Source organism: Myodes glareolus, chromosome 17 (assembly GCF_982192425.1).
Source record: "Myodes glareolus chromosome 17, mMyoGla1.1, whole genome shotgun sequence".
In the NCBI taxonomy this organism is placed as follows: Eukaryota; Metazoa; Chordata; class Mammalia; order Rodentia; family Cricetidae; genus Myodes; species Myodes glareolus.
The window spans coordinates 16,011,453-16,142,509 of NC_142042.1; the positions used below are offsets into that span (position 1 = coordinate 16,011,453).

At 39.4% G+C, this 131,057-nt stretch overlaps 2 protein-coding genes and 1 long non-coding RNA gene across 7 annotated transcripts; 2 read left to right on the plus strand and 1 right to left on the minus strand.

Moving 5' to 3' along the window:
• Nucleotides 1–11,309: 11,309 nt before the first annotated feature.
• On the minus strand, nucleotides 11,310–35,343 carry LOC125412828 (guanylate-binding protein 1-like). 4 transcript variants are annotated; one of them, XM_087897490.1, is made up of 16 exons: nucleotides 35,282–35,342; nucleotides 32,470–32,566; nucleotides 29,269–29,477; nucleotides 27,354–27,481; nucleotides 26,306–26,415; nucleotides 25,887–26,086; nucleotides 25,293–25,535; nucleotides 24,162–24,442; nucleotides 23,186–23,398; nucleotides 22,666–22,768; nucleotides 21,085–21,278; nucleotides 17,996–18,089; nucleotides 16,216–16,409; nucleotides 15,095–15,197; nucleotides 13,898–14,091; nucleotides 11,310–11,554 (listed from the first exon to the last, which is right to left on the minus strand). In XM_087897490.1, the coding sequence occupies exons 2-16, from the start codon at nucleotides 32,484–32,486 to the stop codon at nucleotides 11,444–11,446; spliced, it is 2,394 nt and encodes a 797-aa protein (XP_087753616.1). In that variant the 5' UTR covers nucleotides 32,487–32,566; nucleotides 35,282–35,342; the 3' UTR covers nucleotides 11,310–11,443. The 4 variants fall into 4 exon arrangements, with proteins under 4 accessions (XP_087753616.1, XP_048309651.3, XP_087753617.1 ...); XM_048453694.3 differs by lacking the exon at nucleotides 32,470–32,566 and having other exon boundaries at nucleotides 35,282–35,343; XM_087897491.1 differs by lacking the exon at nucleotides 35,282–35,342 and having other exon boundaries at nucleotides 29,269–29,472; nucleotides 32,470–32,700.
• A 9,451-nt stretch (nucleotides 35,344–44,794) lies between these two features.
• On the plus strand, nucleotides 44,795–58,323 carry LOC148119328 (uncharacterized). The gene is made up of 3 exons (XR_015735293.1): nucleotides 44,795–44,990; nucleotides 47,775–47,983; nucleotides 55,717–58,323. It is a non-coding gene; the product is annotated as an uncharacterized LOC148119328 (long non-coding RNA).
• Nucleotides 58,324–102,350: 44,027 nt separating this feature from the next.
• LOC148119329 (guanylate-binding protein 1-like) lies at nucleotides 102,351–124,489 on the plus strand. Of its 2 annotated transcripts, XM_087897493.1 has the most exons (16): nucleotides 102,351–102,369; nucleotides 105,061–105,172; nucleotides 108,111–108,319; nucleotides 110,113–110,240; nucleotides 111,182–111,291; nucleotides 111,516–111,715; nucleotides 112,068–112,310; nucleotides 113,175–113,455; nucleotides 114,063–114,275; nucleotides 114,845–114,947; nucleotides 116,340–116,533; nucleotides 117,371–117,464; nucleotides 119,033–119,226; nucleotides 120,210–120,312; nucleotides 121,326–121,519; nucleotides 124,251–124,489. In XM_087897493.1, exons 2-16 carry the CDS (start codon nucleotides 105,156–105,158, stop codon nucleotides 124,359–124,361), a joined length of 2,394 nt encoding a protein of 797 aa, XP_087753619.1. In that variant the 5' UTR covers nucleotides 102,351–102,369; nucleotides 105,061–105,155; the 3' UTR covers nucleotides 124,362–124,489. The 2 variants fall into 2 exon arrangements, with proteins under 2 accessions (XP_087753619.1, XP_087753621.1); XM_087897495.1 differs by lacking the exon at nucleotides 102,351–102,369 and having other exon boundaries at nucleotides 105,025–105,172; nucleotides 108,116–108,319.
• The last annotated feature ends 6,568 nt before the right edge of the window (nucleotides 124,490–131,057 follow it).

Genomic DNA, 131,057 nt, shown 5'->3' on the forward strand with positions numbered 1-131,057 from the left:
GGCCAACTCCACCTGAATGCAAATCTGATACTGAAAGCCAGGGCAAAACCCACAGCTAAAAGGAGCTGGGTCATGGGCCCTACTGAGGAAGCCACTGGTGCAGGAAAATTGTCTGTATTCTGTAAATCATGTTTTAAATAAACCCTGATTGGCCAGGCAGGAGGTGTAGGCAGGAAAACCAGATAGGAAGTGGAAATGATGTAAGGAGAGCAGGAGAATTCTGGGGAGGAGGAAGCTGATTCCTCCACTCCTGCCCAGATCATGGAAGCAGCAGGATGTGATCTGCCACTGGAAAAGGTACTGAGCCACATGGCTAAAATAGATCAGAAAAATGGGTTAATCAAGATGTGAGAGATAGCCAGTAAGAGGCTAGACCTAATAGGCCAATCAGCTTTATAACTTATAGAGTCCTGTGTGTGGTTTTCTCTGGGACTAAACAGTTGGGGGGACGGGCAGGACAGAAAAAACCCCAACAAACAGCCCCCCCCTCATGTTACAAGCCACTTATATTGATTTTTAGGTGGATGTGATGTCCCTGAGAAAAATTTCCTTCTGAACATTTGTTGGTGTCATCATGGGCACAAGACTGAAAGTGAAAGCAGACAGGCTCAGCTCCTCAGAAACAGCTTGGATGTCAAGAAACCACATGACTCTTGAATGGGCTACAGTCTGATTTGTGCAGTGTGTTGTACATTAGGCTGCTGAAAGGTTTCTCCAAGTCCTGTGATTATGAATATGAATGCTAAACTGCATTTCACAAAATGAACTCAGTAGCAAGCTCCACTGCACAGCAACGGAGATCACAGAGTTCCCGGTAGAACAGAGGCAGGACCCTCAAGTTAGGAAAACAATGGATGCAATGCATGTGGGTGTTTTCTGAGCACAGATGCTGTGCACACAGCACTGTGGGAGATGTACAGGGCACCATGAAGACTCATTAGACCCAGTCTCTGCCCTAACAGGGTTTACTGCAATGGGTAAAAGGGATTCTTCAGAAGGTGGAAGAATAGAGGAAAGCAGAAAACCTAGACACTAGATAACTGAACAGCCCAAGATCACCAAGTAGAATATTTCAATCTCTTTTTTATTAAAACAATTTTTTTATTTTATATGCCAAACCAAGTTCCCATCCCTTCCCTCATCCTGCCCACCCAACCTTTCTTCCACACCACCACCCATCAGCTCCTTAGAGAGGGTAAGGCCGCACATGGGGAGGCAATAAAGTCTGGCACATCATTTGAGGCAGGACCAATGCCCTACCTGCTATATCTAGATTGAGCAAGGCATCCCCCCATAAGGAATGGGCTCCAAAAAGTCAGTTCATGCACTAGGGATAAATCCTGGTCCCATTGCTGGTGCCCTCACAAACTGCTCAAGCCACACAACTGTCACCCACATTCAAAGGACCTAGTTCACTCCTATACAGGTTCCTTAGCTGTCTGTCTGGAGTCAGTGAGCTCTCACTAGCTTGGGTCAGCTGATTCTGTGGGAATCCCCATTATGGTCTTGACCCCTTTGCCCATATCATTGCTCCTCCCTCTCTTCAACTGGACTCCTAGAGCTCTGCACAGTGCTAGGTGTGAATCTCTGCATCTGCTTCTATCACATGAAAGTTCTCTGATGACAGTTAAGTAGTCATCTATCTTATTACAGGGGAATGAAGATGGAAGTTACAAAATAATCCCACATGAGCTCAGAATTGCATGTAATAAAGGGTTATTTATTTAGGGGTAGAATCACAGATCACAGACCTCTGCACAAAAGAGGAAAAGGAACCAAATCCAGAAGCCAGGACAGAGAACATGAGCATGCACTTTACATCAGCATTTACAGTATAAGAGGCCACACCCACGTGGGCTGGTATCTTAAAAGCTACTGGCTGAAGAAATTTGACAGCACCTCCCCCTTTTGTTTAAATAAAAGAGCTCTAAGCCTAATATAAAACTACATATAATAAGAACAATTATCAAGTATAAAAATTAGAATTACAACCAGTAAAAACAATCATAAACAATATTAAGCAAGGAACATATGCTAAATGTTTTAATAATCATTCTTATCTAAGGAGTCTAAGTCTTGTATTAGAAAGGACATGACTAAATAATAAGAGGAAGGTAACTGTGAATATCTAATCTTCAACTCCACTGAAGGCCTGAGAAGGGCGATAATATCACTTGAGTAGTCAGCAAATGCAATCAAGCAGCTTCCAAAATGTGCAGCAGATAACAGAGACAACTGGATACCTGGGCAATCACCTGAAGTCTCATTTGCAATGTTGAAACAACCAACTTTGGCTAATGCCTAGATTAGCTAATAGACAATTTTTAGAGACAGTAAAATTTTCAGAACTATCTTACCCTTTCTTGGCAAGGTTTGACAGAAGTTTTTCCTCTATCCAGCTTCAATGTCCTGTCCAGACATTGTGCATTTTGTCAGTGGTTAAGGCATGGGCAGTTCATTTCCCAAAGACCAATTTTGCCAAAAAGAAAACAAACTCCAAGTGGAGTGTCTTTGTTGCTCAACATTCTCTCAGAAATAGACCAGTGCTGCCAGGAACAATCACATCTCATGTCAACAGAACCCTAAGTTATTTAAATGCCATGTTTAAATGCCACTGTTCATTTAATTGGTTGAAGGTTACCTATATTTGCAGAATACAATATCTGTGTATCTAAAGAACCTGATTAGTCTAACTATAAATACAACAAACATGAATGACTATTGACCTATAATACTTAATGCCTGTATAACTTAACAATCTTAAAAAAACTGTGCAGCAATTGAGGACAATGATCTCAAAATGCAAACAATGTACAAGTATCTTGATCACAGGTAGAAGTGAGTAACACAATATTATAAATATATCCTAAAATTGTTTCAATATACAAAATGTCTTAAACAGATGTAGAAGTATGCATGCATACAATCTGACAAAATAACTGCATAGGTGTACAAATATTGTCAACAGAAATTGAAACATATTTAATATAACAAATATAATTTGAACTTACATTCAATATACAAGAATCTATACCAATGTAAATTGCCTATAAATAACAACTAACAAGTATTCACTCTATTACTCACTATTATTATTAGTGTGATAAGTTCACACTAATCTACCTATTATCCCATCCAATTTCCCTTATTTTTTCAAAGATATCCCTAAGCCTAGATAATTTAATTTCCACCCCAACCCCCAACACTATAGCAGTTATAATCAACCCTGAATTGATGTCCCTAACTAAAAACAAACTTTGTTGGGAGAGGGGACATTGTTTTCTAGAATTTCTTCCAGCTGTCATGAGAGTGATGTTTTTTTCTATGGGATTCAGTAAAAGTAAAATGATAATTAAGTTTCAAGATTACTGTCTGGTATAATTGCCAAAAGTCTCTGAAGAGTGGATACGATTTTTCTGAGGTTCCTGTTTGGAGTTCTGGCCAGAATGTTTTAAGAAGTTGGACCATTTCAGCAAACCAAGTTGGAACCCTCTTGAGCAGCTGGTACCCAAAACCATTATTAAAGTAGGACTGTAAGCATCATGACATCATATCAACCAGGTGGAATTATTGTTGTGGGGCCCATCTTCTTCCTGGAAACTTCAAAGATTACTGCAATAAAATTTATTGTTCTTTGTGGAAAACATAAACATTATTCATATATTCATATATATTCATACATATATTCAGTGAAAGATATGCTATAGACAAAGTAGGTATGGAGAAATGTAAATTTTCATAAGATTTTTCTTCTTTCTGTTCCATATCAGATGTCTCCTGACATAAGACAGAAATTCTAAATTTTTCTTTTAATAACGTGCTTGAATTTAGAGAAGGATAGACCTTGTCTAACACCAAAGCCAGCCTTGATTTTTTATTTCTACTGGGTATTAGGTATTTATGCATATGTACAGAGAATATATGTATAGAATTTTACACTGCAGATGACCTGTCCTCATAAGTCTTATTCCTCTGTGTTCAGAGATTCTTTCTGGAAAGTTACTTTTTCTTTTTAAGCATACAAACATCCAGGGCCTCTTGACTTTCTGAAGATGTGTATTTTTCTTCAAAGACAAGAACAGTACCCTGACCCAACCTTTATGAGGTTTCCTTACCACCCATATGATTGTCACTTCTGTAGAGGAGCTGACATTTCTATGTCTCAAGAGGTTTTTCCTTTTCAAGTAAAATCTTTTTTAATTTTGATGGTATACATAACTTGTCTTCTCCCGTAGAAACAAGAACAAAACCTCTTCCACAATGTAGCACATCTCCTGGTTTCTATTCTAAGGTCAACACGTTCTTGAAATACACTGGCTAATTTAATTCAGAAGACTTTTCTATTATCCAATGTCTCTCTGCTGCCATTGTTCTTTTCTCACTAGCATTAAGAAAATTCAAGGTGAATAAAGCATTATGCAATCTATTTCTGGGGATATTTTTATTCCCTTTTTTTGTTTGTTTAACATATCCTTTATAGTGTTATTTGATCTTTCTATAACTGCCTGACCTGTAGGATTGTTTGGAATACCTGTAATATGCTTTATATTTATAATAAGCAAATAATTGTTACATTTTCTTAAACACATATGGTGGACCATTGTCTGTCTTTATTTGCACAGGTATACCCAAAATGGCCATAACTTCTAATAAATGTGTGATTACTGAATCAGCCTTTTCTGAGCTCAAGGCAGTTGCCCATAGAAAACCTGAATAAGTGTCAATGGTGTGATGCACATATTTTAATTTTCCAAATTCTGTAAAGTAGAACACATCCATCTTCCAGATTTTATTCATTGAGTACCCTTTAGGTTACTTCCTTCAAGTAACAGTATTTGGTTATAGAAAGAACAAGTAAGACATCTCATTATAATCTCCTTAGATTGTTGCCATGTAGTAGAAAACGCTTTCTTGAAATCTTTGCTATTGACATGATGTTTCTTATGAAATTCTGAGTTCTTCAGCAGACTTCCAATCAATAATCCATCAATTTCTGCATTACCTAGTGCTAGAGGACCTGAAAGACCCATGTAGGATCAGATGTGTGTTATGTATATGAGACAAAGTCTATTACTAATTATATCTTGAACTTCAATGATTAATGAAATAATTCTGTATCATATGGTATAAATTCAGCAGTTTCAATATGCAAGACAACTCTTTCTGCATATTGCAAATCAGTAACTATATTGAGAGGTTCTTTAAAATCCCTGGGTACCATAAAAATAGCATATAGCTCTGCCTTTTGGACACAATTATAAGGGTTTTGTTACACCTTCCTTAAACCTTTTGTTTGGTAACCTGTCTTTCCTGATTTATTTGCATTGGAACAGAATGTATGGGCTCCAATTATTGGTGCATCATGTATAATTCAGGGAACAATCCAAATACTTCTCCTTATAAGGCTAGTTCTGTTGTTTTTAGGATAGTTTCTATTAATCTCTCCTAGAAAATTAGCACAAATTCTTTGCCATGGTTCACTGTCTTCCTTTTTTTTTAAAAAAAAAATTTCATCAGTAGTGAAAGGTACTATAATCTCTGCTGGGCTGACAAAGTCTCAATTTTTCTTTTATAAGAAAAGACTTTTTTCCACATATGTCTTATTTTTTTTACTTGGTTTATGTGGTAAAAATATCCATTCTAAGATAACATCTTCCCTCTGCATTAAAATTCCTGTATGGGAAGGCCAAATGACTAGAACTAAGACGTGAATTCACTTGATTCATATGTGCCTCCTGTAATTTCTCTTCAACCACAGTTAATTCTTTCTCAGCTTCAGCTGCTAAATGCCTGGTACTGTTTAATTCTTTGTCACCATCTAAGGTTTTGTTTAAATGAATTATCAGATCAGGCATTATCCCAAGAGCTGATTGTATACTGGAAATGTCTCCTAAAAATCTTTGAAAGTCATTGAGAGTCCAAAAACATTTTCTCTTAATTTGTACCTTTTGTGTTCTAATTTTCAGTAAACCTACTTTATAATCTAAGTAATTGACTGAATCTCCTCTCTGTATTTTTTCAGGACCAATTTGTAATCCCCATTTAGGCAAAAATTTCTTTACTTCTTCAAAGATTCTTTCTAAAGTATCTGCATTTGAATCAGATAACAAAATGTTATCTATGCAATGGTAAATTGTAGACTTAGGAAATTGTTTGCATATTATTTCCAATGGCTGACTTACAAAGTATTGGCACAAGGTGGGGCTATTGAGCATTCCAGGAGGAGCATAGTCAACTGGTATCTAGATGCTCCTTACCAGCTGTTCTAAAGCCTATAGTTTCTCTTCTGTTAAAGGCCATTGTTTAACCCATATTGATTTCTCAGTTAGCCATTTTAAAGGTAGGGCCATTGGTACTTCTAAAGGTTGTCTGCCTTTTGTTGATCTATGCTCATTGGTCAAATGTTAGCCTTTGTCACACTTCTTCCATATCCCAGAAGGCTCAGACTGCCTATTTCTGCCATTCTCAGAGGAGACATTATTACTAGAAATTCTTTGTCTATAATCTCTTTTTAGATATCCTATTCTATTACAATTAAAACATTTGGCATTTTGATGTTTCCTCATACTTTTGGAAATTGCTTATGCTACCCAAGCCTCAGTATAATAGTCAAATGTCTCAATGTTCTTTGTATTCAGGATCCATTTATCTATTGGTGCTGATTGAACCTTTAAAGGCCCCAAGTATCTTTTTGCATTCTAAGTTGGCAATTTCAAAAGCCAAAAATTGAAGAAGTACATGTCTAGTTTCTGGATCTATTACTCCTACTTGTATAGCCTTAGTTAATCTTTATTTTAAAAAGTCACTAAAGAGTTCTCTCTGGCCCTATTTAACCATGATATATGATTCAATTCTCTTACAAGGTTCCTGAATCTTGTCCCAAGCATATAAAGCCATTGTGCTACATAGGGATAAAGTGTGCTCATTATAAAAAAACCTGGTCCTGAGAATTGGAGTAATGGCCCTCACCAACAATTTGGTCTTGGGAAGCCTCAAATCCTTTTGTTTTTCCCTGTTGTTCTAAAATTTTTGCCTCCAATAGCATTCCATACCAGCTGAGGTCCATTTATTAGAACTGCTGAAATTAATTGAAACAATCATGTGGGTTGATATTGCTTCAAACACACGTTTTCACCATTTCCCTTACAAATGGTGAATGCAGGCCATAAAATACTATTGCTTGCTTAATTTCTTTTAGATCACTCATGCCCATAAGTTGCCATATATATTATTTGACTATCTTAGTGTATTTTGTGCTAGATGGGTTCTCAAAGGATATTACCAGATATACAGCTAAAATTCTGGTTAAGTCATCCCAGATTCTGGCCCACACTACCTCCCTTTTCTGTTTAAATAAAAAGGAAGATTTTTAGCTTTAACACAGTAAAACTTCAGCAGTTATTTTTCTATGTGTCCTGCATGTCCAGTAAAGCATTCTAGGCAAGGGCAGTTTATTGCCAAAGTGGCTAACAAACTTGATGAGGAGGCTCTTCAATGCCCATCATCCACTTGAAATAGATTGATGCTGCCAGGAGCAGAAGTCTCATTGTTATAAAAAGTCTCAAGTTCTTAAAACATTTAAATGCCCTATTCTGTAGTCTTTGAAAGATTTTTAAGACTACCTATTGATCTGAAATATATCTTTGTAAATCTAGAAAACCTAACTAACATGACTAAAAGCTTGATTATTATAAATGACTATCTATTAATCTATATTTCTTAATTATACATTAATTTTTTAAATAAATTGCCTAAGTACAACGCTGTAATTAATAACAGAATTATACATATAACAAAATTAACCTTAAATTTGTATCAAGATCCATACCAATACATCTCTATAGCATTTCCCCTTTAAATGTAAACAAACATTTACAAACAATATTTTGGAAATTGGGCATAGTTCTTTCCAAACTGTTTCTGCTTTTTTTGTATAAATTAATTTTTAGGGGTGTTCATATCAACCTTTCAGGGGATCTTGGTCCATCAAACCATCTTAGTCTAGAAATAATCAAAAGTTCTCATCCTCTGTGGAAACAAAAGCAAAATTTCTTTTCCAAAACAACAAATATTTAGAGCCAAATTTTGAAGTCAAAATAGGTTTAAAATATATATCTTGGTTTAGTTTAGGAGCCCATACAATGAAATATTTCTCTGTACTTCTCTCATTCACACTCAAAAAATTCAAAGAAGACACAATAATATACATAATCCAGACTCTCTGTGTATATTCCATCTTTACATGTCTTATTTTTCTTTACTCCTTTTAATCTATGACTGACTGTATTCTGTCTCTTTAAAGACTTTGTTTTATTGTTTAAAAAACAGTTTGCTTTTTGTTATAACTCTCTGTACTCTTTTCCTTTTCTCTCCCAAGCCTACGTACATTTATCCAACACTATGACCTATTTAGAGGACTTTTTAGAAATCTGAATCTGTCTTTATTGTGTATCTATAATTATTTTCTGACCAAGAGCACTTTAAAATGGTAAGCATTGTGGTTATGGCTGCCCAGGATGCTGGCTTCACCTCTCTCTGCCTTTCAGTTTGGTGGAGAAACCATTACCACCAGCTCTGGGACTGCTGGGAGGGAATTGAGCTCACCACCTCAACGCTGGTAAATAAAGTTGCTGCCATCAAGTAACTTGCAGCACACTTCCCACAAACCCTGTTTAAATGCTCGATAGCTGTACCTTCTGAAAGAGTCAGAGTTGTTTGTGCAATTAACACAAACTAGGAGGCTTTCTTAAAGGAACCACACAGCATTTGCTGCTACTGCTGAGTCAGGAAGCCTTCTCTTAGAAGAATCGCACCTCTGCTTGCAAACAAAGCCCACCTGAGAAAATGCTGCTACAAAAAAAGCTGTGCTTAACTCTGTTCTTTTGCATCTAGAATTTCTTTTTTAGTTTTCTCAGGTTTTACGTGGATGTAGTCAGCCCCACCTTAGCACACCAACATGTTGGGAGGAGACAGCTCATTTGTTTTCTGGCTACACAGACTCAAATAATCACTCAGAAGCTATATTAATTATGACATTGCTTGGCCTATTAGCTTATATATATTTCTAGCTAACTTTTACCTCTAAAATTAACCCATTTCTATTAATCCGTGAATCATCACAAGTTCATGGCCTACCAGCAAGATTCCAATATCTGTCTCTGTCTCTGGTGGTGGTTACATGGTGTCTCACTGACTCCACCTTTTTTCCTTCCAGCATTCAGTTTAGTTTTCCTCACATAGCTCTATTTGTTCAGGCCCAAATCAGCTTTTTTATTAACCAATGATCTTCACAGCATACAGAGGGGAATACCACATCAGGGCAAGGACAGTTCAGGTACCCTATCTGCTCTTGCTTGCAGTCGTAGCTGGGGCCATCATTATATATTCCTGGGAATTTCCCTAGAGCCAGGTTTCTTGCTAATCCCTTAAAGATTCCCTCTGTCAAAATATTAAAGAGACAAGACTAAAGCCATTTTAAACCCAGGACCCATCCTTGAGAGAGTCTAACCTAGCAGGTACCCCACACCAGCACCACATCCCGTGTACCTATGAATTCAGAGAAAAGCCACAACAGACCCAAAAACTGCCTTGCTGCCAGAGACTTGAGGACAGCCAATCAGAAAACAGACAAACAAGTGTGTGTGTGTGTGTGTGTGTGTGTGTGTTTGTGTGTGTTTGTGTGGTTTTGTGGAAAGTTACAAAAATTCCCTCTTTACTTAGAGCAAAGTATCCCCCTCCTCAATCCAGTAACACCAAAGTATGTAACTCCTTGATTGTAATTTTTCCCTTTAAAGATTCCCTGCACTGTGAGCTTGGTACCTTTCTCCCTCACCTGCTACATATGCATCAGACAAATCTCCTGCTTGCACGATTGTACAATAAAGAAACCTTGTGCAATTGCATCCGAATTTGGCTCTGAGGTGGTCTTGCTGGTGTGGGGGGGCTCACAACTCAGGCATAATAATATCTCTTTCCTTGCTCTCCCTCTCTGTCTTTCTGCCAACTTGGCCATTCAGTTCCCTCATGTTTTCCTCCCCACTCCCCTTCTCTTCTCTGCCTCCCCTTCCACGCTCCCTCCCCTCCCCAATGCTTGTATTTTAGACAAGGTTTCACTGTGTAACCCTGGCTGTCTGGGAAATCCTCATGTAAACTACTGGCCTCAAATTTACAGAGAAGAAATTTACAGATGCCTCTGTGTGTCACCCCATCTGATCAGCAAACCCTTTCTTAATTGTTGAAAACTAAACGTAAGGCAGATGCAGTGAGCCACACCAGTTGACCATGAGGCTGAGACAGGAAGAAAGGGAATCAAGGCCATCTCTGGCCACATACTCAGGCCTCAGAAAGAAAAAAAACATGAAAAGAAAAATGAAAAAGGGAGAAAGAAGAAAGAAAAGAGAGAAAAATAATACTAATATATCTGGCAAACATTGAGTGTTTAGTGGCCAAATGATCACAGTGAATTCCTATAAAGTATTATTTATAGAAAGTATGAATGCTGACAGTTGCTGACAACATATGATTTATTCTCAAATGTATGATGTTGAGATCTTATCTGTGGTCCCATTCTATGAGACGCCAAACAAGGATGACAATCACCTTTGATGGTCAGAGTAGAGATTATAGACTATGAAAAGACTGGGGGCCCTGATATATCCTGATATGACACGAGCAATCCCACAATTGTGTGCTTGGAGTGGAACTATCACAGATACTGCAGCCTCCATTTTGACTTGAACTAAAATTCAGCCAAGGCACAATCCTAGGTACCAATTTCTATTTCACTTACATTTCTTATTGTGATGATAACATCTGACTAGAAGTAACTTACCTAGAGGTTGATTTGGGGCCATCGTCTCAGGACATACAATTTGTCATATGAAGGAAGGCAAGCAGCAGGAGGTGCTGTGAGAGCTTGGCTCACATCTCAGTTGACAAGGAAGCAGAGGGGCTATGAAATGGGCTGTCTGGGCTACAAGTCTGCAGCCTCCTCCCTTCCCAGATCTACACCCTATGCTAGGCTCCATCTCCCAATGTTTCACAGTCTCTCAAAACAGTAGTAGCAACTATGGACCCAGTGTTTAAACACATGAACATTTTAAGTGCATCTCTGCCACAAACTGAAAATTCACTCATAGTAGAGTTACATGATTTCTACAAAGACTCTCTCAAGCATTATATTGATAATTAATTCTATCAAAAGAACGTGGCATGTGTAACCTTACTCTTGTAACTTCAACACCCTTCCCATTTTTCTATGGAAATTTTATAGTGATACCATATAATTATACTCAATTGTACAAAGATCATATGTTCTTAGGCTTTGACATCTTTATTATTTTGAAGAATATTTAATTATGAAAGTGATACAGTTTCAAGCATATCAATAAGATTCTGCCCTGAAAGGAGAGAGTAGGGAAGGAAGTCAGCATGCAAAGACTCTTCACATCATGGAACAATCAGAATTCTTCTTTTTCATCTTAATAGTCCTTATTTCTTCCTCATGCTTTTTGTTCTGTTTCCTGAGCTTTTCATTAAAAATTTCTTCTTGTTCCTAAAAGGAGAAACTGGAAACTGAAACCTGCACAGAGTGATATCATCCCAGTAAGAATATCTGTCATCCAGGGAAAAGGGACAACAATGAGGATGCAAGGGACACGAGACCGCATACTCTGCTGGTTGGAATGTAATTTAAATTATTATAGCTACATCAAAGTCAAACTGAAGTAGGAGAGAATGTCCATCAGATTCCACCCTGTAACTTCTGCATATATATCCGAAAGAATCAAAGACAACATCCTATAAAGAAAGTGTATCCTCATGATTATTATGCACTGTCCCCAAAAGCTAAATTATACAATCAGATTGGATGTTCTTTAATAGATGAAAAAATGAGGAACATTGTCATATATATATATATATATATATATATATATACAACTCTATCTTTTTCAGCTTTAAATGAGAGTTAAATTATAGTATTTTTCATGTAAGTGAATGGAAATGACATAAGTCAAACTAAAAATAAGAAATTTGTTTTGTTTTATGTGGAATCCAGAGAGGGGAGAAAAGAACACATAATTAAAGGGTAAAATCTAGGGGGAAAAGGGTCATTATAGAGTAACACAATGCCATCAAATCTGGTCATATGTAATTATGAAAATTAATTATGAAAATGCTGTAATGAAACCTGTAGGTTGTACTGTTAATATAAGTAATTAGCCAAGACTAAGATAACTTTATTTTTTAATAATGGCCAAGAAAGTAGAAAGTACCCTTTAAAAATTTTAAAATGCATCTTTTAGTGTTGTGTCTGTGTAGAACGTGTGTGCACACTCATGAGTGTGAATGTGTGTTTGTGAGTGTGTGTGTTTGAGGGGGGAGAAGGAAAGGGGGATGAAGAGGAGTGGAAGAGAGAGAAAGGAAGGGAGAGAGAGAGAAATTGAGAGAGAGAAAAATCAGAGAGAGAGAGAGAGAGAGAGTATGTGTGGTGGTCACAGGGTCAGAGGATAACCATTGTGTAGTTTCTCACTTTCCACCTTTTTGAGACATGATCCCTCTATTTTTCTTCTGTATTTTCCAGGCTTGGCCTGTGAATTTTCAAGATTCTATTGTTTGTGCTTTTTATCTCCCTATAAAAGTGTTGGAAACATAGGAATTTGTGGTACTGCACCCTGCTTACACACAGGTTCTGGGGGTTCAAATTCAGGTCCTTATATTGGAACCACTTTAATGCTCTGAGTCATCTCTCCAGCCCACATTTTCAATTCTTCAGTGTGATACCTCATAGTTTAGCAGTCTTTCTACTTTAGCTTCTGAAATGCTTTATCTACTCTCCTTATCAAACTATTGCTCTGCTACTGTCTAGTCATTTCCTTATCATTGCTCTGCTACTGTCTACTCATTTCCTTATCACTGTATTGCTGTTACTGTCTGTTCATTTGATTATCATCAATATTACTCTGCTACTGTGTATTGCTGTTACTGTGTATTCAACTTCTTACTCCATATTTAGAATTTGATCTTTAAAACTATGTTTTTTCAAAGTTTCTAACAATGTACATCTCCTATATATAAATAAGATAATAAAATGCCTTTAGAACAGTGATGTGTGGTTTCCAGATTAAGGAAAGATACATGATTGTGAAATCTCATATAGACCTGTAAGATTTTGTTGGAAACACAAAGAATAAAATAATGAGGTGTTCTGGGAGAGTACTTGTCCATACTGTGACTCAGAGCCAAGGCCAGGAGAACAGGGAAGTACCTATAATCAGTGCTACTAAGGCCATAGGTAGTTGAAATTATTGCTTTTTAGGGTGCTTTCCTATAGAGATGGAAAAAACAAAACCACCATGTACCCTACTAGGTAAGAGAATCATGCAAGATGTTCCCCCGGGAATAGTATGTCAGAACACTTTCTAACTTTGAGGACTGGCAGTTTTTCAGTAGAAAAATGACATCAGTGCCAGTAGAGTGGGACAAGTCTGTAATGTCAGATTTGGAATGTTAAGGTGTAAAGATCTCAAGTGTCAGTCTAGCCTGAGCTACACAGAGAGACACTATCTGGAACAAGTAATGAGATAAAAAAATAATAGATGAGCACTGTGATCTTAAGGAAGCAATATTTAATGTGGCTAAAGTACTTTTTGTAGAAATTTTAATTGTTTTCTTATATATTTTGCAATGTATAATGATTCCTGAGTCATGGAGCACAATCTTTTTGTAATTAGCCTTTGGAGCTGCTACCCACTGAATCTAGCTAGGCTAATTCAGACACAAAGGTGAAGGTGTCTACACAGAAAAGTCCTTCACCTAATCATGTGTACTAACCATCAATCAATGACTTTTTTCACTGGTCATTGAGTGAGAAAATTATGATGTCACAAGGAATTACCTGCAGCTTATTAGTAAAGATCTCCTCTTGCTCTATCTTTAGCCTCACTGTATCTGCTTCCATCTTCTCTGTCAGCTGTTTCAAAGAATCTTCAAAAGCTTTTTCTTTCTGTCCCATAATCTTCAAATTCACCTCATTCATTTCCTTCAACATTTTTATTGTGTTCTCTGAGGACTGAGCCTGTGCAGATTCCACTGAGAATAAAAACAAAACAGAAGAAAATATGCAGGATCAGTGTATAGCTTCTGCCTCCCTCCAATGTGTTTTCATGTTAATTCTTTATGTGGGAAATTCCTAGGGCTGGTATTTCTTCTGGAGTGACCATAGCTCCTCTGATACATTTTCTTAAGCCAGGTATGATTTTCAAGAGTTAAGACATCTTTGCTCAGTTTGCTATAGTCTGAAAACATGATGTAACTGAGCCAGGACCAAGGAGAAGACACTGGTTACCCTTGGACTTCACTGGCAGGGAACCTGGATGCTTTACACACTCACTCCTAATCAGCCACCATGGAGCTGCTACCCACTGAATCTTGGCTAATTCAGATAACTAAGCATCCAAGGGGCAGCTTAATAAAACCCATTGTTTTACACAACTAATGTAAAATAATGTTTAAAATTCAAAAAAAACACATTTCCTTCAAAATGAGGTGGAATGTTATTCACTGAACCCTGGTGATACTTAGTAGGGCCAATAAAGTTCCTTTATTTACTTTGCATCTAATTTTCTCTATGTTCATGTCCTTCCTACTGGATTCAACAGTGTGAGTAAAATCTTAAATTATAACAGGGGTCTAGAAGTATTCTGTGGATGAGGAAAACTAATCTAACTTAATCAGACCACACAATAGCTCCCTATTTAAAATATGTCTTATTATAAATTTATATTTTATCTAAAGGAAACATAAATGACTTGATATATAGTATGCACTTAAGCATCCTCAAAACCTTTAGCAGTAAAATGAAGAGGAAAATCAACAGTTTTAGTAATGAGCATCAAAGAAATCGCCTTAGTAGCGACTCTTGTCATCATACACCATCTTATTTTTTCAATGTTTATGGGCCATCATATATGCAAGCGTGATATGCTCCTGTTCAGTGCTATTGATTCTTATGTGGGAGTCGTTCGTTGCACTTGAGCCCTGGTGACAGTATGGGACAAGGAGATATTAATTGCACATTTGCAGATTCTAATACTTTTTAGGAGTATTTCTCTGTTTTTTGCCTCTATGTCCTGAATCTCCTTCTGATGTTTTCTTCTCTCGTCAGAGATTTCTTCCTTGAGATGCAGCTCTCGTTCCTAAGGAGGAGGAGAATGGTTACAGGCGCACAAATTAAAAATGACCTCACAGAAACTGTTTCATAATTGTCTGTAACTTACTCTTTTGCTTATCAAATTAACTTCCTAATCAGATTTGAAACTCTCTGTTAAGCTAACCTATTTTATCTTGTCTCAGGGCATGTTACTTTCTCTTGAGGTTTCTGGGTTTGGAATTATTTCTTCATAGTTATCAGAAGAGGCTCATTTGTGGAGGCCCTGAAATATTGCTGCTGTTGAGTTCTCCTTAGGGATCTTTGATCCAATAGGCAACACAATTGAGTATAATTATACTCCCTTCCTCTTCCAACTCCCCTTTTTGTAGTGTGGGTTTCATTTAAAAATGATGATCACTTGGGAGTATTTCTCCATGGTGCTCAGAAGCACAGGTATAACTAGGTCATGAAATTCTGATGAAATTATTGATAATAAGGAAATAAAATTCAAAAGACTGGGACTACAGTTGCCCAGAGTGTACTTCTGGGCCAACATAAAGAACTTTATATTTAGAGGAATCCCAGAGAGCAGGCAGAGTAAAAGAATGAGGTGAGCATTTCCTCCATGTGTTTTAGCAAAGACAAAATCACTATGGATTCCACTAGGCAGAAAATATGCGCTAGGTGTTTTCCCATGATATTTGACACAGGGCTTCCTTATTTCACTTACAACCATATTTTTTCTGTAAGAAAAGGTAAGCGATTCTGTATCATTTTATGTGGGCACAATATACAATGCATTGCCAACTTTTTGTACAGGGCTTGGTGACCACCAGCAGCTGTATCATGAGTGAGAGAATAATGCAAGCTCCAGCGAGCACAGTCTACCAGTTAGAGGCCTTTAGCGATTGCAGATTTTCTATGACACAGATACAAAGGATATAAAACTCTAGTAGAGTGTTTGACTACAATCGTCCTTCACCTAGACCAACTGCACTAACCTCTAATCAGTGTCTTTTATCCCTGCCCTTGGGTGAGAATGTTGGGATGACACAACAGAATACCTGGAGCATACGAGTCATCATTTTCTCTTGCTCTGCCACTTGCTGAGCTCTGTCTTTCTCCATCTTTTCTATCAACTGTCGCACACGTTCCTGGTGATTCCTGTCTTTATTTTCCATCAGCTGATCATATTTCCTTTGCATTTCTTCTAATATTTTTACTTTAGTCTTTGAAGATTCAGCTTCCATGTGATCCACTGTGGAGGATAAAAAAGGGAAAAAAAACCTGTATGATTTCCAGGATGTCTCCTTCTTTAGCCAACACCGGTTTGGTAGTTTACTATTGGATACATGGAGCTCTGTGGTACCAGTATTTTCCTTGGAGAGACCAAGATGCCTTTAACACAGTCCTCCATTTAGGCCATTGGTTTGGAGAGTGAAAGTCTATCTTTGTTTTCTTTGTTCCAAGCAGACCTATATATCAGGATATCTATTAATTCCTAACAGGCTTATAGAGAGTTGATTTAATATTGTCGTGTGTGTGTGTGTGTGTGTGTTTCTATGGCTCTCCCTGAATTCAGTATCTAAATGTCAATAGTTTTCACCACTTATATATAAGTCACACACTGAAACTATTGTGTGTATCTGACACTGATGGCTAAAAAGAACTTCCCTTTAATTTAAAAAGAATTATTATTTTACTTTGTGCCTATGGGTATCTTCGCCTGAATGCTTTTCTGTGCATGTGCATGCTTTTTCCTATAGAGGGCAGAATAGGACACTGAATCCCCTGGAACTAGGATTACAGATCATTATGGGTTGCCATGTGGGACTGGAAATTGAACCATTCCTCTGGAAGAACAACCATGTTTTTAACTAGTGAGCCATTTTTCCAGCACCAGAGCTTTCTGTTATATATAACCATGTATCTGTGGTTTGTCAGCAGGAATACTCAACAATACCTAAAGTGTTCACTCTTCAGTGCATAAAAGTGAATGAAAGCTCAGAGATGAAAAGTCTAAGTTATTACTCAGATGGAGAAGAAAAAACTTCCACAAGTTTCCTGGCAGTTCTCTCTCCTGTCATGTCCCTTGTTACATAACTCATGACATCTCTAACAAAAACGGTAGATAATTCAAATATAGGAACCATTACAGGTTATGCTAATTAATATATATAATACAGTTAGAAATGAAATGAAAAACTTAAGATGGGAAAATGGTTTCACAAGTAATTTCATTTTCTGACTTACAGTTCAGGGATGGTATAAATTCCACAACTTGTGACTTGGTGAGGATATAAATGCCATGACTCAAGGCTCGGTGATGGTATAAATGTCAAAATTTCTAATGTGAAGCCCTGGGACTGGTTAGATACCCCAAATTCATGATTAAACCTGTTCCCTGATTGGATAGTGTTCTAATAGAAACTCCTGCCCTATGTATTAAATTTTTATTTATATTATTGCATGTGTATGGCTTGTGGAGAGCAGGTGCACACACGTACCACTGTTCATGGGTGAAGGTAAGAGGACAGCTGTGTGGGGTCTATGTACTCTTTTCACTTTTACATAGCTTCTGGTGATTGAACTCAGGTCTCCAGCCTTCACAGGAAGTATCTTGTAAGTGGTAAGTTCTCTTACAAGCCCTGAACTATGTACTTTTACATTCTTTTTATCATATAGAAGATAATACTTAGTCAGGCGGTGGTGGTGCGCGCTTTTAATCCCAACACTCAGGGAGGCAGAGGCAGGCAGACCTCTGTGAGTTCAAGGCCAGCCTGGTCTACAGAGATACACAGAGAAAACCTGTCTCAAAAAACCAAAAAATAATAATAAGAATACTTTTTTCTTTGTATCTCTTCTCCACATTCTTAATCTCTTCTTGAAGTTTTCTGCTTTCTTCTCGGAATCCTTCTTGGAGTAACTGTTTCTGCTCCTAAGAAGCAAAGAGAATAGTTAGCTTTGCATGAATGGAACAAGATAACAAATATAGTCCCTGAAAAAGTACCCTTGGATTTGTGGATCAATGAGAATTTAATCATTACATCTGAATCCAGTTAGCATTTCTATCGACTGGCAATTATAGTACAGTTTTTGTTTTCACACACACTTGCCCTTCTCTATTGACAATTCCCAGAAATCTGAACTGCAGCAACTGGGGGAAAACTTATTTTAATTGCTCTGTCATTGAATGTATACAGACATTTCTTTAATTATTATTCACTAAAAGTAATGGACTTGAACACGACCGCCATCCATGAGGATCTTAGAATTATTGCTTCATGATCATTGACAGACAACTCTATACACAGAAAAATGGATATTTAAGTCTGTGACTCTCAGAATAAAGGGAAACAAGCTTCCAGATTTCATATGTAGAGTAAGAGATAGTAGTTGAGGACCTGAAGGACTGATATGGTTTACAGTAACTTTTGAACTGACATTTAGACACAACTATACTTGGAGGAGTGGCTATGAACAGAAAGGTGTTGGAAGATTGTGTGTCAGTTGGTGATGTGTCTTTCTACTCTGGATGCTTCCAGAGATATACAAGGTGTGACAGAAACATACTCTTACTTGCCCAAACTGCACACAGTTGTGTGAGATCTAGCCTAGAACATTTACTTAGAACTGCTCACATTACTTTTCCTCAAGGTGAAAAATCGATCTGTAGAATTTCTGTATGACAACTCTTTGCTGAATCATATGCACCATCATCACTCCAGTGCAGTTCCTAATTTGGCCTCTTTTAATTATTTAATTTAATTTAGTGATTTTTAAAACCTCATTGTGCATACTCATTGTATGTGCTACTATGTTACACAAACACACTTCTATACAAATCCATATTGTGTGTTGATCAAATTGTTTTTCATGACTTCCCACCTTTCATTTTCACATACCTATCCACCCCATCGTCATTTTTATTCTTCTAAATGGTTTTACTTCCACATATACATTCACATATTCCTGAGACTGAAGTATACATACACATAGACACATACATAAGCACACATGGACTCACACAAAAAATGCATGGGCACACACACAAATGATTGTATGAATAAAACAAAAACATCCAAAACAAAGTAAAATGAAACAAAAAATATCTAGAAAAATACCATTGAGTTCATTTTGTGTTAGTCAATTATCCCTGAGCATGGGGCCTGCCCTCAGGTGTATTTGATATACTCATTGAGACTTTATTGGAGAAAACTGAGTTTTTCTCTGCCAATGGGTATCAATTACAAATAGATTCTTGAAAAGAGGCAGAACCCTGTTTCTAATTCTCCCTCTCAGTGCTGGGACCCTGTCTGGACTGAGCTTTACATGTCTTGTGCATTCTAGCAGAGACTCTGTGAATTCATATGTGCATCAGTCCTGTAGTACCTGGAAAAATAATGTTTCCTTGGAATTACCCATAACCTCTGGTCCTTACAATCTGTCTACCTCCGTTTTTACATATATTCCTGGGCTTTGAGAGGAGGGGATTGATGAAGACATCCTAGATAGGACTGAGTGCCCCGAAATCTCTCATTATCTGCATACTGTCCTTTTATGGTTCTCTGTGTTAATTCTTACCTACTGCAAGCAGAAGCTTCTCTGATGTAGGATGAGAAAGGCACTGATCTATGAGTATAGCCTTATGACATTAGGAGTCATTCTATTGACAGGTTTCTCTAGCAGAATAGTAGTAGTAGTAGGTATTATACTAGGCCTATAATCCTGGTCTGAGGTTCTTGGCCACTTTAGTAGTGTTCACAGTGGACCTTAAATCAAATCAAAGAGTGACTCATTGCATGTGGCCACTGTTTTGCAAGTATGTCTCACAAGCATGTAATTTTGTTGTATGTAATTTTATAGCTGAGTGATACTGATGATTGTCTTTCTCCTCTGTAGTGTGCAAAGTACCTTCTCCTACCATAAATGTTGATCAGTAGGCATAAAGCTTCTGCTTAGGCACCAGATTGACTTCTCTGTGTTCAATGACATAAGAAAGTATTGTCTCCAGCAATAGGGCCTTGCCATCAGGTTGTAGAGAGTAACCAATACCCTTGGCAAAAGCTTTTGATAATTGGAGGTTCCCATGGGGCCTCTTGTGCCAATATACATTTGATCTCTCTCATTTTTTAAAATGTAAAAACTTAAATGTGTAAACTAGAGCTGTGTTATTCTAAATATTTTTAATTTTTAATTTTGAATGGATTTTACATCATAAAATATGTAGAAAGGAGTTGCAGGGTAGGTCTGCTTTTGCCTCACCCGGCTAGCTTATGTAGTGAGGGGCTGCGGGCAGGCCTGCTTTTCATCCCGCCCGGCTCCCGCACAGCTAGCTTAGCCCCAGAAATAATAACACGTAAGTTGTATTTATTTAAGCACTGCCTGGCCCATTATCTCTAGAGAGTTAGTTACTGACTAACTCTCATATCTTGATATTAACCCATTTCTAATAATCTGTAGCACCATGAGGTGGTGGCTTACCGGAAAAGATTCAGCATGTCTGACCTGGTGGCTGGCTCCATGGCGTCTGGCTCATAGCCCTCTTCCCAGCATTTTGTTCTGTTTACTCCGCCTATCTAATTTTCTGTCCTATCAAAGGGCCAAGGCAGTTTCTTCATTGACCAATGAAAATAACACAATAGACAGATAACCCTCCTCCATCAAAAATACAGCTTGTAAAATGCTTGTACAATGCCTGTCTGTGGATAGCTGTTGTTTGTAGTGATTCAGAAAAATAGATATTCATAGGACTGTTGTCTTTTATAATGTGAGCAAATGGCTTTGGACAGCTATCAATGTAGAGTTGTGGGCACATTAAAATTGAAGGGGCTGCTATAGAATATGAGCTAGAGAATTCCTTATAACACATGTTTTTCTAGCCTACTACAGAGTGGTTTCTGTTATAGATTCTGGAGGATAAATATAAGTACCTGAAGTTTAATAGCTAATATACGTTCTTGTTCTGCCTTCAGCTGGATTCTGTCATTCTCCATCTTCTGAGTCAGCTGTCTCATATGTTCCTGATAACTCCTTTCTTTCTGTTCCATCAGCTTCTCATTCTTCTTCTGTGTTTCCTCCAACAGTTTTGCAGCAGCCAGAGCAGATTCAGCTCTCTTACGTTCCACTGAGAAAGAGGGGAAATAACTTTAACGTGGGTCCACGATGAAAAGACACCAAGGGCTGGTGCTCTCCGTGGACTCATTGGTTGAAAAGTGATGATAGCGAGGTGTGACTCTGGCGAGACAGCTGGACTTAGACGACTGTGAGGATGGAACCCCCATAGGAGCACAGTGCTGTGTAGGAATATGAGAAAACCAGAGTTCAGTCTTCCCACCCTGCTAGGATGCAGTGGGAAGACATCCAGGATACTGGAGAGAGCGCTCTTAATAATCCTAGAATCCAGACTCTGAATTATTGTTTTTCAGAACTGTGAGAAATACGTTTATTTTACCTGTGGCACCTGTCTATGGCATTCTGTCACAGTCGTTCTCACTGGAGGAGAGAACAATACTTCCTTCTTTCTTCCATAGTTTCTGGCTATTACTATTAATTTTTGGTCATTTTTCTTTTTTCCTTTTTATTTATTCCATGAGTCTTTTACATCATGTATCTTGATCCCATTCATTTCCCTGTTCCTTTGTGTCCGCCCTCCATCCTTGTAACCGGCCCCCCAAGATAAAACAAAATTTAAGATTAAAAAGGGGGGGAGAAAGAGAAAACAAAACAATTTTTTTAAAAAGTGAAAAAAATTAAAAATCTCATCATAGAAGCTACAGTAGAACACAGTGAGTCACACAGTAAATCTCTTTGTCTTTTATCTTTACTTACAAGTATTCAAGAGTCATTGGTCTGGTTCAAGGCATCTGGTGTCTACTACACTATTGATGCTGGGCTCTCTTTCATGTTCTTCTTGGATATCCTCTTGTCTTGTTTTGTGGAGATCTTGTTGGGCCTGAGGGTCATGTCCCTTCACATGCTCCAGCAGAAAAGGTGGATGTTGGAGTGAGCCAAGTCATAACTCTGGTTCTGGGCCTATTTCATTTTATTTTATGTGTATGGATGTTTTGTCTATATGTTTATCTTTGCACCATGTGCATGTCTGTTGCCTGTGGAGGCCAGAAGGGGGCACTCTTTGTATGGGAGCTACAGTCATTTGGAACCACTACACGGGTATTGGAAATCAAACTGGGGTCCTCTAGGAGAGCATCCAGGGCTCTTAACCATGGATATATCTCTGTAGCCCCTTATTTTCATCACTATTTGGTAGGAAGGCTATCTCAAGGCTATCTATCTTGCTCTTGAGGTAGCTGCTACTGTAATATCAGTGACCATGTGCAACATCAGGACCGTGTATACCATGGTCAGAAAGAGCTTTGGGGATAAGATTGTCTTCTCACTCTTGTTTCAGTTTAAGAGTTACTATTTTAAGACAGGCAAATAGCTAAACTGTTACAAGATTTTGTAAGTAATTTGGTTTTTGGTTTATGGTTTTTTTTTGGTTCATTTCTTACCTTCAATCTCCTTTTCCTTTTCAGTCAGACTCTGATCTGTCTGTAAAATGGCATTAGAAACAGCCTCCTTGGATTGTAGGTATGTCTGTAGAACTTCTTCAGCCTTAGAGTCCAGAGAACAGAAGTTAGTGGGAGGAAATCTGTCCATCTGTCTCCCTACTATTCTCAAGCATTTTTCTTCTCATCTAAGATTTTTTTTATGACAGAAATGAGCAAACCATCCAAGGCAACCAAATGAAGTCTCCCACTGGTAGGTCTGGAAGAAAGTGATTCTGTGTGTTTAGACTAAGGCGTATGAGCTGGAGTGGATAGTCTTGTGGGCTGACATGGGCAGAACATGCTGAGGAATAAGGCCCTCAAGGAGAAAATACGTCAGAGGATATAAATATGAAGCTGAAATGGCCAGAATGTAGAGCTGGTAACAAATCATCAATCAGATGAGTAGGTGACATTTTCTGAATGTTTAGATCAAGGAAGCATGTCTGCAGTGGTAGAGCACACTGATGAATATCTTGGTTACCTGTATGCCCTTCTTTGGTTGACCATAATACTCTTTTTTCAGTCTCTGTGTTTCCTGAACAAAGAGGCCATAACCTCCTGGCTTAGAGTAAGTGCCGTGCTTCACACCTTCTTCCAAGGGTTTGAAGATATCCTGAAGCAATGCCTGGCAACGGTTTGAGGATTCTTCCAGATTGCGTTTGCAGAAGTCATCCCATCGTTCTTCTAGCTGAGACTGCAGTGTGAAAATGAGTGTAAAAAAATACCAAAGACTATTCACAGGGTTCAGAATTTCTACAAGGTTTCCCCCCAAAGCTTGTTTTCTCCAGAAACTTGATGATAGCTAAGGAAATCTGTGGCTTTTCTTTGAGTTTGGACCTTCTTACGAATCCCCTCCTTCTTAGAAATGATGCTCAGAGGTTTACGCCAAACCTAACGTGCAAACTTTGCTTCTAAACTTGACTGACAGTTGCTATGGGTGGAATGTAGGAAACAAAGCATAAACCCAAGGACACAACTAAAACCAGCGTTCATCTCTTTTGGCCAAATGAAAGAAAACTGGTCTAATCAAGTATATACTTTGGTTAAAGAATTGAAGGTAAATTATATGCACTTAAACTAAAGGTGATTTTCATAAAATTATTGTAAACTATGAGTCCATAATTTAAAAAATTGTTTCTTTTGAGTATTATAATCCTAAGAAGGATGTTATCACCATTTTAAGGGATACAAAGTTTATAGTTTCCTTCAAAAATAACACTCATAGCCAAGCAGTGGTGACGCACACCTTTAGTCTCAGCACTTGGGAGGCAGAAGCAGGCGAATCTCTGTGAGTTTGAGGCCAGCATGGTCTACAAGAGCTAGTTCCAGGACAGACTCTAAAACTACACAACAAAACCCTGTCTTGAAAAAAGACCAAAAAACCCCACTCATTTCATTGCCTAGTAACTACTTTGCATTACACAACATTAATCCATATAAACATAGGAGGAAATTACCCCCAATTCCTTTTGAAATAAATGGTCTTCATCTTTAAAGGAAGTCCTGAGGAAGATTTCTATGGCTTCTCTCTCACTGGCCCTGTGCAGCTCCAGCAGCTCCTGGAGGGTCTCTGTGGGCAGCTGCACCCTCTGGCTCATCTGCTGGTCATAGTGGGCAATGGCCTTTTGCACTGCAGCCGAGTTCTCTATCTTTGCCAAGGCCAGGACTGCATTCTCAATGCAGGGCAGATCTCCACTGCAGATGGCTTCAACATAAGTCAGCACTAGGCTTTCTAGTCCTATAAATAGAAAGTAAATGATGACATCCACTGAAGTAGAACATTCTTCTTTAAGGAAAAGACACGGCAAGCCTGTGTTCATTGAACATGGATATCTAAGTCTACCAACATGTTTAGAATAAGACTTCTCACAGTGGTTCTCAACCTGTGGGTTGAGACCCTTCTGGGGTCCCCTAAGACCATTGGAAATATTAGATATTTGCATTAAAATTAATAATTGTAGCAAAATTACAGTGACAAAGCAGCAACAACAATAATTTTATGGTTGAGGGTCACCATAACATGAGGAGCTGCATTAAAGGGTCACAGCATTGGGAAGGCTGAGAACCACTTAGGAAGTCTTCTATATTACTCCCTTGGGAATCTTTAGTTAAGAACGTGTGGAAAAGTAATATTTTTGTCATCCAAAAATTTTCTTCCATGTCAAATTCTACCTCAGTGTTTCTTTATAGAACTTTCTAAGGGAACCAATTGTTTATAGGCTCTGTTTTTCATAACAGTAATCATGAATATAAGGCAATATAGTCTAAAATTTTCCCTTAATAGTCAACTAATTTCACTTACTTTTTATTTAATTAAATGACTATGCTTGTTTTGACTGGACACTGAGAAACAGCACATGTATAACTTTCTAACATTGCAGAAATTTAACTTGCTAAACTAACTTAACCTAGATTTTCACTACCTATTCCACTAAAGGGTTTAATTAATTAAAATCTGGTAGATAAGTTTAAAGCATCTAGAATTTAACATAAAGAGTCATAGCTTCTACACTTCTGGAAGCTGAATCTGTGAATGTTTCACTCTCCCTTCATCCTGAAGGGAGCGCACGACTAGGATGGGGACTCACGTGGACCATTGACAGGTATGCCTCCCGGAAGAGTTTTGGCTTTGCAATGCTTAAAGATGTACACACAAAATTCCGCTACTTGCTGCAAAAAATCAGAATCTATTTCATTTTCTTGCAGTGTCTCCAGCAGGGAAAGCTTTTTCCACTCAGTGGGTGGATAGAAGATAAAACATTTCTTCTTTGGAAAGAACTTTCGAATACAGAGTCGGGGCAAGTTGTATTTTTCAACCTCTTTGCAGGTACCTGGGGAAATAATTTTTATAATGGAGAGTAAATAGCTAGGGGAAGAATTAGTTTGTCATTTAAGAATGTCTTCAAATAAATGTTCTTTCTATGCTATAGTTCGTGATTGTGTGCAGCTTTGTAACATGAGCAGTGAAGCAAGCAAAGAGATGAATGCAATCTGATAACAGTACTTGGAAAATGGCAGCCAAAGAAATTGCAAATTAACATAGCTAACATTGGTTCTATTTACAGAAGGTAAATAAGAATTGCTTTTTAGAAACAGCCAGAAGCATAAAAATGAAAAACTGAATATAAGCATTCCATAAGAATATAAATTTCTGGCATTTCTACAGGTATCAATCTCTGTACCTTCCTTGAGCTTCAGCGAATTCTCCAGGTACTCATCTGCTGTGACAGGGACTCCATTTACTTCCATCTTCAAGGACATATCCCTCAGAGTCCACACAAAATCAGGGAAGAAGCTCACAAACTCAGCTGAGTCTTCCACCTCATCCTCCTGGTCAGGTGAGGCCCTTGATCTGATCCGCTCTGTCAGCTCTGTCACATAGCTGGGTGGCTAAGGAGGAGTGGTGAATGAGCAGGGTCCCCAGTCTTCTCACCTCACATTGGTCACCCATCCCCACACATGATTTTGTTCTGACTCAAGTGTGAACTCATTAGTTGGTATATGAGGTCTCCCTTGTGCTGGGATTATTCTGTCTCCTATCCGTCAACACTGATTCTGCAGCATTCCCAGACTGGAATGTTCTCCATCACAGAAAGGATACTGCAGCTGGTCCATGGTCTGCTGGTTGATGGGTCCCATGCTGTTGTACACAAAGGTGCTGCTTAGAAGTATTGCCAAAGCAAAGATCCAGCAGTCATTCTGGTTGTCACCCTGGGAGTTGGAACACACAAGGGTCAGGAGTTTGTCTTCTGTCAGTTTTCAGGCAAGCAGTGACCAAAGTAAGCTCATTTAATCAGATGTTTAGCACAGTGGTTAGCAAAACTGATGCTGTCTTACAAACCTATACAAGACAACTCTAAACAAAGGTAATCATGAAGTTTGTTGAACTTTTACTAAGTTTTTTGGTTTATATTTATTCTTTAAAGACATTCTTTTGACCATTGGTAGGTAATTGTTAGACAGTAGATGCTAGCAGATATTCTAAAACTTCAAATAGATTGTAGATTTAAGTATTTCGCCCATTGGTAATGATAGGATTTATTTTCATGTAATTCATAATATCTGTGGCTATTATTTTAAAATCTCATTTAATTCTTTCTTTTACTTCTGGGAATAGAAAATATGACTTTTCCAAAGCTTGTCAACAATAAGGGACTGAGATAGGCCATCCATCATAGGTCATTCTTGGGTAATCATTACATACAGTAAAAATTATTTATTTCATTAAATATTCAAAGAAATTTCATAAGATAGGTAGAGTACCTATTTATTTTATTCAGTTGATGGATCAGAAAGTTGAGATTAATGGATGTTTAAAAATAAAGACTCTGATTTAAGAACAAGGTTTCCATTTAAACACAGTCATTTGCCCTCAAACCCAAATCTGTAACTGAAGTTCTGATTAGGGTAGGATACAAGCCATTGAGTTTATCCTTGGAACCTTCATGTGGTGGGGTACCAGGATTAGGTCACAGCCAGTTAGTCACTGTGATTCTGCAGATAGACCACTCTGCTTTTCTGTGAGTCTATTTATTAGTGATTGCTAAAGTTAATTACATGATGTTACAGTAAATTCAAGCCCTTATTTAAAAATTATAGGATATTTAGATATCAGGGTCTGTACTGAAAATTGAACCCTCAATCCTTACTTTCTCAACATCTCCCAGGCCCTCGGTGTCAAGCAGCACAAGTGTGTGGTCCTTCTTGTGGGGATGAGGCACACACCACATCCAGATTCCTTTTGTATGAGCCTGCACTGTGGAGCCCAGAGCAAAGCCTGCAACATGTAGAAGAGAGGACTCAGTGGACGGAGAGTTAGATGCAGTTGTTTCAGAAAACTGATGTAAAGATGAGAATGACACAAGTCAGTAGAGCTAACTGAAACCAAAGCTAGTGTTGATCTTGCAACCAGAGAAATAGCAAAAATCATAATACCAAATACTTTTAAAATATTCAACAGTTATCATTAAGAAAATAGTATTCAACAAACTAGAAGAATTTCTTAATGAGAACATATGAAATACCATATATGAAAAGACATGCCAACATTATACTCAACAGTAAAAGCTGAAAAGATTTTCATGTAAGATCATAAAAGAGAAAAATAATGTGCCTAGTTTGGACACTAGTGTCCAGTACAGTTCTTAAAGTATTATCCAGAGTAATTAGGCAAAAAAAAAAAAAACCCCAGAAATATCTGGTAACCAAACTGGAAAGAAAGAATGATATTATCTTTGTCACAGATGGTATGATTTGATTATATGTTAAAACCTTTCAATTTCCCAGAGAATAATTTTGAATATAATCAATTAATTCAGTATGGTTACAGCACACAAAATGATGTCTGTAATTTCTATAATTACTTCCTTATCTACACACTGATAATTAACAACTATAATAATATATAATAATTATAACTACAATAATAATGTGTGGAAAATTAAGAAATCCCACTTAGAATTCCATCTAAAGAACAAACTACTTGGGAATACACTTGATCTAGAAGGTGACAAATCTACACAGATTTGAAACACACAAGTTGTTTTTAGAAGAAATTCAGAAAACACAATTACATGTTCCATGTTTAAAGTTTGGAGGACAGAACACTTTTAAAATATCAATACTACATGAAATGATGAATGTCCACTCTTTTTGTGACAGAGAACTTTCTTGGTTAACAAAGTTGTGGTAGAACTAGAGGATTCAAGTGACCTTCCCACCTCAGCCTCCTGGGTGCTGGGATTCCTGCCCTGCACCACAGCCCTTATTCCCTTCATATTTTGCTTTAAGGGTCAAATCCATACGAACAGATTAGAGAACAGTGATGGAAACTAGGGGACTGGATCATTTTTGTATGATGGGCATTTAGTTTGTACTGAGAAAAAGAAATATATATTTAAATGGATTCATGTGATAATTGCACAATGATGTGAACTTGTTTAATGATATAGAACTGCAGTTACAAATTGTTGGAAGCATTAATTTATATTATGTTTATTTATGACAATAATAATTTCTAATTCAATTTGAAATGTTTTTAAATCTTTAAAGATCAGAGGAAACTCACTGTTACTTCATGAGTTTATTAATTGAAAAATCATCATCATTGTGTGTGTGTGTGTATGCATGACATGTGTTTGGGTGCTTTGTCACAGCATGTCTGGTGGTCAAAGGACAGCTGGGTAGATTTTGCTCTGTCTTTCCCCTTTCTAGCTATTGGATCCAGGTTGTCTTGTGCAGCAAGAGCTTGTACCTGCTGAGATCTCTTCTTGGCCCAGCCTTTAGTTTATTATGTCCTACAGCCTATTATGTAATTTAATTATTGTTAGTAAAGCTTTCTCACTTTCTAGGATAGGAATGGTTTCTGCCTTCAAAACGGACCTGAAGATTTAAAGAGTGTTTTGGAACTGACTGACTTCCTGAAACAAAATGAAGATATAAAGTCTAACTTTGAGTAGGAGATTAGGTTTCAGAATCCATCTCCCCTAACTTTCCTCCTCACAACCGAGGCTCCAAGTGTGGCTGAATATGGGGACTCTGTCAGACATTGCTGGTGGCACTCACCCGATTTCTTCCCAGCCAGCTTGTTCATCAGGTAAGATTTTCCCGTGCGGTAGAGGCCCACGATGGCCACCACCACCACAGGCTGTGTGATGGCCGACAGGATCTCCAGCGCCTTCTGATTTGGTCTCAGCTGTCCTTTTGCATTCTCAATGAGACACACAGGCCCAGGCATGAGGATCTTTAGAGCCATGTCCATTGGGGCTCCTTGTCTTCGATGGAAGAGGAGGAATAAATTAGAAATTCCTTCTTAGAAGGTGGAGTCACCCTCCAGCACAGAAGGTGGACAGTATTGTTGAAGCAGTAAGGGAAAATCTGTGCACATATCCAAGAAGTTGAGTAAAATGATAGTACTAATGCACTTTCAAAATTCAACCATTAACAACTCAAATCTTCCCTTTAAGTTAACATGGGGGATATTCCTTTTAGATTCTAACTTTAAATTTTATGGTAGATTTTGAATAGGAAACATAATTTATTAAAAACATTCTTATTAATTTTATTTTTAATCATTGAGATTATAATTGAATTATATTTTCCTTTCCCTTTTCTCCCTGAAAATCCTTCCATGTAACTACCCCACCCACACACTGTCCTTCAAATTCATGGACTCTTTTTTCACTAGTTATTGCATGATATATGTATATGTGTATGTATGTATGCATTCTTAAATATAACCTGTTCAGTCTATATAATGCTACCTATGTGACTTTTTTTCAGGGCTGAAAAATATTTTTAAAATTCTATTTTGAAAATTATCTTTTTAAAAAATATACTTCCACCTGGGCGACAGAATGAGAGCCAAGTCAGGCTCCAAAGCTACACAGAGAAACCCTGTCTCAAAAAACCAACAAAAAATAGCCTTTCTTGGGGGATGTTTTGATGGTTCAGCTGGTAAAGGTGCTCAGTGCCCATCAGGACAACCTGAGCTCAATCCCCAGGATCCATATGCTGGCAGGGGAACAGTGCCTCTCACAAGTTGTCCTCTGGTTTCCAAACGTGCTTCATGACATGTTCACACTCCATACAAAAAGACGCATAAAGTAAATAGATAAATGAAACATTTAAAAATTCTTTCAAAACAGGATTTCTCTAAATCTAGCATCAGGTGAACTTATTTTGACTTAGACTACATGTGAAAAATTCACTATGTATTTATTAGCCCATTACTTCTTTCAGTGAGTAAAACCACTCATGAATAAAGGCTCCATTTTCCTCAATTCTGCACTGGATAATAATCTGCACAGATGTTTAGTATTTTTCCCTCCTTCTAGCTCTTATGAACATTTTGGTGACTTGAACATGTGCAGAGACCCTACTGTTTCTGCTCCAGGAATGAAATCAGCACAATTTACTTGTGCATATTTGTCAGAAACAGGTAATCCTGGACTAGAAACTCTTCCAAGGACTTGGTGGGTGTGAAGGAGGGTCCCAGAAAAAAGAATAGACTTCAGTTAACATTCTACAAAAGCTTGAGTAATCTACAAAAGTTTCAGTGACTTTGGAGAGCTGGAACGTTGAAGACCCAGAGCCAAATTTTCTTTGCTACCTCAGACTCAAGATCATATTTATTGTCCTCTTCGGTGTTTGACCTAAGATCTTCCTATCAGGTACGATCTTTTGGGGAATGTACAAACAGAGCCCTGGCTTCTACCACCCAAAGGGTGAGAATGGAATGTAGTCAGAGAGCATTGAGGACTGTTTCCTTACTGTGCTCTAAGTGACCTACCTGATGCTTCCAGAAATATGTTTGAACACATCTTCCTCTATGATTTTTCTTTTGTTCTGTAATAAAACTTTATGCGACTATTACCCTGTTGGAATCTGGTATTTGGGATGACCCACATCTGTGTCCTTGCAAATTATTAAAATTCAATGCTAACAACTCAACTCTTCCTTTAAATTCATCATGAGAGAATTTCCTTTTGGATTCCAGTTTTAAAATTTATACCAGATATTGAATTGGAGTAGTTAATATCACAATATTTAGTTTCAAAACAATAAATTATTCCTTTATCTGTTAAAAGTAAGAGTTGTGGGTCTTTTGTTTTTGTTTTGTGTTTTGGCCAGTTAAGACGTTATGTGTCAGAGCAGAGCTCTGGACCTTCACTAGTTACACAGTAAGGTAACCTAAATGGGGAGGGATCTGAGCGCCACATTTTAAAACACCACAGGAAGCTCAGAACAACACTGACCAGAAGACTAAAAATCATGGAGCAGACAAAGAACAGTAAGAAGTTGTTCAAAGAAAATGGCTGTTTCCTGTGGCCCATTTTTAGATTTCCTAGTTTGTTTGTTTGTTTGTTTTGTTTTCTGTTTGGTAAAGGAAAGGAAAGAAAATAGGGAGAGAGAAGGAGTAGAGGATGCAGAGGTAAGAGTTAACAATGGAGAGAGAGAATTGATGAATGAAACTGGTGCCTGGCCAGGAACTCAAGGGAGGGACTTCTAGGAACAACTTTCTAAAGATCTAAGTGGGTGGGGGCAGAGTAAGCCAGCCCAGACACTATCCCTAATCCTGCACTGCATGGGATTCTTTGGAGGAAGCCTTTTAATGAAACACAAGTCCAAATCCTATAGGTGAGAGGTAAGGTATGGGGTCTAGGAATGAGAGAGTCTGCCCAATGAAAGAGGAAATCCACTTAAAAGCCAAGTTCAGTTATGTGGCAGGGGGCCTGCTATTTTGGTCTCCTTCTTTCCCTCTGGGTCCCGGAGTTTTCTTTCTGCTTCCACTGTGTTGGTGGCTGTTTGCCTTGCATCATTTATTGTTTTATATTATTTAGTTTTATCATTTCTCTTCTTCATGGAAACAATGCATGAAGAGACTTTTCAGTTGCAGCAGGGACAAGACAGAGCAAGGACTGTCAATGCCCATGGTCATTTAATTTATTAATAAAATTTATTAATTTATTAAATTATTGTGTTCCCACTCAATAGAGACAATGTGAACACAGAGAAGAGCAAGCTTCATAGCATCATATCAGCATTTCCTGCTGAATTTGAGCCCAATACTGATATACAGGGACTGTTCACCCTGATAACACCCCTCCTAATATAACCCAGTCCTGTGCTTAGTTGATGCCCATTCTGACTCTGATGGTATCTAAATGACCCAAACAAAACCTTCTTGTCCCCTTCCCAACAAAATAGACCCCATGTCTCCAAGTAGAACTCCCCAGAGCTGGGAAGAGAAGTGATCCTCCTTACCTCCTCTTATTGTTCATGGTGTATAGACTGGCTTCCCTGCTAGTCTCTTATTTCCTTCTCCAAGGCTGTGAGACTTTCTCTGAATGAGGTTGATCAACTGCACAGCAACATTTTTAATAGATGAGGAGAATACGAAAATGAAAGAGCTTCGTTCACAGCAGTGAATCAACGATCATAAAAGTAGTTTCTGTAGCTGAGCCAGTGGGACGGTTTGTCAGGACTTCTGAATCAGGGCTGTCAAACATTTGCTTGGAAGGGACCTTTGTAACCACTTGTGTTTTGACAACTGTCCATTAGATATGGATTCTTTTTATATAGGCAGGAACTCTGAAGGTTGGGGGCCTGTGTAATCGTCTGAGATGAGGAGGATATTATTTTGTAAATCTAGTTGCCTAAAATAAACCTCCTTGTGAGACTGAGTCTTCTTTCAGAACTAGTTAGTGAGGGAAAGGGCATGTCTGCCACCCTGCTAAACACCCAGAACCTTCTTCTTCACTCATTCCTGTCAGCCAGTTCAGTCAGGATGGGCTCTGTGTACTGGAAGTTTTTCTTGGCCAGTAACGGTGGATAACAAGGATTTTTTTCTCAATGATGTTTTATAATTTTATTCAAATTTTTTATCCTTTCTTAACATTTTAGCTTTACTATTCTTGAATCTACTTCAAACTCATTTAGCTTGCTTAATATTTATTTACTTATTTTGCAGCAAGTATTATCCAATATCTTTGCAAAAAATGACAAGTCATGTTAAAACTGTATTTTCCCAGAAAGGATATAGTTAGTTCCCAGTAAGATTTGCTATATCTGTGGTACGAGTGGAAGAAATCTGGTAGTTTGGTTCTGTCTGCATCTTCTTGATATCTGCTTCTCTGTTACAGAAACTCTATTTCTGATGAGTGTGGCCCCCCAGCATTTGGGAATGGCTAGTGTGTCACAAGGTCCATTCTTTCCCTGTGGTGATGGAAAGTGACGTCATGTATGACTGGTAGAACACAGATCCTAGTGGGAAGTCAGCATAGACCTCTCCGGAATCTCCATGACTTCCTCTTACCTTGGGACCTTCCCCTTCCTTAGGCAATCCTGCCATGACGTGATCTGCTGAAACCATGAGATTGCCTGATGTTGCACTTCTCTACTTTAGGAAGCACCCAATGTCCGATGCTTTGTTTTCTTAATAGAAAAAGACTAATACACACAATCAATGACCTGAGGCAACTCTTTCTTCATCTCCCAAGCAATTTTTTTGAGACAGAGTTTCTTTGTGTAGAACTGGACATCCTGATACTAGTTCTGTAGACCAGGCTGACCTCAAACTCACAGAGATAAGCTGCCTCTGTTTCCCAGGTGCTGGAATTAAAAGTGTGTGCCACCACCACACAGCAACTTGTACTTTTTGATACTACTCACTTATAAAGACTTTTTGTGTCATTCTCAGATATAACCACTTTCATCTTAAATTTTTTATTTTTTCTAAACCTGATGTGGGGCTGTCACTTTTGTTGATCTTTTCCAAAACTCAACTCTTAGTTTGTGGACTTTTTGTTGCTTTATAATGTCTGTTCATATATCTCTGCTCCAGTCTTTATCATTCACCTTTCACCAGCAAGATCTAGTTTGTAATTTTGTAATTCCTTGAAGTGTTAATTTTGAAGTTAAACTATTTTATGCTTTTTTTCTTTTAAAAGGTGTTTTGAGGATCATACAGCAGAGGGTGGGCAGAGTCTAAATAGCAGCTACAGAGGGAAGGGTTCTGAGAGCAAGATGGGATATGAGCTCAGCAACCGGAAGTGTAGCTTTGTGGGGGAATCATGTGTGTAGGGGACCACGGGAGCTGGAGACGCTGGGTTACATCTCCAAAGGACTGTGTTCTCTGTGAACTGCATTCTTAAGAATCCCGGAACTAAATCAATCAATCAGTGAAGAATTCCAGGGCAAGTGATTCTGCAAAGCAGAATGAACTAGTCAAGGACACATATTTCCCTTTTAACTAACACTTGTCAAACTATTACAGTTGTTACTACAGCGACTTGCTCCCTGAGCAACGAAAGACATTCTACTAAGAAGAGTCACTTTAAAATAAATAAAAAGGCAAAGAGGAACAGTGGCAAAAGAGGAGTGTTAGAAATCACAGGACACATACACCCCAGCAGACGCACGAAACACAATAAAGAAGCATACACACATATGTTCATACATATATATATACACACATGCTCACATACACATGCACACACACGAAAATACACATACATACCACATATCCACGGAAAACAAAAAGATTATACAGAAAAGAATAACCCTAGAATAATAACACTATGGAAGAAATTTCAAGGCAGAAACATCAGAATAACATCAGATTTACTATTTTCAACAATCTTAGGATCCAGGAAAGCATGGATTGACATATTCCAAGTCTTAAAAGAAACAAAAACTGGAATATTCCAAAAAAATTGTAATAAATTAGACGGGGCAATAAGAATATTTCAAGACAAACAAAAGTTAAAACCATTCATTAATCTAAGTCAGACCTGCAGGAAATTCTTACAGGAGTACCCGACAGAGAGGAAGAGGACAGTTCCCTGCACCAGTGCACAAAGGCAGGATGCAGTCCATGAAGGCCACGGATGGACAGATGAGAGCGCAAAGGAAGAACCAATTTTATCCCACACAGCGAATCACCGAGTAGTCAGTGCTTCCAGGAGAAAGAAAAAGAACTAACAATTAACCAGTCAACCAGAGCAACAAACCACAAATCATAAACAATAGCAAGCCCTTCTCAGTCATTCTGTAAATGCAAAAACCCTTAACTCACCAATTAAAAGACCCAGACTACTGGACTGGATCAGGGAACACACATAGCTAAAAGGACACCCATAACCTGAGAGACAAAGGTTAGAAATCAAACTGCTAAACAAACAGAACATGTAAACAAGTTGATGTAGCAATTCTCATACCTTCAAATTAGACTTTAAACCAATCTAATCAGAAGAGGTAACGAGAGCTGACTGCTACTTATCCATAGTAGAGGGAACACTTAGTCAAGTGGACATAAGTATTCTAATATGCAACAATTTTATTCATTTGATTTCAAATCAGAAACATTGGAAGACTGCAGTCCAGACACATTAATGTGAATGAACTCAGTATAGCTAGAAGGGGTTTTCAAATAAAAACTCAGTAAGCAAATCTCAGAACTAAATTACTGAACAGATCAATTATACTTGAAAGGCATTACAGAAAATTCCATCAGACAGTATATATACATTCTTCTCAGCAGCACATGGAACATTGTCTACAATTGCCCACACTGCAAAAGAATAAACCCTAGTAAATAAATAAATAAATAAAATTGGGGGCTAGAGGGGTACCACAGCTGGCAAAAGTATTTACTGCTTTTGGAAAGGAAACAGGTTCTCCCAGCAAGCAAAAGCAACATGGAACTGACTGCAATGCCAGTTGCATAGGTCCTGACACACTCTTCTGACTTCTGCAGCCACTACAAACATGTGCACATTCATATATGAAGTTAAAACACTCATGCACATAAAACAAAAAAATAGATTATTTTTTAAAAGCCCACTTTTTGTCTCCTATCAAATCACAGTAGAATCAAACTAGAAATCAGCAGGAATAACCTTTGAAACTACACAGATACTTGGAGATAAAGCAATACACTTTAAAAGTGTGTGTGTGTGTGTGTGTGTGTGTGTGTGTGGTGTAATTCTTTTGAAAATTTTACACATGCATATAACATATTTTTATGAAAACCATGCCTCCTTCTCCTCCTCCAATATTCTTCTGGGTATCTCCAAACCCTTCCAAATTTCCTTTTCTCTTCAAAAAGTTTTTCTTTTAATTTCTTTGTTTAAAAAAACCTCACTAAGTGACATTAGTGCTGTCTGCATGCGTATGGGTGTGGTGTCATCCACTAGATCATAGTCAACCTACTAAAGACCATATCTCTGGGAAATACTGACTCTCAGAAGCCATCAACTGCCAATAGTTAGATTCTGTGCTATGGGTGCATCCTCCTGAACACTTCCTTACCCATATTGAAATAAACAACAGGTCATTAATAAATTAGGAAGGGAAATCAAAAATTCCAAGATTAACAGATCCTATGAGATGTACCCAAGTCAGTCCTAAGTGGTGGGGGAGAATTATCTGTATTCTGTCAATCATGTGTTTTAATAAAACGCTGATTGGCCAGGCAGGAAGTATAGGTGGGAAAACCAGACAGGAAGTAGAGGTGATGCAATGAGAACAGGAGAATTCTGGAAAGCAGGAAGCTTCCTCCGCCATTCCTGCCCAGACCACTGAAGAGGCAACATGTGAGCTGTCACACTGAGAAAGGTACTGAGCCATATGGCTAACATAGATAATGATAATGGATTAATATAAGTTACAAGGACTAATAAGAAGCCTGACTTAATGGGCCAATCAGCTTTATAACTTATAGAGATCTCTGTGTGATTGATTTTCTCTGGGACTTGCCGGTTGTGGGGTACCGCGCGGGAACAGATACCCCAACAAGCTGGCCCTCATGCTACACCTAAGAGGAAAGTTTAGAGCTGACAGAAGACAAATTAGGAAGTAGTCTACAAGAAATGGTCACAGGAGACCACTTCCTACATAGAACCCTAGTAGCACAGATAATAAGAGCAACAATGAATAAATGGGACCTCCTGAAACTGAGCAGCTTCTGTAAAGCAAAGGACACTGTCATTAAGACAAAAAGATAATCTACTGACTGGGAGAAGATCTTCACCAACCCCACATCAGACAAAGGTCTGATCTCCAAAATATATAAAGAACTCAAGAAACTAGACTTTAAAATGCTAATTAACCCAATTAAAAAAATGGGGCACTGAACTGAACAGAGAATTCTCAACACAAGAAGTTCGAATGGCCAAAAGACACTTAAGGTCATGCTCAACCTCCTTAACGATCAGGGAAATGGAAATCAAAACAATTCTGAGATACCATCTTACACCTGTCAGAATGGCTAAAAGCAAAAAACACCAATGATAGCCTATACTGGAGAGGATGTGGAGTAAAGGGAACACTCATCTATTGCTGGTGGGAATGCAAACTTGTTCAGCCATGTTGGAAATCAGTGTGGCGGTTTCTCAGGAAACTGGGAGTCAGGACCCAGCAATTCCACTCTTGGGAATATGCCCAAGAGATTCCCAATCATACTACAAAAGCATTTGTTCAACTATGTTCATAGCAGCACTATTTGTAATAGCCAGAACCTGGAAACAACCTAGGTGACCCTCAATAGAAGAATGGATAAAGTGTGGCACATATACACTTTAGAGTTTTACTCAATGGTAAAAATCAATGACATCTTGAATTTTGCATGCAAATGGATGGAAATAGAAAATGCTTTACTGAGTGAGGTAACCTAAACCCAAAAAGAGGAATATGGTATATACTCATTCATAAGTGAATTCTAGCCATAAATAAAGGACATTGACTCTATAAAAATTTTAAATCACCCAACCTTCAGATCTTCAATGGTGCTCCCTCTTGGAACTCCTTCCCACTTAGGGGGTTTCTCCTCAAGTGATTCTAGTTAAGTCTATTTTAGTGAACCATTGATTTTACTGGAGTTACTTACAAGAGTATGATGCTGGTTTTCTTACTGGAATATGTGTGACTGAGACAAAAGGAACTGTATCACTGAGCAGCTCAATGAACAGCCTCAGTTTTGATAACTCCAGTTCTTATCCAGTTCCTCAAACTTTACTCATAGGAGGCCAGTACACAGGCCATGACAAGTGAAAGTCATCCTGGGGCACCTCCCTTTCAAATCAAGGAAGTTCTTTCTCATTTTCCCCTAATAAATCCACATTCATGTGCCCCACTTCTTGTTCCTGTTTTCTATTCTTGGGCATAAGTCACTGAATTCAAAGTCTGAAGCTATCGGCTGGGAGTCACTTGGGTAGATATCTTCCATCAAACTTTAACTTTCTCCAGAAGTGAAAGGACCAAATTCTTGACTCTATCACATTCAAAGAAGCCACATCATTGCCATAAGTAAAGGAAGACTTTTTGGGAGAAAGCGTTTGGTGAGATGTGGTATGCACTATGGATATAGACCTGCTGCCTCTGGCTTCCTCCCTCTGGCTTCTCCCTTAGTTTGCTCACCATCTCTTCTACTTGCAAAATCAGTGTTTAACAGACAACACAGGAGGTAAGACTTGAAGAAGACTTCCAAGGAAAGAGATAGATACTGCCCTACACCCTGTCAAAGAAAAGATGTGGTGAGGCCAACAAAGCATACTACCAGGAAATGAGTGGGTCTTTTCTTTCTTTTTTAATAGTTTTTTATTGCTTTAAAAATAATACCAAGTAAAATTCTCACTTCCTCTCCTCCTTCCACTTCTCTCCTGCTTCCTTCATACACCTTACCCCCTCCAGTCCTAAGAGAGGACAAGACACCCTACCCTGTGGGAGTCCAAGGCCCTCCTCACTACATCCAGGCTGAGCAAGGTATGCATCCAAAGAGAATAGGATCACAAAAAACCAGTACATGCAGTAGAGACAAATCCCAGTGCCATTGTTATTGGCACTTCAGTCTGCCTCAATTGTCAGCCACATTCAGAGAGACTAGTTTGATCCCATGCTCATTCATTCCCAGTCCAGCTGGAGTTGGTGAGCTCCCATTAGCTCAGGTACACTGTCTCAGTGGGTGAACCCCTCGTGGTCCTGACTTCCTTGCTCATAGTCTCTCTCATTTGGTTCTTCAACTGGACCTTGAGAGCTAAGTCCAGTGCTTTGATGTGGGTCTTTGTCTCTGTCTCCATCCATCGCCAGACAAAGGTTCTATGGTGATATTCAAGATAGTCATCAGTCTGTGACTACAGGACAAGACCAGTTCAGGCACCCTCTTTCCACTACCCAGGGTCTTAGATAGGGTCATCCCCGTGGACTCCTGGGAACCCCTCCAGAGTCAAGCCTCTTGCCAACCCCAAAATGGCTCCCTTAATTAAGATATCTCCTTACCTGCTTCCGTATCCATCCTTCCTCCATCTCAACCATCCCACTTTCCAAGCCCTCTCCAACCCTTCCTTTTTCTCCTCTCCTTCCCCATCCTCCTTCCCTCTACCCTCTCTGCCCCCATGCTCCCAACTTTTGCCAGGCGATCTTGTCAGCTTCCAATTTCCAGGTGGATCTATATATGTTTTTCTTTGGGTTCACCTTGTTACTTAGCTTTTCTAGGATCACAAATTATAGGCTCAATGTCTTTTGTTTATGACTAGAATCTACTAATGAGTGAGTATATACCATAGTCATATTTTTGGGTCTGGGTTATCTCACTCAGGATAGTGTTTTCTACTTCCATTCATGTGCACGCAAAATTCAAGATGTCATTGTCTTTTTACCACTGAGTAGTACTCTAATGTGAAGATGTGCCACATTTTCTTTATCCATTCTTCCATTGAGGGGCATTTAGGTTGTTTCCAGGTTCTGGCTATTACAAATAGTGCTGCTATGAACATAGTTGAACAAATGCTTTTGTAGTATGATTGGGCATCTCTCGGGTAATTCCTAAGAGTAGTATTGTTAGATCCAGAGGTAGGTTACCTCCCAGTTTTCTGAGAAACCACCACACTGATTTCCAAAGTGGGTGCACAAGTTTGCATTCCCACCAACAATGAATGAGTGTTCCCCTTACTCCACATGCTCTCCACCATAAGTTATCATTGGTGTTTTTGCTTTTAGCCATTCTGACAGGTGTAAGATGGTATCTCAAAGTTGTTTTGATTTGCATTTCCCTGATAGTTAAGGAAGTTGGACATGTCATTAAGTATTTATTGGCCATTTTAAAAAAAATGGGGGACTGAACTAAACAGAGTGGGTATTTTCTCTGATTATCTATATAAAATCCCGAGACACAATGTTTTGAAAAAGAAAAAGTGAATAGACTCCAGCTAAATGCAGCATTAAAGCCCCAACTTCTACTCCTCTCAGCTGATGAAATTTGTCCTAATAGGACCCATTGTCACTGACTTCCTCTGTAGCAGGGGATCACATCAAACAAACTCACACAAAAAATAGGGGCCAAACACAATTGTGGCAATGTGTGACAGTCAAAACCAAACTACAGGGTGTCTTAATATCAAAACCGTCAAACATGGGAGAGGTTCAGTTATTAGCACTGACTTAAAGTCATAGAAGGGATGATGGTTCCTCAAACCCAAGCAGTGTGAGTTTTGGCCAGCTGGGACCCTGACAAGACAAAAAGACAAGAGCAATATGACAGCCTGAGGAGGAAAGGTAAACCTTCAGTCCACAGCCTGATTGAAGTTCCTCACCAGCTGAGGAAGTAGAATTCCAGCACAATTAACATTTGTTGTAAAGGTTACTGACACAGAGTTAATATTCTGTTTCTGTGTAGGTGGTTTATGTTAAAGCAATAATGAACCACAATTAAGGCCTGAGTGTGACCTTATTCCCCAGACATTGTTTGACAATCTATAATAAAACTGTTAAATTTTGTTGGTCAAGAAGGACCCAGAGACCCCTAAAACAAGCAGGCCATGACTAATGATCTCAGTGGTCTATCAGAATTATATGGTAATATACTATTGCTGAAGGTACCTTACACTTTGGTTGCAGGACACTGAAAATTCAACCTGGAACTGAGTAACACACTTCTTTCCAACTCTCTGCATCTCAGTGCTAGAATCGTTGTGGGAGACTGGGGGAGGGACGGCATCACCAATGGTTACATTAGGATGCGGACCTTTTCTGTGACAAATGATGGAAGACATTCACTCAAGTCATTCCCGGCTGGTTGCTTCCCACTTGAGTTCACTGCCTCATGCCCAAGAGGAATAAAATAACACAGACTAAAACAAACAGTGAGAACTGAACTTGATTTAGTAGTGGGAAATGAAAAAGAACTCCTGAAATTGGGGAAAGGGCTTTGTCAAGGGTGGAATTCCACCATACTGCCCTGCCCAGTGGCTTTTTAAAAGTACTATTTAGTGAACTGGAGAAGGGCTGAGGCTTTCTTTATTGAGTACATTTGTTTGATTTTTCAGTAATGCTGCTGCCTTTTGTCACATACATTCCCGTAAGGTGGCCTCCCTGCAAACTCTTGTAAATAGTTCCGATAAACTCACTGGTTCAACAAAACTGGTCTTGATGATATTTTCTTGGTCTATTGCCAGCACCCTATCTGTAATGAGTAAATTTTTGTTCATGTCTGCCAGGAAAAAATCACATAATACTGATACGTGTGATAAACTATATAGACAAGTGAAATACTATCTGTCATTCCCTTCAGGGCCTCATTGAAGGTTCTCATTAACCTTTCTGAAGAGAGGCCTATGCTGTCATAAAGATTTCTACATATAAGAGAGTGCTATTCTCATATCTATTAAAAACGGCCCAGGACATAGGCCAGATAGCCTACATGCTAGATAGGGTTCCAATTCATTTCAGACAGATACTTTTTTCTTTCCTAGAAGTTGTCCTCTGTATTTATGTCTATATTGCATGTACTTTTGTGAAAGTATATGTCTGTGTCTTGTATATGTATGTGTGTGTGTGCATGTGTATGGAGACTTGAGGCTACACATGTACTTATGTGTGCATGTATATGGAGACTTGAGGCTGACATAGCATTTCTTCCTTGACTGCCCATTATTGGAAATAAGATAATAACCAGCTCAAGAGACTAGTAAAAATGAAGCAGACTTTAAAATATTTTAATTGAAATTTAATAACATCAGGGCTGGGTGTGATGGCCCAAGTCTTTAATCCCAGCTGTCAAAAGACAGAGGCAGATGAATTCAGGATCAGCTTGAACTACATAATGAATCCCAGGCTAGCCCAAGTTTCTTGTTGAAATCCACTCATGTGTGTATGTGTGGGTGAAAAAAACAACAACAAAGAATAGGAGGCAATCAATTTGAGAAAAGTAGAAGGATGGAAGGAAGGGTGTTGAAAACACATGTGCGTACACACACACACACACAGAGAGAGAAAGAGAGAGAGAGAGAGAGAGAGAGAGAGAGAGAGAGAGAGAGAGAGAGAGAACGGTTTTAAATAAATCATTCTGCAGAAAGGATGCCAAAAGAGAGAAAAGGTAAAAATGTCTCCTGGGCTGATTTGGCACAAGGCAGTGCTTTCAATGCCTCCCTACCCCCCATTGTGAGAAATTCCTGTTCTATAGGCAGGATCTAATGGCTCATTTGGAGCTTGAGAATGCCCCCTTTCCTTTTCTCCTTTCTTTCTTTCTTTTTCTTTGTTCAGATGAAATCATTTACTAAGAGAAAATAACTTCCATCCTACACACACCGTTCAATCTTCTTTAATACAAAAGATTACCAAATGATTTTAAGGACCACATACTGAGGCGATGACAAGCGAAGATCAAGAAAAGCCAAGCAGAGATTCTCTCAAAATTAGTTTAGCAATACTAAACAAGATATTACATCAAATCCAGGAACACATTAAATTTATATTCCTCCCAAAGCAACTTGCCTTTTTTCTGATTGTGGACTCAGCCACTAGCAGACTACCTCTGCTTCTCAGTTCTCAAGAGTTCCGAAACAAACAGGCACCAGCTGCCAGCTAGGAGAGAGGGACCCAGGAAGAGAGGGACCTAGGAATAGAGATCCCAGGAGAGAAGTGAGAAGGAGAGAGGGAGCCTAGGGTTGAGATTGTCTAGAGGAGAGGGAGCCTAGGGGAGGAATAGGGTAATAGGTCCTTATGGGAGGGGGCGCCTACGGGAGAGGGTCTGGGGAGAGAGGGCCTTGGTGAAAGAGGCTCTAGGGTAAGGAGTGATCTGATTCCAATTTCTGAGATAGCTTTTTATTTTAACCATAGAGTATCCTGTTCTGAAGTCACCTAACAGATGCTCCCAGTGACTTCAGAAACAGAGGGAAGGAGGAGACAGCCTAGCAAGGAGCCATGTTCCTGAAGATGAGAGCCCACCTTTGCAGCCACCTTGCCTTGTCTGAAATAAGGAGGGTGGTGCAAGTTCTTTCAGAGGTATGTTATTTCAAACCCAGGCAGGTAGGTACCAAGTTATACTCCTAATCTTAAGAGATGGCCAGTTCTAGAATGGTGGTTGTGATAATCTTATCTGTGTTGGGAGGTCATTAATCTTCCTGGATCTGTGAATCTGAGAAAGCATCCCTCAGAGACTCACTTAAATGTCAATGTGGTTTTCTCTCCTCATATTCAGTCTCTGTATTTTTCTGGAAGCTTTCTTTTATTATGACAACTCCTATAGCCTGGGAATTGGGAATTCACTGGGCAAAGGCCAATGCATTTCAGCTATGTTACAGTAAGTTGTTTAGGTGAGCAGGGTGTGGGGAGAACACAGGACTCAGTGACAAAAATTGCAGTCATCATTAAAGAAGAGAGAAGAAAATTTTCAACTCAGGGTGGAGCATCATTATGTCTTAGGAATTTGCCCATTTTCAGAATTTTCTGTCATTCAGCTGTCTAGAATCATGGCTCTCATCTTTCCTAACACTGTAAGCCCTTAATATAGTTCCTCATGATGTGGTGACCCCAACCATAAAATTATTTTCATTGCTACTTCATAACATCATTTTGATACTATTATGTACTATAATGTAAATATATTAAATACAGGATATCTGATATGTGACCCTTGTGAAAGTGTCATTTGACCACTAAAACAGTTACAATGCACATTTGAGAACCCTTGGTCTAGAGAATTCTGGTCTGTTAAGTGGCACAGGCACCTTTAGGGGCAAAGCATTGTGTTATAGACTTTTAGTGTTTCCTTTAAGCTTGAGGAAGGGTCTAATTTAGTCAGCCACATCTGCAGCAGGCTTCTTCTCTCTGGATCCTCACATTGCTATAAAGGAAACAGCAGGTACCTTATTGAGATTCTGTGGTTCTCTGCTATCCTCACTTCCCCAGAAAGGGTCACGAGGTTCTCTAGGGTGGATCCTAGGAAATCAACAAGCACGCTGCCCTGATTCTGTAATTGTCACTTCCCTAATAGGAAGTTAGCAAGTTCCCTAAGGAGCAATAAGAGGCCTCAACCGGACTGCAGTGAGCACAAGTACCAGGTGCAGGGTGTTGAGGAGGCTGGAACACGCTGTTTCCCTCCATCACCTCATCTCTAACAACATGCCCAGTCCACTGAGTGAGTCTCTGGTTCTGGAGATTACACTTAAAAACAATATGCTATCTCATAATTTGTGCTCTCCAAATGGCAGCATACATGAGAATCATATATATTCTAGGTCTTATGGGAGTGCTTCTGAAAACACATACAGTTCAAAGATCTCTTCAAGATAAATATTTGAAGATTCTGCATTGAAAATTCTTTGTGTGACTGTTGACTCACTGCCTAGACTGGGTGGTTTCAGTTTCATAGCTCTCTGATCCACTGCGAAGGTTGCCAGGATTTCCAAAATCCCATTACTTGGGGGAAATACAGAAAGTCTCCTATCATTGCAGGAGGAAATAACAGAGAACAGAAGGAACCTATTCACCCACAGTGGGATCAACAGCGGGTAAGAGACTGAGTTACTTCTCTTTTCAGAGTTCTCTCCAGCTCTGAAGAGCTCTGGGGTCATAAGCTGGGCAGCGGCGAGAGGGCATTTATAAGGGTTAATTATTTTCTTAAAAACTACTGAACTAGGAAAGGCTGCTCCTGGGCATGGGCTGGAGCAAGGCATCAGATGAATCCTGTGTGGTATTATCTAGACAGCCAATCTCTAAATGCCACTACTGGGCTTGCTTTGAGTTAAGAGACCAGCAAACATGTTGTTGAAACAGGGCAAGGGTATGCATCAGGATTGTCTCTCTCTGTGTTCACCTTGTCTCTGCTGACAGGGACAACATTAAATAACTATGGTCAGTGATGGAGTTAACTTAGTCCTACTCCTACAGAAAGGGCTGCCTCCAGCTGATTTATATGGGGAAACAGAATGAGACACAGAGTAAGAGCCCTCGCCATAGTGAAGGACAAAGAGAGGAAACACTTTCTAGGTGTAAAAACACAGTTCCAACTTAAAGAGAATAGCAATTTATTCTGGAGTCAAATGTGAGTGATGATGACCCAGGAACAGAGATTCATGTCATCCCAAACACCACGTTATACCGTGGTGAGTCTCCTCCAATTTTTATAGCTGTAGAGCAAAGAAAACTTTGGCCCTTGCCCATTTAAAATGTACTGGAACATCAGGTTATGATAAAGTGAGAGAGCCTCAGATGCTATCAAATCTACCCCTTTGGGGAGGTGAGGATTAGGGGTCTCTTTGTACATTCCAGAAAGGATTTGACTTGATAATCACAGGAGGGTAAGCCAAGCACAGACATTCCCAAGAAATGACCATGGAGACAGCTAAAGGTAAACTGGGAAAATCTGGGTCCAGACTTAACAACATTCCAAGTAGGTCAGTCAGCCTTGTGGGTTCATTAACACAAGTGGGGCTATTTTCGGGGAACTTCCAGTCACAGCTGGAACCTGAGTGAAAGACAATCAGGGCAGTGACATGCTTTCTATCACACAGCTGACCTGACTTCCCAGCAGATCTCCTTTTTCAGCAGTGCAGAGACACTCACTCCTAGGACCCACTCAGTTCTTACCCCTCCCCTGCTCCTGTGGGAATCAAACCCTGTGCTTTACCAAAGGGTTTCCTTTAAGAGTCCCTCACAGGGCTAAAGATGGTGTCTCATTTGCTTTATCTGCCACCTGCTCATCTCTCAGTCAGTTATTCCAGCACTTCTGAAAACCCCCCTCTAAATTTCTGGCCACCAGCCTCCCTCCCTTATTTAAAAATTGTCACCATTATTGATTCCCATCTTCTATTTTCCCCACTCCTTCACTTCCTTTTCTTCTCATTTATTTCTCTCTTCTCTAATAAGCAGGAAGTCGAAACAGAAACACCTAAAGGTGTACAGCAGGAGGTAATGGATTTCCTGTGACCCTGGCCTCTCTGGCACTCTTGACTTGCTCCCTGCTCTCTTACTAATCACATCACAGGTGCTTTCAGCAATATCCAATGTTTAAAATTTCTTTTGCAAATATTGCAGTATTTTCAATATTTACTTTCTCATCCTCTCTGGTTTAAGTTCATTTAGTGTATAGTTAATGAAGCTTATGGGGTTTTTTATTTTAAATTTCCTTTCATTTTACATACTAACCATGGTTTTTCGCTACTTCCCTCCTTCCATTCTCCCTCTACCCCTGTCTCCACTCCTCAGAGAGAGTAAGGCATGGGGAGTCAACAAACCCTGGCATATCAAGTTGAGGTAGAACAGAACCCCTCCCCATTTCATCATGGCTGAGCAAGGTATTCCACAGTAGGGAATGGGCTTCAAAAAGCCAGTTCACACACCAGGGATAAATCTTAGTTCCACTGCCAGGGGCCCAACAAACAGAACAAGACACACAGCTGTCATTACCATTCAGAGAACATAGTTCCATTCAGCTGTCAGTCCAGAGTCCATGAGCTCCCACTAGCTTGGGAGCTGTCTCTGTGAGTTTCGCCATCATGGTCTTGACCCTGCTCTCTTGCTCATGTGATCCCTCCTCCCTCTCTCTGACTGGGCTCCAGAGGCTCAACCTAGTGCTTGGCTGTGAATCTCTACACCTGCTTCCATTAGCTACTGATTGAAGGTTCTTTCATCCTCTCTGGTTTAAGTACATTTAGAATATAGCTAGTAAAGCTTATGATTCAGGGTATAACTTTTTTATTTTAAAATATATATCCTGACCACAGTTTCCCCTCTATCTACTTCTCCCAGCCCTTCACCCCCATATTCCTTCTCTCCCAGACCCACTCCTCTTCTGTTTCCCTTCAGAAAAAAAGCAGGCCTCCCTATTAGCTGAACATGGCATAGCCAGTTACAATAAGACTAGGCACAACCCCCAGATCAGAGCTGGGTGAGGAAGCCCAGTAGGAGGAAAACGGTCCCAAGAGCAGGCAAAAGAGTCAGAGACACCCTCCCCTGACTCCCACTGTCAGGAGTCCAATAAGAACACCAAGTCACATAACCATAACATAGAAGCAGAGGTGTGGTAAGATTAATAAAAACCCAGAGACAGAAATTAGGGTTCATTGTGAAGGTCAGAAAAACAAAACAGTCAGCCAATGGAATATTTGAGTATGGGAGTTGTAGAATGCTAAATCATTTCTTTGACATTTTACATAAAATTCTTAATAGTTTTATAATTTTCTAAATGAATACAGATTTTCACTCACTAGCTCACTGATACATACAAAACTGAAGAATTTTAGTTCTTTGCCTTCGGGCTGCTACAAACTAATTCGGATCCATCCTACTTGAAGACAGGAGACAACCCTGAAAATGGCCTCAGAGACCTGCATGCCAGACCCCATGTACTTGATTGAGAATGTGAAAGGGCAACTGAGGCCTAATCAGAAGGCCCTGGAGATCCTGTCGGCCATCACACAGCCTGTGGTGGTGGTGGCCATTGTGGGTTTCTACCGCACAGGTAAATCCTATCTGATGAACAAGCTGGCTGGGAAGAACACAGGTGAGTGCCTCCAACACAGCTGTGCTGGGTCCCCTCTGTCTACCTACATCATCAGTATCAGTGTCCAACATACAAGTGTGAAGATTTAATATTTCAGCTACAGCTGAGTTGTTTGTTTAGTTGTTGTTTGTCTTTGAGACAGGGTCTTGCTATGTAACTCAAGCTATCTTTCAACTCATGATTCTCCTGCCTTAGGCTCCAGAGTGCTGGGACTATTGCCCTGCACCATCACAAGAAGTTCCTATTTTTTCCTTTAAAAATCATTTCTTTTCCTAGATGAAAGCAATAGTAAAAATGACTAATTTATATATTAATAAACTTTAACATGTTATTATGTTTCTTTCTATAACAAGAAGTTTCCACTGGTGTCTAAATTTTAAAAAGTTGCAATTCATATTGTCTACTTTAGATTTTTTTGTATTGCTACAAAATATCTACCATAAAATTTACAACTATTGTTAAACATACAGTTTTGTGGCAGTAGGGATGTGATGGATATGAAAGACAGGAATAGGCAGCCTCATTTCATACAATCTAAAATTCTCCATTATGTCAAAATGCTCAACCTTTAAGCAACGGTGTGATTTGTGGACATTGGTGATAGATAACACTATGAACATACTCCATTATAAATCAAGACACCTGCATCAAGATCAGAGTCCCTATCTATAATATCCACAGGAATATGGGAGAAATCATTGGCATGACAAGAAGTTTTATTAGAGGTCCATTAGTTGAAGAAGGGAATGTTTCTGCTCATGGAGATCAAAACTGTTATGGGACTTTTCTAAATTTTAACAGCTGACACTGATTACATGCTAACATGATGACAACTGAGCATAATGTAGACCAGTAACCTTAAAGATGACTTTAAATGATGATGGGTAGTCTACAGATATCAAAAGTATTTTAGTGGTTTATCTGTAATCATAAACTTACTCTACTCTTTTCCTATTATTAGCAGCTATATTTGAAATCCTGTTGATTCTTCCCCAAGCAGAATAAAGATTATTTTCCCATATTTTTGACCAGTTTTTAGGACTAAGGCATCCCTAAACTATATCCCAAATACCAGAAAGGCAAAGTAGTAGTTAACAGCTTTTAAAGGGTTTAAAAACTGTTGGGGGTGTGTGGCTCAGTGGGTAGAATACTTGCTGTCAAACATGAGGACATAAATTCAGATCTCATCACTATTGTGGCAAACCAGATATGGTGGTACACACCTGCAAGGCTTGCACTAAAGTTGGGGCAAGTGTACACAAGAGGATCCTTCAGATCTACTGGTAAGCAAGCATAGACAACAGATGGGCTCAGGAGAGGAATTTAGAACACGGTCATGCTGTTTACTGGAAGTGGTGGAGACCAGAGATAATTATATTAAACAAATTAAGTCAGACTCAGAAAGACAAATATATTTTTCTTTGATATATACATCTTAACTGCTTATAGAGACATAAAATTACGTATATATAAATTATACGAAAGTCAAAATAAAACTCTCTAGGGAAACAATGGGGGCTAGTGGAAGGGGGAAGCATGAGGAGAAGGGTAGTGGCACGGGAATATGATAAACAAACAATATTTGCTTATATAAAAATATTCTTCTATGACATAGCACCAAGTATGGTGAATATATGCCATGAAAAGTATGAAAGCAATTTGTGATCAAAAAGAATATTTTTAAAATAAGCATTCTGACAACTCCATGGAAATAATGCTGACAATTCAGATAAGTCAACTACTCTCTCAAAGAAAGCATAAAGCACTAAATTTACTATATTTGTTATTCCTGATTTGGTTCAATAAAATACTGGGCAAAAGTAATTGAAGGAAGGAAGGGTGTGTTTTGGTTCACAGTCTGAAGGTACAGTCCGTCATGGCAGGGGTGTGAGGAAGATGATGTCATGTTGCATCCACAGTGAGGAGACACAAAGAGATGAATACTGGTGGTTCAATCAATTTCTCCATTTTATTTGGCCAGAAACTTTAGGTGATGGAATTCTCTGTCCACAGTTAGGGTAGTTCTGCCCACCTCCATTAACCAAATCTAGGCACTCCCTCACAAACATGCTTAGAGGTGTGTCTCCTGGGGGAATAGAGATCTTGTCCAGTTAATACTCAATATGACTGTCACACTCCTTTAGGATAAACAGGGTCACCTGAATTATATCTACTCAAGAAATTAGATTTATAGCTAAAAAAAAAATCAAAAAACTACTTTTCTGGATCTAGAAGGCTTTCTTTTACTGTACATGTAAAGAAGAAATTATATAAATTTTACAGATATGCTTTCCCAAAATACAAGAGGAAGCATTTCCTAATTCATCCTAAGGCAAAAGCATTGTCTCAATGCCAAAGTCCAGTATAAAACAATAAAAATCAGAGAAACCACAGATCAACATCCTTCATGTACTGAGATGCAAAATTCCATGACCAAATAATAGACAACAAAATCCAGGAATGTACAAAATAGTTTACTTATATCAGGCAGGGTTTATCCTAAGGAAAATGGATGAAGCAAAAACATATAATTTCCTCCACTGAAAGCTTAAGAAGACAAAACAAAATGCTGGGTTCCACAAACAGTTATATGAAAATCCTGACTAAGCATCTATGATCAATAAAACAGTCCACAGAGCATTCTAAGTCTTATCTCCTGTTTCATTTAATGTGGGGTTTGGGATTTGAAGTGGTTACTGCTTGCTACATTTTTTTTGTTTTGTTATAGGGTCTTTTTATACTGATCAGACTACCCATAAATGTGCACCAATTCATCATTAATACTTCCCAGGTATTGGAATTGTAGGTATGCACCATCACAACAAGCCAGATGTCAACTTTTTTAACGCAATAAAAAGCAGCTATTAAAAGCCTTCACCAGCATCCTACCTACTGTGACAGTAAATGTTTGCCTCTCTGACCTAGGAAAAATCCTAGGGCTTCCATTCTCACCATTCACATTCAACCTGAAATTGGATCCTAAAGGCAAAAGGATCAGAAAGGATAGAATAATGCATTCTTTGTTTGTAGACAACATGAATGTGAAAATCCCAGCGAATCCACAAAACTATTTTGACAGCTAATTAGTGAGTCCCCAAATCTGTCTCAGTGGAGAAAGCTCTCAGACACAGTCAGATTCTGAGATTCCTGGAGCAGGATTGCCATTTTGGACTGAGGTAGAGGTAAGAGTCAGTGACTGGCTGTTTTTCTTTTCTGACCCTCAGATTGAACCCAAATTTCTGTCTCTGGACTTTTATTAATTGTGTGACATTTTCTGCCCAATATTCATAGTAGAAATTCATGGAAAAATCCATTTTCCTGAGTTCTTTTGTTCAGTGGCATAGGCCAGAGGCAGACCCAAACCTAGCCACCAGGGTTTGGGAGAAAAACTAGTGCTTCCAGCTCCCATTCAACCCAGTACAACTTCCTCTCCTGCCCTGACTGTCTGTCCTCAGCTTGCAATAGTACCTTGGGCTTGCTGCCACACTGCATGGCACCCATACAGCTTCCTGTGGCTCCTGTGGTCCGTATGACTTGCTGCCATCCCCATATGTGGCTCCCATGCTGTTATTGCAGTTCCCTTGGCTCCTGCAGCCAGTATGCACCCACTGCAGGACTACCCTGACCAGCATCTCCTTAATAAAAATCCATTCAGTTTGCTTTGGAATTCTGCTTAAAAAATTCACAGGTTAGCATCATTGAAACAATTAATACCAGATGCTTAATTTAAAAATTCAGTATCTCTGAAATTTTTAGTAGTACAACTGGAACACCTACTGGTCCACATCATTATTACAACTTAAAATTCTCATTTGAACCAGGATTTTAGCAGAGGAAAGTCATTTGATAATGACAGATAATATCACCACTCAGTAATTTAATAACCTTTTCCTTTCTCCTATAGAGGGAATATAAAAGAGGTATATGACCTACCTGGGATGTATACATTCTTAGACATAGCTTCTATTAGTTTGATAATTCATATTCTATTCTTAAAGAAATTTTTTGATAACAGAGTCAAGAATGAGAAACTTTTAGAAATAATAAAATCTTTACAGACTAGTAGTGAGAAGTTGGCTGAAAGGATTCATAAATTGATAATGATAATCATAATTTTGCAGAGAAATTCACCCAATGACAACTGGTTGTGAAACCTCACAGAATGGTTCTGAGAGATTATCTGAAAGGATTCATACTGTTGAAAATGACAATTAAAATCTGTTAAAAAGTTATGACAAGCTAGCAAATAGAACATCCCTCTGGGAAGGCAATCTATATGCCATCCAAATAATCTCTTAGGATGAGAAGATATCATTAATGGATAAACATTAAGACTTGAAATTATATATACATGATCAGAACCAGAAATTAATTGATTTGATGAAATCATTAGGAATTTTCACAGGTCAAGAATTTCAGATGCTACAAGTGAGTGTGGTACATAAATTTAAAACCACTGAAGAACTTGTCAGAACTGATAGACAAGGAGACGAGGTATACACAAAAGAGAATAATAAAGGCTTAACATTGTCAGTACCTCTCAGAGACAGAGATGACATACCAAGAGTTTTAGCTACTTATCAAATTACTATTTCTGATGAGCAAATAATAAATACCCAAAATGTAAATGGGAACCTACATGTATGAATGATCTAAAATATATTAAGCAAGCAGTAGTATCTTATGGCATCCATTCGCCATATGTGAAGCAGATGGTAAAGACATAAACTTCAAGAAATAAGGTTACTTCACATGATTGGCTTCAGTCAGTCTCAGCTCTATTAGAAGATGGTCCACAGTTATACTGGATGATTTACTGGGAAAAGAAAGATAAGGCCCTGAACATCAAGATAAAGTCAATGGTTTTCAGACATCCCAAGATCAAATTCTGACAGAGGGCTGTTTGCAAATCTGGATAGTCAAGCTATATACAATGAACACATCTTGTCCCTATGCTATACAGAAGCCTTGAGTGCTTAGGACAAGATTCAAGAACTAGGAAGAATAATTGAATCATACAATAAGGTTATGCAAGGCCTAAGATAATCCTTTAGTGACTTTTTGCAAAGATTAAGTAAAGCTATACACATAGAAGTGCAGGTCTAGAAGTTAGAAGAGAATTCATTGCATCTCTGGCTTTTCAAAATGTTAATTTAGAATGCAAAAAGATACTTGGGCCCTTAAAGACCAGATCAACACCAGTGGATGAATGGATCCTACATACAGCCAATGTTGAGTTCCCTGACTATAACACTGAGGCTTGTATAGAAGAAATAATTTCCAAAGGTATGAACCAAATAATTTAATTGTGATAGAATAGGCTATTTGAGAAGAGATTATAGACAGGGCATTCCTAAAAATAATATTTCTTTTGGGAATAACATAAATAGAAGGGCCTAACCTTCTGAATTATGCAAAAGATGTGGCAAATACTGATACTGGCCCAATGAATGTAGATCAAAAAGAACAAAGAAGGTAACCCACTACCATTGGAAAATTCCTTGGGGGACCTTTGCAGCTTCCCAGGTGGAAAGTGGTTCAGCCATTTCCAGTCACTGTGGAGGACATATAGCCCCAGGAAAATTAGAAAATCAATGCCTGTTGTAAAACACTGTATTGCTCTGGATGATCGAAAAACCATGGTTGTGGGAATTGCTGCCCCGAGTTACATTTCCCTGCCCCCATTTGAGGTGCTTATCTGCAAAGAATCATAACTTCCCTCTGCTCCTGGAGTTGGATAAGGAAGTTTGAGTGCACGTGATTATTCCTTGATCCCTGCTGGGGTCAGGTGACAGTCCCTACTGGGGACAGGTGAAGGTTGAGTGCACGTGATCAGTCCTTGATCCCTAATGTGGTCAGGTGACAGTCCCACCTGGGGTCAGGTAACAGTCCCTTCGCAGCCACTCCTCTTTCGGTGCCATGGTATAAAACTAGCCCCAGCAGAACAATAAAGAAGCAGCTGTTCCACCTCAACCTCGTGCTCTGTGGATTCATTTAACCTGGACACCCTCCGCTGAGACTCGTGGTTCCAGACCATGCTGGCGCGGTAATTGGAGGCCCCCACCGAGATTGGAAAGGTGAGGATAGTGAACCGGGTCATCCTGTAGTCCGGCCAGGATGCATTGGGGATTAAGATTTAATTAAGAAATAAGAGATACTTAGATAATTAAGAGATAAGAGATAATTAAGAAATGGGGAATACCCTGGGTAAATCAGAGCTAAAGTTTCAGTTAAATAGGTTATTGGAAGAACAGGGAACAGCTGTAAAAACTAAGACTTTAGAAGATTTTTTTAAAACTATAGAAACGTGGAGTCCCTGGTTCATCACCAGTGGAGCCCTCAATATTTCTGAATGGGAACAGGTTTGCGGGGATTTTCAAAAAAATTTTGAGAAAGGAAGTTCCTGAAGTCCTGCCAATTGCCATGCTCTCCCTTTGGAGACTGATCAGGGATGCTTTGCTTACAGAGAAAGCCCGGGTTAAGCAGGCATTGGAAGCAACTAAAGAGGTGTTATCTAAGATTCAAGATAGTGAGACTAAGCTTGCTCAGCCTGGAAAGGTAGAGGAGAGAAAGATTAAAAAGAAAAAACCTCCAGACAGGGAGGGGAAAATGAGTCACAGGAGAGTTTCCTCTCAGAATTTAGGGGCTCGTCCCAAGCTCACAATTTTCACCTACTGGTGTTTTTTTGGCAAGGGGGACCCATTTATTGGTTACATTTACCCACTTCCCCTAAGAAGGTAGTGACCCCATATTATGAAATGGTGCTAAAGCTTCTATGGAAGGCATATGATTTCAGTTTACAAGTTTTTGGCAGGATCCCAAATAAATTTCTAATCCCTTATCAAAAAGAGGAAATAACAAGGCTACAGAGGGTTCAAAATGGATGGACCTTGTTCATCGTGACCACTGGAGCCATTTTTGATGACCATTATCCTGATTCCTGTTTAATTTCATTTTTTAAGAATCATCCTGTTACCTTTCCAAGAATTATTAAAACTTCCCCCCTTAAGGGAGTGCGCTTAGTGTTTACTGATGGTTCTTCCAAGGGCTATGTGGTGGTGGTCTCTGATTCAATTAAAGAGAAGCAGCCCCTAGGTCCAATTTCTGCCCAAGCTGCAGAACTCACGCCCTGCCTTATGGCCTTTTCTCTTTTCAAGGATCAACCCTTCAATTTGTATACTGATAGTATATGTGTGGCAAGGATTGTTGGGCCATTGGAAATCTCGCCATACATATTACCTACCTCTCAGGTTTTCCACCTTTTGGTTCATCTGCAAAGTCTTATATGTCAAAGAGTGTTTCCTGCCTTTGTTGGCCATATTCGGGCCCATACTGATCTGCTAGGGCCCTTGGCAGAGGGAAATAAGCTTGCAAATTCCCTCACCTGCCCAATGGCATTGTTCCTTTCTGAGGAACAACAGGCCCATCATCTTCATGAAAAGTATCATTTAAATGCCTCTTCTCTAAAGTTTCACTCTGACTGTACTCTAGCCACAGCTACTCAAATCACATCCCAATGTCCAGCTTGTGCTCCATTTCATAATGCCCCCAATGAAAGTGTTAATCCTCGAGGCCTCCATCCTAACCACCTTTGGCAGATGGATATTATCCATTTGTCTCAAGCTGGCAGACTTAAATTTTTACGTGTCTCTGTAGACACTTATTCCAAGGTAATTTATGCCTCCGTTTATTCAGGAGAAAAGATTAAGGACGTTATTTCTCATTGTCTACAGGTTTTTGCCTATATAGGCATCCCAGATTTTCTCAAAACAGACAACGGACCAGCTTATTCCAGCCAAAGATTTGCAAAATTTTGCCAAGAACATCAAATTACATATACCTTTGGAATTCCATATAATCCCAAAGGACAGGCCACAGTGGAGCACACACATGCTACCCTTAAACAATTTTTTTTTGTAAAATAAAGAAGGGGGAGTATATCACCTCCCCAAATACCCAGTTATCTACAATTTTATGCATTTTAAATTTTTTAACAGTAGATAAACAAGGTCTATCAGCAATGTAGAGACATTGGCAGAAACCTTCTCAATCTCTGGGTTGGGTTAGATGGAAGGATAGTATCACGGGACAGAGGCAATCACCCACACCCATGTTGGCTAGGGTGAGGGAAGCCATTTGCGTTTTCCCTCCAGGAACCCAAAAACCCATGTGGGTGCCAGAGCAGAATGTTCGGCCAGTGGAGTCAGGTCCTACTGGTCCTGATAATATGGATTCAAGTGAAGAACATTGAGGGAGGCCTGAGATGGGCACTGGTGAGGAATCCACCCATACTGATGCCAGTAAGTAAAATAAGCTCTGTTTTTCCATCCTTTCATTCCATCAATTATACATTGGGGGTTCCTGCAGCAAATACAGCATTAGAAAGATCTTCATTGAGTAATTTAACGTTTGATATATCTCCTGCCCTCTGCTTCCGGAAGATTAGCAATATTTCAGAGATGCCTAGTATCTCTCTTTCTGGACCATGTGTGGTCCTTAGTAATTATTCTCTGGGAGATTTTTCTTCTAATTCTTCTGGGCATCCTTGTTTTGGATTGCGAGATATCTTTTACCCAATAAATTTTAAAAGAAATGTTTCTGGACTTCCAACTCCTCTGAGACCAGCTCCCTTATGTTGGAAGACGCCACAATCCTTCAGATTGTACTTACCATTATCTTGGGGAAATTGTGCTCCCACGGAACCATAGAAATTGGAGGGAGATAAATATTTATGGTGGTTTGGTCACTGACCTACTTCTAAAAACTCCTTGAGAGGGACCTTTGATTATTCCTATAGAAATCCTAATATGGCAGGAGTTTCACCTACATTCGCGGGCATGTTTCTCTGCGTCCTTCGTGCATGTACAGATATTAAGCCTTTAGCCCTTCAAAAGGTCTTGGCTTTCAATGTTACAGGCAGATTGAACACATCAGACATCTTTGAGTCATCCCTCCAGATTAATTATGCAGTGGGACTAAATTTCTCTATTGTCAACCTAGCTTGTGTTCTGCCTCCCTTTATGTTTGTCTCCTTTAATGGGTCGGTCGGGGAGGATGGTGTCCTTAATTGTTCTTCCAGCTCCTGCTTTTTGAGCAACTTCTGGTCCCCAATGGATGAGTCCATGCTGATGGTGAGAATTCCTGCTCTAGTTCTCCTGGTGGTAGAAGACCCACATGGTGGACAAGAACTTATCTTGTATTGAGAGAGAAGAGACTTTAGAATCACTGCCGCGGTCATCACAGCTATCGCCATATCAGCCACAGCTGCCACCATTGCGGGAATCTCCGTGTCCCAGAATGCAGCCACTGCAGAGACTGTTAACACTCTTGCTGCCCATGTTATCCAGGCCTTAGAGATTCAAACTACCATGGACTCACATATTCAATTGAGGGTGTTAAATTTAAATCAGCAAACAGCCTTATTGCAGGAACAGATTAATGTGTTGTGGATGGTACAACAAACTTTTTGTTCTCATTTTTATTATTCTGCCTGTGTGACACTTATGGAAGTGAAAAATATGTCCTTCGAGGTGCAGCGCCTTAATGCTTACCTTAGGGGGCCTTGGAATCATTCCTTTGTAAACTTTACTCACTCTTTGGTACATCAAATTATTGCAATTAATGAAACTCGTGTTAAACCTATATCTGCTGAGGGATGGTGGAATGCCATGGCCCAGGTTGGGGGTTGGGCACAGCAATAGGGAGGTGCCTTGTCCCTGGCGACCTTGGGACTAGTAGGGGTGGCAGTAGGCCTGCTCCTCTTAAAATGACTTCTAAACACCTTCACCACAACTGAGCTTGTCCACCGTCAGGTGTTACTCAGTCTGGCCCATGACTCTCCCGGAAATCATGAGGTATGGCTGCAGATGCTGAAAAAATGAGGGTCTCCAAGGACGGGCAACCTGTGAGAAGACCCCTCACCTAAGACAGGGCATAGGGGGCCCAATGACGGGTAAGGGAAGGTACTTCCCTCGCAGGACCTAAGACAGGACCCCTCATTATAAAATAAAGTAGGGGGAATTGTGGGAATTGCTGCCCCGAGTTACATTTCCCTGCCCCCATTTGAGGTGCTTATCTGCAAAGAATCATAACTTTCCTCTGCTCCTAGAGTTGGATAAGGAAGTTTGAGTGCACGTGATTATTCCTTGATCCCTGCTGGGGTCAGGTGACAGTCCCTACTGGGGACAGGTGAAGGTTGAGTGCACATGATCAGTCCTTGATCCCTAATGTGGTCAGGTGACAGTCCCACCTGGGGTCAGGTAACAGTCCCTTCACAGCCCACTCCTCTTTCGGTGCCATGGTATAAAACTAGCCCCAGCAGAACAATAAAGAAGCAGCTGTTCCACCTCAACCTCGTGCTTTGTGGATTCATTTAACCTGGACACCCTCTGCCAAGACTCGTAGTTCCAGACTGTGCTGGCGTGGTACATGGTTGGTGAATCAAAAATTCCAACAGAAAATATAAAGTGTATACTTTGGCAGAGTTCTATAAATGATCAAAGACCGAAACAGGGGATGAATAAATAGCATTATCTTTGAAAGACTATTTGACACAGGTACAGATGTGACTATATATAGTCCAGAATCTTCAGAATCTTGGATTCCAAATTTGTCTCTTCAGGAGGCAGATGTTCAATTCCTAGGAAGTGGAACCCTATATCAGGTAAAACAAATCAAGTGATGGGTTGACTACACAGGGCCAGAAGGACAGAGAGGGAGGTTGAGGACATATGTGGCAAATATATCATTGACTCTATGGGGTCATGACCTGTTACAATGGATACCCAGATTAACATTCCTGAAGTCTCAGAAATGGACCCTAAACCAACTACTATTTTTTGGAAGTATATTATAAGGTGCTATAAAAATAGTCACTGACCATTCGGGCTGTTCAACAACAAAGAACAACAACTGAAAGCTCTCAGAGCTACAAATGACACTACCTTTAAAATGGTTGGTAGACAAATCTGTATGGGCTAAGCAATGGCCTTTAACAATAAAGAAAATGCTGATTTTAGAATGGTTAGTATTGGAGCAAGTAGATACTCAGCATATTGAAGCATCAATCAGTCCTTGGAATTCTCCAGTATTTGTTGTTAAAATGGAGAATAGTAACAGATATAAGAACTGTTGATTAGGTGATTCAGCCAATGGTATCTCTACAATTTGAAGTCCTTTGCTTTCTCTATTGCCTAAAGGATGTTCTCTTATAGTTATTGGTTTAAAAGATTATTTCTTCACTATACCTTTAGAAGAAACAGACAAAAAAAATTGCCTTCACAGATCTTACTTATAATTTCCAGCCTGCTAAAAGATATCAATAGAAAATTCTCCCACATGGAATATTAAATAACCCCATTCTGTGACAATACTTTGTAAGTCAGCCATTGGAAAAGATACGTAAGCAATTTCCTGAATCTATTGGTTTCATTACATGGACATTTAACTATCTCATTCAAATGTAGATACCTTATAAATAATGTTTGAAGAAGTGAAGAAGTTTTGCTGTTTTGGGGATTGTAAATTGCTCCTGAAAAAAATACAAAGTGGATATTCTATCAATTATTTAGGTTATAAAATAAGTTTGTAGAAAATTAGACCACAAAAGTACAAATTATGAGAGATTTATTGCACACTCTTATGACTTCCCAAGTGTGCTAAAAGACATTTTCAATCTATGGCTCACTACTGGGATGAAACCCAATGAACTGAATCATTTAACCAAAATATTAGAAGGTGAAAAAACTTAAATAGTCCCAGAGAATTATCAGCTGAAACTGAGAGAGAATTGACTTTGATTGAAGAGAAATTACAGAAGGCATATTTGGATCGGGTGGATCCATATCTTAACTGTATTCTGATCATGTTATTCTCCAAATATTCTACAGAAATTTTAATGTAAAGAGAAAATATTATCTTAGAAATAATCTTTTTACCAAATAAACTGAGTAAAAAAATAAAAATTTATGTGGAATAGGTTTCTAAGTTAATTGTAAAAGGAAAATTGAGATTTTTTTCCTCAAAATTAGATGGAGTTCAATTGAAAATGGAATCATTCTGTTTGCTTGAAGTGAATATAACCAGAAACAATCGTTTTAAGTAAATTAAATTGGTTTCAGAAAGGCAAATATATGTTTTATGATTCTTGTAATATTTAACCACTAAATGCTTACACACAAAAACTCACATACAATGTGAAAGTCAAAGTGAAACTGTCTAAGAAAACAAAGGGGACTAGTGAAGGAAGAATCATGAAGAAAAGAGTAGGGGTGTGGGGATATGCTAAACATACAAGATATGCTTATATGAAAATGTCTTCATGTGACACAGCACCATATATAATGAATATATGTAAGAAAAATTATAAAAGCAGTTTGGGACCCCCCAAAAACATTTTTGAACAAAGCATTCAGACAGCTCTATGAGATTACCATTACCAAATCTGTTAAATCAACACACTTCTTATAGATAACATAAAACACTAAATCTCACTGTATTTATTACTTCCCTTGTTGCTGCAAAAAAATAAATACCAGCAAAAACAACTTCATTAAGGAAGGGTTTGACATGGTGGGAATATCATGATGGCAGGAGTGTGAGGAACCTGGTTATTTTGAATCCACATTTTGAGACACACACAGAGAGAGGAATGCTGGTGGTTCATTCAACATCTCCTTCTATTCAGCCACAAACTACAGCTCATGGAATTTTCTGTCCACCATCAGGATATATCCTCTCATCACCATTAACCCCATTGAAGGCGTAAGTCACAGACAATCCCACACCAGCTTAGAATTATGTTTAATAGAATGGTTATTTATTCAAAAGGAAAAAAACTTACAGATTACTGTCCCAGACAACAGCCCCTCCATGCGAACAGGAAAGGAGTCTAGGAGCCGGAAGCAGAGCCGGAAGCCAGAGAGCGAGAGGAGGACAACGGCTGCTTTTTTTAAAGAGAGAGAGACCACACCCCAATGGACTGGTAACTCAGCGGCAATTGTCTGAAGGAGCGGAAGGAGCTCCTACAGCATCTCCCCCTTTTGTTTAAGTAAGAGAATTCTAAGCCTACTACAAAATTATATACAATAAGTACAAACCTATGAAATTATATACAATAAATACAAATATCCTATCCTAACTAGCTTAAGTCTTGTATAACAAATAACTTGGCCAAGTCATGAAAGGAAAGTAACTACATTTATATAATCTTCAATCCAATCGAAGATCTGAGAAGGGAAATAATGTTATCTGAGTAATTAGGAAGTGCAATCAAACAACTTCCAGAACATGTAACAAATCACAAAAACAACTGGATACCTGGGCAAACACCCAAAGTCACGTTTGCAGCATTGAAGCAACCAACTTTGGCTAAGGCCTGAATTAACTGACAAACCATTTTCAAAGGCAAGAAACTTCAAAACTATCTTACCCTGTCTTGGCAGGATATGACAGTCCTGTTTTATCCATTTACGGATATTCTGTAACTCTGTCAGTAGTTGAGGTATGAGCATTTCTTTACCCAAAGGCCAGTTCTGCCAAGAAGAAAGGCTCCATGTGGAGTGTCTTTGGTGCTCAACATTCTCTCGGGAATAGATCAGTGTTGCCAGGAGCAATTGTGTCTCCCTACCGCAGAACTCTGAATTAGATTAAAGGCCATTTTCTACAGCTCTTTGAAGAGGTTGAAGATTATCTATCTATCCTGAATATAATCTCTATGTATCTAAAGAACCTGATTAGTCTAATTATAAATGATAAACTTAGATGACTGTTGATCTATATCATTCTTAATATCTATCTAACTTAAAGACTGAGATAATAAACAACTGTGCAATAAATGAGGACAATGTGACCTCCAAATATAAACAATGTGCAAGTATACATTGCAATATGGTACATATATATATCAATACATAAACAATATATAAGTATCTTAATCAGAGGTAGAAGTGTACAGTGCAATATGGTAAATATACATATATCAATACAATATATATATATATACATACCAATACATAAAAATGTTTTAAACAGAGGTAGAAGCATGCATGCATAAAATAGTCAACATAATTTAACTTTGTATCAATACATAAGAATCGATACCAATATTTTTGTCTAAAAACAATAACTCACAAGTACAAATCTATTATCCCATAATCTAATTATCCCTTTTTTAAAAAGATTCCTGCACTTATAAAATTCCTCCCCCAACCCTCAACCGTATACTAATTATAACCAACCCCTAAATGATATCCCTAAACCCAAGGACAAACTTTACTGGGAGAGGGAACGTCGTTCTCTAGAATTACTTCCAGCTGTCATGGGGGCGACATTCTTTCTGGGGGATCCTGTGAAAGCAAAATGATGGTTAAATTTCAAGATCAATGTCTTTTAAAATTGCAAATAGTCTGAGTATTTTGTGGAGGTCTGGCCAGAATGTTGTACAAGATGTGTACCATTTCAGCATGTTGGAACCGTCTTATGCAACTGGTTCCCAAAACAGGTCTTGTAGTAGCGCTATCAGTATCATGACGTCATATCAACCAGGTGGAGTTGTTGTTATGGGGCCCCATCTTCTTCCTGGAAACTTCAAATGTCACTGCAGGAAAAACTCATTGTTCATTGTGGAAAACTTAAACATTAATCATATAGACATATACAGACATACATATATTTAATGAAAGACATGATAGATATATTTAATGAAAGGTATGATAGATATGAAGAAAAGTAAAGATGTTTTCTAAACTCATATTTCTTTCTGTCCCATATCATGGCTCTTGACATGAGACAGAAACTCCAGAAACTCTGGGTTTTTCTTTAAACAACAGGCTTGGAATTAGAGAGGGACTGAGCCAGAGTCCAACTCCAAAACCAGCTCTATAAATTTAGAAATATGATTTAGTATATTGTGCTTACAGGACCTATTCAGTTTTCTTGATAGTCCCTATTGGGCCGTTATTTTCCATCTGTCAGTATTCAATTATCCAGGGTCCCTTGAATTTTTCAAAGATCAGTGTTTTCCTGTGGAGATAAGAACAGAACCCTGCCCCTATTCTATATGTTTTTCTTACCAACTGTATGAATATCATCATTGTAGATGAGCTGTCATTTCTTCTTTCCAAGAGGTTTCTCCTCTTCAAATCGAACCTTTATTAATTTTGATGGTATCCACAATTTTTCTTCTCCTGTGGAAACAAGAGCAAAACCCCTTCCCCAACATAGCACATCTCCTGGCTTCCATTGAGAGGTCAGCACGTCTTTGAAATAAACAGGTTGGTTTAGTTCAGAAGTTTTTTTCCATTATCCAATGCCTCTCTGCTGTTGTTGTTCCTTTCTCATTAGCATTAAGAAAATTCAAGGTTAATAAAGTATTATGCAATCTATTTCTGGGGGTATCTTTTGTCCCTTTCTGTTTCTTTAGCATATCCTTTATAGTACGATTTGATCTTTCTATAACTGCCTGACCTGTAGGATTATTTGGTATACCTGTAACGTGTTTTATATTATAATAAGCAAAGAAGCATTTCATTTTCTTAGATACATATGCTGGACCATTGTCTGTCTTTATTTGTGCAGGTATACCCATGATGGCCATAACTTCCAATAAATGTGTGATTATTGAATCAGCCTTTTCTGAGCTCAGGGCAGTTGCCCATTGAAAACCTGAATACGTGTCTATGGTGTGGTGTACATATTTTAATTTACCAAATTCTATAAAGTGGAACACATCCATCTGCCAGATTTCATTCCTTTGAGTACCCTTTGGGTTACTCCCTGCAGGCAACGGTGTTTGATTATAGAAAGAACAAGTAGGATATCACTTTATAATGTCCTTAGCTTGTTGCCATGTAATGGAAAACTCTTTTTTTAAGCCTTTACTATTGATGTGATGTTTTTTATGGAACTCTGAGGCCTGCAGAACGCTTCCAATCAATAATTGGTCAATTTTAGCGTTACCTTGTGCTAGAGGGCCAGGCAGACCCGTATGGGACCGGATGTGTGTTATGTACATTGGACAAAGCCTATTCCTAATTATGTCCTGTACCTGGATAAACAATGAAGTCAACTCTGTTTCATCTGGTATGAATTCAGCTGTTTCAATATGCAAGTTAACTCTTTCTGCATATTGTGAATCTGTAACTATATCAAGAGGTTCTTTAAAATCCCTTAGCACCATAAGAATGACATATAATTCTGCCTTCTGGACAGAATTATAAGGGCTTTGTTCCACCTTACTCAATTCTTCTGATTTATAACCTGCTTTCCCTGATTTATTTGCATCGGTATAAAATGTCCGGGCTCCAGTTATTGGAGCATCACGTACAATTCTAGGAAGAATCCAAGAAGTTCTCTTTATGAGGTTAAGTCTATCACTTTTGGGATAGTTGCTGTTAATTTCTCCCAAAAAAATTAGCACAAGCTCTTTGCCATGGTTCATTATCTTCCCATAACTTTCTTATTTCCTCAGTAGTAAAAGGCACTATAATTTCTGCTGGGCCTTTACCTGCTAGTTGATGAAGTCTCAGTTTACCTTTTATAATTAATTCAGAGACCTTTTCTACATAAGTTTTTAATTTTTTACTTGGTTTATGAGGTATAAATATCCACTCTAAAATAATATCTTCCCTCTTCATTAAAATTCCTGTAGGAGAAATTCTGGAAGGCAGTATGACTAGAATGGAACTAAGATTCGGGTTGACCCTATCCACATGTGCCTCCTGTAATTTTTCCTCAATCATTGTCAGTTCCTTTTCTGCTTCAACTGTCAATTTTCTGGGACTATTCAAATATTTATCATCATCTAAGGTTTTGTTTAAATGAACTATTAGATCAAGTGTTATCCCAACAGCTGGTCGTAGACTGGAAATGTCACCTAACAATCTTTGGAAGTCATTAAGAGTCCGTAACCGGTCTCTCCTAATTTGTGCCTTTTGCGTTTGAATTTTCTCTAACCCTATTCTGTAACCTAGGTAATTGATAGAATCTCCAAAATAGTTTACTTACATCAGATTGGATTTAAGTGAAGAAAAATGTCTGAAACAAAACCTTGCATTTCACTACTGAAAGCTTAAGAAGACTAAAAATATTTTGGGTTCCATCAACAACTACACAAAAATCCTGATATTGTACCAAAGAAAAATAATACGATGCTTGAAGCAGTGCAAGTTTTCTCTTGTTCCCACTGTCTGTCACACTGTGCAACATTCTTCTGATATTTACAGTGCTACAAATCACTGGTGCAGGCTCCCTGATCACTTGGACCCAGACACAATGTTTGTAGCTCAGGTTCTCTGGGATAGTTAATGATGAAATACTTTGTTTGCAGTGAATGAGGAACAAATATATAAATATACATCAACCTCCTGAAATCCTCTTGTGATGTGTAGTAATTCAACAGAAAACATTGGAGGAAAAACATCAGATAAGGATTTGGGAGGAAAAAAACAGTATGAGATGCCATGTTTAAAGTTTTTTAGGTAGCATGTACTATGTTCTAGGAACCCATTTAGGCTTTGATGGTGTTATGGGTGAACAATAACAACAACAAAATTGGACAGACCCAATTAGGTGGGTTTTTTGTTCTAGGGGAATATACACCATCAATCAAACACTGACAAGTAGTGATGAAAGAGGTAGCCACCAGATGGCACACTTTGTTCTCTGAAATCCACATAACTATTGGTGCTTTGAATAAAAAGAAAAGGAATGTTATTGAATAGGAGACATATCACCAAAGATATGTTTGTATGGAGTAGGTACGATTTCATACTTCACATCTCTTGACTCCTATTTTGGATGCTTGTCCCTTTTCTCTCTCTCTCATTCTTTCTACTTTTTTCCTCACAACTTGTATGATCAGGGAATATGGTTAAGACATACCAAGGACATGTGACAACATCTAGTATCAGTGAGTAAATAGCTCCTTCCTGAATCAGAAAAAGCCTACCTTCTCTTTCTAGAGCATTTAGCTTTCTGTGAATATTTGTTTGTTGTCTTTATTCATGGTTATTCTTTATTTTTTAAAAAAATATTTAACTAATTATATGTAAGAGTGTTTTACCTGTATGTACTTGAGAGTGTTTTGTCTGTATGTACTTACATGCAACATGTTCTTGGCAAGTGTCCATAGAGATTAGAATAAGGCCTCAGATTCCCTAGAACTTGAGTTAGGGATGGTTGTAAGCCACAGCATAGATGTTTGAGAATCAAACCTAGGACTCCTGGAAGAGCAGCCTGTGCTCTTGACTACTAAGACATCTATTTATTCCCTACTTTTCAACTCTCATCAGAGTGCTTTGTTGATGTTCAACCAAAAATTCTCAATAAATAATCTCTCTAGTTTGGGCAATTGGAATTTTCTATGTGACCTTACCTAACTTCCCAGACAGACTGTTTCTGACCTAATCTGGGAAGATCTCTGCAATAAAATGTTGAAAAATATGTCTATCATTTCTTTTAGGCTCTTTTCATTTCTGTGTTTTCCTCTACAGATTGGAAGATTTGATGGACACATAGCTTTGCATTTGCGGTCCAGAAGCGCAGAGAGATGAATGCTTATTGACTTCCTTTTGTTCTGCAGCTTTGTTCCACAGCCTGTGGAAGGGCACAAAGCTTTATTACCATCCCTTATAAATACTTTCCCTATAAATCTTTGTAGACTGAATCCATATCTAAATGCTAAAGTAAGCAACAACTCCTTTCCTCTCCTCCTCTCCTGCCAATTTGAGACTGGTTCTCAATATGTAGCTTTGGCTAGTCTAGAATTTGCTATATAGAACAAGGTTTTCTTGAACTCAGATTTCTTTGTGTATCTGCCTTCCACATGTTGGGATTAAAGATTGCATCCCCATATCCAGCATAGCCTTTCTTTAATAAAGTAGCCCCTGTTTTTCGTTGCAGCAACAGAACAGTAATGAGCACATTGACCTTATATCTTTTGGTCCAGGGCAACACTCTGATTAGTTGTAAGAATAGTTTATAGATTACCTGGGATTTTCACAATTATATTGTCTGCAAACAAAGACAGCTTTAATTTATCCTTTTTGATCTACATGCCTTTAGAATCCTTTCTTGTTATACTGTAGTAAGAAATCTAGTGTCATGATAAATATGAGTGGTGAGAATAGAAGCCCTAGGATTTTTTCCTAGGTCAAAAAGACAAACATTTAGTTTCTCATTAAGTATGATGCTGATGTGGACTTTTTGTAGTTGCCCTTTATTGCCTTAAAGAAGTTAACATCTGGCCTGGTGTGGTACATAGCTCCCATGCCACCAACTAGGGAGTGAAGGATAGATGATTGGTGCCAATGTGAGGGTAGCCTGGATTATTAGAAATGGTTTCTATTGCTGTGAAGAGACACCATGACCATGATAAATTTTACAAAGGAAAACATTTAATTAGAACTAGCTTACACTTTCAGAAGTTTAGTTCATTAACATCATGGCAGCAGGCAGGCAGACATTTAGAAGGAACAGAGTTGTACATCTTGATCCATAGGCAAAAGGAATTGAGATATGTGCCACACTGAGTGTAGCTTGAGCAGAGAAACCTCAAAGCTTACTCCCATACTGACACACTTCCTTAAACAAGGCTACACATACTTCAACAAAGTCACAGCTTCTAATATTGCTACTCACTTTGGGGGCCATTTTCTTTCATATGATCACACCTGGCCTTTGTAAAAAGACCCTCTTATCAAAACAAAACACAAAACAACAAACAGCAATCACTCCCAAACCCCAAATGAATTAAAGATAAGAGTAGGAGATGTACACTGCTCTGGGGACTATTTTAGTGTTCATCAGTTTTGGTGTTCAATGTGGGGCTGACCAGTAAACCCCAGAAGGCCCAGAAGTATACCCAAGTGTACAAGGGGGCATGTGAGGGACCCTATAAGAAAATTGAACCATAAGTGGACAGGTAAGTAATGAGCACCTGGAAATAAGTAGTAGATATACAAAAGGAAAGAGAAAAGAGGGAAACAAAATGTGGAGTAAATCTGTAAATATTTGTAAATATGGGATAAGGAAATAGTATTCAACTGTCTGTACAGTTTCTTAGATGTATTTTGATAGCTAGAGGAACTGAAATGAAGCAGAAACAAAGGCAGAGATTTCTAGAGTTTGTAAATATTATATTCTTGCCCATGCACTGGTGGCTTAAGCACTGCTACCTTTGGGCAGCTCCAGGATTTGGGGAGGCAAAAATAAGGCCTCACCTTCACCCATTCATGCCCATGCAAGCATCAGTGCTGTGGTCACCAAGCCACAGCCACTAATGCTACTGAGCGAGTGAAAAGAATGAAGTAAGTATGGTGTTTGATCCAGAATTGGCCTATGTCACTGCAGAGATTGTCTCAGTTCATGCATGCACTGTGGCCAGCTGAGTCTGACCCACTCTGTGCTGTGGATCCAGGAAAGGTAGGCAGGCAGGAAAGTTTAAAGGGTTATACCCCCCACAGTAAGAGCCCAGAGTTTGTCAATGGAAATGTCTAGAGGCTAATTGACCCACGGTACAAGGAATCTATATGAATAAATCTATGGTTTTAATAGGAGAGAATTCAGTGCTTCTCCTAATTTTGTAATTAAAAGATTTAAAATAAAAAAGAACAAGGATAGTAAAAATTGAGATATGTGCATGTGACAATTGATCCATATTCAGGATTCTTGATCGTGATGACACAAACTGGAGAAGCCAGTAAGCATTTAATAACTCATTTCTTAAAACACTTCTCATGTATGGGAACTATAATGGTCAGTCCTGTCCCACTCACTCCCACCCCCATCCACTGCTGAGGCGAGCAGATTTTCCTTCCTGCCTACAGTCTGAGTCCTTCCTTTCAGTCTCTCTCTTGAAGAAGCAGATTCTGTCTCTCCCTTCTCCCTACTTTTCCCCTTCCCCCTTCTCTTTCTCTCTGTGCTCTTCCCCCCTTCTTCCCTTCCCTTCCATAACCCTCTAAATAAATATCCAACTTCACTCTGCATGACTTGCCTATCTGTCTCGGTCTCTCACCAACCACTCAGCTTCCTGCCTGAGACCCAGCTGCCTTTGTGGTCTGCTGTGGTCTCAGGACCCACTGCCTGTCACCACTCAGGGATATGCAACATGGTCTCATGGCCCACTTCCAACTCCTGCCACTCAGGGACCTGCAGCATTTTACTTAAACTATAATAGGAACTCCAAAAGTAATAAAGATGATTAATGGATCCAGATATGCTAGTAAAGCATTTCAGCAATTTTGTACCCCATTGAATATTTAACATAAGACTGGTATTACTTATAATCCTCAAGGGCAAGGTATTGTAGAGTGTGCTCATAGCTCTTTGAAAACACAGCTTTAAATGATAAAAACAGAGGAATTATATCCTCAAATATGATATAACACCATAAATCATGCGCTGTTTACACTAAACTTCTTGAATATGGATGTCCATGAGTGATCAGTGGTGAACAGATTATGGCATAATGGCACAAAAGCTGTATTTGCTAAAGCAAGGTGGAAAGATCCTTAGAATATGGAAAGGGCCCAGCCTGGTATTAATATGAGGTTGAGGGCATGTCTGTGTTTTCTCATAGGATGAAGATCAAGTGAGATAGATTCTAGAATGCCTGCTCCAATGTGTCCAGCAGAAGAACACCAGACCCAATGACACTGTAGCTGCTAACACCCCCGTGGAGGAGTTAGAGTGAGAGCTTGTGGTCCTACCTTTGCTGCCACCACTCTATGCTGTGGGATGCTGTTCTGCGCTGCAGGATGCTGGGTTGCACTCATGACCCACACAACCATTGAGGTCCTGCTATGATGGCCACTTGCTGCAGTCAGAATCCTGTTTAACTTGGAGCAGAGCTAGAAACACAGACTAAACTTTTGACTGTTTTTGGACACAGAACTCAGATTGCCAATAAGGTATTCAGTCTGCTGTTGAAATGTTAAGAGAGCCTGAGAACTGAAATCTCAATTTTCCCTTCGGGGGGATAAAGAACTCCTACAGAGTAACCAAAAACCTTTTTCAGATATGAGGAGAGTAGCCTAAGGATTTCTGCTGCTGGGACAATTGCTTAAAAGTAGCATTACCTTTGGACTCTTACCCCTTACAAAAACCTTTTGTCTTTTGGTTAAAATGGATTTAAGAGAATTGTCATTTGTTAAATTGTGTTATGCTATTGACCTGTTAATGCTTTAGTTCACTATAAGATGTTAATGATTTAATGTTTTCTTAGAACTTGTCTAAGAAAAGTTTGACATTAGCAATGTTCACTATAAGATGTTAATGATTAGAAAATGATTAGAACTTATCTAAGAAAAGTTTGACACTAGCAATAAATTCTTGAATTTTATATGTTTGATAAGACAAATTTAGACTTTGATACAGCTGAATACTCTAGACCAATTCAAAAGTCGGCATTCCCTATCTTGGTGATCCTCTTCTCCTTTAATTAGGAGATATTATAGCTATAGAAGTATGCATAGCATAAAGTATTATCTACTTGCTTACCATTAGCTAATTGCTGATGAACTCTCTAGACAGAAACTTGTCTCAGAGACACAGAGCCAGTACTTTCTCCCTTAATGCTTTGCTTACAGAGATCAGCAGTCAATGATAGGTTTTGATCCACCTTCCCCTATCAGGCATCTAAGGCATGGACTTGCATAATTGTAATGCATGTTCAAAAGATGGGTAAGTTTGGGAAATGGAAAGGTGTTCAACTCAAGGCAAACACGATCATCTATCTTGTTGCAGAAGCACAGGCTTTATTAAAATCAATATAAAGGGATGAACTGTAGAGGCCCAGAAATGTGAGCTTACTTCCTTATTGACTAAAGGTCAGAGAACTTGAAACTTTTCTCTAGTTCCTCCAAGGTTACTGTGCTTCTACCTCAAAACAAGGGTTCCACCTCATTGTAAATCAGAAAGTTTTGTTCTCTCAAGGTTAGTGTCAACACGTGTGGCTAATTGCCAGACTTTGTACTCCAAGAATAGAGGAATAGACCTGTTCCTACCTCAAACAAGAGCCTAAGGATCCAACTAAGTTCCAGTTCCCTTTATTGAGAGAACTTGCAATTCCAACCAGGGAGTGGTTTGCCTACAGAATGTTTTGGTCTAGGGCATGACTTGTTTTGTTCTAGCAACAGAATGTTTAACTATGAGTGTAGCCCTTGACTTCCAATTGGTATGTTCATTTCCTTGTATCATGTTAATGTAGTCTTTTGTCTTACTCCTACCTTTTGAGGTAAAGGGTATTTTGAGCAGTTGGAAATTAAAGGTAGGCAAATTTTCAGTATCCACAAAAATTTCCTTCCAATACTATCCTATATATTTCTCCATTTTATTATTTTCATTTCTGTCTTTATATTCTTTATTATGTTTCTAAATCCCCATGCCCTTACCCTGACAAGAGGTACTTTTCTCAAGGCTGGTCCTCAACACAGTTCCATATCAGGATTTTTTTAATGTAGCTGTTTGTGGAACCCAGCATTTTGTTCTGTTTTCTTAGATTTTCAATATAGTGAATTACACATTTTGCTGTTGAAAGCCCCCCCGACACTTGAAAGCCCCCCATGTCCACATACTATGTTAAACTCTGCTGAAACTTAACTGAGCCATAGAAAGAAAGCCCCCAGGCTCAACTAATGACTCTGCGACATTTAGCTGGGCCATAGAAGGAAAGTCCCCCCAACTCCGCCCAGCCCAGCAGATGCTATAACAGGATATCTATGGGTTGCAAACTCGCTGACTAGGCTGAGGAGAGGGAGTACCCCACCCCCAAGGCATTCTATCGAAACTGTCAACTTGCTGCAGGGTTCTCTCTAGTTTTGTGGTTTTTCAGGGAAACTCGAGAATAGACATGGGGCCATTCCCGGAGTGAGCTAAGCCCACCAATTTGAGAACCAATGAAATGCTTGTTGCTATGTAGCCTCTTATGTAACTCTTAAATCCCTATAAATACATAATGTGCCTTCAGCCCGGCATGCTCAGTAACTTGGTTGCTGTAACATCCGCAGGCGCCTGTGTATCCAATAAACTGCCCCTTGTTCTTGGATCCAGTGGACTGGTTCTTGGGCAGAGGGCTCCAAGTGAGACCCCCTTGACTTTTGGGGTCTTTCACTGTAGTCTTTTATTTTATTCTGTTTTTATTTTAATATTCTAATATTTTTTTTCTCATTTTCACATCATGCACTTCAATCCTACTCATCTCCTGTTCCTCCATATCTATCTTCCACCTTTGCAATTTCTGCCTGAAAAGAAAATTAAAAATTAGAAATTAAAAAAGAAACAAATCTGACCATGGAAAGTATGGTGTATGGTGGTGGGCCATACAATGTACCCTGTTGTTCACACTTCACTTGCAAATGTTCAGTGCACTGGGTCATTGATGTGGTTTCAGGCCTTAGGCTTCTCTCATAGTAACAATGCTGAATCCTCAACTGGACTCTTCTCAGATGTGCTTGTGTTGTTCGGTGTCACAGATATCTTGTAACTTTGCTTCTGCAGTTTGGCCCCATCAAAAGTTCCAGAATTTCATGAATTGGGTACATGTTGGGATGGACCAACTCAAATCCCTGGATCTGGGCCTGGGTGGTAACTGAGTTTGTCCATCTGCCTGCCCTTCTACATGTACCACAAGGGCCAGCTCTCCCACGTGCTGCATCCAGAAAGGGGTGGGGTCAGCTCTCTGACTCTCATGGTCTCAGAACCAGTAGTACAATTAAGGGGTAGGACCAGCTCTTCAAGAGAGGCAGGGCTAGGTCTACACAGTCCTCACATCAACATGGCCCTAGACATAAACTCAGACCAGGGAAGTCTAAATGACCTTTGGAGTTAACATGAGCTATCAACATAAACCCAAGCATGGCCCTCTTTGGCAGAAGAGGCCATGACATTACCATGGCCTCAGGTGGCAACACAGCCTATTCACATGTGGCTGTTCCTCATCTTCAGTTCTACCTTTTTTCATAGTGTACAGTTTGTTTTCTCTTTCTCTGCCATCTCTGCTGTGGAACAATGGTCTTGTACCCTGTAAAGATGTCACTTGTATTGGTTTAATAAAATGCTGACTGGTCAGTAGACAGGCAGGAAGTATAAGCAGGGTAACCAGAATAGGAGAATTCTAGGAAGAGGAGAGGCTCAATCTGCAATTGTAACCTAGACACAGAGAATTCAAGAGAATGTCTCACTGATAAAAGGTACCAAACCACATGGCTAACACAGACAAGAATTAGGGGATAATGTAAGATGTAAGATTGCCTGGACTAATAGGTCAAGAAGTTCATAATTAATGCAGGCCTCCATGTGCTTCTTTTGGACTGAACATCTGTGGGTTTAATAGAAAAATTAAAAACGCTACAGGATCTCCGGTGGCAGTAGGCAGCAGAAATGCTGTAGGTCCCCAAGCAGTGGTAGCAGGCCATGTGTCTGCAGGTAGTGGGCCCTGAGAGCAGCCAGTCCCAGGCAGAGATGGCTGCTGGTCCCCAAGCAGTGGCTGGTCCCAGGCAAGGACATACGTGGCGGGCAGGCAAGAGACAGAGACATGGATAGGCACGCCATGCAGAGTGAGGTTGGATATTTATTCAAGGGAATTCTGGAGGGAGAAAGGAGAAAGGAAGAAGAGGAGAGAGGGAGAGAGAGAGAGAGAGAAAGAAAGAAGGAAACAGGGGGAAGGGGAGAAGAGGGGGAGAGAGGCAGAAGCTGCCTCTCTGAGAGGAAGATGGAAAAAAGAGCGAGCTCAGGCCGGAAGCTGAAGATCAGCCTGCCTCAGCAGATGTCGGGGGGAGTGGGTGTGGCTTGTCTCTTAAAGAGACAGAATAATCATTACATTCTCATCTCTTTTTTATAATTAAAAAGTGGCGGTTTCCTGGTTAGTGCTAACAGCATGAACTCTGGCTCTTTCAGGAGGCCAAGCACTTAAATGGGGTCTGTGAGCAGTGCTTTTCAAATTGCTTAATGGTAATAAAGACCAACTGTGATCCTGGATCTGGGGCTGAGCAGAATGGTGTGTGTTGATGACTCAGACCACCCCACGGTCACTGGAGAGAAATACACTCACTGAGTCGGGAGTCTGTCTAAGCAGAATCTTGTTTTATTACATTAGATAGGAAGTTATATAAGGCTGAGTTAGGGGGTGGGAGTCTTTGGATGGGTTAAAGCAGAGTTAGGAATAAGGGCCAATAATATTTTATCATGTTAGCAGTGGCTGGGCAGAGGTGGGTTTAGGTAGGGCTGTGCTAGTTCACTCATATGCGGAAGTCATGACCAAAGACAGGTCTGCAAACTTGAGATAGGATCAGGAGATTACACTGCACCTAATGCCTGGACCTTATGAGGCCCAATATTTCCCCCTTTTGTTTTTATTAGAATGATGGAAGACATGGCCCCTGTCTTAGGTTGTCCTCCCACATGGAGATCTTACCCGTTATTGAATACCATGTATTTCATTTATGAAGAACCTACTTCATGATCTGTCTTAGGTTGTCCCAGTCTGTCTGAGATTTTACCCATCACTGGTCAAGTGGAGGGCAGAGGAGGGGTGCTTATATGAGGATTACTAGTCATATGAGGGACTAGACTCCTGAGTGTCCAGTCTATGATAGTATACCTTGAGACAATGCAATTTAATTGCCTCCAATCTTTGGTGAATAAATGTGTGATCTTATTGAACACACAAGGCCCAATGGTAAGTGTAGAGAGCTGCATAGTGCCATGCCTTCAAGATGGCGCTGGTTTCCGCCTTCTACCTCCCCGATGGTGAGTGCTCTCCATTGTAAATAACTCCATATATGGCTAAGGCTAAGGATCTGGCTTGCTTCCGCATATCTGGACCTATCTGCATCTCCCATGTGGCATGCTGGGGTTGGCTACCCAGAAGCTATTTAAGCTGTGGGCTGGCTTTCCCCAGGGGTCAGAAGATTGTTCAAGGTTCCTGAATAAACTGCAGAAAGAAGAGTCAAGTGTTGCATCTTCCTTGCTGGTTGAGGCGGTCGTGACAAGTGGTGGCCCGTACAGAGAATCCCTCTCGTCAAGGACTCAGAACTTTCTACAGTCAGGGCAGTGTACTGGTAAGTTCCCAGGTAAGGTGGGAATCCGCAATAAGAGCAGGGATAGCGACCACAATAAGAGCTCTACTCTGTATATATAGAGAGAGCGAAGAGCGGTTTTGCAAGTTGGCGAACTGAAAGTTAAAACATAGAGAGAGAGCGAAGAGCAGTTCCGCAAGTTGACGAACCGAAAGTACAAGTGGTTCTGCAAGTTGATGAATCGAAAGTCAAAAGGGGAGATAGTTTGATTATGGGCACTTCTCAGTCGTACGCAATTTATTTGGCTCTAAATGGCTGCTATGTTCAAAGAAATTAAAGATAAAACGAAGTACTTTCAAGAGGTTTCTGAACGAGTGCAATGCCGTTGCCCCCTGGTTCGCCGTTTCAGGAAGTCTCTCAATGTCATCATGAGAGAAGTTAGGGAGAGACCTAGACTTTGCTTTTGAACAAGGGACCCTTAAGAGTGGGGTCAGGCCAATTTGGAAACTAGTTAAAGGCTGTCTTGAGGACCAACGATGTAGTGAGGCAGTAGAGAGTGGACAGGCCACTTTAGAGATGTTTCAGAAGGAGAGGTCAGAACAAGCAGACAGTGAGAAGGACATAGAAAATTCAGAGTCTGTAGATTCAGAAGAAGAGCTACAGATGGAGAGAACAAGAATAAGAAAGAGAGAAAAAGGGAGAAATAAGGGGAACCCTAAGAAGGAGGAGTGCTACGAGCCTTCCCCATGCCAAGAAATGCCATCAGCACCCCCTCTTTATGCAGAAGGAGGGAATGGCAGCTTGGGGCGCCCTTTTTTGCCCAGGAGTCTGGAATACAGTAAGGACAGAATTACGCTTGGCTTATCCAGTGTTTCAGGATCCACAGGGGAACAGATATGAGGAACCTTAAGATTTTAAGATTATTAAATCCCTGGCTGAGTCCGTAAGAACTTATGGGACTCGTGCTTCCTTCACTGTGGCACAAATAGAAGCCTTGAAACGATATTGCATGGTGCCCAGTGATTAGAGTGGGCTTGCTCGTGCATGTTTAAGCCCAGGACAATATCTAGACTGGAGAGCCTTTTTGATAGAGTTTGCAAACGAGGAAGCAGCTGCCAATCAAGCAGCAGGAAAACATGCTTGGGACAGGGACATGCTACTTGGCCAGGGTCGCTTTGTCAATCAGCAGACCGAGTACTCAGTTCAAGTCTTTGAACAGGTTAATAGAATTGGCATTAGAGCCTAGAAGGCCTTGCCCAACCAGGGGGAAGTGAGCGGCAATCTTACTAAGATCCTGCAGGGCCCCACTGAGCCATTTTCAGATTTTGTCACTCACATAGTTGAGGCTGCAGGTAGCCTTTTCAGGGATCCGGATCAGGCTATGCCACTGATAAAACAGCTGATATATGTGCATGCACAAAGGAAGGTAGAAATGTTATAACCCCTTACAAAAGCTGAGGACTTGAAGCATGGATGAAGGTTTGTAGAGAGTTGGGAGGGCTGCTTACTAATGCAGGCCTAGTGGCAGCAGTGGTTCAACTGGCACAAGGGAAAAGAGCAACTTCAGGTGCCTGCTTCAAGTGCAGCAAAATGGGACATTTAAAACGGCAGTGTCCAGAAAGAGGAGGTGCCCTTCAAGGGCCTGATGACCAACATTTAGCTCAGCCAGATGTATGTCCAAGACGTAAAAAGAGGAAACATTGGACAAATGAGTGCCAGTCTGTAAAGGATATAAATGGCTGGCCTTTGCCTCAGATGCCTGTGGGCTCCCATCCATAAAACGGGCAGTGGGGCCCCCGCCCCCAGGGCCCACAAATACATGGAGCAGTCAAGACTCAGGATGAGGACACGTGCCAGGGGGTGTGTCCTACTCTCCGACATCCGAGGGACAGTGGAAAGCCACTGTGGGCTCAGCAGGACTGGACCTCAGTGCCACCACCAGATTCGTATTAACTCCCAAAATGGGGGCCCAGCTTGTGGAATCAGATTTTAAGGGGCCTCTTGATCCAGGAACAGTGGAGTTACTTATAGGAAGGTCTTCCACAACATTGAGGGGTCTAAGAGTTCATCCTGAAATTATAGATCCAGATTATACTGGAATAGTCAAAATCATGGTGGAGTCACCTAGAGGCATTTCTGCAATTTCTCCTGGAGATCGGATTGCTCAGCTCGTACTCCTTCCCAATCTTCATGGGCAGTTTGAAGCCTGCCCTGCAGAAAGGGGAAAGAGAGGTTTTGGCTCCTCAGACATGGACTTAACCTTTTTGTCCTTTGACTTGGACCAACGGCCAGTTTCAATGCTCAACGTAGATGGAGAATGCATTCTTAGCCTGTTGGATACAGGTGCTGATAAAGGCATCATAGACAAGAAGAATTGCCCATCAAGATGGCCAATTCAAGCTTCCTCTCAAACCTTACAAGGCCTGGGTTTTGCAAGAGCCCCAGATATGAGTGCTAGACAGTTACAATGGAACAATGATGAAGGCCATTCGGGGAGTATTCAGCCTAATGTCCTAGAGTTCCCCATTTCCCTGTGTGGGAGGGATCTGCTGAAAGACATGGGATTTAAACTCAGTAATGAGTATTCCCCAACTTCACAACAGATGATGACAAAGATGGGTTATTATTCAAGTTTCAGATTGGGAAAAAGACTGCAGGGGCAGAAAGACCCTATAACTGTACAGCAACGCCCTTCAAGGCAGGGGCTGGATTTTTCTTAGGGGCCACTGGAGAGGGAATTTCCATTACATGGAAAACAGAGGAGCCAGTGTGGGTGCCTCAGTGGCCTCTCTCCTCTGAAAAATTAACAGCTGCAAATGAGTTGGTAACAGAACAGTCAACCCTGGGTCATATTAAGCCATCCATCTCCCCCTTTGGAACACCCCTATTTTTGTAATTAAGGAAAAAAATCAGGGAAGTGGCACCTATTGCATGATTTGCAGGCCATTAATAGTCAAATGCAGCTTATGGGGTCGGTACAACGTGGGCTGCCTCTGCTTCCTGGCCTGTAATTGTGATAGATATAAAAGATTGTTTTTTCTCCATTCCCTTGTTTTACAAGGATAGTGAGAGATTTGCCTTTACTGTTCCATCCCGTAATCATGAAGGACCTGATAAAAGATATGAATGGATTATTTTGCCACAGGGTATGGCCAATATCCTTATTATGTGCCAGCTGTATGTAAGGGAGGCTATTGCACCGTTGTGAGAAGGATTTCCTGCTCTGAGATGTGTTCATTATATGGACGACATATTGCTGGCTGCTAAGGGTGAACAAATGCTGGACCAGGCCTATGTGGAGTTAGTTAAATTGCTTGAAAAGAAGGGATTGTTTATAGCCCTTGAAAAGGTACAAAAGGATAAAATTGTCAATTATCTAGGAGCACGATTTTGTGAGAAGCACATTATCCCACAAAAGGTAGAATTGAGAAAAGATAATTTAAAGACCCTAAATGATTTTCAAAAGTTGTTAGGGGATATAAATTGGATTAGATGTTATTTGAAGTTACCAAATTATGAGTTAAAACCCTTATATAATGTTTTAAATGGAGATTCTGCTTTGGATTCTCCAATGCAACTGACTAATGAGGCATGAGAGGCATTGAGGAAGGTGGAAAGTAGATTACAAAATGCCTTTCTACAAAGGAGTCAAGAGGGCCAAGATATTGTTTTCTGAATTCTTCCTTCATATCACCAGCCTACAGGGCTGTTATGGCAAAATGGGCCACTGCTTTGGATTTATCCCAAAATATTTCCAGACAAATCTCTTGAGCATTATCTTACTGCTGTAGCAACTTTGGCCCTGACTGGGATTCACCAGTGTTTATAATATTTTGGGACTGCCCCCACCACTATTGTAGTGCCTTATTTCAGCCATCAGGTTAAGATTTTATGTGCTATGATAGATGACTGGACCATTTTACCATGAGGTTTTCATGGCAACATAGACAACCACTATCCCAAACATCCATTGTTGAGATTTTTTTAAGGGGCATCCTGTGATATTTCCTAAAATAACATCATCACAGCCTATTTCCATCGCCCCAAATGTATTTACAGACGGATCTAAGACAGGCTGTGGGGTGTACTTGACAGATAAACAAGAACCTGTGATGCATCAGTTTCAACCTGGCCCCCCTCAGATTGTAGAGTTGAAAATTGTAGTTGAAATCTTTAAAGTTTGCCCTTTTGCATTTAATCTAACATCAGATTCCGCTTATGTTGTTGATGCCCTTAAAATTTTAGAAATAGCTGGACCTTTATGTTGTTGATGCCCTTAAAATTTTAGAAATACTTGGACCTATTAAAAGCTCCAGTCCAGTTTGCCTTTTGTTTCAGCAATTACAACATTTAATTTGGCCGAGAAGAAACTGTTTTTACATCCAGCATGTTAGAGCCCATACAGGTCTGTCAGGACCCTTGAGTGAAGGAAATGATATAGTTGATCAGTGGACTAGGATGGAATGTATATTCGTGGGTTCTACCTTGGAGAAGGCGAGGACTTTTCACAAGACTTTTCATGTTAATGCTAAAGCATTACAACAGAAATTTCATCTCTCTCAAGCGGATGCTCAACAAGTGATTTTAGATTGCTCTCAATGTGTGACTCATCAACATCCACCCAGTGTTGGAGTAAATCCACGGGGTCTACTTCCACTAAAAATCTTGCAAATGATGTGACACATATACCTGAGTTTGGAAATATAAAGTATGTACATGTATCTGTGGATACCTGTTCAGGAGTAATACATGCCACACCTCTGACTGGAGAAAAGGTACGCAATGTCATTGTGCGTTGCCTGGAAACTTGGGCTGCCTGGGTCAAACCTCAACAATTAAAGACTGACAATGGACCAGCTTACACAGGTCAAATGTTTGCCTCCTTTTGTCTACAAATGGAGGTGCAGCTTATTCATGGATTGCCATATAATCCTCAAGGACAAGGCATTGTAGAGCATGCTCATCGCACTTTAAAAGAATGCCTACAAAAACAAAAGGGGGGAATAGGCCATGGCCGTATCCCGAGAGACTTTCCCTTGATTTATTTACTATAAATTTTTTAAATTTGGACACTCAAGGTCGTTCTGCAGCTGATAGACATCAGGACCCCCATGGCCCTGCTAAAGGAATGGTCAAGAGGAAGGATATCCTGACAGGGCTCTGGTGCGGGCCTGATCCCATGCTGACATGGACGTGAGGCTTTGTTTATGTTTTCCCACAGGACCAACAAGATCCGGTGTGGGTGCCAGAGGATTTGATTAGAAGAGTTCAACATGAGGAGCATCATGCCTATGCCTGTTGATGCTCCCCATGCCATGACTTTGTTACTGCTATTTCATTGGCAACTGGAGCTGCCACTGCGGCAATTGCCATGAGCCATACTGTGCAGACTGCGCAGACTTTGAATAACCTTTTGGCCAATGTTGCATTGGCTTTGGATGTTCAGAAAGGAATCAATGCACAACTGAAAGGAGGACTAATGTTGGTTAATCAAAGAATTGATTTAGTACAGGAACAAACCGATGTCCTCTGGCAAATGGCTCAGCTATGCTGCCAATGGAAATATGCTGGACTTTGTGTGACTAGCATACAATATGAGAATGTTACCCATGCTGCAAATTTGTCTAAACAGTTGTCTAGATATCTCCTAGGTAACGGGACTGGAGAATTTGATACCATGATGGAACAGCTGAGGGTGGCCATCGTCACCGTGAACTCTACCCAAGCGGATGCAGGACTAGCCACAGGATTGTCATCATGGATTACTGCTGCCATGAATCATCCAAAGGAGTGAGCAGGCATGAGAACGTTAGCAGGCTTCTTGCTGTTGGTCTCTCTGGTTTGCCTGTGGTGTATATGCGAGATCAGGTTGTCTCAACAACGCAGTGCAGCCATGATTATTGAAGCCATTACGGCCATTGAAGCAGGACAGTACCCCAAGCATGGTTGGTGAAAGGTCAAATTGTTATGCTCAGAATGCAAGGCTAAGCAATGCACTCGGGGTCAGCCACTTTGGGCCCAGAGAAGAGCATGACTGATTGCATGTGGGTTGATACCCTAGATTCCGTCTCTGAAAAAAGGTACCGGACTGGTCTGATACTCTTCGGGTGGATGACGCCTGAATGAGGATCAGTACAAAATCCCAATGTCTTTCTATATTCAGAGATCAGGCCTCTACTCTTGCTTGTTGCATTTAAAACAAAAAGGGGGGAACTATAGGGAGCTGCTGCGTAGTGCCATGCCTTAAAGATGGTGCTGGTTTTTGCCTTCCACCTCCCTGATGGTGAGTACTCTATTTTGAAAATAACTCCATATATGGCTAAGGCTAAGGATCTGGCTTACTTCCACATATCTGGACCTATCTGCATCTCCCATATGGCATGCTGGGGTTGGCTACCCAGAAGCTATTTAAGCTGTGGACTGGCTTTCCCCGGGGGTCAGAAGATTGTTCAAGGTTCCTGAATGAACTGCAGAAAGAAGAATCAAGTGCTGTGTCTTCCTTGCTGGTTGAGGCGGTCGTGACAGGTAAGGAGGAGAATAAGGAAAAGAAGGAGTCTGACTAGGAGAAGGAAGTAAGTTAACAAACTATGAAGGCCTGTCTACAGGAGATTACCTTGAAGGACTCACTGTCTCCTCTCTAGGTCTTCCTGAAGTTTTTTGATCTTATCTTGGATGATCCCTGACTTGTTGGCATAAAAGCAGAACCTTTCCTGTAAGAGCAAGCAAATGCTTCCCTTTTCAGCAGTTATTAGATCCAACCCTCTTCTGTTTTGGAGGCAAAGCCAGCGTCTGATTAAGTACAGAAAAAACATATAGAGAAGAGATTCAATGTGGGGGTCAAGGACAAGTTCACCCTAACTCTCAGGGAGATCAATAAGGTGGGAATTATGCTCTGAGTATTGAGCCAAGACAAGTTGTCCTCCAATTTTTTCCAAGCAGCCAGCTCCAGCACCCACACTTGATCCTGATCGGGGGGAGGGAATGACAGCTTGCTGAAGGCCTGTGGAATAATGGTCAGAAGTGCCGGAAAGCATTCCACAGGTGAGGGAGATTGGGAATTGGGATTGCTCCATAAACTGTTATCTTGGGAGTATGGCTTTCATAAGGTCTTTCTCTTTGGAGGGCCACATGGTTGTGGCTTACTAGCTAAAGTTTCCTGTGTCTGTCTCAGGTGGCTGATCCATGGCTTCTCCTTCTTCCTCCCATGTTATATGCCAAGCCAGTTTTCTTTATTCATTAACCAATAAAATCAACACATAGGCAAAAGGACCTCCCACACCATTTACCTTTTTCTGTTTAAACAAAAAGAAAGGTTTCAACCTTATCATAGCAAACCTACATATAACAAAACAGATGTTAAACAAGAGCTACAGTTACAATATCTATATCTACTTTATCTTTTATCACAACTGTTGGAACCAATTGGAGTCCTGGCCTTCAGCTGCTCTTCCCTGTCTAGAGCCTTCTAATTGGAGTTACTAAAAGCTGTGCCTTCCCTAGAGGATCAGAGGATGGGATTTTTCACCTGTTGGCCATTGACTGCTGGGTATTTAAGCCTCCTTGGTGCTATTAAAGGAGGGCTTTGTACCAGTGATTGGAGGTCTGTGTGTCTGTCTGTCTCTATATGTGTTTCCTCTACCTCCATCCCCTTGCCCAAAGCTGAATTCTAGTGCATAGTGCACAGATGGGGAGTGTGGTGCACTGCAACAACTATAAATTTTTCAACTCCATCAAAGACTACAGAGGGATACAATATTACCTAAATCAACAGGAAGTGCATTGTAAGCAACCTCCAAAACTCCAGAACTGATAAGTGACAATATACAGAAAAACAGAGATGGGTTAGTTTAAGATGTGAGTTTAGACAGAAATATGCTTAAAATATTAGCCAAACAGTATTGCAAATAATATTGTTTTCTGAGTGGTTATTTCATGACTGGGTGACTAGGACAAGCAAGTGACCCTTCCCCCAACAAATTGACATGCCAACATGGTGGACTAACTCCACGTAAAACCTAAGAGGGCTTAAAAAGGAATTTAGACACAAAAAGACAGAATTTAATACAGCTTATTGCTGTTTGCTGGTGGTTTGCCACAGCTCCTTTAAGAGAGGTCTTACTGATTCAGCAGTAGCAGCCCTGGGGTTTCAAAATGGCAGCTTCCCAGTCCTGGACCATGCTGTTAGCATGAACTCTGCTTCTTTTGGGAAATTTACCATTTGAATGGGAGTTTGTGAGAAGACTGCTGCAGTTTGCTTGGTGGCAACATGGACCAGCTGTGTGCCTGGAAGTGGGGCAGTGCATGTGACTCAGAGGCACAAACATCTCTGTCATGCTGAACTAGGCAGGGCAAGCAGGAAGTACCATATAAACCCTAGTAACGACACAGCTTAAGTTTTAAGTAGCACTTGGCATTTAAAAAAGCACTCCTAGGCGGTAAAGAATTACAGATATACAATAAAGACAAATCCAAATGAGTCATAATAATGGATAAATATATGTAGGCTTGGAAGAGAGAAAAAAGAATAAAAAAAAGGAAAGTCTTTAAACAGACAGAGTACAGACGATCATAGATTAAAAGGAGTAAAGAAAAATAAGGCACATAAAAATGGAAAATTCAGAGTCTGGATTATGAATATTGTTGTGTTTTCTTTGAATTTTTGATTGTGAAGGAGCTAAGTACAGAGAGACATTTCATTGTATGGGCTGCTAGCTAGCATGTATATTATAAAGGTATCATGACTTCCAATTTTGTTCTAAGGATATGTTGCTTTAGAAAAGAGGTTCTTCTTTTGTTTCCACAGAGGATGAGAACCTGCGGATTGCATCCAGACTGGTGTGATTTGAAGGAACAAGAACTCCTGAAAGGTTTCCTTGAATACCCCCAAAAAATTAATTTGCCCAATAAACATCAGGAAGAAGTTTGGATAGAACTACACCCACATTCCCAAATATTGTTTTTAAATGTCTTTTTCTATTTAAAGGGGGATATGATACAGATATGAATAATTTGCATTGGTATAGATCTTAGTTTATTAATACAAATTTAAGGTCAATTTTGTTATATGTATAATTGTGTTCTTGATTAAGTTATTGTGTTTCTACAGCTCATTTAAAAATGTAATGTATAGGCTCTTACTGTGACTGGCCTCCATGTTAGGCTTTCCAGAGGAGCTGGTGCCAGTGGTTACTTGTGCTGCTTCAGAGAGTTTGTGGGGTCAGCAAGAATCCTGGCCACCAAGGGGCACTGATCCTCTTGCAGAAGATTCATCATTGGGGTGGTGGAAAGGTAGGCCCTGCATCAGCTCAGCAAGAATCCTGGCCAGAAAGGGGCGCTGATCCTCTAGCAGAAGATTCATCAGAGGGGGGAACCTGACCCAGTACCAGAATATCCATTGGAGAACATTTGAAGGAAGAGATGGGCAGACGGCAAGGCAAGAATTCCTCCAACACTCTGAAAAAAAACATGAAAACACCAGATCCCAGCGATCTTACTACAGAAGGACTTGAACACCCTGTTCCGGGAGAAGTGGAAAATAGTGTCATTATGAAAGCAATAGAGTCCCTTAAACAGGGTGTGAATAACTGACTTAAAGAAGTGGAAGAGAAGTATAACAAAAAGATGAAAAAATGAGTAAAGAAACGGAAGAGAAATATAACAAAAGGTTTGAAGAAATGAGTAAATCCGTAAATGACATCCTGGGAAAACAAGAAAAAACAATCAAACAGGTAAAGGAAACAGTTCAAGAATTGAAAACTGAAATGGAGGCAATGAAGAAAACACAAACCGAGGGCCGGCTGGATATGGAAAATCTAGGTAAATGAACAGAGACTACAGAATCAACCATAACCAATAGAATACAAGAGATAGAAGAACGAATCTCAGATTATGACAATACCATAGAGAAAATAAACACTCTGACCAAAGAAAACAGCAAATCCAACAAATTCTCATTACAAAACATTCAGGAAATCAGGGACATAATAAAAAAAAAACAAATCTAAGAATAAAAGGGGTAGAAGAAAGAGAAGAATTGCAGATCAAAGGTCCAGAAAATATATTCAACAAAATTATAGAAGAAAACTTTCCCAACCTAAAGAACGATAATATTCCTATGAAGGTTCAAGAAGCATACAGAACACCGAATAGTCTGGATCAAAAAAAAACCCTTACCATATAATAATCAAAACACAAAGCATTCAGATTAAAGAAAGAATATTAAGAGCTGCAAAGAAAAAAGATCAAGTAACTTATACAGGTAAACCTATCAGACTTACACCAGACTTTTCTATGGAAACCATGAAAGCCAGAAGGTCCTGGATAGAGGTACTGCAGAAACTAAGAGACCATGGATGCAAGCCCAGACTACTATACCCAGCTAAGCTATCATTCACTATCAACGGAAAAAGCAAAATATTCCAGGATAAAAACAAATTTAAACAACACGTAGCTACAAATCTAGCCTTACAGAAAGTATTAGAAGGAAAATCACAACCCAAAGAATCCAACATTCCCAACACTGCCTATAATAACTCAGACATCTAGTGACCTTTCACAAGCACAACTCAAAGAAGGGAAACACATGCACTCTACTATCAAAAAAAAAAATAACCGGAGTCAACAACCACTGGTCATTAATATCACTTAATATCAATGGACTCAATTCACCTATAAAAAGGCACAGACTTAGAGATTGGATACGAAAACAGGATCCAACATTCTGCTGTTTACAAGAAACGCACCTCAACCACAAAGACAGACACCTACTCAAGGTAAAGGGTTGGGAAAAGGTTTTCCAAGCAAATGGACCTAAGAAACAAGCGGGTGTGGCCATTCTAATATCTAACAAAATTGACTTCAAACTAAAATCAATCAGAAGAGACGGAGATGGACATTTCATACTCATAACAGGAACAATACATCAGGAAGAAGTCTCAATCCTGAATATCTATGCCTCTAATATGAAGCCACCCACTTATGTAAAAGAAACACTTCTAGAACTCAAGACAGTCATCAAACCACACACACTAATAGTAGGAGACTTCAATCACCCCTCTTACAAATGGACAGGTCAATCAGACAGACACCTAACAGAGAAATAAGAGAATTATTGGAGGTATTGAATCAAATGGACTTAACATCTATAGAACATTCCACCCAAATAGGAAAGAATATACCTTTTTCTCTGCAGATCATGGAACCTTCTCGAAAATTGACCACATACTCAGTAACAAAGCAAACTGCCACAGATACAAAGAAATATTAGTAACCACCTGTGTCTTGTCAGACCACCATGGATTAAAGTTAGAATTCAACAACAATGCTACCCCCAGGAAGCCAACAAACTCATGGAAGTTGAACAGTCAACTACTAAATCACCCCTGGATCAAGGAAGAAATAAAGAAATTAAAGTCTTCCTTGAATTTAATGAAAACAAAGACACAACATACTCAAACCTATGGGACACTATGAAAGCAGTGCTAAGAGGAAAGTTCATAGCACTAAGTGCCCAATTAAAGAAAATGGAGAAAGCACACATTATAAACTTAACAGTACTCTTGAAAGCTCTAGAAAAAAAAGAGAATCTGATTCACCCAGGAGGAGTAGAAGACTGGAAATAATCAAACCGAGGGCTGAAATCAACAAAATAGAAACACAGAAAACAATCCAAAGAATCAATAAAACAAAAAGCTGGTTCTTGTAGAAAATCAACAAGATGGACAAACCCCTGTCCAAACTAATCAAACGGCAGAAAGAGAACATGCAAATTAATAATGTCAGAAACGAAAAGGGGGACATAACCACAGACACAGAGGAAATTCAGAGAATCATTAGATCTTACTACAAAAGCCTGTATGCCACAAAATTGGAAAATATAAAAGACACGGACATATTTTTAGGTAAGTACCATATACCAATGATGAACCAAGTCCAGGTGAACAATCTAAATAGACCTGTCAGTCGTGGAGAATTAGAAGCTGTTATCAAAAATCTCCTGACCAAAAAAAATCCCAGGACCAGATGCTTTCAGTGCAGAATTCTACCAGAACTTCCGTGAAGAGCTAATACCTACACTCCTTAATGTATTTCACAATATAGAAACAGAAGAGTCATTGCCAAACTCTTTTTATGAAGCTACAGTTACCTTGATACCAAAACCACACAAAGACACAGCCAAGAAAGAGAATTACAGGCCAATCTCACTCATGAACATCGTCACAAAAATTCTAAATAAAATACTGGGAAACTGAATCCAAGAACACATTAGAAAAATTATCCATTATGATCAAGTCGGCTTCATCCCAGAGATGCAGGGTTGATTCAACATACACAAATCTACCAATGTAATCCATCATATAAATAAACTGAAAGAAAAAAATCCATAAGATCATTTCATTGGATGCTGAAAAAGCATTTGAAAAAATTCAACACCCCTTTATGATAAAGGTGTTGGAGAGATTAGGGATACGAGGATCATACCTAAATGTAATAAAAGCAATATACAGCAAGCCGACAGCTAACATCAAATTGAATGGAGAGAAACTCAAAGCCATTCCACTAAAATCAGGAACACGACAAGGCTGTCCACTCTCTCCATACCTCCTCAATATAGTGCTTGAAGTTCTAGCAATAGCAATAAGACAACATAAGGAGATCAAGGGGATTCGAATTGGAAAGGATGAAGTTAAACTTTTGTTATTTGCAGATGATATGATAGTGTACATAAGCAACCCCAAGAACTCTACCAAAGAACTCCTACAGCTGATAACCACCTTTAGTAATGTGGCAGGATACAAGATCAACTCCAAAAAATCGGTTGCCCTCCTATACAGAAAGGATAAAGAAGCAGAGAGGGAAATCAGAGAAACATCACCTTTCATGATAGCCACAAATAGCATAAAATATCTTGGGGTAACTCTAACCAAGGAAGTGAAAGACCTATTTGACAAGAACTTTAAGTCTTTGAAGAAAGAAATTGAGGAGGATACCGAAAATGGAAAAATCTCCCCTGCTCTTGGATTGGGAGAATCAACATAGTAAAAATGGCAATTCTACCAAAAGCAATCTATAGATTCAATGCAATCCCCATCAAAATCCCATCAAACTTCTTCACAAACCTTGAGAGAACAATAATCAAGTTTATATGGCAAAACAAAAAACCCAAGATAGCCCAAACAATCTTATACAATAAAGGAACTTTTGGAGGCATTACCATCCCTGACTTCAAACTCTATTACAGAGCAACAGTATTGAAAACAGCTTGGTATTGGCATAAGAACAGAGAAGTCAACCTTTGGAATCGAATAGAAGACCCGGATATTAACCCACAAACCCATGAACACCTGATTTTCAACAAGAGAGCTAAAAGTATACAATGGAAGAAGGAAAGCATCTTTAACAAATGGTGCTGGCATAACTGGATGTCAAGCTGTGGAAGAATGAAGGTAGATCTATATCTATCACCATGCACAAAACTCAAGTCCAAATGGATTAAAGACATCAACATTAATCTGACCACTTTGAATCTGATAGAAGAGAAAGTGGGAAGTAGTCTACAAGATATAGGCACAGAAGACCACTTCCTAAGCAGAACCCCAGTAGTACAGACAATAAGAGAATCAATGAATAAATGGGACCTACTGAAACTGAGAAGGTTCTGTAAAGCAAAGGACACTGTCAGTAATACAAAAAGGCTACCTTCCGACTGGGAGATCTTCACCAACTCCTGATCAGACAAAGGTCTGATCTCCAAAATATACAAAGAACTCAAGAAACTAGACACTAAAACTCTAATTAACCCAATTAAAAAATGGGGTACTGAACTGAACAGAGAATTCATAACAGATGAACTTCGAATGGCCAAAAGGCACTTAAGGTTATGCTCAACCTCCTTAGCTATCAGGGAAATGCAAATCAAAACAACTATGAGATACCATCTTACACCTGTCAGAATAGCCAAACTCAAAAACACCAATGATAACCTATGCTGGAGAGGATGTGGAGTGAGGTGAACACTCATCCATTGTTGGTAGGAATGCAAACTTGTGCAGCCACTGTGGAAATCAGTGTGGCGGTTTCTCAGGAAACTGGGAGTCAACCTCCCTCATTACCCAGCAATTCCACTCTTGGGAATATACCCAAGAGATTCCCTAACATACTACAAAAGCATTTGTTCAACTATGTTCATAGCAGCACTATTTGTAATAGCCAGAACATGGAAACAACCTAGGTGCCCCCCAACAGGAGAATGGTTAAAAAAGGTGTGGAACATATACACATTAGAGTTTTACTCAGCGGTAAAAAACAATGACATCTTGAATTTTGCATGCAAATGGATGCAAATAGAAAACGCTTTACTGAGTGAGGTAACCCATACCCAAAAAGAGGAATATGGTATGTACTCACTCATAAGTGGATTCTAGCCATAGTTCAAGGTCTTTGAGCCTGTATTTCGTGATCCTAGAGAAGTTAAATAAGAAGGTGAACCTGAAGATAGTCATATAGTTATCTTCCTGGATATTGGAAGTAGACAAGAATGCCAGGCAAACTTGGGTGCACGAGGGGTGGGGGGTGGAAGTAGGGGAGATGGTTAGAGAGAAGGGAAAGGGGGAGAATTGGGGATGGCTTGGGGGAATGGGATGGGGGAAGGGAGGAAATATGGATATGGGAGCAGGGAAGTATATATCTCAACTAAGGGAGCTATTTTAGGATTTTCAAAAGACTTGAATCTGGAGGGGTTCCCAGGCCCAAGGAGAGGTCTCCAGATTGTTCCCTGGGCAGCAGAGAAGAGGGTGCCTGAACTGGCCTTGGCCCATAACCATACTGATGAATATTTTGCATATCACCGTAGAACCTTCATCTGGCGATGGATGGAGATAGAGACAGAGACACATATTGGAACACTGGACTTAACTCCCTAGGTCCAAATGAGAAGCAGAAGGAGGGAGAACGTGAGCAAGAAAGGCAGGACCAAAGGGAACCTTCATCTGACGATAGATGGAGATAGAGACGGCGACCGACATTGGATCACTGGACTGAGTCCCCCAAGGTCCAAATGAGGAGCACAAGGAAGGAGAACATGAAAAAGGAAATAAGGACTGCGAGGGGTGTGTTAACCCTCTGATACAAAGGGACTGATCGAATGAGAGCTCACCAAGGCCAGCTGGACTGGGACTGAAAGAGCATGTGATCAAACCGGAGTCTCTGAATGTGGCTGACATGGGGGCTGACTGAGAAGCCATTGACAATGGCACTGGGTCTTGTTTTGTCTGCATGTACTGGCTTTTTGGGATCCTAGTCTGGTTGGATGCTCACCTTCCTAGACCTGGAGGGAGAGGGGAGGAACTTGAACTTCCCACAGGCAGGAAACCCTGACTGCTCTTTGGACTGGAGAGGGAGGAGGTGAGAGAGTAGGGGGGGAGGAAGAGAGGGAGTGGGGGGAATGGGAGGGTATGGGGAGGAGGGGAGGAAGTGGAAATTTTTATAAACAAATAAATAAATAAATTTTAAAAATGTAATGTATAATTAAGAAATATAGCTTAATAGAGAGTCATGTATAATGGTCAAGATTGTAGTCTTGTTACTTAGATTTTTCTAGACATACAGAGATGTATTTCAGATGGATAGGTATTATTCAAATCTTTCAGAGACCTTCAGAATATGGCATTTAAAGTGCTTTAATAACTTAGGACTTTTCATGACAATGAGACATCTGCTCCTGGCAGCACCAGTTACTTCAAGAGGAAGATGGGCATCAAAGAGGTTCCTTTTGGATTTTGCTAGCCATTTGGGCAAGAAAATGCTCCTGCCTGGAATGCTGAACATAACATGCAGGATCCACAGAGAAATGAATGCTGAACTTGCCAAAAGGTGAGAGAATTCTTCAGGATTCCTGCTTCATGTAAGAGTCTGCTAGACATTTTGCAGGACACAGAAAAAAAAATGACCCACAAAATGCCAATATAGGTGGAACTGTCTTTGAAGTTTCCTGATTCATAAAAAGTCTCCTAGATACTATGGGCCTGTAGCCTGAAGATGGATGCCCCAATGGTTCAGAATAACTTTGTGTGATTGTCCAGGCAGTGAGATGTTTCTGCCAGTTCTAGAGTTCTGGAAGTTGCTTACAATGTACTTCCTGTTGACTTAGATAATATTATATCCTTCTGGAGACTTTGATGGAGTTGAAGAATAAATGGTTATAGTTATAGTATCCCATCTGAATTTCTGTGTGGGGTGTGGTAGCATGACACAGACACTGGGGCTAGCACTCAGGGACTGAAATCCTCTCTGAGGCAAGTAATGCGAACCATGGTCGATTTATAGCAAGAAAAGCTACAGTTTTGTGAGAATTCTATATCCAAATGAACTGTTGGCTCTGCACACAGGCCATGACAAGCTGAGGGAGGGCTTGCAGCAAGCCAGGCATACTCTGAGCCAGCGGCATGTAGCAGAGCTGGGGGGGGGGGGCGGTGTCTAAAACCAACCTTTTGGGTGCCAGATGATGATGTAAGGCACAAAACAATCCCACAGCAGTTCAGAATTATGAATAATAAAAGCGTTATTTATTTAAGAGTAAAACTTACAGATTACTGTCCTAGATAACAGTCATCTATGTCAACAGGAACAGAGTCTAGCAGCAGGAAACAGGGACCAGAAGCAAGAGAGCAGGTGCTCATTTACCTCTGCTTTTACACTATAAGAGACCAAGCCCAAGTGGGCTGGTATCTTAAAGGCTATTGGCTGAAGGAGCAGAATGTGCTCCCACAGCACCCAAGTTTATGACCCCTGAGCTCTTAAGAGCTAGAGAGAACACTGAAAAGAGAAATAACTCAGTCTCCTATGGGTGTTGATCCCACTGTGGGTGGAAAGGTTTCTTCTGTTCTCTGTTATTTCCTCTTATAATGCTGGGAGACTTTCTGTATTTTCCCAAGTGATATGATATTGGAACTCTCAGATACCTTTGCAGGGCATCAGAGAGATAGGAAACTGAAACTACCCAGTCTAGGCATGGAGTCAACAGTCACACAAAGAATTTTCAATGCAGAATCTTCAAATATTTAGATTGAAGAGATCTTTGGCCTGTATTCCTTTTTTAAAGCACTCCCATAAGACCTAGAATAAACATAATTTTCATGTATGCAGCCTTTTGCAGCAGCACAAATCATGAGATAGCATATTGTTTTAAGTGTAATCTCCAGAACCAGAGACTCCTGCAGTGGACTGAGTATGTTGTTAGAGATGAGGTGATGGAGGAAAACAATGTCTTTCAGCCTCAGCACTCAGCACCTGGTACTTGTGCTCACCACAGTCAGGTTGAGCCCTCTTGTTGCTCTTTAGGGAACTTGCTAACTTCCTGTTAGGGAATTGACAATTACAGAATCATGGCAGGTTGCTTGTTGTTTTCCTAGGATCCAACCTTAAGAACCTCCTGACCCTATCTGGGGAAATGAGGATAGCAGAGAACCACAGAATTTCAATAAGGTGCCTACTGTTTCCTTTATAGCACTGTGGCGTGTTGCAGATGTGGATGACTAAATTAGACCCTTCCTTGAGCTTAAAGGAAACACTAAAGGTCTATAATACAATGCTTTGCCCCTAAAGGTGCCTGTGCCACTTAACAGCCCAGAATTCCCTAGACCAAGTGTTCTCAAATGTGTGTTGCAAGTGCTTTCTGGGTCAAATGACCCTTTCACAGGGGTCACATATCAGATGTCCTGTATTTCATATATTTACATTACAGTACATAACAGTAGCAAAATGACAGTTATGAAGTAGAAATGAAAATAATTTTATGGTTGGGGTCACCACCACATGAGGAAATATACTAAGGGGTTGCAGTGTTAGGATGGTAGAGCACCATAGTTCTAGACAGCTGCATGTCAGAAAATTCCGAAAATGGGCAGATTACTAAGACATAATGATGTTCCACCCTGAGTTGAAAGTTTTCTTCTCTGTTCTCTTTAATGATGACTATGACTTTTGTCACTGAGTCCTGTGTTCTCCCCACACCCAGATCACCTTAATATCTTACTGTAACACAGCTGAAATGCATTGGCCTTTGCCCAGTGCATTCCCAACTCCCAGGTTATGGGAGTGGTCATAATAAAAAGAAGCTTCTAGGAAAATATAGAGACTGGCTATGAGGAAGGAAAACCATACTGATGTTTAAGTGAGCCTCTCAGGAATGCTTTCCGAGATTCACAGGTCCAGAAAGATCAATGACCTTCCAACACAGATAGACTTATCACAACCACCTAGAATTGGCCATCTCTTAAGACTAGGGCTATAACTTGGTACCTATCTGCCTGGGTTTGAAAGAACATACCTCTGAAAGACTATGCAACTCCCCCTTACTTCAGACAAGGCAAGGTGCCTGCAGGGGTGGGCACTCGTCTTCCAGAACTTGACTCCTTGCTATCTCCTCCTTCCCTCTGCTTCTGAAGTCACTGGTAGCATCTCCCAGGTGACTTCAGAACAGGATACTTTGTAGTTAAAAAGAAGCTATCTCAGAAATGAGAATCAGACCATTCTTTCCCCTAGAGCTTCTCTCACCAACGCCCTCTCTCCCCAGGCCCTCTCTCTCCCCTAGGCCCCCTTCCCATAAGGACCCACTCCCCTAGGCTCCTCTTCCCTAGGCTCCCTCTCTCCTAGGACTTCTAGGTCCCTCTTTCCCTTGGTCCCTCTCTCCTAGCTGGCAGCTGGTGCATGCTTGTCTCAGAACGGCTGAGAATTGGAAAGCAGTGGTATTCTGCTAGTAACTGAGCCCACAATCTGAAAAAAAAAAGGCAAATTGCTTTGGGAGGAATATAAATTTGATGTATTCTTGGATTTAATGTAATATTTTATTTAGTTTTACTAAACTAATTTTCAGTGAATCTCTGCTTGACTTTTCTTAATCTTCACTTGTCATCACATTAGTATGTGGTTCATAAAACCATTTGGTAATCTTTTGTATTAAAGAAGTCTGAAACTATGTGTGTGGGATGGAAATTATTTTCTCTTAGTAAATGATTTTATTTGAAAAAGAAAGAAAGAAAGAAAAGAAAAGAAAAAAAGGCATTCTCAAGCTTCAAATGATCTACTAGTTCCTGCCTATAGGAAGACAGAGATTTCTCACAATGAGGGGTAGGGGGAACATTGAAAGCATTGCCTTGTGCCAAATTAGCCCAGGAGACATTTTTGTCTTTTCTTTCTGTTGGCATTTCTTTCTGCAGAATGGGTTATTTAAAACTGTTTTGTATGTGTGTCAGCGTGTGTGTGAGTCTGTGTGTTTGTGTGTGTGACAAAAACAAAGAATAGGAGGCAATCAGTTTGAGAAAAGTAGAGGGATTAGAGAATGAAAGAAAGGGTGTTGAAACACATGCACATGCTCACACCTACACACATACACACACACACACACACACTAGTGGATTTCAACCAGAAATGGCGGCTAGCCTGGGATTCATTATGTAGTTCAGGCTGATGCTGAATTCATCTGCCTCTGTCTCTTGACTGCTGGGATTAAAGACTTGGGCCACCACACCCAGCTCTGACGTTTCTGAATTTCAATTAAAAATATTTTAATGTTTGTTTGCTTCATTTTTACTAGTCTCTTGAGTTGGTTATTATCTTATTTCCGACCATGAGCAGTCAAGGAAGAAATGCTATGTCAGCCTCAAGTCTCCATACACATGCACACACAAGTACATGTGTATCCTTACATGAATTCAAACACACACACACACACACACACACATACATACACATGGCACAGACATATACCTGCACAAAAGAATATTCAAAATAGACATAAAAACAGAGGACAACTTCTGGGAAAGAAAGAAGTATCTGTCTGAGAAGAAATGGAACCCTATCTAGCATGTACGCTATTTTGCCTGTGGCCTAGGCTGGTTTTAATAAATATGAGAATAGCAGCTAATTATCTTATAGGCAGAAATTTTTATGACAGCATTTGACTCTCTTCATAAAGATCAGTTAGGGTGAGGCCCTGAAGGGAATGACAGATAAGATTGCACTTGTCTATATAATTTATCACAAATATCAGTACTTTGTGATTTTTCCTGGCAGGTGTGAACAAAAATTTACTCATCACAGATAGGGCACTGGCAATAGACCAAGAAAATAATATCATCAAGACCAGTTTAGTTGAACCAGTGAGTTTATTAGAGCTATTTACAAGAGTTTGCAAGAAGGTCACCTTACGGGTATGTGTGTGACAAAAGGCCGCAACATTACTGAAAAATCCAACAAACGTTCTCAGTAAAGAACATCTCAGTCCTTTTTTCAGCTGGGAATGACTTGAGTGAATGTCTTCCATCATTCATCATAGAAAAGGTTCATATCCTAATGAAACCCTCCCCCAGCCTCCCACAAAGATTCTGGCACTGAGATGCAGATAGCTTGAAGGAGGTATTCTGGTCAGCTCCGGATTGAATTTTCTATGTACTGCAACCAAAGTGTAAGGTGTCTTCAGCAATAGTATATTACCATATAATTCTGATAGACAACCAAGAGCATTGCTCATGGCCTGCTTGATTTAGGGGCCTCTGAGTCCTTCTTGACCAACAAAATCGAACAGTTTACTTATAGATTGTCAGGCAAAATCTGGGGAGAGAATAGGGTCCTGTGTAAGGTCATCCACACTCAGGCCTTAATTGTGGTTCCTTATTGTTTTAAAATAAACCACATACAAAGAAAAAGAATATTAACTTTGTTTCAGTAACCTTTACAACAAATGTCAATTGTGCTGCAATTCTACCACCTCAGCTGGTGAGAAACTTCAATCAGGGTGTGGACTGAAGGTTTACCTTTCCTTTTCAGGCTGCCATATTGTTCTTGTCTTTTTGTCTTGACATGGTCCCACATGGCCAAAACTCATGCTGCTTGGGTTTGAGAAACCATCATCTCTTCTATGACTTTAGAAGAGTTCTAATAACTGAACCTCTCCCATGTTTGACAGTTTTGAAATTAAGACACTGTGTAGTTTGGTTTTGACTCTCACACACTGCCACAATTATGTTCTGCTCCTATTTTTTGTGTGGGTTTTTTTGATGTGATCCCGTTACAGAGGAAGTCAGTGATAATGGGACCTTTTGAGACAAATTTCATCAGCTTAGAGGATTAGAAGTTGGGGCTCTAATGTTAAGTATAGCTGGAGTCTATTCTCTCTTTTTCAAATTATCATGTCTTGGGGTTTTATATAAATGATCATAGAAAATACCACTAATTTCCTGGATGGGTGCTTTGCAGGGCAAAGTGTCTATCTATTTCTTTGGAAGTCTGCTTCAAGTCTTACCTCCTGTGTGGTCTACTTAACACTGATTTTGCAACTGGAAGAGATGGTGAGCAAATTGAGGGAGAAGTCAGAGGGAGGAAGACAGAGGCAACAAGTCTATCTCCATAGTGAATATTACATCTCACCAACCACCTTCTCCCAAAAAGTCTTCATTTATTTATGGCAATGATATGTCTTCTTTGAATGTGATTTGGTCCCTTCACTTCTGGAGGAAAGTTACCATTTGATGGAAGAAACTCACCCAAGTGACTTCCAGCCAATAGCTTCAGACTTTGAATTCAGAGACTCGTGCCGAAGAATAGAAAACAGGGACTAGGAGTGGGGTGCATGAATGTGGATTTATTAAGGGAAAATGAGAAAGAACTTCCTTGATTTGAAAGGGAGGATGACTTTCACATGCTGGCCTGTGTACTGGCCTCCTATGAGTAAAGTTTGAGGAACTGGATAAGAACTGGAGTTATCAAAACTGAGGCTGTTCATTGAGCTGCTCAGTGATACAGTTCCTTTTGTCTCAGTCACACATATTCCAGTAAGAAAACCAGCATCATACTCTTGTAAGTAACTCCAATAAAATCACTGGTTCACTAAGGTAGACTTAACTAGAATCACTTGAGGAGAAACCCCCTAAGTGGGACGGGATTCCAAGAGGGGGCACCATTGAAGAGTCTGGAGGCTGAGTGATTTAAAATTGTTATAGAGGAAGAAAACAGGATGAGTGGGGGTCAGAAGGTGACTTATCCTCTCCTGGTGATGACTCTTCTCCTAGCACAAGCATGAACTAGTATGATTATGTAAAGGTAACCAGAGAAAGAGACTTTGATTAATGAAGTACCTGTAAGCAGAGGGCTTTGATCTGTAGCACATCTGTGATTGGGGTTGGGGGATTCATCTAGAAGGCTGGGCTCAGAGACTTAATGAGACTGTTCTCCAATTACCTACTTTCTTGCTGTCTCTTGACCTTGGTTGGGTGGGTGCGATTCAGAAAATTGGTAAGAAAGTCCAGAGTGTTCGGAAGAACATGCTAAGATTTTTGACCAGTATACAAAAAAAGGGAGGGGGAATAAAAAAAGAAAGAAGTCAGTCACACTTACAGAAAAGCACTCCCCCTTTCAGGAAAGCTGCCTGTTCTCCAAACTTTAAGAAATTATATAAGGCTTACCTAAGCATGAAAATCAACACAATGGTCCCTTTGGCCCTTGTCCATTCCTATCCCTTGAAAGTATGTTCTTATAGGGTAAAAGGGACAACTGGAGCAGGAAACCAACCAATCACTGAGTAATCTGATTCTAAACATACCCTGTATTTGTGACCTGGGCCAGGGAGAGAAACATTTTTATCCCTGAACCCAGGACTAAAGACGTGCCCTGGCTCTGAAACTAGAGTCAAAGAAACACACTTTGACCCTAAAATCAGAGTTAGTGAAAGAAATATGCCATGGTTCTAAGTTTAGAGTGAAAAAGCTAAAAAGGACCAATGAAAGAAACACAGTTTGGCCATAAAGGCAGAGCCACCTCTGCCCTTGACCAGCTAAACTGACCAATCCCTGAGCAAGGAAAAGCTAACCAATCCCCCTTCTCCCTGAGAAAACTCTGCTCCTAAGAAGCCCTATATAAGCCTCTCCACCCCTTCAGTTAAGAACTGCTGTTAATCCCTCCCTGGCAGAGGCAGCCACCTTCCTGGATTCCTCTTTCCCAAATAAATCTTTCTCAAAAGAGTCTTGGGTGAGGACTCTTGGGTGAGGACTCTTGAGAGTGGTTTCTTGATTCAATTCGACCATGGCTCTCCTTGGCTCAGAGCCTTTGGCCCCTGTTGTTTGCATAACAAGGCATGGGACAGGCTGGGCCTACTTAATTTGATCCTTTCTGAATCCCTGGGATGCTAGTAATTGAAGACTCTTGGTTCTTGCTTCTGTGAATCACTCATGGGAGCTGAATCTACCTTTACTGTTAGACTTGGCTTCAATACTTCTTAGATATCAATCCAAATGGCTGCTTCCTGACACTCTATGTCCCAGTATTTCACAGGACCTTCTGGCAGTGATCAGAAGATGGAAGGAGGTATCACCCTTTCACTCTTCTGCTTCCCCCTCCCGCAATAAGCTTTGTGACATGTGGTCTGTTTGCTTAGTGGCAAGGCCCACTGAAAAGTAATCACTTTATACTATGGACCCTACCCATGTGCTTCACCCTCAACAGATCTGTTCTCTTCCAATTGCAACAAATCTGATTTTGAGTTCACTGATTGCTTTGCCTTCCAGGCAATACTGGCAGTTGAGTCTCTGGAAGAGCTACCTGCCTATGACCATTCACCTGGATGTGAGGCTACATTTCTCAGGCACAGGCCTTTCCTTGCCTTCTGGTTTTCCTCAAAGACTTGGTACCAGGAAACTGTGTCTCTCTCAGGTTCAGAGCTTTTGGCCCTTGTTCTTGCATGACAAGGCACAGAACAGCCTTTGCCAACTTAATCTGATCCTCTCCGAATTCCAGGGATGCTAGGAATTGAAGACCCTTGGGTCCTACTTCTCTGCCTCACTCATGGAAACTTTGTCATCATCTATACCTCCTTGTTTTTATTGGAATGTTCTTTGGAGACTCACTGACCACTTCTTTGGAATCAAATCTGGCCTCACTATTCCTTAGATCAGACAGTCAGGAATCAAATAAAGAATCTTTCTTTTTCTGTCTGTTCTCCTTCTCTAAATGTACTGTTTGCTTGCTGCAATGTGTGGGTCAGACGGAGAAGCCAACTTCCTCTTGCTCAACACAGACTGGTTCTTTCTTTCTTTTTAATTATTCAAATCATGAACTGGCAATCTTTCCCCTCCCTCTTTTCCATGACTTCTCAGGAGACAGCCTTACTAGTCTGGTACAAATTTGGTCTATTTTGTTTTTTATTATTGACTGCCCTCAGCAATCAACCACCTGTGTCTCCTGGTAATTGGATAGAAAGAGGGTATCAAGATGATGCTGAGGTAATGGGAAAGGATCAGGTGTTTTAAAATCTTGTGAGCTCCAGGGAGTTGACTTAGTTCCATCTCAAACAGCATCTTCCCAGGTCCAAGAGGCACTGAGGTCCAAAGAGCATGGACAATGAAGTGAAACAGTCAGAAACCCCTGGCTGTCGGCAGCACCACAGCTTTCTCAGGTCCCCAAAAGATAGTCAACATCCCCTAGATCAACAGAAAGCAGTCTCGAGAACACGGCTACTTCATCCCTTCATTCCTGCCTTGGTGTAGGAGTTCCTTCTGTTTATGTGTTGTTTTCATTGGTTAAATGAAAAAAGAAACTTATTTGAGTCTGATAGCACAGAACTTAAGTAGGCAGAGAAGAAAGAACTGAATGCTGGGAAGAAGGATAGAGTTATAGACATCATAGATCTCCTACCTCAGTTGGTAGAGCATGAGACTCTTAATCTCAGGGTCGTGGGTTCGGGCCCCATGTTGGGCACCAAGTGATGGGCAGATATTAGGTGCTTAAAAGAAATCTCACAGTGGCTCAGAACTGAGAGATAAACAGTTATTTATTTAGGGGGAAAAACTTACAAAAACAGGAATCTCTGCTTAAACGGTGGATGGAGATGAGATCCAAAACAATCCAAACTAGCCAAGCAGGAACCAGGGGGACGAGAAAAGGGGCCGGATGTACTTTCACATCCGGGTAAAAAAATATATGAGGCCACGCCCCAGTAGGCAGGCAGTTGCTAGCTCTAAATCTTCCTGCAGCACCACCTCACCTGCTACCTCTTTCTAGCTCCTTACCTTTTATGATAAGCAAAAGGGAAGAATGTTAGTAGTCAGGTTGCTGCACTGGTCTGCCCTTGGGGTCCTGACAGGATCCGTCCTCAGCTGCAGTCATTAAGCGCACCTCTCGTGCACATTTGTTAAATTCCTTTTTAAAAATAGGCCTTGTCCACCTTCTGTCTCCTCTCTCTCTCTCTCTCTCTCTCTCTCTCTCTCTCTCTCTCTCTCTCTCTCTCTCTTTCTTTCTCTCTCTCTCGCTCCCTTTTGCTCCCTTCTTCCCTCTTTCCTTCTTTTTTTCTATCTCTCTCTTCCAATACTCTTGTACCCAAGGACTGTTTCCTGCCCCCTTTTCTGCCCCTCCCTTTCTCTCCTAGTAAAGCCTCCAAAAGAGAGTTCTGTTGTATGGTATGACTCCGTTTCAGCAGATTTTAAATATATTGCAACGATTATATAGATCTTCCTTAAAAGTTTGATAAAATTCGGCATTAAATCTGTTTAACCTGTCACCATACTTGGGGGAGACATTTAAGTACAGCTTCAGTATGGCTGTTATAGGTTTTCTTATTGTTTGTCTCTTGCTTTAAATTTTGGTAGGTCACATGCATCTAGAAATTTCTCCTGGATTTTCTAATTTGCTAAAATGTTTTTACATCTCTCCCTAATGGTATGGATTTCATAGCAGTATATTGTAACAACCCCCTTTGTCTCTAATATTATTAATTTGGCTCATCTCTCTTCCTGTTGTTTAATTTAATTAGGTGTTATACAATCTAGTTAATCTTACTAAAGAACTAACTTTTTTGATTGCTAATCATATGTATTGTTCTCTTAGTCTCTGTGTCATTAACCCTTGGCCTGGGTTCTATGGTTTATTGTTGCATGCTACATTTGGATTTGGTATCCTCTTGCTTTTCTAGAACTTTAGGTATATGATTAGATTCTTCTCTTTTTAGAGTTCCCTGATTTACAGAAATTTATTTAGAGCTCTAAACTTTCCTCTTAGAACTGACTGGGTTACATCTCATAGGATCTTGTGGTGGTCTGTCAATCTTGAAATTTTCAATTTCCATTCCTGATTTATTAATGACCTGTTGTTCATCCCAATATGGGTAAGGAAGTGTTCAGGAGGACCCACCCATAGCAGAAGAGCAATCTATTGGCAGTTGATGGCTTCTGAGAGTCAGTATTTCCCAGAGATATAGTCCTTAGTAGATTGACTATGATCCAGTGGATGACACCACACTCATATGCATAAGACAGCACAAATGTCACTTAGTAAGGTTTTTTTTTAAATAAAGAAATTAAAAGAAAAAATTTTTAAAAAGGAAAATGAAATTTAAAAGGGCTTGGAGATATCCAGAAGAATATTGGAAGAGGAGAAGGAGGGATGGTTATTATAAAATATGTTACAGGCATGTGTAAAATTTTCAAAAGAATTATACACACACACACACACACTTTTAAAGTGTATTTTTTAATCTACAAATATCCGTGTATTTTCAAAGGTTATTTCTGCTGATTTCTAGCTTGATTGTGCTGTGATTTGATAGGAGGCAGAAAGCAGGCTTTTTAAAAATAAATGATTCTTTTTGTTTTGTGTGTCTGAGTGTTTTACCTGCATATATGACTGTGCACATGCATGTAGTGTCTACAGAAGTCAGAAGAGTGTGTCTGTCAAGACCTATGCAACTGGCATTGCAGGCAGTTCTGTGTCACTTTTGCTTGCTGGGAGAATCTGTATCCGTTGCAAGAGCAGGAAATGCTCTTAATAGCTGTGGCACCCCTCTAGTTCCCGATTTTACTATTTATTTATTTACTAGGGGTTTTTTTTTTTCTTTTGCTGTGTGGACAATTGTAGACAATGTTCCATGTGCTGCTGAGAAGAATATGTCTTTACTCTCTGGTGGAATTTCCCATAATGACTTTCAAGTATAATTAATCTGTTCAGTAATTTAGTTCTGAGGCTTGCTTACTGAGTTTTATTTGAAGGCCCTTTCTATATATACTGAGTTCTTTCATATTAATGTGTCTGGACTCCTGCAATCTTCCATTGCTTGTGATTTGAAATCAAAGGAACAAAATTTGTTGCATATTAGAACACATGTCCACTTGACTAAGTGTTCCCTTTACTGATAAGTAGAGTCTGTCCTCATTACCTCTTCTGATTAGTTTTGTTTAAAGTCTGCTTTACAGGTATGAGAATTGCTACATCAACTTGTTTGAATGTTCTGTTTGTTCAGGAGTTTGATTTCTAACCTTTGTCTCTCAGGTTATGGGTGTCTTTTTTTAGCTATGTGTGTTTCCTGATCCAGTCCAGTAGTCTGTCTTTTCATTGGTGAGTTAAGGGTATTTGCATTTACAGAATGACTGAGAAGAGCTTGCTATTGTTTATGATTTGGGGTTTGTTGTTGTGATTGGCTGGCTAATTGTTAGTTCTTTTTCCCTCTCCTGGAGCACTGAATACTTGCTTGTTTGCTGTGTTGGACAAGATTTGTTCTTCCTTTGAGCTCTCATCTATCCATCCACGGCCTTCATGTACTGTGTTCTCACCTGTGCACTGGTGTATGAAACTTTCTTCTTCCTCTCTGTAGGGTACTCCTGTAAGAATTTCCTGCAGTTCTGGCTTGGATTAATGAACTGTTTTAACTTTTGTTTGTCTTAACATATTCTTATTTTCCCATCTACTTTAGTACAATTTTTTGAATATTCCAGTTTTGGTTAAAGGCTTGGAATATGTCAATCCATTTTTTCCTCTTAAGTTTGACTTAAGTTTGTTGACAATAGCAAATCTGATGTTATTCTGATGTTTCTGTATTGAGTTTTTTTCTCATAGTGCTATTATTCTAAAGTTATTCTTTTTTGTATAGTCTTTTTGTTTTCTGTGGATATATGGTGTGTGTGTGCATGTGTATGTTTGTGCGTGTGAACATATATGTGTGTATGTTTCCTTGCTGTGTTTTGTGCTGCAATGTATGTGTCCTCTGATTTCTAACACTCTTCTTTTCCCATTGTTTCTCCTTGCCTTTTTCTTTTTTTTTTTTAAGTGAGTATTCATAGTAGAATGTCTTTAGTTGAATTTCTGTGCAGGGGGAAGTTAACTGTAGTAACAGTCATGATAGTTTGACAAGTGTTAATTAAGAGGGAAATGTGTATTCTTGATTAGTTCATTCTGCCTTGCAGAATCACTTACTTTGGGATTCTTGATAGATTGATTGATTTAGTTCTGAGATTCTTAAGAATGCAGTTCACTGAAAACACAGCTTGAGTCTTTGGAGATGTAACTCAGCTTCTCCAGCTCTCATAATCCCCTAAACACATGATTCCCCACACAGCCACACTTCCAGTTGTTCATTCTCATATCCCTCTTGCTCCCATAACTCTTCCCTCTGCAGCTGCTATTTAGACTCTGCCCACCCTATGCATCAAAATAGTTAAACTTCAAAATTGAAACTCCAAGCAACTACAAAAAGGGCAAACTAGACCTTACTGGTAAAAGGTGAATGATAAAGATTAGAGTAGAGATATATGATGAGATGTTATAAAGCAACAAAAAGTCAGCATAACTAAGAGTGGAGTTTTGGAAAAGACCAAAAAAAGTGACAACCCCACATCAGGTTTAGGAAAAATTAAAATTTAAAATGAAAGTGGTGTTGTATCTGAGAATGACACAAAAAGTGTTTGTAAGGGGGAAGTATCAAAAAAGTACAAGTTGCTGGGTGGTGATGGCACACACTTTTAATTCCAGCACTTGAGAAACAGAGGCAGCTTATCTCTGTGAGTTTGAGATCAGCCATGTCTACAGAGCTAGTACCAGGATAACCAGGGCTACACAGATAAACTCTGTCTTTAAAAATTGCTTGAGAGGTGAAGGAGTTATCTCAGGTCATTGGTTGTGCATACTAGTCTATTATTTTATTCTGAAAACAAAGCATTGGAGTTCAGGTGCTTCATTAAGTAGAGAAGTTTATAAAGCTCTGCTGTGCAGCAAAAGTGCAATCAGACAGTCTCATGGATTCAGCAGATTACGTCATGGTAGGATTGCCTAAGAAAGGGGAAGGTAACAATGTGAGAGGAAGTCCTGGAGATTCTGGAGTGGTCTTTGATGACTTCCCACTAGGCTCTATGTTTTACCAGTCATACATGACATCACTTTCCACCACCACAAGGAAAGAATTGACCTTGTGACACACTAGCCATTCCCAACTGCTGGGGGTCCACACTCACCAGCAATAGAGTCTCTGTGACAGAGAAGCAGAGATGGAGAAGATGCAGTCAGAACCAAAGTACCAGATTTCTTCCACTCTTACCACAGATATAGCAAATCTTACTGGGAACTGACTATATCCTTTCTGGGAAAATACAGTTTAACATGACTCATCATTTATTGTCAAGATTTTGAATGATACTTTCTGTAAAATAAATAAAGAAACAAACAAATATATATATATAATAAGCAAGTTAAATGAGTTTGAATTAGATTCCAGAACAATGAAGCTAAAATGTTAAGAAAGGATAGACTAATTTGAATAAAACTGTAAAACATCATTGAGAAAAAAATCCATGTAGTCCACGATTACTGTCTTGGAATAGCTTCCAGCATACAGATCCCATTCTGACTGAATTGGCTGACAGGAGTGAATAATAGTAGAAGGTTCTGGGTTTTTAGCATGGTGGCAAACACGCCCTTTCCTTCATAACTAGTTCTGAAAGAAAACTCAGTCACATGAGGAGGTTTATTTTAGGCAACTAGATTTACAAAATAATATCCTGTCTCCTCATCTCAGATGATCACACAGGCCCCCAACCTTCAGAGTTCCTGCCTATATAAAAAGAATCCATATCTAATGCATAGTTATCAAAACACAAGTGATTACAAAGGTCCCTTGCAAGCAAATGTTTGACAGCCCTGGCTGAGATGTCCTGACAAACCCTCCCACTGGCTCAGCTACAGAGACTACTTTTATGATTATTGATTTAGTGCTGTGAAGCAAGCACTTTCATTTTTATATTCTTCTCATTCATTAAGAATGTTGCTGTGGATTTGATCAACTGCACTCAGAGAAAGTGTCACAGCCTTGGAGAAGGAAATAAGACACCAGTAGGGAACCCAGTCCATACACCATGAACAACAAGAGAAGGTAAGGAGGTTCACTTCTCTTCCCAGCTTTGGAGAATTCTGCTTAGAGACATGGGGTCTATTTTGTCGGGAAGGGGATGAGAAGGTTTTGTATGGGTCACTTAGACACCATCAGAATTAGAATGGGCATCAACTGAGCACAGGACCGGGTTATATCAGGAGGGATGTTATCAGGGTGAACAGCCCTGTATATCAGTATTGGGCTTGAATTCGGCTGGAAATGCTGAAATGATGCTTGCTCTTTTCTATGTTCATATTGTCTCTATTGAGTGGGAACACAATTAAATAACCATGGACATTGTCAGTACTTGCTCTGTCCTGTTCCTGCTGCAACTTAAAAGTCTGTTCATGCATTGTTTCCATGAAGAGGAGAAATGAAAAAATTAAATAATATAAAACAATAAATGATGCAAAGCAAACAGCCACTGACACTGTGGAAGCAGAAAGAAAACTATGGGACCCAGAGGAAAGAAAAAGCCCAAGATAACATGCTTTCTACCACATAACTGAATTTGGCTTTTAAGCATTTTTCCCCATTCATTGGGCAGACTCTGTCACTCTGAGAGCCCACCTGTTACCTCTCACCTATAGGATTCAGACGTGTGTTTCATTAAAAGGCTTCCTCCAAAGAATCCCATGCAGTGCAAGATTAGGGGTAGTGTCTCGGCTTACCTTGCCCCCACCCATTCAGATCTTTAGAACGTTGTTCCTAGAAGTCGGTCCCTTGAGTTCCTGGACAGGCACCAGCTTCATTCATCAATTCTCTTACCTCTGCATCCTCTACTTCTTCCCCCTCCCCATTTCTCTTTTCTTTCGTCTAACAAACAGAAAAAAATAAACACCCAAAAAACAAAACAGGAAACCTAAAAATGGGCCACAGGAAACAGCCATTATCTTTGAACAAGTTCTTGCTGTTCTTGGTCTGCTCCATGATTATTAGTCTTCTGGTCACTGTTGTTCTGAGCTTCCTGTGGTGTTTTAAAATGTGGAGCTCAGACTCCTTCCCATTAGGTTGCCTTACTGTGTAACTAGTGAAATCTCAGGGCACAGCTCTGGCATACAACATTGTAATTGGCAAAAAAAAACCTAAACAAAATACAAACAAAAGGCCCACACAACCTAATTTTAACAGATAAAGGAATAATTTATTATTTTGAAACTAAATATTGTGAAATTAACTACTCTAATTCAATATCTAACATACATTTTAAAATTGGAATCCAAAAGGAAATCCTCTCATGATGAATTTAAAGGAAGAGTTGAGTTGTTAGCAGTGAATTTTAATAATTCACAAGGACACAGATGCGGGTCATTCCAGATACCAGGTTCCATCAGGGTAATAGTTGCATAAAGTTTTATTACAGAACAAAAGAAAAGTCATAGATGAAGATGTGTTCAAACATATTTCTGGAAGCATCAGGTTGGTCACTTAGAGCAGAGTAAGGAAACAGTCCTCAATGCTCTCTGACTACATTGTCACCCTTTGGGTGGTAGAAGCCAGGGTTCTGTTTGTACATTCCAAAAAAGATCGTACTTGATAGGAGGATTTTAGGTCAAACACAGCAGTGGACAATAAATGTGATCGCGAGTGTGAGGTAGCAAAGATAATTTGGCTCTGGGTCTTCAATGTTCCAGCTCTCCACAATCACTGAAGTTCCCATCAGTGAGTCAAGCTTTTGTAGAGGATTTACTGAAGTATATTCTTATTTCTGGGACCCTCCTTCACACCCACCAAGTCCTTGGAATAGTTTCTAGTCCAAGATGTCCTGTTTTTGACAAATATGCACAAGTAAATTGTGCAGATTTCATTCTTGGAGCAGCAACAGTAGGGTCCCTGCACATGTCCAAGTCACCACCATGTTCATAAGAGCTAGAAAGGGGGGCAATACTGAACATCTGTGCAGATTATTATCCAGTACAAAAAAGAGGAAAATGGAGCCTTTATTCATGAGTGTTTTTACTAATTGAAAAAAATTAATGAGCTAATAAATATTTATTGAATTTCTCACATGTAGTCTAAATCGAAATAAGTTCACCTAGTGCTAAATTTAGTGAAATCCTATTTTTAAAGAGTTTTTAAAATTTTCACTCATATATTTACTTTATGTGTCTTTTTGTATGGAGTGTGAACATGTCATGGAGCATGTTTGGAAACCAGAGGACAACTTGTGAGAGCCAGTGTTTGCCTGCCAGCATATGGATCCTGGGGATTGAGCTCAGGTTGTCCTGATGGGCACTGAGCACCTTTACCAACTGAGTCATCAAACGGCCCCTAGAAATGCTATTTTCCTTGTTTGTTTTTCAAGACAGGATTTCTCTGTTTTGCTTTGGAGCCTGTCTTGGCTCTCACTCTGTTGCCCAGGTGAAAGTCTATTTTTTAAAAAGACAATTTTCCAAATAGAATTTTTAAAATATTTTTCAACCATGAAGAAAATCCATATAATTGGCATTATATAGAATGAACAAGTTATATTTAGGAATACAGGCATTCATGCACATATATATGTACATATATGTATACATATAATAATTAATGAATAAAGAGGCCATGAATCTACAACATTGTGGGTGGGGTAGTTATATGGAAAGATTTTGAGAAAAGATATAGAAAAAATATATAATTAAATTATAATCTCAATAATTAAAAAATAATATTAATAAGAATGTTTTTAATAAATTATCTTCACTATTCAGTATCTACCATAAAACTTAAAGTTAGAATATAAAAGGAATATCCCCCATGTTAGCTTAAAGAGAAAATTTGAGTTGCTAATATTTGAATTTTGAAAATTCATTAATACTAGCATTTTATTTAACTTCTTGGATATGTATACAAATTTTCCCTTACTGCTTCGAGAATACTGTACACCTTCTGGGCTGGAGGGTGACTTCAACTTCTAAGAAGGAATTTCTAATTTATTCCTCCTCTTTCCTCGAAGACAAGGAGCCCCAATGGACATGGCCCTAAAGGTCCACATGCCTGGGCCTGTGTGTCTCATTGAGAATGCAAAAGGAAAACTGAGACCAAATCAAAAGGCTCTGGAGATCCTGTCGGCCATCACACAGCCTATGGTGGTGGTGGCCATCGTGGGCCTCTACCGCACGGGAAAATCTTACCTGATGAACCTGCTGGCTGGGAAGAAATCAGGTGAGTGCCACCAGCAATGTCTTGCAAAGTCAACATGATCAGCCACACTTGGAGCCTCGGTTGTGAGGAGGAAAGTTAGGGGAGATGGATCCTGAAATCTAATGTCTTACTCAAATTTAGACATTTAATCTTCATTCTATTTCAGGAAATCAGTCAGTTTCATAACACTCTTTACTGTCTTCTGTTTCATTTCAAAGGCAGAAATCATTCCTATCCTAGAAAGTGAGAAAGCATTAGTAAGAATAATTGAATTACATAATAATCTGTAGGACAGTCATTAAAAACTGAAGGCTAGTCCAAGAAGAGGGCTCAGCAGGTAAAGGACCTTGCTGCACAAGACAACCTGGATCCAATAGCTAGAAAGATGAAAGACAGAGCCAAATCTACCGAGCTGTCCTTTGACCATCAGACATGCTGTGACACAGCACCCAATCACATGTCATGCATACACAGATACACACACAATAATGATGATGATTTTTCAATGAATAAGCTCATGAAGAAACAATGAGTTTCCTCTGATATTTAAAGTTTTAAAATCATTTCAAACTGAATTAGAAATTATCATTGTCATGAATAAAAATAATATAAAATCAACACTTTTAACAATTTTTAACTGCAGTTCTATATATTAAACAAATTCATATGGTTGTGTAATCATGCACACACACACATACACACACACATATAAAGTATTATCTTCAACACAACTACGTACCCATCATATCATATAAAACTCCTGACTCCTAAGTTTCCATCACTGTTCTATAATCTGTTCGTATGGATTTGACCCTTAAAACAAAATATGAAGGGAATAAGGGCTGTGGTGCAGAGCAGGAATCCCAGCACCCAGGAGGCTGAGGTGGGAGGATCACTTGAATCCTCTAGTTCCACCACAACTTTGTTAACCAAGCAAGTTCTTTGTCACAATAAAAGTGGACATTCATCATTTCATGTAGTTTTGACATTTTAAAAATATTGTGTCCTTCCAACTTTAAACAGGGAACATATAATTGTGTTTTCTGAATTTTTTTCTAAAAACAACTTGTGAGTTTCAAATCTGTGTAGATTTGTCACCTTCTAGATGAACTGTATTCCCAAGTAGTTTGTTCTTTATATGGAATTCTACAAAGGATTTCTTAATTTTTCACACATTATTATTGTAGTTATTTATTATCAGTGTGTAGAAAAGGAGCTAATTATAGAAATCACAGACATAATTTTGTGTGCTGTAGTCATACTGAATTAATTGATTATAGTCAACATTATTCTGTGGGAAACTGAAAGGTTTTAACATATAATAAAATCATAGAAATCTGTGACAAAGAGTATCTCATACTTCCTTTCCAATTTGGTTTCCAAATGTTTCTGAGTTTTTTCCTAATTACTCTGGATGACACTTTATGTACTGTACTGAACACCAGTGTCCAAACTAGACACATTTTTTTCTCTTTTATGATTTTACATGAAAAACTTTTCAGCTTTTACTGTTTAGTATAATGTTGGCATGGATTTTCATACATGGCATTTAATATATTTGCATTAATAAATTCTTCTAGTTTGTTGAATACTATTTTCTTAATGATAACCGTTGAATATTTTCAAGTATTTGGTATTATGATTTTCAAGTATTTGGTGTTATGATTTTTGCTATTTCTCTGGTTGCAAGATCAATACTAGCTTTTGTTTCAGTTAGCTCTACTGACTTGAGTTGTCCTCATTTTTATATCAGTTTTCTGAAACAACTGCATCTAACTCTCCGTCCAATGAGTCCTCTCTTCTACATGTCACAGGCTTTGCGCTGGGCTCCACAGTGCAGGCTCATACAAAAGGAATCTGGATGTGGTGTGTACCTCATCCCCACAAGAAGGACCACACACTTGTACTGCTTGACACGGAGGGCCTGGGCGATGTTGAAAAAGTAAGGAATGAGAGTTCAATTTGCAGTTCAGACCCTGATATCTAAATTTTCTGTAATTTATAAATAAGGGCTTGGATTTACTGTAACCTCATGTAATTAACTTTAGTTATCACTAAGACATAGACTCAAAGAAAAGCAGGGTGGTCATTCTGCAGTATCCCAGCAACTAACTGGCTTTAACTTAATCTCGGTACCCCAACTCATGAAGGTACCAAGGATAAACTTAGAGTCTTGTATCCTCCCCTAATCAAAACTTCAGTTACAGATTTGGGCTTAAGGGCAAATGACTGTTTTTTTAAGTGGAAACTTTGTTGTTAAATCAGAGTCTTTATTTTTAAACTTCCATTAACCTCAACTTTCCATTAACTTCCTGATCCATCAACTGAATCAAATAAATAGGTATTCTACCTATCTTATGAAATTTCTTTGAATATTTAATGAAATAAATATTTTTTCCTGTATGTAATGAGTACCCAAGAATGACCTATAATGGCCTAGCTCAGTCCCTTATGGTTGACAAGCTTGGGCATAGCCCTATTTTCTATTCACAGAAGTAGAAGAAAGAAATGAGATTTTAAAATAATAGCCACAGATATTATGAATTACGTGAAAGTAAATCCTATCATTACCAATGGGCGAAATACTTAAATCTACAGTGAAGTTTTAGGATATCTGCTAGCAGCCACTGTCTAACAATTATCTGCCAATGGTCAAAAGAATATCTTCAAAGAACAAATATAAACCAAAAATCTTAAAAAAATTCAAAGTTCACAGACTTCATGATTACTTTTGTTTAGAGTTGTCTTGTGCAGGTTTGTAAGACAGTATCAGTTTTGCTAACTACTCTGCTAAACTCCGATTAAATGAGCTTACTTTGGTCACTGCTCACCTGAAAACTGACAGAAGACAAACTCCTGACCCTTGTGTGTTCCAACTCCCAGGGAGACAACCAGAATGACTGCTGGATCTTTGCTTTGGCAATACTTCTAAGCAGCACCTTTGTGTACAACAGCATGGGACCAATCAACCAGCAGGCCATGGACCAGCTGCAGTATCCTTTCTGTGATGGAGAACATCCCAGCCTGGGAATGCTGCAGAATCAGTGTTGACAGATAGGAGACAGAATAATCCCAGCACAAGGGAGACCTCATATACCAACTAATGAGTTCACACTTGAGTCAGACCATGGCAAAATCATGTGTGGGGATGGGTGACCAATGTGAGGTGAGAAGACTGGGGACCCTGCTCATTCACCACTCCTCCTTAGCCACCCAGCTATGTGACAGAGCTGACAGAGCGGATCAGATCAAGGGCCTCACCTGACCAGGAGGATGAGGTGGAAGACTCAGCTGAGTTTGTGAGCTTCTTCCCTGATTTTGTGTGGACTCTGAGGGATATGTCCTTGAAGATGGAAGTAAATGGAGTCCCTGTCACAGCAGATGAGTACCTGGAGAATTCGCTGAAGCTCAAGGAAGGTACAGAGATTGATACCTGTAGAAATGCCAGACATTTATATTATTTTGGAGTGCTTATGTTCAGTTTTTCATTTTTATGCTTCTGGATGTTCTTAAGAAGCAATTCTTATTTACCATCTGTCAATAGAACAGATATTAGCTATGTTAATTTGCAGTTCCTTTTTTCTGCCATTTTCCAAGTACTATTATCAGATTGCATTCATCTCTTTGTTTACTTCACCACTGCTCATGTTGCAAATCTGAACACAATCAAACTATAGCATAGAAAGATTATTTATTTGAAGACATTCTTAAATTACAAGCTAATGTCCCCCTAGCTATTCACTCTCCTTTGTAAAACTGATTTCCCCAGGTACCGGCAAAGAGGTTGAAAAATACAACTTGCCCCGACTCTGTATTCGAAAGTTCTTTCCAAAGAAGAAATGTTTTATCTTCTATCCACCCACTGAGTGGAAAAAGCTTTCCCTGCTGGAGACACTGCACGAAAATGAAATTGATGCTGATTTTTTGCAGCAAGTAGCGGAATTCTGCCTGTACATTTTCCAGCATTGCAAAGCCAAAACTCTTCCCGGAGGCATACGTGTCAATGGTCCACGTGAGTCCATCCTAGTCTTTCACTCACTTCAGGATGAAGGGAGAGTGAAACATTCACAGATTCAGTTTCCAGAAGTTTATGGGCTATGACTCTTTATATTAAATTCTAGATGCTTTAAACTGTTCTACTTGATTTTAATTAATCAAACCCTTAAGTAGAGTAGGATGTGAAAACCTAGATTAAATAAATTAAGCCAAGTTAAGCTTTGTCAATGCTGTAGAAAGTCAGACATGTGCTGTTTCTTAGGATCCAATCAATATATGCATAGTCATTTAAATTAAATAAAAAGTAAGTGAAATTAATTCAGACTATTAAGAGGAATAATTAGATTATATTGGCTTATATTCTTGATTACTGTTATGAAAAGCAGAGCCAGTAAACAATTGGTTCCCATTAGAAAGTTCTATAAAGCAACACTAAAGTAGAATTTGATATGGAAGAACATTTTTGGATGACAAAAAATATTACTTTTCCACACATTCTTAACTAAAGATGCTCAAGTGAGTAATATAGATGACTTCCTATGTTATAGTAAGTGGTTCTCAACGTTCCCAATGCTGTGACCCTTTAATACAGCTCCTCATGTTATGATGACACTCAACCATAAATTATTTTTATTGCTATTTTGTAACTGTAATTTTCTACCATTATTAACTTTAATGCAAATATTTCATATTTCCAATGGTTTTTGGGGACCCCAGAAGGGTCTCGACCCACAGGTTGTGAACCACTGTGAGAAGTCTTGTTTGAAACATGTTGGAGGATTGAGATATTCATGTTCAATAAACACAGGCCTGCTTTATCTTTTCCTTAGAGAAGAATATTCTACTTCAGCAGATATCATCATTTGCTCTCTATTTACAGGACTAAAAAGCCTAGTGCTGACCTATGTTGACTCCATCTGCAGTGGAGATCTGCCCTGCATGGAGAATGCAGTCCTGGCCTTGGCAAAGATAGAGAACTTGGCTGCAGTGCAAAAGGCCATTGAACACTATGACCAGCAGATGAGCCAGAGGGTGCAGCTGCCCACAGAGACCCTCCAGGAGCTGCTGGACATGCACAGGACCTGTGAGAGAGAAGCCATAGAAACCTTCCTCAGGACTTCCTTTAAAGATGAAGACCATGCATTTCAAAAGGAATTGGGGGTAATTTCCTCCTATGTTTATATGGAAATGCTGTATAATGCCAAGTAGTCATCAGGCAATGAAATGAGTGTTATTTTTGAGGGAATTTTGTAATTATAAACTATGTAAACCTTAAAATGGTAACAACTTCCTCTTTAGGATTATAACACTCAAAAGAAATAGTCTTTTAAAACTATGGACTCCTAGTTTGAAATAATTTTATGATAATCACTTTTTGTTTAAGTGCATACAATTGACCATCAATGCTTTAACCGAAGTATATTCTTGATTAGACCAGTTTTTTTTTTTCCATTTGGCCAAGAGAGATGAATGTTTGTTTTAGTTGTGTCCTTGAGTTTATGCTTTGTTTCCTCCAATCCACCCATAGGAATGGTCAGTCCAGTTTAGAAGTGAAGTTTGCACATTAGGTTTGGCGTAAACCTCTGAGCATCATTTCTAAGAAGGAGGGCATTCGTAAGAAAGTCCAAACTCAAAGAAAAGTCACAGATTTCCTTAGCTATCATCAATTTTCTGGAGAAAACAAGCTTTGGGGGGGGGGGAAACCTTGTAGAAATTCTGAACCCTGTTAATATTCCTTGGTATTTTTACACCCATTTTCATACCGCAGTCTCAGCTAGAAAAACGGTGGGATTACTTCTGTAAACGAAATCTGGAAATATCATCAAACCGTTGCCAGGCATTGCTTCGGATTATCTTCAAACCCCTGGAAGAAGGTGTGAGGAAAGGCACTTACTCTAAGAAAGGAGGCTATAACCTCTTTGTTCAGGAAACACAGAGACTGAAAAAAGAGTATTATGGTCAACCAAAGAAGGGCATACAGGTAACCAAGATATTCATCAGTGCTCTACCACTGCAGACATGCCTCCTTGATTCAAACATTCAGAAAACGTCACCTACTCAGTTGACTGATAATTTCTTTTCATCTCTGCATTCTGGCCATTTCACCTTCATATTTTTTATGAGAAAGTAATTTTATTAAATTATAAAAGTTTCCATTTCTGCCCCTCCTCCCAACACCCTCCCACTCCCCCCACTCCCTCTCCTCCTCCTTCTCCATCCCTAAAAGCAGTTAGGGTTTCCTGCCCTGTGGGAAGTTCAAGTTCCTCCCCCCATGTCTTCTGACTTATTTTTTCAATGAGGGCTTTATTCCTCAGCATGTTCTGCCCATGTAAGCCCACAAGACTATCCACTCCAACTCACACACCTTAGTCTAAATACACCAAATCACTTTCTCCCAGACCAACCAGTGTGGGACTCCATTTGATTGCCTTGGATGGTTTGCCTATTTCTGTCATAAGAAATCTTAGATGAGAATAACAATTCTTGAAGGTGGTAGTGAGACAGATGGATAGATTTCCTCCAACTAACTTCTGTTCTCTGGACTCTAAGGCTGAAGAGGTTCTACAGAAATATTTACAATCCAAGGAGGCTGTTTCTAATGCAATTTTGCATACAGATCAGAGTCTTACTGAAAAGGAAACAGAGATTGAAGGTAAGAAATGAACCAGAGAACAAAAATATAAGCCAAAAAAACCAATTATTTACAAAATTTTGTAATAGTTTAACTATTTTCCTGTTTTAAAATAGTAATTCTTAAACTGAAACAAGAGTGAGAAAATGATCCTATTCCCAAAGCTCTTTCTGACCATGGTGAACATGATCGCTGATGTTATGGTACCAGCTACTTCAAGAGTAAAATAGCCTTAGTAAAGCCTTCTTATCAAATAGTAATGAAAATAAGTGGTTACAGAGATATATCCGTGGTTAAGAGCCCTGGAGGCTCTTCTAGGGGACCAAGTTTGATTTCCAATACCCACATAGTGGTTCTCACTTGGCTGTAACTCCAATACAAAGAATGACCTCCATTTCTAACAGTCATGCACACGGTGCAAAGATAGGCATGTAAGGAAAACATCTATACACATAAAATAAAATAAAATAGGCCCGAACTAGAGTTATGATTTGTCCCACTCCAACATCCACCTCATTTGCTGGAGCATGTGTAGGGATCTGACCTGCAGATCAAACAGGATCTCCACAATACAGGAAAACAGTGTATCTAAGAATAACATGAAGAAGAGCCCAGCATCAATAGTGTAGTAGTAACCAGATGCCTTGAACTAGACCAATGACTTTTGACCTCTTGCAAGTAAAGATAAATGGACAACAAGGTTTACTGTGTGACTTAATGTGTCCTACTGTGGCTTCCATGCTGGGATTTTTAAATTTTTTTTTGCTTTTTTAAAGAAAATGTTTTGTTTTCTCTTTCATTTTTATTTGTTTGTTTTTTCTTTTTTTTCCTCCCCCTCTTGGTCTTAAATTTTGTTTTATCTTGGGTGGTACATGGGTAGAGAGTGTATACAAAGGAACAAGGGAATGAATGGGATCAAGATACATGATATAAAAGACACATAGAATAAATAAAAAAGAAAAAGACCAAAAAATTAATAGTAATAGCCAGAAACTATGGAAGAAAGAAAGAAGTATTATTCTCTCCTCCAGGGAAGACCACTGTGACAGAATGCCATAGACAGGTGCCACAGGTAAAATAAACGTATTTCTCACAGTTCTTAAGAGAAATCATTCAGAGTCTGGATTCTAGGATTATTAAAAGTGCTCTCTAAAGTATCCCTAATGTCTTCCCACTGCATCCTTGCATGGCGGGAAGACTGAACACGGGTTTTCTTATCTTCCTACAACAGCACTGAGCCCCTGTGGGTTTTCTTTGTGAGAGTTTCATCCTCACAATAGTCTGAGTGCAACTGCCCCACCAGAGTCACACCTCGCTATATCATCACACTTCAACCTATGAGTCCACAGAGAGCACCAGCCCTTGGTGCCTTCTCATTGTGGACTCACATCAAAGTTATTTCCCCTTTCTTAGTGGAGCGTAAGAGAGCTGAATCTGCTCTTGCTGCTGTAAAACTGTTGGAGGAAACACAGAAGAAGAATGAGAAGCTGATGGAACAGAAAGAAAGGAGTTATCAGGAACATATGAGACAGCTGACTCAGAAGATGGAGAATGACAGAATCCAGCTGAAGGCAGAGCAAGAACAGACATTAGCTCTCAAACTTCAGGTACTCATCTATTTTTATCCTCCAGAATCTTTAAAAGAAACCACTCTGTAGGGGGCTAGATAGCTATGTACTATAGGAATACTCCAGCTTATATTCTGTAGCAGTCCCTTCAATTTTAGTGTGCCCACCACTGTGCATTGATAGCTGTCCAAAGCCCCACTTGCTCAAGTATTCACCTCCTGTCTCTTACTCTACATATGAAATCTGGAAGCTTATGTACAATTTCCTGATGAGACATTTCTCTTTGTTCTGAGAATTACAGACATAAATATCCATTATTTTACTATAAATACAGTTGTCTGTCAATGATTATGAAGCAATAATTCCAATATCCTCATGATTGTCGGTGGTGCTCAAGTCCATTATTTTTAGTGAATAATAATTAAAGAAATGTCTGTATATATTCAGTGAAGGAGCAATTAAATAAGTTTACCCATTATAAGTCGAGTCCAGATTACTGGGAACTGTCAACAGAGAAGGGCAACTGTATGTGGAAACAAAAACTGTACTATATAATCAATAGAAATGTTGTCTGTGTAATGACTAAATTCTCATCAATCCACAAATCCGAGGGCAGGATTTCAGATCAAAACTTTTTCAGGAACCATGTATATATATACTACATTTGACTAAATGAAAAAGTACCAGGGATTGTCATAAAGTTTGAGAACTCAAGAGATGGATGGATATGGAAATTAATGAACAAAATTTAAGAGTGGTTACCAAAGTCTTGAGAAATTACTGAATTATTTCAAAAGCACTAATTTGGAAATTGTTTGGTTAGTTTTGTTATCCTGTTCCATTCATGCAAAACTAACTAGTCTCTTTGTGTCTTAGGAACAGAAACAGTTACTCCAAGAGAAGTTCCAAGAAGAGAGCAGGAAGCTTCAAGAAGAGATGAAGAATGTGGAGAAGAGATACAAAGAAAAAAGTATTCTCTTTTTTTTTTTTTTGGTTTTTTGAGACAGGGTTTCTCTGGGTATCTCTAACTGTCCTGTATCTCTGTAGACAAGGCTGGCCTCAAACTCACAGAGATCCCCCAGCCTCTGCCTCACTGAGTGCTGTGATTAAATGCGTGCATCACCTGGCTAAGTATTATCTTCTTTATGATAAATAGAATGTGAAAGTACATAGAACAGGGTTTGCAAGAGGACTTACCATATAAAAGGTACTTCCTGTGAAGCCCAGAGACCTGATATCAATCACCAGAAGCTATGCAAAAATAAAAAAGAGAACATAGACCCCCCCACCCACAGCTGTCCTCTTACCTTCACCCATGAATGATGGCACATGTGTGCTCCTGCTCTCCACAAGCCATACATAATGCAATAAAAATAAATAAAAATTTAATACATAGGGCAGGAGTTTCTATAAGAACACTGTCCAATCAGGGAACAAGTTTAATAATGAATTTGGGGTATCTAACCACTCCCATGGTTTTACATTAGAAATTTTGAGATTTATACCATCACCGAGCCATGAGTCATGGCATTTATATCATCACCAAGTCACAACTTATGGCACTTATACCGTCCCTGAACTGTAAGTCAGTAAAATGAAATTACTTGTGAAACCATTTTCCCATCTTAAGTTTTTCATTTCATTTCCAACTGTATTATGTACATTAGTTAACATAAATCTACTGGCTCCTATATTTGAATAATCCACCTTTTTGTTAGAGATGTCATGAATTATATAACTAAGGGACATGGCAGAAGACAGAGCTGCCAGGAAACTTGCAAGAGTGTTTTCGTCTTCATCTGAATAATAACTGAGTCTCTTCAGCTCTGTGTTCTTGCTTCCTTTTGGGCAAGTGAAGTAACATCTTAGGTATTGTTGAGCATTCCTGCTGATGGACCACAGATGATACATGATTATATATAACAGAAAGCCTGTGGCTAGAAAATGGCTCACTGGTTAAAAACCCTGGTTGTTCTTCCAGAGGACTGGTTCAATTTCCAGTTCCACATGGCAGCTTGTAATGATCTACAATTCTAGTTTCAGGGGATCCTTGTCCTCTTCTGGCCTCTATAGGCACATGCGCAGAAAAACATTCAGACAAAGACATCCATAGGAGAAAGTAAAATAATACTTATTTTTAAATAAAAGGGAAGTTCTTTATAGCTTTCAGGGTCAAATCGCAATAGTTTCAGTATGTGGCTTATATATAAGTGATTAAAACTCTTGACACTTTGATATTGAAAACAGGGAAAGTCATAGAAACACACACACAAAAATATTAAATCAACTCTCTATAAGGATTTTAGTAATTAGTGGATATCCTCAGATATAGGTCTGCTTGGAACAAAGAAAGAAAAGATAAACCTTCACACCCTAAAATATATCATGGTGGGCTATGTCAGAAGCACCCTTGTCTCTCCAAAAGAAACACTGGTACCATAGAACTCCTTGTATCCAATAGCAAACTACCAAACAAGTGTTGGCAGAAGAAGGAGAAATCAAGGCAACCCTACATTTTTCCTTTCTTATCCCTAACAGTGGATCACATGGAAGCTGAATCTTCAAAGACTAAAGTAAGAATAATAGAAGAAATGCAAACGAAATATGATCAGCTGATGGAAAATAAAGAAAGGAACCACCAGGAACATGTGCGGCAGTTGATAGAAATGATGGAGAAAGACAGAGCTCAGCAAGTGGCAGAGCAAGAGAAAATGATGACCCGTATGCTCCAGGTATTCTGTTGTGTCATCCCAACATTCTCACCCAATGGCAGGGATAAAAGATACTGGTTAGAGGTTAGTGCAGTTGGTCTAGGTGAAGGACGATTGTAGTCAAACACTCTACTGCAGTTTTATATCCTTTGTATCTGTGTCATAGAAAATCTGCAATCGCTAAAGGCCTCTAACTGGTAGACTGTGCTCCCTGGAGCTTGCATTATTCTCTCACTCATGATATAGCTGCTGGTGGTCACCAAGCCCTGTACAAAAAGTTGACAATGCATTGCATACTGTACCCACAGTAAGTAAACAATATAGAATAGCTTACCGTTTCTTACAGAAAAAAAATATGGTTGTAGGTGAAATAAGGAAGTGCTGTGTCAAATATCACGGAAAAACACCAGGCACATATTTTCTGCCTATTGGAATTCATAGTGATTTTGTCTTTGTTAAACCACATGGAGGAAATGCTCTCCCCATTGTTTTACTCTGCCTGCTCTCTGGGATTCCTCTAAATCTAAAGTTCTCTGTGTTGGCCCAGAAGTGCACTCTGGGCAACTGTAGTCCCAGTCTCCTTAATTTTATTTTCTTCTTATTAATAATTCCATCAGAATTTCATGACGTAGTTATACCTGTGCTTCTGAGCACCATGGAGAAATCCTCCTAAGTGACCATCATTTTGAAATGGAACCCACACTACAGAAGGGGGAGTTGGAGATGGAAAGGAGTGTGATAATTATACACAAGTGTGTTACCTATTGGATCAAGGATCCCTAAGGAGAACTCTACAGCAGTATTATTTCAGGGTCTCCGCAAATGAGTATCTTCTCATGACTATGGATAAGTACTTGGGAAATAATTCCAAACACAGGAACCTCAAGAGAAAATAACTTGTTTTAAGATATGATAAAATAAGAGGCTATCTTAAAAGAGAGTTTCAAGTCTGATTAAGATATTAGTTATTTTTTGCCCCTGTAAACCTTTCTCTTCCTTCTTAGGAACGAGAGATACATCTCAAAGAAGAAATCTCTGAAGAGAGAAGAAAATATCAGAAGAACATTCAGGATATAGAGGAAAAACATGGAGAAATCCTCCTAAGAAGTATTATAATCTGCTATCTATATTTCCCTGTCCGACACTATCCCCAGGGCTCAAGTGCAGTGATTGACTGCCACACAGGAATCAAGAGCATTGAACTTGAATGTATCATGCTTTCATAAATGCTGGCCCATAAACACTGAAAAAATGAAGATAGTGTATGAAGACAAAGTTGCTACTAAGACGATTTCTTTCAGGCTCATTATTAAAGCTGTTGATTTTGCTCTTGATTTTACTGCTAAAGCCTTTAAAGATGCTTACTGATACTGTATATCAAATCATTTACATTTCCATTAGACAAAATATAAATTTTATAAAAAGTTGTATTTTAAATAGGGTGCTACTGTGTAGTCTGATTAAGGTAGATTAGTTTTCCTTATCAAATACTTCTAGACCCCTGTTCTGTTTTAAGATTTTACTCACACTGTTGAATCCAGTAGGAATGACATGAATACAGAGAAAATTAGATGTATGGTGAATAAAGGAGTTTTATTGGCCCAACTGAGTATCACTAGGGGTTCAGTAAACAAAGTTCCACCTCATTTTAAAGGAAATGCTTCTTTTTGAATTTTAAACTTTATTTTATATTAGTTGTAAAACAATGGGTTTCATTGAATTGTGCCTTGAATGCTTAGTCATCTGAATTAGTCTAGATTCAGTGTGTAGAAGCTCCATGGTGGCTATTCAGGAGGAAGCTTGTCCCTGTCAAAAGCAAGTATATAGAACATTCAGGTTCCCTGTCAATGAAGCCCAAGGGTAACCAGTGCCTTCTCCTTGGTGTTGACTCAGTTACATCATGTTTTCAGACTATAGCAAAATGAACAAAGATGTGTCTTCACTGACAATCATACCTGTCTTCAGAAAATGTATCAGAGGAGCTTTGGTGACTCCAGAAGAAATACTGACCCTAGGAATTTCCCAAATAAAGAATGGAACATGGAAAAAAAAACACTGGAGGGAGGGATAAGCTACGCATTGATCCTACATACTTTTTCTGTTTTCTTTTTCATCCTCAGTGGAATCTTCACAAGCTCAGTCCTCAGAGAACACAATAAAAATGTTGAAGGAAATGAATGAGGTGAATCTGCAGATTATGGGACAGAAACAAGAAGCTTTTGAAGATTATTTGAAACAATTGACTGAGAAGATTGGAACAAATTCAGCGAGGCTAATAAAAGAGCAAGAGGAGATCTTGACTAATAAGCTGCAGGTAATTTCTTGTGACATCTTAATTTTCTCATTCAATGACCCACTGATAAAAGATGTTGGTTGATAGTTAGTATACATGATAAGGTGAAGCATTTTTCTGCACAGACACCTTTTCCTTTGTGTCTCTGACAAAGGCTAATTACAAAAACATTATGCTCTATGACTCCTGAATCATTGAACATATAAAAATTAAATAAGCCAATTTTTAAAATTCCTACACAAAGTACTTTAGTCACATTGAATATTGCTTCCTTAAGGATACAAGACTCATCTATTATCTTTTAATCCCATTGTTTGTTTTAGATAGTGTCTTTCTGTGTAGCTCAGGCTAGACTGACACTTGAGATCTTCACACATCAGCATCCCAAATGTCACATTACAGCCTTGTACCACTCCACTGGCACTGACATCATTTTTCTACTGAAATATTGTCATTCCTTGCAGAGAGAAAGTGTTAAGACATGCTATGCTATTCTTGGGTGAACATCTTGCATGACTCTGTGACATAGTAGGATCCATGTGGTTTTGTTTTTGCCATCTTTATAGTTCTTTATTCCTGTAAGTATCCTAAAAAGTAGTTTCGACTATGGCCTTTGCAGCACTGATTATAGATACTTTCCCGTTCTTCTGCCCTTGAGTCTGAGTTACACTTTCACAAATGCACTCACAGAACACCTCAGTACTTTATTCTTTGTGTCTCCAACAAAATCTTACAGGTCAGAATAAGATTCCCCAGTCATGTGTCTTTCCTTAATCTGAAAATCTTCACTGTTCTAAATGCATATTTATTATCATATAGGTGATGTACATGGTTAGAAACTTTGAAAACATATTTTTAAAGATCAAATTCTTAATATGGAGTAAGAGGCTGAATATACAATACCAGAGCAATACAGATGATACGGAACATCACTGTATCAACAGTAACAACAATACAAACATAAGTAAAGTAGGTGAGATATTTCAGATGCTACAGGAGAAAGACTACTAAAGCTATGAGGAATCACATCGAAGAAATAAAAATTTGGGCTGGAGAACATCTCAGAGCATTAAAATGGTTCCTGTTCCAATATAAAGACAGGGATTTGAACCCCCAGAACCTGTGTATAAACAGGAAGCAATATCACAAATTCACATGTTCCCAACACTCTTACAGGGAGACAGAAAGCATAGACAAGAGAATCTTTGGAAATTCACAGGCCAGCTAGCCTGGAAAACACAAGAAAAACCGCAGGGGATCCTGTCCCAAACAAGGTGGAAAGTGAGAAACTGCACGATGGCTATCCTCTGACCCTGTGACCTCCACACTTACTCTCTCTCTCTCTCTCTCTTTTTATTTATTTATTTATTAAAAATTTCCACCTCCTCCCATCCTCCCATTTCCTTCCCACTCCCCCCTCTCCCTCCATCTCCAGTCCTAAGAGCAGTCAGGGTGCCCTGCCCTGTGGGAAGTCCAAGGCCCTCCCCACTCCATCCAGGTCTAGGAAGGTGAGCATCCAAACAGACTGGGCTCCCAAAAAGCCAGTACATGCAGTAGAATCAAAACCTGGTGTCATTATCATTGGCTTCTCAGTCCACCCTCATTGTCAGACACATTCAGAGAGTCCGGTTTGATTACATGCTCTTTCAGTCCCAGTCTAGCTGGTCTTGGCGAGCTCCCATTAGATCAGTACCACCATCTCAGTGGGTGAACGCACCCCTCACGGCCCTGACTTCCTTGCTTATGTTCTCCCTCCTTCTGCTCCTCATCTGGGCCTTGGGAGCTCAGTCCAGTGCTCCAATGTGAGTCTCTGCCTCTGTCTCCATCCATCTCCAGATGAAGGTTCTATGGTGATCACATATGCTCTCTGAATCTCTCTCCCTTCATCTCACTCTCCTCCCCTCCTCTTCATCTCCTTTTTCCCCTTCCTTTCTCAAACACACTCACACACACACACACACACACACACACACACAATTCTCACATGTGACTGTGTACACACATCCTATACATACAACAGACACAACAGTAAAAGCAAAATTTTTAAAATTTTAAAAGGTACTTGCTTGACCATGATGGAAAAAAATATAGCTATCTTAGTTTTGGTTATTTACTATATATTCAAAGTACAAATTACAGGTTTCTTTACAGCATTTTCATAATTGCATATAACCAGATTTGATGGCATTTTGCTAATCTTTAATGACCCTCTTGTCCTCCTCTTTTCCCCTTTAGTGATGTGTTCTTATCTTCCCACTCTGGATTCCACATGAGACAAAACACATTTCTTATTTTTAGTTTGGCTTCTGTCATTTCCATTCACTTACTTGAAAATACTGTAATTAAACTCTCATTTAAAGCTGAAAATAATACAGTTGTATATATACAACAATGTTCCTCATTGTTTCCATCTATTAAAGAACATCCAATCTGATTGTATAATTTAGCTTGGTGGGCAGTGCATAATAAACAGGATTCACTTTCTTTGTAGGATGTTGTCTTTGATTCTTTTTGGATGTATACCTAGAAGTGACAGGGTTGAATCTGATGAACATTCTCTCTTAAGTTATTGGAGGAGCCTTCAGTTTGACTTTGATGTAGATATAATAATTTAAATTACATTCCAACCATCAGAGTATGTGGTCTCCTATCCCCTGCATCCTCATTGCTGTCCCTTTTCCCTGGATGACAGATATTCTTACTGGGATTATGTCACATTGTACAGGTTTCAATTTCCAGTTTTTCTTTTCAGGAACAAGAAGAATTTTTTAATGAACAACTCATGGAACAAAACAAGAAGCATGAGGAAGAAATGAGGAATATTAAGATGAAAAAGAAGAATTTTGATTGTTCTGTAATGTGAAGAGTCTAAGCATTATGACTTCCTCCCATACTCTCCTTTCAAAGCAGAATCTTACTGATATGCTTCAAACTGTCTCAGTTTCATAACTAAATATTCTTTAAAATAATAAAGATGTCAAAGCCTGAGAACATGTGATCTTTATACAATTGAGTATAAATATACAGTTTCACTGTACAATTTCCATAGAACAATGGAAAGGGTGTTGAGGTTACAAGAGTAAGGTTATACATGCCACGTTTATTGATATAATTACTTTTCAATATAATGCTTGAGAAAGTTTTAGTAGAAATCCTGTAACTCTACTGTGAGAGGATTTTCAGTTTGTGGCAGAGAGGCACTTAAAATGTCCCCCCACATGTTCATGTGTTTGGACAATGGGTCCACAGTTGCTGATACTGTTTTGAGAGGTTGTAGACCATTGGGAGATGTAGCCTAGCCTAGGGCGTAGATCTGGGAAGGGAGGAGGTCTTCATCAGCATCAGGCTGCAGTCATTCTTACCTTGTGTTCTAGTTTCACTTCTGTAATCAAGGACAGTATCTAGGAAATAAGTAGATGAAGAATGCATAATTTTGTGATCCATTAAGACCGCAATGTGCTACCACTGCACACCCACCAAGGGAGAAAAGGCAGACAATGACATTTCGTGTGATTATCTGGGAGGAATACTAGTACGTCACAATTTAGAATAGCATGATAGTGTCTTCTGGTGTTGTACACAGTCATTCCAGTGGCCAGTGCTCTTGGAGACACTCAAGAGAAACTTTTACACAGTTAAATAATGGTTCATATGATAATTTATAACAACTCTTTTAAAAATTTTAGACAGAGTTTCACTGTGATGCCATGGCTGGCTAGGAAATCTCCATGTAGACCAGTGGCCTCAAATTTACAAAGAACTTCTTGCCTGGCCATTCAACATTTATTTATTTATTTATTTATTTATTTATTTATTTATTTATTTATTTATTTTAAAGTTTATTAAATTATGAAAGTTTTCATTTCCGCCCCTCCTCCCAACACCCTCCCTCTCCCCCTTCCCCCTCCTCCTCCCTCTTCATCCCTAAGAGCAGTCAGGGCTTCCAGCTCTGTGGGAAGTTCAAGTTCCTCCCCACTCCTTCCAGGTCCCTGAAGGTGAGTATCCGAACAGACTGGATCCCAAAAATCCAGCATATGCAGAGGAAACAAGTCCCAGTGTCATTGTCAGTGGCTTTTCAGAAAGGCTCCGGACCAGCCACATTCAGAGATCCGGCCACATTCAGAATATCTGGTTGGATCACTCAACATTTATTTAAAACATGATTGACAGAATACAGACAATTATCCCTCACCACCATGGATTCTTTCCTTTCGAAGGGCATTTAAGGATACAGCCTATAAAGCCAGGCTCAATAAAAGCCCAACAGTATGTGAGGACCTTTACGTGCATTACCTCCATTTGGTTTTATAAACATTATGAATAAAGTATTGATGTGTCTACTCACCAAAATAGAAATGAGACACAGGGACACCAAAGCTGTAGAGGCCACACTGCTTCATATGTTTTCTGTACCAGCACCTTCCTCTAGTGGTGACTATTCTTCCCCACATCAACACTTGAAGGATCCCAGGTGACTTGGGTGAACTAAATGCCTCTCTTGCTCCTCATTTTGATGGTCTGCTCTTTTATCTTATTTCAACATGTGCTTGGTCTCACCCCTAGAAGGTCTGGATGCACTTTGGCATCTGGGTAAATAGTATAAGAGGCCATGACCCAGTAGGCAGGTAATTCAAGCTATAAACCTTCCTGCAGCAAATGCTCTTGGTTGTCTATCAGAATTATATGGTAATATACTATTGCTGAAGACACCTTATACTTTGATTGCAGGACACAGAGAACTCAAGCTGGAACTGACCCAAAAACTTCCTTCCAGCTCTCTGCATCTCAGTGCTAGAATGGTTGTAGGAGGCTGGGGGAGGGATGGCATCACCAATGGTTACATTAGGATGTGGACCTTTTCTGTGACAAATAATGGAAGACATTCACTCAAATCATTCCCAGCTGGTGGCTTCCCACTTGAGTCCACTGCCTTATGACCAAGAGGAATAAAATAACACAGACTAAAACAAACAGTGAGAACTGAACTCGATTTAGTAGTGGGAAATGAAAAAGAACTGAAATTGGGGAAAGGGCTTCGTCAAGGGTGGAATTCCACCATGCTGCCCTGCCCAGTGGCCTTTTAAAAGTACTATTTAGTGAACTGGAGAAGGACTGAGGTTTCTTTATTGAGAACGTTTGTTGGATTTTTCAGTACTGCTGCCTTTTGTCACACACATTCCTGTAAGGTGGCCTCCTTGCAAACTCTTGTAAATAGTTCCAATAAACTCACCAGTTCAACTAAACCATGTAGTAGGAGGAGAGGGCCTGCTGTTTGGTCTTGCTGCTCGGCTATCTTAACCCCCAAAATAATCACAGAGAAACTGTATTTATTTAAATGCTGCCTGGCCCATTATCTCTAACTTTTTATTGACTAACTCTTACATATTAATTTAACTCATCTTCATTAATGTGTATCGCCACGTGACTGTGACTTACCAGCATGAGGCTAATCAGCATCCATTTCAGGCAGGAGAGCCATAGTGGCTGCTATTCTGCCCTTTTTTTTAGCAGTTAATTTTGTCTACTCTGCCTACCTAAGTTTTGCTCTATTAAAAAGCCAAGGCAGTTTTTGTTTATTAGCAATGAAAGCAAGACATGAACAGAAGAACCTCCTATACCATTTCCCCTTTTCTGTTTAAATAAAAGGAAGGCTTTAACATAGTAAAATTACATATAACAAAACAGTTATCAAGCAAGAATTACAGTTACAATATTTATATTTACTTTATCTTTTATCATAACTAAGGAAAACAACAACTATAACTATAAATTCTTTAACACCATCAAAGACTCTCGAAGGATATAGTATTATCTAAGCGAACAGGAAGTACATTGTAAGCAATTTTTAAAACTCTAGAAATGACAGAGACATCTCACTGCCTGGACATTTACCTGAAGTTTTTTGTACCGTTGGGGTACCCATCTTAAGCCTACAGGCCCATAGTATCTAGCAGACACTTTTATGAAGCAGGAAATTTTAAAGACAGTTTAGTTACTTTTTTTGTGTCCTGCAGAATGTCTCACAGACTCTTTCATGAAACAGGAACCCCGAAGGATCACCTCACCTTTAGGCAAGTTTAGCAATCATCTCTTTGTTGGTTCTTTATGTCTAGTTTATGCATCATCCCAGGCAAGAGGAGTTTCTTGCTCAAATGGCTAACCAACTTCATAAGGAGACTCTTTGATGACCATCTTTCTCTTGAAGTAGCTGATGCTGCCAGAAGCAGATGTGTCTCATTGTCATGAAAAGCCCTACGTTATTACAACATTTTAAATGTCATGTTTTGTAGTCTTTGAAAGTTAAGAAGCATGCCTATCCATCTGAAATATATCTATGCACATCTAGAAAATCTAACTAACATGACTACACACTTGACTATTATAGATGATTATTTATTAACCTATTTTTCTATACATTATACATTATCTTTTTAAATGAACTATATAATCACAATACCTTAATCAAGAGCAGAAATATACATATAACAAGATTGACCTTAAATTTATAGCAACAAATCAAGATTAATACCAATGCAAATTATTTATATATACATATCAAAACTGGACTTGATGATATCATTTTCTTGGTTTATTGCCAGCAACCTATCTGTGATGAGTAAATTTTTCTTCACATCTGCCAGGAAAAATCACAGAGTACTGATATGTGTGATAAATTATATAGACAAGTGCAATCTTATCTGTCATTCCCTTCAGGGCCTCACCCTAACTGATCTTTATGAAGGGAGTCCAATGCTGTCATAAAAATTTCTACCTATAAGATAGTTATCTGCTATTCTCATGTTTTTTAAAATCAGCCCAGGACATAGGCCAGATAGCCTACATGCTAGATAGGGTTCTATTTCTTCTCAGACAGATACTTCTTTCTTTCCTAGAAGTTGTCCTCTGTATTTATGTCTATATTGAATATTCTTTTGTGCAGGTACATGTCTGTGCCATGTGCATGTATGCGTGTGTGTATGTGTGTGTATGTTTGAATTCATGTAAGGATACACATGTACTTGTGTGTGCATGTGTATGGAGACTTGAGGCTGACATAGCATTTCTTCCTTGACTGTTCATGGTTGGAAATAAGATAATAACCAGCTCAAGAGACTAGTAAAAATGAAGCAGACTTTAAAATATTCTTAACTGAAATTTAGTAACATCAGGGCTGGGTGTAATGGCCCAAGTCTTTAATCCCAGCTGTCAAAAGACAGAGGCAGATGAATTCAGGATCAGCCTGAATCCCAGGCTAGCCCAAGTTTCTTGTTGAAATCCACTTGTGTGTGTGTGTGTGTGTGTGTGTGTGTGTGCACGCATGTGTTTCCAACACCCCCTCCCATCCTCTCTTTCTTCTACTTTTCTCAAATTGATGGCCTCCTATTCTTGATTTTTGTCACACAAACACACACACACATACCACACACACACATACCACACACACACACATACACACACACACATACACACACACACAGCAGTTTTAAATAAACCATTCTGCAGAAAGGAATGCCAACAGAGAGAAAAGGCAAAAACGTCTCCTGGGCTGATTTGGCACAAAGCAGTGCTTTCAAGGTTCCTCCTACCCCCATTGTGAAAAATCTCTGTCCTCCTATAGGCAGGAACTAATGGATCATTTGGAGCTTGAGAATGGCCCTTTTTCTTTCTTTTGTTTCTTTATTTTTGTGTTCAGATGAAATCATTTACTAAGAGAAGATAATTTCCATCCTACACACACAGTTTGAGTCTTTGTTAATACAAAAGATTATCAAATGATTTTATGAACCACATACTAATGTGATGACAAGTGAAGATTAAGAAAAGTCAAGCAGAGATTCAATCAAAATTAGTTTAGTAATACTAAACAAGGTATTACATAAGATCCAAGAACACATTAAATTTATATTCCGCCCCAAGCAATATGCCTTTTTTCTGACTGTGGGCTCAGTCACTAGGAGACTACTTCTTGGTGCGGGAGAATTGTCTGTATTCTGTCAATCATATTTTAAGTAAACGCTGATTGGCCAGGCAGGAAGTATAGGTAGGAAAACCAGACAGGAAGTAGAAATGATCCAATGAGAACAGGAGAATTTTGGGAAGGAGGAAATTGATTCCTCCCACTCCTGCCCAGACTCTGAAGAAGCAAGTTGTGAGCTGCCCTGCTGAGAAAGGTACCAAACCATGTGACTAGCATAGATAAGAACAATGGGTTAATATAAGCTACAAGAGATAATATGTAGCCTGAACTAATGGGCCAATTAGTTTTATAACTTATGGAGATCTCTGTGTGATTTTCTTTGGAGCTTGCCAGCTGTGGGGTACCGGGTGGGGTAGAAACCTCAACAAACAGGCCCTGATCATGTTACCAACTCTGTTTTCCAATTCTCAAAAGTTCTGAGACAATCAGGCACCAGCTGCCAGCTAAGGGAGAGGGACCAAAGGAGAGAGGGACCTAGGAAGATAAGAGCCCATCCCTGCAGTCACCTTATCTTATCTGAAATAAGGGGGGTGGTGCATAGTCTTTCAGAGGTATGTTATTTCAAACCCAGGCAGATAGGTACCAAGTTATATCCATAGTCGTAAGAGATGGACAATTCTAGAATGGTGGTTGTGATAATCTCATCTGTATTGGGAGGTCATTGATCTTTCTGGATCTGTGAATCTGAAAAAGAATCCCTCAGAGGCTCACTTAAGCGTCAGTGTGGTTCTCCCTCCTCATAGCCAGTCTTTATATTTTCCCGGAAACTTCCTTTTATTATGACCACTCCCATATCTGGGAATCAGGAATTCGCTGGGCAAAGATCAATGCATTTTAGCTATATTACAGTGTTATTAAGGTGAGCAGGGTGTGGGGAGATCACAGGACTCAGTGACAAAAATCACAGTCATCATTAAAGAAGAGAGTAGAAATCTTTCAACTCAGGGTGGAGTATCATTATGTCTTAGATATTTGGCTATTTTCAAAATTTTCTGACATGCAGCTGTCTAGAACTATGGCGCTCTACCTTCCTAACATTGCAACCCCTTAATATATTTCCTAATGTGGTGGTGACCCCAACCATAAAATTACTTTCATTTCTACTTCATAACTGCTATTTTGCTACTGTTATGTACTGCCGTGGAAATACATTAAATACAGGAGTTTTGATATGTGACCCCTGTGAAAGGGACATTTGACCCAGAAAGCACTTGCAACACACATTTGAGAACCCTTGGTCTAGAGAATTCTGGGCTGTTAAGTGGCACAGGCACCTTTAGGGGCAAAGCATTGTGGTATAGACCTTTAGTGTTTCCTTTAAGCTTGAGGAAGGGTCTAATTTAGTCAGCCACATCTGCAGCAGGCTTCTTCTCTCTGGATCCTCATACTGCTATAAAGGAAACAGCAGGTACCTTATTGAAATTCTGTGGTTCTCTGCTATCCTCACTTCCCCAGAAAGGGTCAGGAGGTTCTTAAGGTTGGATCCTAGGAAATCAACAAGCACCCAACCCTGATTCTGTAATTGTCACTTCCCTAATAGGAAGTTAGCAAGTTCCCTAAGGAGCAAAAAGAGGCCTTAAC

What these genes read in the sequence shown, in the direction of transcription:
- LOC125412828 (XM_087897490.1), bottom strand. An exon ending in TATTTCAAAAGGAATTGGGG is followed by an intron (nt 23,399 to 24,161) that starts GTAATTTCCTCC and finishes TTCACACTGCAG; the next exon opens with TCTCAGCTAGAAGAACGATG. An exon ending in GAAGAGATACAAAGAAAAAA is followed by an intron (nt 16,410 to 17,995) that starts GTATTCTTATTA and finishes TATCCTCCACAG; the next exon opens with TGGATCACATGGAAGCTGAA.
- LOC148119329 (XM_087897493.1), top strand. An exon ending in AACCAAAGAAGGGCATACAG is followed by an intron (nt 114,276 to 114,844) that starts GTAACCAAGATA and finishes CTGGACTCTAAG; the next exon opens with GCTGAAGAGGTTCTACAGAA. An exon ending in TCTTGACTAATAAGCTGCAG is followed by an intron (nt 121,520 to 124,250) that starts GTAATTTCTTGT and finishes TTTTCTTTTCAG; the next exon opens with GAACAAGAAGAATTTTTTAA.